Source organism: Anomaloglossus baeobatrachus, chromosome 8 (genome assembly GCF_048569485.1).
Source record: "Anomaloglossus baeobatrachus isolate aAnoBae1 chromosome 8, aAnoBae1.hap1, whole genome shotgun sequence".
Lineage (NCBI taxonomy): Eukaryota > Metazoa > Chordata > Amphibia > Anura > Aromobatidae > Anomaloglossus > Anomaloglossus baeobatrachus.
The window spans coordinates 178,171,703-178,310,884 of NC_134360.1; the positions used below are offsets into that span (position 1 = coordinate 178,171,703).

A 139,182-nucleotide genomic window follows, 5' to 3' on the forward strand; every position below is an offset into this window, starting at 1 on the left:
ATCATTGCTGTGCCCCCCGGTAAGCATCACTGCCTAAAGGACCTTGCATGATGTCATAGCCATGTGACCAGTCTGGTGTGAATATTGTACAGACATTGGCTTACAGACTGGTCACATGACTATGATGTCGTCGAAGGTCCTGTTAACTGAACTTTGTCACTGTGCGAGTGTCACATCACATCACGGCGCACAATCTCCTCACAGGAGAGGGTCAGCTGCATGTATCTCCATAGGAATAATTAGAACAACCAACATACACGAAAATATAATCCGTGCCATAATTTGTACATAGAAAAAGCCATATACAGAGCATAGAATGCAAAAAACAAAACAATTCTGTGCAACAGCAACTCAAAACAATCAGTATAAATTTTATTAGTGTTTATAAGAGTACATATGAAAAAACACAATCACAAGAGTAAAAGGAAAGAACTTCTATGGGAGGACCAGCAGGTTGCAGGCTCCCTCCACAATTCAGTAGTAAGATAGTGTTTATGTGACAAAACTGGAAGGATAAGATATGCTGAAAAAACCATAGACAATACATACCCTAGGTATCAACAATATGTGTAAAAAAGCTGTTCAATACTTAGGAATAACAGAGGGTATATATATGCAGAAAACAGCATAAAATATAGTACCAGGGAGATAAAAGTGACAGGTTAGTGCAGATGTAGCACCCTGGAAAACCAGGTAGTTATACATATAGGCCCCTGCACAACACCTATCCCATGAAGGGTTAAACCAGCCGACCTGAAACCCTAGTCACCCCCTCAGGGAAGGACGGACACACCAGTGGGCGGGACCAGGTGGATAGGGAACGCCTACCTAGGGGTCTGGAGAGCCCGGGGCGGGAAAACAGAGCAGATGAGTTAAGGTAGAGTTCAAGTGAGGAGTGAAGTCTGGCAGGTGCCAGGGTCAGAGCCCTGACACCTTGGCTAGGTGGCAGACGGTAGCCAGAGTCTGCAGGAGACGGGAAGATGGCTGCGGGGATCCGAGGTGGACCGGGACAGGGTTGAATCCCGCCGATACCGACACTGGAGAACCGATCCAGAAACCGTGTGCACAGAGGGGATACTTGGACCCTGAAGCCAGGACCGGCACTGACGGCCTAGCTAATTAACCAATTGAGGGCAGGATTTTAGGTCCTGTCCCAATCTAAGTCCCGAAAAATAGACAACCACCCACAGAGAGGGATAGGGCCACCGCCAGGGCCTGTAGATCCCAAGGGTCAGCGTCAGACGGGCACGGCTCCCAACCAAAGGACCGGGAAGTCCTACCTACAAAACACTGAGTGGAGAGGAGAGAGACTTTGACTACCAACCCGGGTGTGGGATCAGATACACCTGTCTGTGGCAGTCGGCCACCATCACCTTGGTTTACAACAGGACTTGTGTGCTTTATTCGACCAAGAGTAATATCCCCGGCCTGGCCGGGTGCGCCGACCCGTGCACTCACTATCCTCAGCTTAGAGACACTAGGCCCCGGGACATCCATCCCTACCCACAGAGCGGTTAACATCCAGCTGCCAGCCCAACGTCCCCGGGAGCCCTGCAACGGCAGCGGTGGTGGCTGCATCTCACCACACACTGTGGGTAGCGTCACAGAAATTCTACAAATAATCCCTTATAAATACGTCCCCTTTTATTCGGAGTGTCCGCGCGACCCCCGGGTCCGGAGAACCCCTCGAGCTGCACCGTAGATCTGGATCCGAGCAGTACCGGCTACTGGCACAGGAGCGGCACACAGACATACCAAAATCCCTACCAGAGTCAGACAATCAGAAAATACAGAATTGCAGAGTGAGGCTCCAGAAACTCCTTTTCTGATTTTCTGACTCTGGTAGGGATTTGTCTGCATTAATCCTTCCAGTTTTGTCACATTATCACTATCTTACTACTGAATTGTGTAGTGAGCCCGCAACTTGCTGGTCATCCCATAGAAGTTCTTTCCTTTTACTCTTGCGATTGTGTTTTTTCATATGTACAGAATTGTTTCATTTTTTGCATGTATGTCCATGCAGCTGAGGTGCTCCTGTACTGAGAGCATCAAGCCGTGTGGGGTGATGCAATGCTAGACACAAGTGGAATCATCATCTCACTGTCAGCCGGCTTCTTGCTTTGTGCAGAGCGATGTAGCAGAGCTGACATGGCTCTCTCTGCTTTACACTTTGTATAGACGCTGTCTGTACAGAGCAATGAAGCTGATATTGCTGTCCCTGTGAACTACGTCGGACTAAGGATTTTTTTATAATAAAGATGGAGTCTCTAAATCTTTTTTTTTGTTTTATTTCTATTAAAAAAACTTTTTTTATGTGTTGTGTTTTTTTTTTTTACTGTTTACTAGAAATTCATGGTGGCCATGTCTAATTTGATGTGACCAATTAAATAAGATCCGGCACTCAAACTTGTAGAAATGCAAAAACAATTTTATTGACAGGCGTAATATTCTGTGTGACAATCAATATAACGTTTCGGTCATATGTGACCTTCTTCAAAATATTTCACACTGTAAACATGATAAACAAAAATAAACAAAATTCACATCATTTTGTAGAAATTTTTCACACTTGTTAAATACATGCATAAAGAAAACCTATATCTCATCAGAGTGGAAGACGTCAACACATCAAAAAAGGAACCGACTAAATAAAAAGGGAACATAAGTCCATATATAGTGGTAAATTTGATTTTCAAATAAGAGAGGAAAATCACGGATTCCTATAAATAATAATAGCATATATAACAATCAATGTATAGTAGGATAATTTTAGTATAGAACCACTTTGTAGTGTATATATCCTGCATGAAAATTAATTGAAGTGAGTCCAAAGAAACAAATGTTCCTACATTCAAAGTATGATATAAAGGGTTAATAAAAAACGTGTGTCTAGAGAGCCTGTCATTGTGTGGGGGAGAAGGATGGCCACAGCTCCTTTCATACACATTAACATAATGGCTCACCTGGCTACCTATGTCAAGGGTCGCTCCAATGATAAACAAGTTATTCTGGTATGCTGCCACTCAGGTCCTCTTTGGTATGCGTAATGAAGGTAATCCTAATGTTGGGCTTTTAAATACGCCGCGGCTGGTCACATGAATATAACTGCTTATGATATACAGGTATGAGAATCCATTTACGGGTCTCAAACCAGAAGTGACGCGACTGGATGGCAGCTCTATGCGTATGGTTGGCACTAATGAACATGCGTCCAAACTACTCTGCATTATGCTGCTTGAAGCCTGTGAAGGATGAGTCATTGAGTCTAATGCTGCTTTCACACATCTGTTTTTTTGCCGTCAGGCACAATCCGGCGAAATGCGGATAAAACAGATCCGGCGCCGGATACGTTTTATTCCTCATTGACTTGTATTAGCACCAGATTGTGCCGGATGGCCTTGCGTTGCATTTCTTCGTCCGGCTGCCGGAAAGGACGTAGCATGGAACGCTTTTTGTCTCCGGCAAAAAACTGGACCACGTTGTCCGGCATGTTGTATAATAGAAGCCTATGGGCGCCAGATCCGTCGTCATCCGGCATATGACAAAATCCAACGACGGATCCGTTTTTTTGAACTGAGCATGCTCAGTATCACAACAGATCCGTCAAAAAACGGAAGGAATGCATGGGACAAATTGATGCAACAAATCCATTTTGTGGCAGGATCCGTCGCATCAGTTTTTCACCGGATTGTGCCTCATGGCAAAAATCGAATGTGTAAAAGCAGCCTATGATGAACTACTGATGTATGATGAACTACTGATGTAAACAAAAGCTTGTGGCCTCCAACGTCAACAAGAGCAACCTGCAAATCTACTATGTAGGTCATGAATGGATGGGAAAGGGTTGTTAGGGACGAATTAGGTAAACATGGATTGTGGATTAAGTGTGAATAAGCAACAAGTGAATAAAGATAAACAGATATTAATGAGTGCTATCGTGTTATAAATAAACCAAATAAGTACATAGGAACCCCACAAGAAAGGGGGGGAGAGATAGCAAAAATAAAAATAAGAAATAAGTAATAAAAAATAAAAAAAAATAAAATGATACAAATAAATATATATATATATAGGGAAAGGGAAATAGAGAAAAATATTAACTACCAAAACCCGTAAACCCAAGGCTATAACAGATAATATGTGAATCAGGGGATGGAACAAAGGAAAGGAAAGAGGTAACAAGGATACCTATGCACCGTGTGCAGAACTATTAGGCAAGTTGTATTTTAGGGGATTTTTTTTATTATTGATCAACAACTATGCTCTCAATCAACCCGAAAGACTCAAATATCAAAGCTTAATATTTTTGAAAGTTGGAAGTTGGAGTGGGGTTTTTTTTTTACATTTGGCTATCTTAGGAGGATATCTGTTTTCGCAGGTAACTATTACTGTGCAGAATGATTAGGCAACTTATAAAAACCAAATATATTTCCATCTCACTTGTTTATTTTCACCAGGTAAACCAATATAACTACACAAAATTTAGAAATAAGCATTTCTGACATGCAAAAACAAAACCCCAAAAAATTAGTAACCAATATAGCCCCCTTTCTTTATGATGACACTCAGCAGCCTACCATCCATAGATTCTGTCATTGCTTGATCTGTTTATGATCAACATTGTGTGCAGCAGCTACCACAGCCTCCCAGACACTGTTCCGAGAGGTGTACTGTTTTCCCTCCCTGTAGCTCTGACATTTTATGAGGGACCACAGGATCTCTATGGGGTTCAGATCAGGTGAACAAGGGGGCCATGTCATTATTTTTTTATCTTTTAGACCTTTACTGGCCAGCCACGCTGTGGAGTAGTTGGATGCGTTTGATGGAGCATTTCCCTGCATGAAAATCATGTTTTTCTTGAACGATACCGACTTCTTCCTGTATCACTGCTTGAAGAAGTTATCTTCCAGAAACTGGCAGTAGGTCTGAGAGTTGAGCTTCACTCCATCCTCAACCCGAAAAGATCCCACAAGATTATCTTTGATGATACCAGCCCATACCAGTACCGCACCTCCATCTTATTGGCGTCTGAGTCGGAGTGGAGCTCTCTGACCTTTACTGATCCAGCCTTTGGCCCATCCATCTGGCCCATCAAGAGTCACTCTTATTTCATCAGTCCATAAAACCTTTGAAAAATCAGTCTTAAGATATTTCTTTGCTCAGTCTTTACGTTTTATGTTTCTTGTTCAAAGTTGGCTGTTTTCAGCCTTCCTTACCTTGGCCATGTCTTTGACTATGACACACCTTGTGCTTTTTGATACTCCACTAACGTTGCAGCTCTTAAATATGGCCAAACTGGTGGCAAATGGCATCTTGACAGCTTCACGCTTGATTTTCCTCAATTCATGGGCAGTTATGTTGCGCTTTTTTTTGCCCAACACGCTTCTTGTGACTCTGTTGGCTATTTGCCATGAAGCACTTGATTGCTCGGTGATCACGCTTCAAAAGTTTGGCAATTTCAAGACTGCTGCATCCCTCTGCAAGACATCTCACAATTTTGGACTTTTCAGAGCCCGTCAAATCTCTCTTCTGACCCATTTTGCCAAAGGAAAGGAAGTTGCCTAATAATTAAGCACACTTTATATAGGGTGCTGAATTGATATCATTACACCACACCCCTCATTACAGAGATGCACATCACCTGATTTACTTAATTGGTACTTGGCTCTCAAGCCTATAGAGCTTGGAGTAGGACAACATGTATAAAAAGTATCATGTGATCAAAATACTCATTTGCCTAATAATTCTGCACACAGTGTATTCTTGAATCTCCTCCACAACAGTAGTCAGGTTCTCTGCTAGAAACACAAAGGAGACAAGTCAGTCTACAACTAAATCTATAGGAAACTAGAGGTGTCAAAGTCCCTATTCAGTTCCCTGGGTTCTAATGTCTGAAGGGTGAATATCCAAAAGGCTTCCCTTTGTTTGAGACATTTGATCCTATCACCCCCACGTCACATGAAGATGAGTCACATGTGAAGAACCCTTTTATGGGATACCCTTGGCTTCCCTTGTCCACCTAATCTGGGGAATACAGTGAGGGCGGATATTGGTACAGTATCTACAAGAACTACTCAGACTCACCTATTGATCCCTAGGAGGGGCACGTTTCCTTGTCTCAATTGTCCTCAATGTAATAATATACTAAAAGGAGACAAGGTCTTACATCCCCACAGTGGCCAAGGGTATCCCATAAAAGGGTTCTTCACATGTGACTCATCTTTTGTAGTTTATGTTATTAAATGGACATGTGGACTTGTATACGTGGGTGAGACAACATAACCAGTAAAAGATAGGAGTTTACCACACAAGTCAACAATTCGTTGTGAAAGATTAACCCTTTCATTACCCTTTAATTTCCATAAATGTTGTCATAATCTCAATCAGTTGAGGTTTCAAGTATTGTAACAGATAGAAATACATAGACGTGGGGGTGATAGGATCAAATGTCTCAAAGGGAAGTCTTTTGGATATTCACCCTTCAGACATTAGAACCCAGGGGTCTGAATAGGGACTTTGACACCTCTAGTTTCCTATAGATTTAGTTATTTCGATTGTCATTTTAGACTGACTTGTCTCCTTTGTGTTTCTAGCAAAGAACCTTACTACTGTTGTGGAGGAGATTCAAGAATATAGGTGTACCGCCCCAGCAGCGGTCGAACCGCTCAGATCCGGGTGTCGCTGCTCGTGGCTAGAGGGTCTCCGGACCCGGGGGCGCAGGGTCACTCTAAAACGTGATGGGGGGTTATTTACAGGGGATATAGATAGTTCGTGATGCCACCCGTGGTGTGCGGTAATAGGGAGTACCGCCACTGCCGTTGGGAGTACCTGGGGTGATGGAACGGGGGCAACTAGTTGACGTAGGTAAGTAGGCTACATCGGTAGGGAAGGCCCCGGGACTCTGGATGGTGGGATGGATGGCAGGGGAGCGCAGGCTCGCTGGTAGCAAAGGGTGATCAGGTACTCACTCAGAAGAAAAGCAAACGCTGACAACGTGGTAAACCAAATCTCTGGGTGCCGCTGCCCTCTTGGGGGAGCTCGTCCGGGTTCCGTCCCCTGCAGTACCGCCTGATGGTACGGAGCCTGCCTCCGTGCACAGATTTTAGTAGTCCGAGTGGCCCGTAAGCTTGAAATTGTCCGGGCCCCGCTCCCCACGTTTTGGGTGTGAAGGAGCTGTGCTCTCAGGAGCTCACGCTTGGGATTTCAGTGGGCTGCTTTGGTTGGAAAGCCCTATTCCCCTTGTTCGCTAGTGCCCCCGATCTCTGAGCTTCATGGGGACAGTCCATAAAGGTCCTATCCTCTGCAGGTTAATTGCCGGGTTGCTTGAAGCCTCTCCCCGACCTAGGGTCCAGTACCCAGACGTGCTTTCGGTCCCAGACCGGCTATTGTCCTGCTGCTGGCCGTCCTCCTAGACTAAGCCAGGCACCCAGTTCCAATATCCCGCGACCGGGTCTCTGACTCCTCTTGGTCCAGACCACCGTCTGCAGCCCAATCTACTTCTCCCCTGGGAGCTCCAACTCCCAGCTTCCTCACTGCTTGAGGGCTACCACTTAATTGACTTGTCACCTCCCACCTCCCTGCCTGACCCCTAGGTGGGTGGCCCTATTCCAGCTTAGCAGCCCACTGGTGTGCCTGACCGGGTGTGGTGCAAGGTGTGATTGGGATTTTTGGATGCTGATGGGGGCAGTGCTGCAGGTTAGAAACCCAGAACCAAGAGGGGTTGAATACCCTGTGATGACCTGACTAGTCCAGGGGAGTCACATAGGTATCCCTCTTACCTCTTTCCTTTCCTTTGTTCCATCCCCTGATTCACATATTATCTGTTACAGCCTTGGGTTTACGGGTTTTTGTAGTTAATTTTCACTATTTCTCTTTCTCCTTTTTATACTTTATTCTTTTTATATATATATATATATATATATAAAAATATAAATATAAATATATATATATTATTTTTTATTCTTTATTTCCTATTTTTATTTTTAATTTTTTCTATCGTTCCCCTCTTTCACACTAATCCCTAATTCATGTTTACCTAATTCCTCACTAAAGCCCCCATCACACATAATGAAATCGCTAGCGAAATCGCTGAAACGTCACAGGTTTTGTGAGCCATCAGCGACCTCGCCAGCGATATCACTGTGTGTGACAAGCAGCAGCGAGCGGGCCCCTGCTGCAAGGTCGCTAATTGTCACAAAACGATCAGGACCATTTTTTGCTTGTTGGTCTCCCGCTGTGCAGCACGCATCGGCGTGTTTGATGGCGGGAGACCAACGAGCCCCGGTTCTGAGTCTGCAGGGAGCCGTCGTTACACGGGTCGCTGGTGGCTGATCGCTGTGGAGATCTGCCTGATTGGCAGCTCAACAGCGACCATGTAGCGACGTACCAGCGATCCCTGTCAGGTCGGATCGCTGGTGGGATTGCTGGTACGTCGCTATGTGTAATGGGACCTTAAGGCTGGGGCCACACGGGGATTACTGCGATCCCCTCGCATGACACTCGGCTCGCGCTGGCAGTACAGCAGAGCTGAGTGTCATGCTAGTGTCCCTGCGACTGAGGTCCGACTGTGCGATCGGACCTCAACTGCGGAGAGCGGGCCGGCACTGAGGAGGGGCGAGCAGGTTCTGTGGAAGGGAGGGAGGGACTTCTCTCCCTCTCTCCTTTGTAACTGGCTATTGCCATTCTCGCTCTGCACTCGTGGAACACCGGTATACCGCGAGTGTGTCGCCCGTGGATAAGGGGTACTCAGATCCGGGTCACGAGGTCACTTCTGTGGGTATCACGGTGGCGTGACCCGGTCTGTGATCCCAGGCTCCACAGTAAAAAGGGGATTAGGTAAGTGTATTGTCTGTGACGCCACCCACGGTTGTGGTGATTTTGGTGACACCATCGCTGCTCTGGACGGGGATCCCGGGACCGGTGACAGCGAGCAGCTTTGATGTTAGTTCTCCCCTCCGTGGGTAGGGGGTTGGTTGTCCCGGGGCCCGGTGATGGGGTAGGGATGGATGGTAGGCGGGTTACGGGGCCTGGAGAGGTGCAGGGTCGCAGGGGCAGCGCTGTGCCGCACGGCACGGTGGTACTCACTCAGCCCAATGATACACACAGAGTCTCTGCTGAAACAAACGGCTGGATGGACGGGTCCCACAGGCGGCTGCGCTGTTTTTCCCCTGACCCCAGGTTGGTAGTGTAAGTCCTTTCCTGCACCTTCCGTACGCTCCTCCTGCGCTCCGTTTCCCAGCTGGCTCCCCGATTCAGTACCGGTGGCCCACCACCCAGCCCCGGCTACCTACGGTTCCACCAACTGTCTGCCCGGCTCCCTGCAGATGGCCACTACCGTCTGCCTGACACTCTGTACTAGGGCCCTAGGCTCCAACCTAGGCCCCTGTCTGCGTCTGCCTCACTGCAGACCTCCTCTCTCTTCCTCTCCTAGACTTGTCTGGACCTGCTTCCTGCCTCAGGCCAGCCAAACTCCTCGGTGGGCGTCTCCATCTTCTGACTCCGCCCACCTGGTGTGTCTGTCTGAGCCCGAGGAAAGGAATCAGGTTTCACTGGGGATGTCTGCTGTGAACTGCTGGGGGTAGGGGTGTTTGTGTGTTGTTACCTGTGGCCCCTGGCTTGTCCAGGGCGCCACATTCCCCCTTAGCAAAATGCAGACCGTCCGCGGGCTGCCCGTCCATCACCGGTTTTATTTTTCTTTTAACTGCAAAAAGTAGAAAGGCATATCAAACATTAAAACACAAGCATTACTTTTTAACTTCCCATAACGGGATGCACATTACTTTAACGTTGCAACAACAATAAACACTTTTAATAATGGCAACGGAATAGGTCCTTTAGTCACCCACCCAAACAACCTGGCCCTGATGCTGCCCCTAAGAAATGGGCAGCACCCCTTGACCCCAGTCCAGAACCAGGCTGCCCAGATAGTTAACGGGATGGGTGCTTCGCTGCCATTGCGACCGGGAGGACTGCTGGAGCCGCCGTCATCTCCGTCGCGGCCGGGCGGACTGCCAGGGCTGTCGTCATCGTCGGTGCGGCTGGGATGGAAGCCGGGACTGGTGGCAGGGCGGTGACAAAGGTAAGATCTGGGCCCTCCCTCACAGACGCTGCGAGCTCCGCTACCAGTGACAGAGGTAACGGGTCGGTCGGGGCGTTGGCCGCGGGCACGGGCACTGAGGTTTAAGCGGTGCCGGACGGACGGGACATCTCGTGCAGCGGTGTTCCAGGAACCAAACACTGGCAGAGTCCTGGCGTCCCTGCTTCCACAGCCGCGGTTCACATGCGGCCGGACGCCATCCCGTCCCCCTTGGTCTCTTTTTAGCACTTCCTTCTTCAGGGGGCGGGGCTCCACTTTCGCGCCTTTCCTGCTCGGGGAAGACGCTGGAGCGGGAAATTTTTCGCGCCCAAGATGGCGGCTTTGCAAAATTTTCGGCCGGACACCTCCAGCGGTAACATGGCGCACCTCTACCAAACGGCAGAGCGGTAGGATCCTGTTCGTGACGCCAAGTGTGTCGCCCGTGGATAAGGGGTACTCACATCCGGGCCATGAGGTCACTTCTGTGGGTATCACGGTGGCATGACCCGGTCTGTGATCCCAGGCTCCACAGTAAAAAGGGGATTAGGTAAGGGAGATTGTCCGTGACACCACCCACGGTTGTGGTGATTTTGGTGACACCACCGCTGCTCTGGACAGGGATCCCAGGAGCGGTGACAGGGAGCAGCTTTGATGTTAGTTCTCCCCTCCGTGGGTAAGGGGTTGGTTGTCCCGGGGCCCAGTGATGGGGTAGGGATGGATGACAGGCGGGTTACGGGGCCTGGAGAGGTGCAGGGTCGCAGGGGCAGCGCTGTGCCGCACGGCACGGTGATACTCACTCAGCCCAATGATACACACAGAGTCTCTTCTGAAACAAACGGCTGGATGGACGGGTCCCCCAGGCGGCTGCGGTGTTTTTCCCCTGACCCCAGGTTGGTAGTGTAAGTCCTTTCCTGCACCTTCCGTACGCTTTTCCTGCGCTCTGATTCCCAGCTGGCTCCCCGATTCAGTACCGGTGGGCCACCGCCCAGCCCTGGCTACCTACGGTTCCACCAACTGTCTGCCCGGCTCCCTGCAGACAGCCACTACCGTCTGCCTGACTATCTGTACTAGGGCCCTAGGCTCCAACCTAGGCCCCTGTCTGCGTCTGCCTCACTGCAGACCTCCTCTCTCTTCCTATCCTAGACTTGTCTGGACCTGCTCCCTGCCTCAGGCCAGCCAAACTCCTCGGTGGGCGTCTCCATCTCCTGACTCCACCCACCTGGTGTGTCTGTCTGAGCCCAAGGAAAGGAATCAGGTTTCACTGGGGATGTCTGCTGTGAACTGCTGGGGGTGGAGGTGTTTGTGTGTTGTTACCTGTTGCCCCTGGCTTGTCCAGGGCGCCACACGAGTGCAGTGCGATTTTTCTCTCGCCGCATACACTTGAATGTGTGCGAGAGAAAGAGTCTAGGATTGCAATCGCAGCATGCTGCGATTGTTTTCTCGGTCCGATTAGGGCTGAGAAAATAATTGGTCATGGGCGCTAACACACAGGCTAATATTGGTCCGAGTGGAATGTGATGCTTTATCGCACTCAACTTGCACCGTTTTTCTCGCCGTGTGTCTTAGGCCTAACAACCCTTTTCCCATCCATTCATGATCTACATAGTAGATTTGCAGGTTGCTCTTGTTGACATTGCAGGCCACAGCTTTTGTTTACATCAGTAGTTCATCTTACTGAATAACTCATCCTTCACAGGCTTCCAGCAGCATAATGCTGAGTGGATTGGAAGCATGTTCATTAGTGCCAACCATACGCATAGAGCTGCCATCCAGTCGCATCACTTCTGGTTTGAGACCCGGAAATAGATTCTCGTACCTGTATATCATAGGCAGTTAAATTCATGTGACCAGCCGCGGCGTATTTAAAAGCCCAACATTAGAATTACCTTCATTACGCATACCAAAGAGGACCTGAGTGGCAGCATACCAGAATAGCTTGTTTATCATTGGAGCGACCCTTGACATAGGCAGCCAGGTGAGTCATTATGTTGATGTGTGCTAAAGGAGCTGTGGCCATCCTTCTCCCCCACACAATGACAGGCTCTCTAGACACACATTTTTTTATTAACCCTTTATATCATACTTTGAATGTAGGAATATTTGTTTCTGTGGACTGACTTCAATTAATTTTCATGCAGGATATATTATATACAGTATTAAGGGTTCTACAGTAAAATTATCCTACTATACATTGATTGTTATATATGCTATTATTTTTTTTTTATAGGAATCTGTGCTTTTCCTCTTATTTGAAAATCAAATATACCACTATATATGGACTTATGTTCCCTTTTTATTTAATCGGTTCCTTTTTTGATGTGTTGACGTCTTCCACTCTGAGATATAGGTTTTCTTTATGCATGCGTTTAACAATTTCTACAAAATGATGTGAATTTTGTTTATTTTTGTTTATCATGTTTACAGTGTGAAATATTTTGAACAAGGTCACATATGACCGAAACATTATATTGATTGTCACACAGAATACTTCACCTATCAGTAAAAAATTTTTTTGCATTTCTAAAACTTTGAGTGCCGGATCTTATTTAATTGTGTACGGAGTTGGACCCTATCCGAGCACCAACAAAGTTTAAAAGGAGTGCCATATTTTGTAACCATAATAATAATTTGGTGTGACATCATGAATTTTGGGCTTAACCCCCCAGCCCCAGAGTGTTTTCCGTTTTTGCGGGGGTTTTTTTGCTCCCCTTCTTCCAAGAGTCGTAACTTTTTTTATTTTTCTGTCAATCTTTCCATATGAGGGCTTGTTTTTTGCAGGACGAGTTGTACTTTTAAATGAAACCATAAGTCTTACCATATATTGTACTAAAAAACAGCAAAAAAGTTCCAAGTGTGGAAAAATTGCAAAAAAAAGTGTCATCGCACAATAGTTTTTGGAATATTTTATTCACCATGTTCACTATATGGTAAAATTGATGTGTCATTGGGATGCCTGAGGTTGGTGTGAGTTTGCAGACATCAAACATGTATAGGTTTACTTGTATCTAAGGGTTTAAAAAAAAAAATTCACAAGCCTGTCCAATAAAAGTGGTGCACGTTTTGTGCCATTTTCCAAAACCCGCAGTGTTCTCATTTTTTGGGATCTATAGCTCAGTGATGGCTTATTTTTTTGTGTCTCGAGCTGGCATTTCTAATGGTACCATTTCTGCGCAGATGGTACGTTTTGATCGCCTGTTATTGCATTTTGCGCAAAACTTGTGGGAGCCAAAAAACGAAATTGTGGCGGTTGGAATTTTTTTGCTGCTACGCCGTTTACTGATCAGATTAATTGATTTTACAGTTTGATAGATTGGGCATTTTTGAATGCAGCGATACCAAATATGTGTATGTTTTTTATTTTTTTAACCCTTTCATTTTCAATGGGGCGAAAGGGGGGTGATTTGAACTTTGGTTTTTTTTTTTATTTTTTAAAACTTCTTTTTATTTATTTTTTTTTATTTTACTAGTCCCCCTAGGGCAGTCATGGCGAACCTTTCACAGGCCAAGTGCCCAAACTATAGCTCTAGACCCAATTTTTTTTTTCCGAAGTGCCAAACCAATCCTATTCTGTAAATAATTGATTTTAACTTTACCTTTGCAGTCTTCTCTTCTCCTCAGCAGGGAGCATCACATTCATGCTTACCACACATTGAATCTGAGCCTCTCCCACTGCCCTTTCCAGACACAACAGTTAGATTGATCTTTCTGGAAACAATTGCAGCATACTAGACAGACAGAGTTTAGCATGAAATGCAATCAGATTTAACCCTGTAATCTTCATCTAGATTTCAAAGTCTGAACATCTTGAAATACCATAAAGACGTACGAGTTGCTCCCCTCCCCTTTCATTGTGTAGTTATGTTCCCCCTCCTGGGCCACTTCCTGGTAAACATGTCCCCCATCCTGATATATATTTCCTACATTCTAGTATATTTGTCCCCATCATGGCCCCATCCTGGTAAATGTACCCGATTCCAGCTTTTTCCCCATCCTGGTAAATATTCCTCATCCTGGTAAATGTTCCCCCATCCCGACATGTATCTCATCCTGGTAAATGTACCCCATTCCTGGTAAATGTTCCCCATCCAGGTAAATGTACCCCTTCCTGGCATGTTCCCCTTCCTGGTAAATGTTGCCCATCCCAACACGTTCCCCCATCCTGGTAAATATTCCCCTTTCTGACATGTTCCCCCATACTGGTAAATGTACCCCGTGCTGGCATGTATGTTTTCCCCGTGGTGGCATGTATGTCTCGCCCGTGCTGGCATGAATGTCTCGCCCGTGCTGGCACTGTCTCCCCTCACCTTGACACAGCCGCACACAAGTTAAAAAAAAATAAAAAAAACCCCACACAACTCACTTTCCAGCACCCGCTCCACCGCTGGGCGCCGATGGGTCCTCAGTTCCCGCACGGCCAGAAGACGTCATTACGCCGGCGCCATTTACTGACGCTCCTCCGTCCCCTATGCAACAGACCTGCGGCCTAGGAGAGGAGGAGTGTTCCTCCTCTCAAACACAACTTTGAACTGCCAGTGGGACCGCGCCAGCAGTTCAAGGCGGCAGGATCAGGCGACAGTGCGCGTGCCGGCAGAAAAGGCTCTGCGTGCCTCGGCTGGCACGTGTGCCATAGGTTCACCATCACTGCCCTAGGGGGCTATAGCAATCAGCAATCCGATCGCTCTAACCTATCTGCTGATCACAGCTATACAGCTGTAAACACCAGATATGCTCACTTTCTGCTTCACTCGGCTCCGGGTGAAGTGACTCATGTTACCTACAGGCGTCATCACATGACCCTGTGCTACCATGGCAACCACCGACAGTCACGTGATCACGCACGTGACTTGCGGTAGGGGCGGCGGTAAGTAAAAGCAATGGCCGCGCGCATATACATCTCGCTGCCAGATTTTGGCAGTAAGAGGTGAAATGTTACGGGTGTCCCACTCGCGATTACCACACATATATCTCGCGTGAGTTTCACGGTGCATCACCCGTCACAGGCTCACACGCTGCTCACATGAGCAGGTCGGCTGCATAGAGATGCATGCAACCGACCCACTCCTGTGAGGAGAGTGTGAGTCTGTGACGGGTGATGCATCGTGAAACTCGCGCGAGATATATGTGCGGTAATCGCAAGTGGGACACCAGCCTTAAGGCCGCTTTACATGCTACAATTTATCTGACGATATGTCGTCGGGGTCACGCTATTCGTGACGCACTTCCGTCATCGTTAGCGACGTTGTTGCGTGTGACACCTACGTGCGACTCCAAACGATCGCAAATAGGGTGTAAATCGTTGATCGTTGAGACGTCGTTCAGTTTCAAAATATTGTTGGTCGTTTGGAACGAAGCAGACATATTGCTAAGTTTGACACCCTGCCAACGACCGCCTTAGTCAAACAATATATCGCTGAACGATGTAGCGTCGTTTGTCAGATGTGTACGTGTGACCGCTACTAAATGACCTATGAGCGATCTCGGCAAATCGTAACAACGATCTGGGCGTGTCACATCGCTAACGAGATCGCTAGTGATATCGTTGTGTGTAAAGCAGCCTTAAGGGTGCTTTACACGCTGCGACATCGCTAGCAATTGCTAGCGATGTCCAGCGCGATAGCACCCGCCCCCATCTGTGGGACATTTGGTGCTCGCTGCCGTAGCGAACATTATCGCTACGGCAGCGTCACAAGAACATAACTTGTCAGCAACGACGCTGTGCCCGCCGAACAATCCCTCCTTCAAGGGGAAGGTGCATTCGGCGTCATAGCAACGTCACTGCAGCGTCACTAAGCGGCCGTCCAATAGAAGCGGAGGGGCGGAGATGAGCAGGATGTAACATCCCACCCACCTCCTTCCTTCTGCATTGCCGGTGGACACAGGTAAGGAGATGTTCGTCGCTCCTGCGGTGTCACACACAGCGATGTGTGGTGCCGCAGGAACGACAAATAACATTGTACCTGTGGCAGCAGTGATATTAAGGAAAGGAGCGACGTATCAACGATCACCGTTTTTGAACGATATTGCAATCCTTGATCGTCGCTCCTTGGTGTCACACGCTGCAATGTCGCAACCGGCGCTGGATGTGCGTCACTAAAGACGTGACCCCGACGACATATCTGTAGCAATGTCGCAGCATGTAAAGCACCCTTTAAGTTACGGTATATACTAAAATTCCAATAATACACTTTAGTCCCAATTGAAAAGAATGGAGAAGCCACTAGGTGGCAGAAGAGCTTAAACAAGCTCAAACCATGTCAGAATTGCTGTATAGAGAGTAATATAAATAAATGCAAATGCTGTACTTAAATACTGAGGATTTTAAACGGCAATCCTGAGAAATGAATTAAATTCTAGTACAAGTGCAATAAGTTTCTGCAGCAATATATAAGTTTTTGAAATAATAAAAAAAAAGTAATTAATTAATCCCAATCTTCATTGGGAAAAAGAGAGCCAGACAGTCATACAAAGTAATAGAAGAGAAAAAGCCAGCTCACCTGTGCCTGGGCCACCATCCTTGTAGCATGGAAAACACCCTGTCTGGTGTGAACATCAATAGAAAACGGAAAAAAAAAGATTCAGCTCCATGCGCTCAGTAAAATTTCCAAGGCTTTATTACAAATATCAATAAAATCCAAAAAAGGCAGTCTTACAAAGGTATATAAAAAACCTCAAGGCGGGTCAGAAGAACCAGCAACGCGTTTCAGACAAATCTTGTCCTTTATCAAAGCTGTATAACTTCTCAAGTCCGGCATCTTTTCTATGTGATCCCTTGATGGTAACAGGTGGAGACGAAATTCAATCCCAAAGTCTAAGGCGGGCTTTGCACACTACAACATCGCAGGTGCGATGTCGGTGAGGTCAAATTGAAAATGACGCACTTCCGGCATCGCATGCGACATCGTAGTGTGTAAAGGCTCGATGATACGATTAACGAGCGCAAAAGCGTCGTAATCGTATCATCGGTGCAGCGTCGGCGTAATCCATGATTACGCTGACGCGACAGTCCGATGTTGTTCCTCGCTCCTGCGGCACCACACATCGCTGTGTGTGAAGCCGCAGGAGCGAGGAACATCTCCTACCGGCGTCACTGCAGCTTCCGTAGGATATGCGGAAGGAAGGAGATGGGCGGGATGTTTACATCCCACTCATCTCCGCCCCTCCGCTCCGATTGGCCGCCTGGCGTGTGACGTCGCTATGACGCCGCACAACCCGCCCCCTTAACAAGGAGGCGGGTCGCCGGCCAGAGCGATGGTCGCAGGACAGGTGAGTCCATGTGAAGCTGCCGTAGCGATAATGTTCGCTACGACAGCTATCACAAGGAAATCGCTGCTGCGACGGGGGCGAGTACTATCGCGCTCGGCATCGCAGCATCGGCCTGCGATGTCGCAGCGTGCAAAGTACCCCTTAATCTCCCATGGGATCCCAATTAAACAAAACAATGCACATACTGCTCAAATATAGACACAACACATGATCAGGAAATACACAATACATGTTAATATATAAGAAATATTCATATTAAATTCATACATTTCAACAATTATATGTATATAAGAATATTGCAAATTCAGTTACAGAAAATTGCATCAAAGACGCTAATATCGTGCATATAAATATATTGGAAGAAAGATACAATTTATGCAAGAAGAATATAAAAAAAATGTGTATAAGTTTAACACTTTGTTCCATATCACCTAAAAAGCAAAAAAAATAATCTCCAATGAATATATCAGATTAAATTTATTTAACAAATAAGGGAGAAACAAAATTCCTAAAGTTTGTTATACAATATCATTATTTATAAAGTACAGGAAGATTATTCAAATCCATCAATAATGGAACATAACTTCCCTCCTAGAATTCAGACCCTTGGGGAAACAAGTATTCAATTGGAAGATCCAGAAGGCTTCTCTAGTAAGGAGAAGCCTCCTGTAATCCCCCCCCCTTATCTGGGTAAATTAAACCTCTCAACCCAGACGAAGGGAAGATCATGCCATTTTATTTTTAATTACTTAAATAATTTAAAAAAAACAAAGTGGGATCCCCTCTATTTTTTATAAACAGCCAAGGTAAAGCAGACAGCTGAGGGTTGCAGCCCATAGCAGTCTGTTTTACCTGCGCTGGCTACCAAAAATGGGTGGGAGCCCAAGTCATTTTTTTTTATCTTTATTGTTCAAAGCAGCATACAGTCATCTTACGCATGCAATAAAGCTTGATGATTTGCTGCCCTGCAGCCTTTCAACAAACTTTAATAACATACAAACAGTACTCGAACACCGAACTTTTTTTAAAAGTCCATGTTTAAGTCTGAGATTCGGACACTCCATGTCCAGTACGATTCCAGAACTTTAAAGTTCGGGGTCACTCATCCCTAGTCTTAACCCTTTTACAACCAAGGACGTACCGGTACATCCTTGGTTGTATGGCGGTAATCACCGTCGGCTACTGCGGTGAGTGTGTGATGTGATGTGATGTCTGCGCCCGTGAGTGAAAAAGGGGGGAATTGATTGTGGGGATTTGATATTGTCCGTGACGCCACCCACGGTTGTGGTGAGGTTGTGACACCACCGCTGCTCTGGACGGGGATCCCGGGAGCGATGACTGGGAGCAGCTTGGATGTTGATTCTCCCCTCCGTGGGTAGGGGGGTTGGTTGTCCTGGGGCCCGGTGGGGGAGGTAGGGATGGATGGCAGGCGGGTTACAGGGCCTGGTGAGGTGATAGGTCGCGGGGGCAGCGCTGTGCCGCACGGCACGGTGGTACTCACTCAGCCAATGATGAACACAGAGTCTCCGGTAAAACAAACGGCTGGATGGACGGGTCCCACAGGCGGCTGCGGTGTTTCTCCTCCCGGCAGGGCGATGGTGACTGTCTTTCCCTGCACCTGTGTAGTGTGTACGGTTCCAATGGGTTCCCACCGGTAACCCGCTCCCCAGCTTGGATATGTGCTGAAGGAGCCCCTTTTGCCCACAGGCTCTGGCCCTGGGAACTTTAGCCTTGGCGGTGACTCTGTTTCCCTCTCTCGGTTGGACTGTTGCCTTCTGTCGGGACTTGGCTGCTGGGAAACCCAGGAGGTTCCCTTCGCTAATGGATTTGACAAATTGCACGGCGACTCCTAGCCTTGTCGGGGTCCGTAAGCCCCTGCCGGATGGTGCTGGCTTCTCTTTGCATACCGGTCCGGTACTGCTGGGCCACCGCCCGTCCACGGTCCTTACGGCTAGCTCCAATAGGCCTCTCCTGCAGACGGTCACCACCGTCTGCCATCCTTGCTGTACCGTCCGGGCCACACACCCGGAGCAACTTCAGACTGCTCAACTGCCACTTCACTTCCAAAACTCAACTCAAACTGAACTCATCCAGTTCTCCCGCCTCCAGGACTGTGAACTCCTCAGTGGGTGGGGCCAACCGCCTGGCCCGCCCCCTGGTGTGGACATCAGCCCCTGGAGGAAGGCAACAAGGGTTTCTGTCTGACTTAGGTGTGCCTGACCGGGAGTGTGGGGTGTGTTGGTGTAGTGCCTGTGACGTCCTGGCTTGTCCAGGGCGCCACATATCCACCTGCACCTGCTTGCCACTTATATTGCACAAAATATGACAGTGCCATTTAAATGGCCATGGCGGGGATTGTGCCCTTCCCTGCCTCCATCAGCAGACCTGTGATGCGATAATGGGGAGCCGATGATTGCCATGGTAGCGACGGTTCATGTGATGACTCTTGTTGCTATCATTATGTATTTCCTGTTCGAGCCAACAGAACGCCAGCTCTCACGGGAACGTTGCATTTCTGCTGATCAGAGCAGTGCAGCTCTGATCAGCAGAAAAGAACAAGCAATCAGACTGTGCTGTGATAAAGTCCACTAGGGGTACTAATAAAATAAATTAAAGTAAAATGTTTTTTAAAATATGAAAAGAAAAACTAGAAGTTCAAATTACCCCCCCATTCGTGCCATTGAAAATAAATAGTAAAAAAAGCAAACAAAATTTACACGTATACACATGTTTGATATAGCCGCATTCAGAAATGCCCGATTTATCAAAATATAAAACCAATTAATCTAATCGGTAGACAACATGGCAAGAAAAAAATTCCAAACATTGGGTTTTTTTTTTTTTTTGGTCCCCACAAGTTTTTAAAATGCAATAACAGATGATCAAAATCTTCGAAACATGAGGAACTCGAGTCAGTATCAAAATACACATATTTACTATTTGAATTTGGTACATAGGCACAATATTTTAGTAAAAACATTTTTTTATATTATCACAGTAATCAGATCCCTATCAAAACAAGGCTGATCCGTTTAGTCCACTTACAGGGTTATAATTTACTTCTTATTGACTAAATATTAATTAGAAATCCTAAAAGGATGGTCACAAATTTCATATACAATGCTGGAAAGATCAAAATAAAATGATAAATTCCTAAATTTTTTACTGTATACATAAACAGGTAAAGGACCAATCACTTTTTTTTTTTTTTACCAGAGATTTTTATATAATCTTCTGATACAGGGGGACAGTAATCAAGTTCACACTGCAGTTAAAGCATCATTTTTATCTATCATAATTTATTCTCTTTGCAGTGTACAATAGATGGCAGTGCAACTATATCAATATTAAGCATAATATTTTATTAAAAAAAAATTCTATGTACCCAATTCAAATAATAAATGTGTATTTTGATACTGACTCGCGTTCCTAATGTTTTGAAGTTGTTGATGAAGTCATATGGTATCTTTAGAAAGGGTTCTTTGAACTTCTGTCTTGCTAACAGACGATCAAAATGTAGCATCTGCACAAAAATGTTATAATTAAAAAACATCAGCTCAAGATGCAAAAAATCAGCAATCACTGACCCCAGATCCCAAAGATGAGAACGCTACAGGTCTCAGAATATGGCGCAAAAAGCGCCATTCTTTTTTTTTGGACAAACCTCTACATTTTTTTTTTAAACCCCTTAGATAAAAGTAAAAGTATACATGTTTGATATCTACAAACTCTTACCAACCTGAGGAATCATACTGATCCATCAGTTTTACCATGTAGTGAACATGGTGAATAAAATACCCCCAAAACAATTGTGTAATTGCACTTTTTTGCAATTTCACTGCACTTGAAATTTTTTCCCCGTTTTTCACTACACTATATGGTAAATCTAATGGTTTCAGTTAAATGTACAGCTCGTCCCACACAAAAATAAGCCATTATATGGCAATATTAAAGCAAAAATAAAAAGTTACGGCTCTCAGAAGAAAGGGAGCAAAAAATGAAAACGAAAAACTGAAAATCGCACGAGGGTAAACAAGTTAATATATTGCCAGAATTATATTATATGGCACCGTGTACTTACAATTTCTCATGTTGCCCTTCTACCCAGATAATTCTTCTCTTTTCCGTTAAGTCTGATATCACATAACTTGAAACAAATTAACTGAATCCTTCTAAGCTCTATGTAGAAACAGTACGTCCCTTTTCCTTGTATGAGTCATTCCCTTTTTCAACTCTAGACCTAGCTGCTTTACTTCTCTCCCTGCCAGGGACTATGCATTGATTAATCATGTAATCAAAAAAGACTTCCTGTTTCTATACAGAGCTTAGAAGCATTTAGTTAGTTTGTTTTTAATCACATGTCATAAACCTAATGGGGAAAAAAGAGAAGATATAACTGGGTAGAAAGGTAAAATTAGCAATTATAAGTACACTGTGCTATAGTATTATGACTTTAATATATTTAGAGGATACAAATTTTGATGGGAGTGCTTCTATCAAAGGGAAGTCTCACAAAGACAAACCAGTAACATTTATCTTAAAGCATACTGAGACCACCATTTTTTTTTTTTTTTTTTTTTTTATTTACTAGTATATAGAAGTTCTTGATATGACAGACATGGGTCACCAATGTCTAAAGTGGACAGACCCATACTTACATAAGAGAATGACGGCATGTGTAACCTGCCCTGACAATATCAACTGATTGCCAGGAAGTTCAGAAACCAGAAAGGGAATTTAGGTTGTGAGTCCCAATGGGGACAGTGCTATCAATGTATGTAAAGCGCTGTGGAAATAATAGCGCTATATAAATGAAAAAATATAGATATCTCTATATCTCTATATCTCTATCAGTCAGCTGACTACTGCGTGACTGTTTTTTCCATAATGGATTAGTGATAAGAATGTCATTATAATGTATAATGAAGGTTTAAATTTTCCCTAAACAACTAATTGTAATTAAAACTTGAAATGTCTACTCTGAGTAATATTGCATTAATAAAGTAATTTTACCGCATCTAGATGACTTCTGGTTTCAAATGTTTCAAACACAACAGCATTCTTCTACTAAACTACTGACTTGTAGTATTTCAATCAAATAGTGAATCTTAATGATTAATGACTCTTAATAATGAATTTTGATCAGCGCAAAGTGAATGAGAATCCTAAAAAAAAAAGTAGCATAAGGGTAACAAAGTCAATGTTCTGGAGTGGCCATCACAAAACCCTAATCTCAATTCTATTGAAAATGTATGTGCAAGGCTAAAAAGGCAGGAGCGAGCAAGGCGACCTACAAACATGGCCAAGCTACACCAGGTTCGTCAGGAGGAATGGGCCCAAATTCAAACCAACTATTGTGAGAAGCTTGTGGAAGTATATCCAAAATGTTTGACCCTGTTCATACAGTTTAAGGGCAATGATACCAAATACTAATGAAATGTGAAACGCTTGACATTTCAGAAAGTAATAAAAATGCCTCTCTCTCTCTCTCCAACTGCACAGTTCAGAAGGGAATGACAACTTTGCCAGCTAACCAAAAAAAACACAGAATATAGGGGAACACCATCTCTTAAAACCTCTCTTTCTCTCTCTTTCTCTCTCTTTCTCTCTCTTTCTCTCTCTTTCTCTCTCTTTCTCTCTCTTTCTCTCTCTTTCTCTCTCTTTCTCTCTCTTTCTCTCTCTTTCTCTCTCTTTCTCTCTCTCTCTCTTTCTCTCTCATAAATTTCCTAATTGAAACAAAACGGGAAAGGTTAATTCTGATTTCATGTCAGATAGTGAGAAAGATGCAGATGTGTCTTTTTAGATAATGGATGTAAACTTCTGGATTCAACTGTATATATGTAATCAATGGAGAATAGAATAGCAACAGTGCACCTATAAAAAAAAAAACTCACATTACCATTGGGGCACGTCCACTTCCCAGAATCTGGATGCTGTGATTCTTGGGGAGTTTGTTGGTGCTCACTCTCCTTCTAGGGCAGGGGGACTTCTACTCCTCTGCAGACCTGAGGCGCTTCTCTCCTCTGGATGGCATCTTTCCTCGTCTTCTTCGTCAACCTCAGGAGCATCCCATTCCGGTACTGACTCAATGGATGGCTAGGGCTTTGCCATGGTCTAGCTTGCAGTCTCTGTCGCACCCCAGCACCGTGCTTCTCTCCTAACTGCCGCCCTCAGGCAGTGTCTCTCTAGTATCTTCTCCTCTCTCTACTTAGGCAGCCCGACCTCTCCTTTTCCCACCCTAAACTCTTGTCCTGCTGTTTCTTCTCTTCTCACACTTTTTGGGCAGGGTCAATCCAACTGCACAGTTCAGAAGGGAATGACAACTTTGCCGGCTAACCAAAAAAAACACAGAACATAGGGGAGCACCATCTCTTAAAACCATGTACTTATCCACTCATAGGGGTGACATATGCCACCCCCGTGCCAGCAGCTGCCGCTACTCGGATCCGGACCTTCTAAGGGGGTGGCTCAAGGGTCTCTGGACTTGGGGGTCTTGCGGACACGCCAAATAAAAAAGGGACATAGATGTACGGGCTAGGCCGTAATAAGTTCATGACACCACCCACGGTGTGTGGTGAAGAGGGACACCACCGCTGCTGTTATGGGGTGCCCGGGTGAGATGTAGTGGCAGCTTGGATGTTAACCCCTCCGTGGGTATGGATGGTTGCCCCGGGGCTCTGTGTTTTTGTGCAGGGTATGGTGATGGCAAGGGTCGGCGCGACTGAGCAAGCAGGGGGATGGTTGGTTACTCACAGTAAATGAATCACACGAGTCTTTCGATAAACCAAAGGTGCTGGTGGTTGGCCACCGCAGCCAGTTGCATTTGGGTCTCCCACCCAGGCTGGTGGTCACTGTTCTTTTCCTCTGCACTGGTTTTGTGTAAGGTGGACTTCCTAGTCTGAAACTCAGGAGTCCGCTCCCGGCTGGATGTGTCCTAAGGAGCCGTGCCCGCAGACGCTAGCCCATGGGATCTATGGACCCTGGCGGTGACCTCCCATCCCTATCGGTGGGCTGTTGTCTTCTATGAGGGACTTTGGGTGGGACAGGACCTTTAGTCCTGGCCTCAATTGGTTAATTAACCAGGCCGCTGGTTTCTGATCCTGACTTCAGGGTCCGAGTACCCCCCCCCTTTGTGCTCCGGTTTCCGGGTCGGTTCCCCGTGTCGGTACCGGCGGGCTACAACCCTGTCCCGGTCCACCTCGGTTCTGCCGAGCCGTCTTCCCGTCTCCTGCTGACGGAGATCACCGTCTGCCACCTAGCCAGAGGCACCAGGGCTCCTACCCTGGCACTGTTCAACTTGAACTTCCTCTGCTGGAGCTACACCTAGCTCCAGCCCACACTCCTCTCAACTTGAACTACAAACTTAATCTGAAGCTAAACTGCTTGTTTTCCTGCCCTGAATTGTCTAGACCCCTGGGTGGGCATGTCCAACCACCTGGTCCCGCCCACTGGTGTGTCTATCTTTCCCTAAGGGGGATGACTAGGGTTTCAGGTTGGCTGTGTGTTTCCTATCGGTGACTACCTGGTTCTGCCAGGGCGTCACATGACACCTCTACAATATTAAGCTATTAAGCAGAACATTGGTGTTCCCATCGTCATGGTTTGGAGTTTCAGGCTAAATTGGGAATAATCCTAAAAATAGTAGATGTATATGACTCGCCCACCCCAGGGCTATGGGACACCCGGTGCCGGGCCGGACTAGTCCGGTGGTAGTCAGTGGTGGCTGGGCCCGGCTCCGTGGCCCTGGTGGGTGTCAGTAGAATATGTGGCTTGAATTAAAGTTTGTGTTCGTGACGCCACCTGTGGTATGCGGCTAATAAGCCGCCGCTGCTGTATGAGGCCTCCGGGGGATGATATGGCAGCAATGGTGGTACTGCTCCCCACAGGTGGAGCGGTGTCCCGGGGCACAGTGGGTGCTTGTGTGTGTCTATGCAGATGAAATAACAGAGGCAACTCCAAGGGTACAGTTTCAAGTTCTTTACTCACAATTCTTGTCAGAGCTCTGTAGGGACCCTTGGACTCCTGGGACCACTGTCAGGGACCTCCGCCGTTTTTGGGTGATTCTTGGAGTAAAACCCGGTACCCTTCTCTTAAGTGTCTCTGTCTTCAGCTGTCTTCCTAAGCCTTGCCTTTGTAGGATGAACCTAGCTTGGCCTCCACAACATCCCCCAGGCTGGGGGGGTCACCTGTCGGCTGATTATCCCTTTTCTAGAGGTACTGCTGTGGGCTATGGCCCAGGGAGTTTACAACTTTCCCTGGGCCTCGGTTTTTACTGTTTGGAGATGATTTTGCACTCCTCCGGTTTCTAGGGACCGTCCCCTGTTGCAGCTTGTTCCCTCCACCGATGTTCCTGTGGAACAGGCCACCGCAGCTCTACAGCTTACCCGTGACCCTGGGATCCCTTCTGTTCTCTGCTTGGTGTCACCTGGACCCTCTGAGTCCCAGGATCTTCACCAGGAAGCGTCTCTTTCTTTCTTTCAGCTCCTGACTGACTTGGAGCTCTGTTTCCTTTCTCTTCTCCTCCTTGCCTGCCTCCGGCAGGCCTCCTCCTCCTTCCCCACTCTCTCTTCAACTCCTTCTGACCAAACTAGACCTTCCTCTCTGTGTCTGCACTCTTGTGGCTCCTCCCACCTCCCCAGTTGCTCTGTTCTTACGGCCCCTCGCAGCATGGGCGGGGAACTGCCACTTTCCCTGGTCAGTGTGTTCCTAGCAATGGGTGTAGTGTAGATTTACCAGGGGACCGGTGTTCACTCCTTTCCTCACCCAGAATGGGGCATCACACCGCTGGATGGGGTGCAATGACCTGTGGCGACGGAAGCCTCAGGGGCGCCACACTCCCCCACAGCAAATCCCAGCACGTCCTCGGGCTGAAAAACAGAAAAGTGGAGAAACTGCAAAAAACATTTTTATATATATATGTAAGAAAAACAATAAAACATTTCTTCCCTTTATGGGAGGCACACATAAGTAAACTTTGCGAACTTTCTTATAAAGAAACAGCTAAGTGTGCACTTTCAGTTCATTGCACAGTTTGGGCACTTCCCCCATAATTCTAGTATGGGGCACAATGGGTGCAACTATATACATTTCTGGCTACAACAAGTCCAGTAGCCTGGCAGTTCGTTTCTTTCAATCGACAAAGTGGAAAACAAAACCAGCCACTAAGTCCAGTGGCCTTGTTACACAGGACACTTCACACATCACATTTACCAGGGACCACATTCCAGTCTAGTGGCCCGGTACACATACACAGGGGGGGGGTGACTTCTTCAAAAAGTACAAGGGGCAGTAAGGCAGGAAATGGTGTCATCTTCAAAAAGAACATTAGGGCAGAACAAAAGGGACATCTTCACAAAGAATAAGGGGCAGACAGGGGCTATTTACAGTTCAGCATCTTCTTTTCCTTCTTACTCACGAGGATAGATGCGGGGGTCCCACTCCGGCATTGCTCCGGGCAACAGGTATGCCGACGAGATTATTGTCTGGGTCCCCTGGGTGCTGGCCACTGAGCCTCTGCGGACAACTGCGGCCTGGGCCGGAATGGGGCTTCTTGCACGCACAACACGGCGTTCCTGCAGAGGGCTGCTTGTTTGCAGGGGGCTGTTGCTGTGATCTTTGGGGTCTTGCTTTGGCCGTGCCCCTTGCATCAGACAAGCCATGGAGATCCGGGTCTGTGTCTCCTGCGTGGCTGTTGCAGGCCTGCTGCTCAGTTCTGCGGCTTGGGCCTGCTTTGAGGTTGTGCTGCGGCGGCTGCTGACAGGGGAGACGCTGCACGCCGGCATGGTGCGGCGCCACTCTGGTTCCTCTGAGGCCGTCTCCTCCCGCAGGATGTGGATGTGCAGGGCATACCAGCCTCGGCTTCCTATCAGCCGGGTGTACTCCACAGCGTCACCCGGCTTAGCATCTCGCCCTGGGTGGCCTTTGGGCAGGTGTTCTTCAATATCACGTCGGGCCACAAAAACATCTTTACCCAGTCCGGGCTCTCTGATGAAGCCCCAGCCTCCTTTCTGCCGGAAATCTACGACTAGGCCCCGTCTCACTGGGCCCTGTGACCCCCTTAAGGGCCTTACGGATTTGATCCTTGGAGGCCAGGTTGGACGCCTCCTCGGCCCTCCGCTTCTTCTCCCGGGCCTCCCGCTCCCGCTGGTATTCCTCCACTAATCTCTGGCAGGTCAGCTCATTTGCCAGGCGGTCTCCTTGGGCCGCAGTGGCTGCGGCAGTCTCCCACTCTCGATGGGCGCCGCGTCCCAGTTCACTCCCGGGGATGTTGTTCCCAGGAGGCTTACAGGGGGACTCGGTAGAGGGCCCACTAACTGCTCGGGGTCCTCCCCTCCCCAGGCGCCGTCTTCGGGGGTTGCCGGCAGGCCTCCGGTGCCCCACCGGGCGTCAGCAGGGCTGGCTGGGAAAGCTCCGGTGCCCCACCGGGCGTCAGCGGGGCTGGCGGGGAAAGCTAGCGGGACGGTGGAGGGACTGGGCGGTGGCGCTTGGTAGGGCCTTGGGTCCGGACAGGTCGGGGTTTCATATAGCTCACCCGGTCGCTGCTCCGCGGCCTCCATCCAGTGGCCCACGCTCTCCGGCACCATCGGGCTTCCACTCCGCCGGTCCACCTCCGCTCGCATGTTGTTCAGCCTCCGAGCCAGGATTTTCATCTCCTCCCGGAGCAGGTCCAGCACAGGATCCATCTTCCCGGTCCCTGGTATGTACTTCTGCAGCCTCTCTGCCATGCTGCCGACCTGGGGAACACTTGCTGGAACACTGCTCGGGTGCTCGACCACGCCACTCGGCTGCACTCTTTCCCTTTTTGGAGGCGGGGCCGGAGGCTGCACTAGCATCTGGCGCCAAACTGGCACCCAGCCCATCACGGCCGGCACCGCTCCGCTTGCGATGAGGTACATTTCGGCTCTCGTTTGATCTGGCATCTAGATTCTTGCTGCCAGCCGGCCAGCTTGTCTAGTCGCCATTTCTTCTTCCTCCGCCTTCCATGGCGGGCACCGCTTTGCGCTCTTTTTGCCAAGACCAAGGGGGCGGGGCTTCTCTTCGCGCCCTTTCTTCTGGCACGCCCCCCTTCTTCCCGCTCTTTGTAGCGCTAATGGCGGCAGTTCTCACAGTGAAGCACACAGTAACAGTCTTTTTCACGATTCTTCAGGCGCACAGTACCCGGAATAACCGGGCATGAAATCCTGTTCGTGACGCCAAAATTGACTCGCCCACAACAGGGCTATGGGACACCCGGTGCCGGGCCGGACTAGTCCGGTGGTAGTCAGTGGTGGCTGGGCCCGGCTCCGTGGCCCTGGTGGCTGTCAGTAGAATATGTGGCTTGAATTAAAGTTTGTGTTCGTGACGCCACCTGTGGTATGCGGCTAATAAGCCGCCGCTGCTGTATGAGGCCTCCGGGGGATGATATGGCAGCAATGGTGGTACTGCTCCCCACAGGTGGAGCGGTGTCCCGGGGCACAGTGGGTGCTTGTGTGTGTCTATGCAGATGAAATAACAGAGGCAACTCCAAGGGTACAGTTTCAAGTTCTTTACTCACAATTCTTGTCAGAGCTCTGTAGGGACCCTTGGACTGCTGGGACCACTGTCAGGGACCTCCGCCGTTTCTGGGTGATTCTTGGAGTAAAACCCGGTACCCTTCTCTTAAGTGTCTCTGTCTTCAGCTGTCTTCCTAAGCCTTGCCTTTGTAGGATGAACCTAGCTTGGCCTCCACAACATCCCCCAGGCTGGGGGGTCACCTGTCGGCTGATTATCCCTTTTCTAGAGGTACTGCTGTGGGCTATCAATACAGAAGAAGAATAAGACCGCACCAATGCTGATGTCTTTTTCCGGATAATCTTTATTCCATAAACTCGGTTAAAAGGTGTTGTAAAATCAGCGGGTGGAGGAGACCTGGATGCGGCCCCTCACTATGGACGACGGCCGTTTCGCCTGTGATTAGGCTTCCACGGGTCCACATGTGGGGTAAAATCAGCCCTCCCTAAATAGGGTCATGCATCCAGGTGACCTCCCCACATATACAAAAAGTGTGCATGAAGTGTATAATACAATTAAAAGGTACTTTGTGTACATATTTCACGTACCAAAAAATTAAAAACAATCATTGTGAAAAATACAAAAATCGGACAATATTAGAGGTATGAGACATTATAATATTCACAAAAATCAATTCATACATGGTTTATATGCGTAATCAGGATTACAACTTGATTTCACTTATCTGGGATATTTATTCCATTAATTATCCCACCCATTGTCAGGCATATACCATTATTTTACCATGCCCTGTTTTTGTGCAAAAAAAAAAAAAAAAAAAAAAAAAAAAATCCTTTACAAAAAGACTGATAAGTCGTTACGGTCATTCATTCCCAATGCGCCCTGTGCTCCATATTTTATAATTAATTTTGCCTCCGTTTGCAACAACAGTTTGTGGTGATCCCCTCCTTGCGATGGGAGTGACACCCTTTCCAAACCGGCAAAATTCAGGACATCAGGGCAGCCATTGTGCGATTCTCGTACATGTGCTATCAATCTTGGGGATCCCTTTCCTGTCTGGATTGAATTATAGTGCTCCTTAAATCGAACATATAGGCATCTGATAGTTTTTCCTATATAAAATCTCCCACAGGGACATACTATTGCATAGACTACAAATTTTGTCTTGCACGATATAAACTGATTGACATAGTGTGTATGTGCACCAATTTTCACAGACTTGCCGGTCAAACGCAGACTACAAAATCTGCATTGGCCACATTTAAAGTTGCCATTAGGAGACTGTTTTTCCAACCATGTGTTTTTGCTGGTTAATCTATTTTTAACCAGCAAGTCCCTCAAATTGTGGCATCTCCTGTAGGAAACTAATGGCTTAGAAGCCGTCATTTTTTTCAATTCAGGATCCCTTTCTAGGATGTGCCAGTTCTCATTAAGCGTTTTTCTTATGATGTCAAACATAGGTCCGAATTTGAAACTATTATCAATCTAGCATATGAAAAAACTAAAAAATCTGCAAACGAGGATAATCGTCTCTGTCCAGTAGCCGACTCAGGAGGGGTGAAAAAGAGAAAAGAAAAGAACACTAATGACAGGTTCACCTTTAGTTTCAAATTCGGACCTATGTTTGACATCATAAGAAAAACGCTTAATGAGAACTGGCACATCCTAGAAAGGGATCCTGAATTGAAAAAAATGACGGCTTCTAAGCCATTAGTTTCCTACAGGAGATGCCACAATTTGAGGGACTTGCTGGTTAAAAATAGATTAACCAGCAAAAACACATGGTTGGAAAAACAGTCTCCTAATGGCAACTTTAAATGTGGCCAATGCAGATTTTGTAGTCTGCGTTTGACCGGCAAGTCTGTGAAAATTGGTGCACATACACACTATGTCAATCAGTTTATATCGTGCAAGACAAAATTTGTAGTCTATGCAATAGTATGTCCCTGTGGGAGATTTTATATAGGAAAAACTATCAGATGCCTATATGTTCGATTTAAGGAGCACTATAATTCAATCCAGACAGGAAAGGGATCCCCAAGATTGATAGCACATGTACGAGAATCGCACAATGGCTGCCCTGATGTCCTGAATTTTGCCGGTTTGGAAAGGGTGTCACTCCCATCGCAAGGAGGGGATCACCACAAACTGTTGTTGCAAACGGAGGCAAAATTAATTATAAAATATGGAGCACAGGGCGCATTGGGAATGAATGACCGTAACGACTTATCAGTCTTTTTGTAAAGGATTTTTTTTTTTTTTTTTTTTTTTTTTTTTTTTTTTTTTTTTGCACAAAAACAGGGCATGGTAAAATAATGGTATATGCCTGACAATGGGTGGGATAATTAATGGAATAAATATCCCAGATAAGTGAAATCAAGTTGTAATCCTGATTACGCATATAAACCATGTATGAATTGATTTTTGTGAATATTATAATGTCTCATACCTCTAATATTGTCCGATTTTTGTATTTTTCACAATGATTGTTTTTAATTTTTTGGTACGTGAAATATGTACACAAAGTACCTTTTAATTGTATTATACACTTCATGCACACTTTTTGTATATGTGGGGAGGTCACCTGGATGCATGACCCTATTTAGGGAGGGCTGATTTTACCCCACATGTGGACCCGTGGAAGCCTAATCACAGGCGAAACGGCCGTCGTCCATAGTGAGGGGCCGCATCCAGGTCTCCTCCACCCGCTGATTTTACAACACCTTTTAACCGAGTTTATGGAATAAAGATTATCCGGAAAAAGACATCAGCATTGGTGCGGTCTTATTCTTCTTCTGTATTGATGAACTGAACTGACTTTTGCTGTTTGGACCTGCACGCTGATCCGGCTTCCAACAAGGACGTCTGGTGCTATACTCCTTACCCTCCAGTGATCCCATGTGTGATAGGCGTGTATGGGTGGTGCAGGACTGTGTTCTCTTGGATTCATATCATTGCATTTACCTTTGGAGTCCATTGCACACCCAGCTACCACCGGGATATAATAACAAGGAGTTACTGGATTTGGGATACAAAGGATATGACGGACAATACAGTCAACATGGACAGCACCAATACGCCCTTGGCTAATACTTCGGGTGTTCAAGCGGGTCGATCGGATGCGGCTTCCTTTTTTGTGGAGTGCAATCAGAAAAAGGACACAGAGGTAATGGGCGTAAAAACCCTGGAACAGAAAATATATTCCCTCTCTGAAAGAGAGGTGCGGTTATTTTGGACGGTACAGTCACTACAATCCTATGTGGATTGCAACAGAGTCCCAAGGGGCTTACGTATTATTAAGTCAGTATCACAATTCCATCAGGATGCGACTTTTGTTAAGGAATGGGAAACCATACAATTGGATTGCTCTATGAGACTGTTGCAGTTAGTTTTAAAGAAAAACATAGAAGATTATAATGATTTGAGTTTGGAATTGGAAAATTTAAAACAGGATACCCATTCTAGAGTGACTGAGGATTATTGGTCCTCATTTACATCTAAGTTGGATAAAAAACTAATGGATGTTCAGACAGAAATTAAAAATAAAAAAAGAGAAAAATTTTTAAGAGACAAGCATGATTATGACACCAATCAGATCTTTTGTTGGACAAAAGATAAGGTCAAGGGATATAAAAAACATCAATATATGTATAATAAGAAAAAATCGCATGTACAAAATAAGGGATATTGGACTACCGATTCAGAATCTAGTGGCTCTGAAGAGGTAGTACCGGGTCCTTCAAGAGATACCTCTTCATCAGTTCCCACTCCTGCCCCTTTAGGAAACGCATCCGACGGGGGGGCAGGAAGGGGCACAAGAGGAAGAGGACGCAAACGAAAGATGGTGTCATGGAGGAATTGAATGATAATCAATTGCTTGTCTCTTTGAATAAGAATATAATAAATCTGTCGGAGCATTCACTGACCAGCGATATGGTGTCCGTTTTGTCTAAGGGGTTGAGCTTTTGTGTTCCAGAAGAATTTAATTTTGTGGAATTTAGAGTGGATCTTTATAAGGCAATAAGGAAAATACATTTATTCAAATTCTTTAACCAAATGCCTCACAATATAAATCTGATTCCTGAAGGTGAACAACCATGCATGGTGAATGATGGGAGTTTTGATGTGACAGGGGCTTTTGACCCTGACACATTAAAAGAAGCTACACTGTTAATGAGCTTGAATGATCCCACATTGGAGTCCGAAGTGGACATAAATGAAATAATGTGTGAACCCATGAAATTTAAAAAAGGAAACAAATCAGATTTTTGTCCACCAACAGTGCATGGGAATTTGATCGATTTGTTCCAGGATACTGTTATAAAAAAAGTAGAGGCTTTGAGGTATCCACAAGTTAGTAGGAATTTGAGTGCAGGTGAATTAGCTGCGGTAAAAACTATGCGCACATGGGAAGATACTATCTTCCGCGAAGCGGACAAAGGGGGCAACATTGTCCTCATGTCCCGTGATATGTACCTGCAGGAATGCTTAAAACAGCTACAAGATCGCACAACATATAAACCCTTATTGTCAAACCCTATTAATGAATACAAAAAACAACTTGTACGTCTCTTGGACAGATATGTAATCCTCGGTTTGATTTCTAAAAAACAAGCAGAAAAATTGATCCCGCCTTTCCCTACGAGACCACACTGGTACTGTATACCAAAAGTGCACAAAAATGAAAAAAATCCTCCTGGACGTCCAATAGTGGCGGGGATTGGCTCCCTCACTGAGCCACTCTCCCACTATTTGGACTGGCTGCTGAGACCCCTGTTGTCCCATATTCCGTCTTATGTTAAAGACAGTGGGGATTTTGTGTCACTCCTCAAAGAAGTAACATGGCAGGAGGGATACAATCTAACCACAATTGATGTGGATAATCTATACACACGGATTCCACAGGCTTTGGGTGTAGAGGCAGTAAAGGACATTGTCACACGCAGTGGCAAAAGTCCTTTGTTTTGTGATTTTGTTGGTGAAGCGCTGGAATTTGTTTTATCAAAAAATGCCTTCATGTTTCTAGACGGGTGGTATGTACAGTGCGGGGGTACTGCAATGGGTACCCCCGTATCATGTGCCATGGCCAATATTTTTTTGGGACAATTTGAAGGCAAGTATGTATATACAGTGAATAACCCGTTCTTGAAGCATATTAAATACTATTTAAGGTATGTCGACGACATGTTCATGGTGTGGGATGGGACAGAAAAGGATTTTTCCGATTTTGTTTCCTATTTAAACACCACCAACACCATGAACATGTCGTTTACCTCTACCTTTGGAGGCAATACTATAAGTTTTTTGGATGTGGAGGTTGGGGTCAATGATGGAGTGATCGCAACAAAAATTTATAGAAAACCCACAGCCTCCAACTCTGTTTTACATTATGAAAGCGCCCACCCGCAGCACACAAAAACTGCCCTCCCGTACTCGCAGTTTTTGAGGGTAAAAAGAACTAACAGTACCAGTGTGACCTTTGAGGAACAGGCTTCTGAATTAAAAAATAGATTTTTACAACGGGGTTATCCCGATACTATTATCAATCTAGCATATGAAAAAACTAAAAAATCTGCAAACGAGGATAATCGTCTCTGTCCAGTAGCCGACTCAGGAGGGGTGAAAAAGAGAAAAGAAAAGAACACTAATGACAGGTTCACCTTTAGTTTCAAATTCGGACCTATGTTTGACATCATAAGAAAAACGCTTAATGAGAACTGGCACATCCTAGAAAGGGATCCTGAATTGAAAAAAATGACGGCTTCTAAGCCATTAGTTTCCTACAGGAGATGCCACAATTTGAGGGACTTGCTGGTTAAAAATAGATTAACCAGCAAAAACACATGGTTGGAAAAACAGTCTCCTAATGGCAACTTTAAATGTGGCCAATGCAGATTTTGTAGTCTGCGTTTGACCGGCAAGTCTGTGAAAATTGGTGCACATACACACTATGTCAATCAGTTTATATCGTGCAAGACAAAATTTGTAGTCTATGCAATAGTATGTCCCTGTGGGAGATTTTATATAGGAAAAACTATCAGATGCCTATATGTTCGATTTAAGGAGCACTATAATTCAATCCAGACAGGAAAGGGATCCCCAAGATTGATAGCACATGTACGAGAATCGCACAATGGCTGCCCTGATGTCCTGAATTTTGCCGGTTTGGAAAGGGTGTCACTCCCATCGCAAGGAGGGGATCACCACAAACTGTTGTTGCAAACGGAGGCAAAATTAATTATAAAATATGGAGCACAGGGCGCATTGGGAATGAATGACCGTAACGACTTATCAGTCTTTTTGTAAAGGATTTTTTTTTTTTTTTTTTTTTTTTTTTTTGCACAAAAACAGGGCATGGTAAAATAATGGTATATGCCTGACAATGGGTGGGATAATTAATGGAATAAATATCCCAGATAAGTGAAATCAAGTTGTAATCCTGATTACGCATATAAACCATGTATGAATTGATTTTTGTGAATATTATAATGTCTCATACCTCTAATATTGTCCGATTTTTGTATTTTTCACAATGATTGTTTTTAATTTTTTGGTACGTGAAATATGTACACAAAGTACCTTTTAATTGTATTATACACTTCATGCACACTTTTTGTATATGTGGGGAGGTCACCTGGATGCATGACCCTATTTAGGGAGGGCTGATTTTACCGCACATGTGGACCCGTGGAAGCCTAATCACAGGCGAAACGGCCGTCGTCCATAGTGAGGGGCCGCATCCAGGTCTCCTCCACCCGCTGATTTTACAACACCTTTTAACCGAGTTTATGGAATAAAGATTATCCGGAAAAAGACATCAGCATTGGTGCGGTCTTATTCTTCTTCTGTATTGATGAACTGAACTGACTTTTGCTGTTTGGACCTGCACGCTGATCCGGCTTCCAACAAGGACGTCTGGTGCTATACTCCTTACCCTCCAGTGATCCCATGTGTGATAGGCGTGTATGGGTGGTGCAGGACTGTGTTCTCTTGGATTCATATCACTGCTGTGGGCTATGGCCCGGGGAGTTTACAACTTTCCCTGGGCCTCGGTTTTTACTGTTTGGAGATGATTTTGCACTCCTCCGGTTTCTAGGGACCGTCTCCTGTTGCAGCTTGATCCCTCCATCGATGTTCCTGTGGAACAGGCCACCGCAGCTCTACAGCTTACCCGTGACCCTGGGATCCCTTCTGTTCTCTGCTTGGTGTCACCTGGACCCTCTGAGTCCCAGGATCTTCACCAGGAAGCGTCTCTTTCTTTCTTTCAGCTCCTGACTGACTTGGAGCTCTGTTTCCTTTCTCTTCTCCTCCTTGCCTGCCTCCGGCAGGCCTCCTCCTCCTTCCCCACTCTCTCTTCAACTCCTTCTGACCAAACTAGACCTTCCTCTCTGTGTCTGCACTCTTGTGGCTCCTCCCACCTCCCCAGTTGCTCTGTTCTACCCTATAGGAGCAGGGATGGGTCTTACGGCCCCTCCCAGCATGCAGCATGGGCAGGGAACTGCCACTTTCCCTGGTCCCAGTGTGTTCCTAGCAATGGGTGTAGTGTAGATTTACCAGGGGACCGGTGTTCACTCCTTTCCTCACCCAGAATGGGGCATCACACCGCTGGATGGGGTGCAATGACCTGTGGCGACGGAAGCCTCAGGGGCGCCACATATACACCTTTTTGCACATAGCGCCTATTCTTCTGTCTCCTCCACCAGGTGGGCACAGCAATATGTGATAAAGACCCAGGACGAGTCAATACGTCCTTCATTCTGGTTGGCTATGTCCTCACACTTTATTTCAGATGAGAGTGCGTGTAACAAAAATAAAGAAATAACTGTATGAAGGATTGAAAGCAACTTCTAGATTTCATTCTCTGACAGTCATACAATCGTGCTAGGTTTTTGTCTGGATATTGTGTGCATAAAAATAAATAACTTGTGTAATCTCCACACTCCAGTGATACAATTGTACAGTAATACTGTATTATGTACTGTGTAATATAAATGGTTAACACAAGAAATCATTCACATGCCTATACCGATGCAGATTATGCAATGTCCTTAAATGAGTGCAATATAAATTTACAGCTATGGGTTATTTATTATCTTTTACCAATCTTGTGTGTTCAACAGAAAAAGATTTTTTTGCGTTGAGGAAAGTCTTGGATCAAGGTATTGTGCTAAAAACATGCTATATGCCATAAAATGCCATGTTTCCAATACTGATCTGATAACGGGGATTGTTTATAATGATTGTGGTCTCAACAGGGCAGTGTATGTACAAAAATGTGCAAAGGAATGTGGCAACAATAACTATTTTTACATTTCAATATCTTTGTGCACTTGAAAATGTTGTAATATGTTATATCCACTTAAAGATTTACCTTTGTGTTATTATAGGGGTTGGTTAGCATCGCAGTCTCCTGAGAGTGCAGGGCGTAACCTGTCAGTCTAGCTGAGCGGGACGGGGACTGGACTTTTGGCCTCTTCACTGTCTACAGACGCACATTCAAGTATGCTTTTAATTCTAACGCATTTTAGAGTAAAATATAGATGTTAAGAATGAAGGAATTGGCCAGTGAACAATTAGTATCAACTAATAAAAAGTTAGGGTATGTCCGCACTCTGCAGTTTTGTCGTAACCACAAAAGTGCACCCTGAGACATTAAACACATGCGTTTTTCATGCATTTTTTGAACATGCATTATTAATCACCACACATCTGCTGATCTGATCGGAGATCCACCCGCGCCTGTTAGCGAATTAGATTACGCTGTCAAACTATGACGGCAATTTAAAGTGCTGTGGCTGGGATCTCGCTGTTCCTTGCAGCCATCAGCAGTTCCCTGATGCGATCAGGGGGCACCGATGTGCTACCATGACAGTGAGAGGTCAGATAATGACTACTGACACTGTCATGAGTCACTTCCTATGAGAGTCGGGAAAGCAGACACTCACAGGAACACAGCATTTCTCCTGATCAGAGTGATGCATCACTCTTATCAAAAAAATCAATCACAGTGTACAATGATAAAGCCTAGAGGGAATAGTAAAATCAATAAAAAAAATAAGTTTTAAAAAAATATGTAAAAATTAAATAAACTTAAAACTTCAAATCGCACCCCTTTTGCCCCAAAGAAAATAAAACAATAAAAAGTTAAAACACATATTTGTCATCGCCATATTATGCCCGATCCATCAAAATATAAAATCAATTCATCTGATTGGTACACGGCATAGTCAGGAAAAAATCAAAATGCCCGTATTAAGTTTTTTTGGTCCCCGCAACATTGCATTAAAACATCTCATCAGCACAAACATGGTATAATTAATAGGGATGAGCGAATGTATCCACTATTCGGTATCCGGCGGATAATGGGGTATTCGAGGTATTCGCTATCTGACGGCTAATATAGTATTCGCTCCTATACTTTTTCATTTCTGACTTCCTGGAGCCTGTTTTCCAGCCAATTAACACATCTGATGTTGCTTGCCCTCACAGTAACGCCGCAGCCATCTTTGTTGTGGTGTTACTGTGATTAGCTTTGCTGCACAGTGTCATAGGGGCTATATAAGCCAGTGACCATTTTGTGAACACGCAGCCATAGGGAGCTGGCGATGTAGATAAACTGTATTGTGTGCGGGAGAGCGTTCTTAGATCCAACTAATAAATAGTCCTTGTAAGGGCTGAACACAGTGTCCAGGAGCTGCTAGCAGCTCCATAAATCGCTTTATTGACAACCAGAAGGCAGGTCTTTCGTTATCTCTGTCTGTCGGTCTCTCCCTCTCATACTCACCGATCATTGGCCGATCACCGACGCGGCGCTACACGGCTGTCACACTGCTCTGGCGGTTTCTCCTCTTATGAAATGCTGGCCTCTCATTATTCCATCTCGTATTCCCTGCTTCCCCCGCCCACCGGCACCTATGATTGGTTGCAGTCAGACATGCCCCCACACTGAGTGACAGCTGTCTCACTGCAACCAATCACAGCCGCCAGTGGGCGGGTCTATGTACTGCAGTAAAATAAATAAATAATTTAAAAAACCGGCGTGCGGTCCCCCCAAATTTTGATACCAGCCAAGATAAAGCCACACGGCTGAAGGCTGGTATCCTCAGGATGGGGAGCCCCATGTTATGGGGAGCCTCCCAGCCTAAAAATATAAGACAGCAGCTGCCCGGAACTGCCGCATCCATTAGATGCGACAGTCCTGGAACTCTAAGCGGCTCATCCTGAATTGCCCTGGTGCGGTGGCAATCGGGGTAATAAGGAGTTAATGACAGCCCATAGCTGCCACTAAGTCCAGTGTTAATTATGGCAGGCGTCTATGAGACACCCCCAATTATTAACCTGTAAGTGAAAGTAAATAGACACATACACCCGAAAAAATCCTTTATTTGGAATAAAAGACGAGAAAAAACACCCTCTTTTACCACTTTATTAAAATCCACAAATATTCTTTCAGGTCCGGCGTAATCCTCACGAGGTCCTGCCACGCATCCAGCTCTCCTACATGAACCTGACAGGAGCGGCCGTAGAACAGCGACGCTCTCTGTCAGCTCCACGCAGCAACTAAAGTGAGTCACGTGATCAGCGGTGCCATCACTCATGTGACCCGCGGCCTCAGCTCTCAGGTGGAGGACTCCAGCTGGCCGTGGGTCACCTGAGTGACAGCTCGGGTGATCGCGCGGCTTACTTCAGTCAATTAGGGGATTTGCGGTCACCGGAGAGTCCTTCACCTGTGATCACAAATCAGGCCGTGGCACACAGACAGAGCCGCACGATGGTAATGAAGTCAGGTGAAGTTCATCTGAATTCATTCTGATTGCGCAGTTCTGTCTCACAGCCAGCCACGCTCTATGGTCTGCTTGCTGTCAATAAATAGAAACATTCCCCATCATCTTTGCTTGCTGTCAATAAATAAACATTCCCCACCATCTCTGCTTGCTGTCAGTGAGTGGAAACATTCCTGATCAGGATTTTGGATGCATTTTTGACAGTGCGGTCCCACTCGGCTCTGTTGCATCCTCATACAACATTGCTGGCTGTGAGACAGAGCCGCGCGATCAGAATGAACTCTGATGAACTTCACCCGACTTCATTGCCATCGCGCGGCTCTGACTGTGTGCCGCGGCCTGATTTGCGATCACAGGTGAAGGACTCACCGGTGACCGCAAATCCCCTGAGTGACTACAGTGAGCCGCGAGATCAGCGGTGCCATCACTCAGGTGGCCCGCGGCCAGCTGGAGTCCTCCACCTGAGAGCTATGGCCGCGGGTACCCTGAGTGACAGCACCGCTGATTGCGTGAGTCACTTCAGTTGCTGCATGGAGCTGACAGATAGCGTCAGTGTTCTACGGCCGCTCCTGTCAGCTTCATGTAGCAGAGCTGGATGCGTCGCAGGACCTTGTGAGGATTACGCCGGACCTGGAAGAATATTTGGGGATTTTAATAAAGTGGTGAAAGAGGGTACGGTTTTTTTTCGTCTTTTATTCCAAATAAAGGATTTTTTGGGTTTGTGTCTATTTACTTTCACTTACAGGTTAATCAATGGGGGTGTCTCATAGAAGCCTGCCATGATTAACCAAGGACTTAGTGGCAGCTATGGGCTGCCATTAACGCCTTATTACCCCGATTGCCACCACACCAGGGCAATTTGGGATGAGCCGGATAGAGTCCCGGGACTGTCGCATCTAATGGATGCGGCAATTCCGGGCGGCTGCTGGCCGATAATTTTAGGCTGGGGGGCTCCCCATAACATGGGGCTCCCCATCCTGAGGATACCAGCCTTCAGCCATGTGGCTTTATTTTGGCTGGTATCAAAATTTGGGGGGGACCGCACATCATTTATTTACTTTACTGCACTACATAGACCCGCCCACCGGCGGCTGTGATTGGCTGCAGTGAGACAGCTGTCACTCAGCGTGGGGGCGTGTCTGAATGCAACCAATCATAGGCGTCGGTGTGCGAGGGAAGAAGGAACTAAGATGAAATAATGAGCGGCCGGCATTTTCAAAAGCTGGAGAAGCCGCCAGAGCAGTGTGACAGCCGTGCAGTGCCGCGCCGGTGATCGGTCAGTGATCGGTGAGTATCAGAGGGGGGGGAGGGAGAGACAGACGGACAGAGAGACCGAAAGACCTGCCTTCTGGTTGTCAAAAAAGTGATTACTTTGGTTTGAGAGCTGTTCTGGCGACTAAGTAAACACCGCGTGCTGCTCTGAGCACGTTATTCCAGAAATGCAGTAAGGCACCTTTTACTGGCTGCGCCCATACTGTTTATGCCTTTTCCTCAGTCACCACAGCTCGCCGTTAGGTCCAACAAGAAATTATTCGAGTTTTCCATAGACTTACATTGCGCATCGAATATTCAGTGCCGACCTATTGGTCGGATCTTCGTTGAAGTGGATATTTTGGTATTCGATCATCCCTAATAATTAATAATACCAGCTCAAGAAGACAAAAATAGACCATCAATTAGCCCAGATCCCAAAAAATGAGAACGTCACGGGTCTTGGAAAATGGAGACAAAAGCAATATTCTTTTTTTGGACAAACCTCTGAATTTTTTTTTTTTTTTTCCCCCATTTAGATAAAAGTAAAACTATCTCTATGTTTGGTATCTACAAACTCATACCAACCTGGGGAATCTTAATGCCAGATCACTTTTACCATATAGAGAACATGGTAAATAAAACCACATTGTGGAATTTCAGTTTTTTCACAATTTCTCCACACTTGTGTTTTTGTTTTTTTTTCCATTTTTCAGTAGACTATATGGTAAAATGAATGGTGTCATTAAAAAGTACAACTCGTCCTGCAATAAATAAGCCTTTACATGGCAATATTGACTAAAATAAAAATGTTAAAACAGGGGAGGAAAAAACGAAAATAATAAAACGGAAAATCGGCCTGGTGTAAAGGGGTTAAAAAATGTTTTCCTCAAAGAACGAATTAAGCGGGCTTTACATGCTACGATATATCAAACGATATGTTGTCGGGGTCACGTTGTTAGTGACGCACATCCGGCATCATTTGACATATCGTAGCGTGTGACAACTACGAGCGTCTGTTAACAAGCAAAAATACTCACCTTATCGTTGCTCATTGACACGTCGCTCATTTTCAAAATATCGCATGTCCTTCACTGCACCGGTTGTTCATTGTTCCCGGGGCAGCACACATCACTCCGTGTGACACCCCGGGAACGCTGAACTGCAGATTACCTGCGTCCCGCTGCCAATGCGGAAGAAAGGAGGTGGGTGGGATGTTTAAGTCCCACTAATCTCCGCTTCTATTGGCCGGCCGCTGTGTGACGTCGCTGTGACGCCGAACGTCCCTCCCCTTTCAGGAAGTGGATGTTCGCCGCCCACAGTGAGGTCGTTTGGAAGGTAAGTACGTGTGAAGGGGGTTTACGACTTTGTGCGACACTGGCAACAAATTGCCCATCTCGCACAAACTATGGGGGCGGGTGCGATCGCAAATGCGATCACACAAGAAATTGAAGCATGTAAAGCAGCCTTTATTTGAGATCCCATCCTGTAATGTCTGTATATTTTTTTTACTTCCTCCCCTGCCTAGGAGATGTGGTATAATCTGACCATTTTCCTGTACGGTCAGACACAGCCATTACACAGTACACAATAGTGGCACATATATAAGATTATCTCAGCACAGGAACGTCTTTTTAAACACATCCAATTGTGGAAATTATTATTATTTTAAGATCTATTGATTAAAATTAACTTTTTTTTTTTCCCATAAGAAAATGCCTCTAGTGAATGGCTTGCTGGAGTACATTGCACCAAAAAACTTCAGAGGCCCATACCATTTAATAAATACAGTGCTTCTTCTCAGTGGCACATGAGAGAAATGCTACCTCATCCTACCTCATCTCCACCCATTTTGGCAGAGCCGCTACAAACTGAAGATGCCAAACGTTTCTCAACTTTTGCACAAATCCACATTACAGAAACATTTTGGGACTTTCAAAGTGTATTTAAGGCATTTTTTTGACAAACATACTTTCATAAGTTGTCTCTTTACAGTATAGTAAAACTTAAATAATCATTGTTGATACTTGCATTTAATTAAAGAGACTCTGTCACCATGTTTTTGCCACCTGAGATCAGCATAATATAGAGCCAGAGATCCTGATTCCAGCAATGTGTCACTTACTGGGCTTCCTAGTGTCTTAGTGTAGTTTTGATAAAATCATTGTTTTATCAGCAGGAGATTATCATTAGATGACTAGTAAACCTGCTGCCAGGTAGTCCTCCTATATTCATGAGCTCTGTACAATCCCTCCCCCACTATTGATTGGCAGCTTTCTGTGCACACCCTATATGAGCAAAAAGCTGCCAGTAAGTGGAGTGGGCGGGGTTATACAGAGCTCCACATTGAAATTACTGCTAGATCTACAGCAGGAAAAATAGTAATTTAATCAATATGACAGCAAACAGCTCCGTAAGTGACACATCGCTGGACTCAGGGTCTATGGCTCTACATTATTCTGCTCTCAGATGGGGGAGAATAAATCTGGTGACAGATTCCCTTTAACTAAATAATGTGAATAGTATGGGATAATGTTAATAATAAGCTTTCAAACTTTATTTTTTAATAAATCCAGTATGTCAAAGAAGGTGGCTATTATTGGTGCAGGATGCAGTGGTCTCACAGCCATCAAATGTTGCTTAGAAGAAGGTTTGGAACCTACATGTTTCGAGCAGAGTGATGGAATTGGTGGACTGTGGAAATATACAGTAAGGACATTTACATTATTTAATCTTTTATTAGCAGTGAAAATGCATCTTTAACATTCTAAAAATAAAATTCTATTAAAACCATTATTGCCATTTATAATTTAAGTGTTTGCATTTAACAATGGTTTGACCCATCGAGAAATGAAGCAGTGCCTGTATAAAGTCCTTGATGCTCTCTAATAAATATTAGACCCACCATTTGCTAATGTATAGTGCCTATGTACAGTTAAAATATATTGTTCTCCTTGGCTACCCAGAGTTGATCGCAAGAAGGTCCCTCTAAGCCCCTTTTTAAATTATGAATTTTGTCTATCTTTTAATGTATCTGTCGGACAAAAATTCTAACATTTTATGACATCACCTGTAAAGGTTACCTAATAGTGGCATTTGTTACCACTAAACTATGATATAATTCATTGTGCTTTATTAGTAGCTTTTAAAAATCTATTTAGGAGTTATTTGTTAAATGTCACTTGCCTCGATCACTCATAAATTATAGTACCAGCGCAAATAAAGCAGATGGCTTCAGGATGCAGCTCCCAGCTGTGCGCATTATCTTGGCTGTTTATCAAAATACGGGACACCCATGTGGCTTTTTAATTATCTAATTAAATAATTGAAAAAAACTACATATGCGCCCCTCCCCCCCCCAATTTTGATACTGAACCAAGATAAAGCTGACAGCTGGTAGCTGGTATTCTCAGGCTGAGGAGGACCATGGTTATTGGGGCCCACACAGCCTAAAAATATCACTTCGAAGCCGCCCACGATTGTCACATCCATTGGATGCGACAATTCCGGCACTTTACTCAGCTCATCCCTTTTTCTCTGGTGCGGTGGCAATCGAAATAATATAAGGGGTTAATGACAGCTGAGATTTGTCAAAAATCACAGCTGCCACTAAACCCTGGATTTGTAATGGGAAAAGGTTTGAGACGTCTCCCATTACTAATCTTGTAAGTAAAAGACATAAACAAAACACGCAGAAAAATCCTTTATTAAAAAACAAATAAAAAAAAACAAAACACTTTTTTTCCAATTTATTAACCCCCAAAAGACCCAGGTACAACATAACCCACAACGATCCTGGCTCTGCTACATACTGAAGTCGCAGCGTGCGGGTAGAGAATATGACCGCCCGCTGCGGCTTCAGGCAGACACCAACTGAGCTATGAGTGGTGACGTCACTGAGTTTACCTGTGGCTAAATTAGCTAAATGGTGAGTTAGGTAAAATTGAAACCACTCACCTGCAGGGTTTTGGCAGGCACAACTCCTATATGGGGTATAATTTAATGGCGGTTGCTGCAGCTCCATATCAATAATCTAGAAGGTACTGGAGAAAGAATGGATGTATTGCCGCGTTACAACCAATGCGAAGAAGTGTTGATTAATATTAGTAATTAATTTTACAGGTCGACGCATTTCTGGGATCAAGTCCCCTTCCTCAGGACCATGGAAATCAACATCAGTGTCACAGAATACAGCTGAACAGACATATATATATATATATACCTGCTGACAGATATAAAGCCCGCCAACTGAGGAATACAAAAAAATTAGCGGGCAGAGCTGTCATGCAGTGACGCAGCAATTTGAAGTCAATTCAAATTCATTAAATGCAACATTTTCCCATGTCCAAGAGTATTTTCAAATACAATAAAAGATATTAACTCTTTAAATATGTTATGCAGCATTGAATAGAAAGCAATGGAAAAAAATATTTTATATATATATATACTGTATACACATACAGTATATATACTCCTTACACTGTTGTATTCTTGTATATTTTAAGAGGATTAGAACTCACACAACCCCTTTACTAATATCCATGATCAAAAAGCTCAGTGTGAGCCACTAACACAGACAATCTGGTGGCAATGAAAAATGATCATTTGGAAAAGATTTCAGTGAAAAACAAATAACATTTTTTTCCACAGAAATCTTTTCCAAATGATCATTTTTCATTGCCACCAGATTGTCTTCATTAGTGGCTCACAATAATGAGCATTTTGATCATGAATGTTAGTAAAGGGGTTGTGTGAGTTCTAATCCTCTTAAAATACACAAGAATACAACAATATAAGCAGTGTATATATAAACATTTTTTTTTTCTTTTTTCCATTGCTTTTTATTCAGCATTCCATTTCCATTCCATTGCTTATTATTTATTAATATCTTTTATTGCATTTGAAAATACTCTTGGACATGGGAAAATGTTGTACTTAATGAATTTGAATTGATTTCAAATTGCTGCGTCACTGCATGACAGCTCTGCCCGCTGATTTTTTTTTTGTGTTCCTCAGTGGGTGGGCTTTGTATCTGTCGGCAGGTATATACTTATGTCTGTTCAGCTGTATTCTGTGACACTGTTGTTGATTTCCATGGTTCTGAGGGAGGGGACTTGATCCCAGAAATGCGTCAACCTGTAAAATAAATTACTATTAATCAACACATCTTCACATTTGCGGTAGTGCGGCAATACATCCATTCTTTCTCCAGTACCTTCATGAGTTTACCTGTGGTCACAGCTGGAGGTTCACACAGTACCCCACCTGTGATCGCAGCTAAACTCACCTCAGGTGAACTCACTGAACTCAATGAGACCTACATCTCCTGGCAGAAAACCATGCTTTTTTTGGGAGGAGATGCAGATTTGGTGCTGGACTTTATGCACCAAACCGCACAGAAAATGAGATTTGATGATGTTTTGGTGCAGGAGATGCAAATTTGGTGCAGAAATCTCTGCATTTCTGAACTAATGTCACGGGGAGCGGATGACAGGACTAGGACACCTAAGCTGACCCTCACACTGTGGACCCTGCGCTGTCTCTGAGCTCAGATGTATGCTTGATGGTAGTGAGGTCTGAGTCACCAGCGTATCTCTAAGGGGTACTTCACACACAGCGAGATCGCTACTAAGATCGCTGCTGAGTCACGTTTTTTGTGACCTCATTAGCGATCTCGCTGTGTGTGACACTGAGCAGCGATCTGGCCCCTGCTGTGAGATCGCTGCTCGTTACACACAGCCCTGGTTCATTTTTTTATTGTTGCTCTCCCGCTGATAAGCACACATCGCTGTGTGTGACAGCGAGAGAGCAACAATCCTGAATGTGAAGGGAGCAGGAGCCGGCGTCTGACAGCCTGCGGTAAGCTGTAACCAAGGTAAACATCGGGTAACCAAGGTGGTTACCCGATATTTACCTTCGTTACCAGCCTCCGCAGCTCTCATGTTGCCAGTGCCGGCTCCTGCTCCCTGCACAAGCTAAGTTAAGCGGTGTGAGCTGGTAACTAAGGTAAACATCGGGTAACCATACCCGATGTTTACCTTAGTTACCAGTGTCCGCAGCTTCCAGATGCCGGCTCCGTGCAAGCGCAGCGTCGCTTGCACGTCGCTGCTGGCTGGGGGCTGGTCACTGGTCGCTGGTGAGATCTGCCTGTTTGACAGCTCACCAGCGACCATGTAGCGATGCAGCAGCGATCCTGACCAGGTCAGATCGCTGGTCGGATAGCTGCTGCATCGCTAAAGTGTGAAGGTACCCTAACTCCTGTCCAAGCCCTGATGTAACTTCCTTCCCCCACCTCCACCTGAGGGGTGACTATAAACACATACTCTACAACTAACATGAACTGGGAAAAAAACAAAACCTCATACACCCGACAATTCCATACAAAGGAGTGACAAAACATGCACGGGGAGCCAACATAAAGGAGGGACATAGACAACTGGGAAACTTCCACACTGAACAATAAACACTCCACAAACTGCTGCAGTAGGCACTAATGCTGCAGCCATTACAGCAAGTAGCAAAGAGGGCTCCTCCAGCAGCTTTCACCTCCTGGCCAAGCTTCCAAATGAATGAAAATACCCTGCACTCTCTCTCCAAGAAGCAGAGGGTATATATAGGGCCTGGGAGTGGTCCAAACTGGAAACATCTGAACAGGAGCCAGAAGTTGCTTGAAAGCAAACTGACATTAACCCACGCTTTCCCAAATGAAAGGAAAATACATTTATTTAGCAGAGTCTCACAAGCTAAAGTGAAACTCTGACCCAGAACCTGTCCCCAATCTCCACCACAGAAAGACAAATGTGACAACAAATCTGCATCTCCTGGCAGAAAACCTCCCCTAAACTGCATTGTTTGGCAAGGAGATGCAGATTTTGTGTTGAAATTTATACACCAAATTACTGCACCAAATCTGCATATTATGAGGAAAAAAAGCATCAAAACACATGACGTTTTGATGCATTTTTTTGCCAGGAGATGTAGATTTGGTGCAGGAATTTAGTGTATATTCTGATATGTAAAAAAATAAATGTAAAATCTTTTAAAAAAAATACATTTAACCACAAAAAAATGATTTAAACGATTTTTCATTTTTTTTGGTAACTCTGGAATGCTTCAATATATTGCAGTGATTCTGAGACATTTTTGGTGACATGTTGCACTTCATGTTAGAGGTAAATTTTGATAGCTATGATTTGCATCTACAGTGGGGGAAAAAAAGTATTTAGTCAGCCACCAATTGTGCAAGTTCCCCCACTTAAAAAGATGAGGTCGGCCTGTAATTGACATCGGAGGAAGACCACAACTATGAAAGACATAATGAGAAAACATCCAGAAAATCACCTTGTCTGATTTGGCAAAATTTTATTTGAAAATTATGTTGGCAAATAAGCAGTGGCGTAACTAGAGTTTGATGGGCCCTGGTGCAAACTTTGGACCGGGGCCCCCCTCCATGTACACAACACTTAGGGTACGGGATAATGATGCTGACACTTGGCTTTTACCCACAGCACCCAGGTTTCCCATGATCTAAAATCCCTCTGTCATACATCTTTCCCTCAGCACCCAGCTTTCCCATATCAGAGCATGGGAAAGCTGGGTGTTGAGAGATGTATATCAGAGCATGGGAAAGCTGGGTGCTGAGAGATGTATATCAGAGCATGGGAAAGCTGGGTGCTGAGAGATGTATATCAGAGCATGGGAAAGCTGGGTGCTGAGAGATGTATAGCAGATCATGGGAAAGCTGGGTGCTGAGAGATGTATAGCAGAGCATGGGAAAGCTGGGTGCTGAGAGATGTATATCAGAGCATGGGAAAGCTGGGTGCTGAGAGATGTATATCAGAGCATGGGAAAGCTGGGTGCTGAGAGATGTATAGCAGAGCATGGGAAAGCTGGGTGCTGAGAGATGTATAGCAGATCATGGGAAAGCTGGGTGCTGAGAGATGTATAGCAGAGCATGGGAAAGCTGGGTGCTGAGAGATGTATATCAGAGCATGGGAAAGCTGGGTGCTGAGAGATGTATATCAGAGCATGGGAAAGCTGGGTGCTGAGAGATGTATAGCAGAGCATGGGAAAGCTGGGTGCTGAGAGATGTATAGCAGAGCATGGGAAAGCTGGGTGCTGAGAGATGTATAGCAGAGCATGGGAAAGCTGGGTGCTGAGAGATGTATAGCAGAGCATGGGAAAGCTGGGTGCTGAGAGATGTATAGCAGAGCATGGGAAAGCTGGGTGCTGAGAGATGTATAGCAGATCATGGGAAAGAGCCCTTTTCCCTCAGCACAAAACATTCCCATCCCATACTTGTATCTTTTTCCTCCCTCGTATATAGTTCTCCAAATACTATAATGGCCCCCACAAAGCCTTCCATATAGTATAAAGGGTCCCACATAACCCTTCATATATTAGAATGCACCCCATAGTCCTCCATGTATTATAATGCATTTCCCATAGTTCTCCATATTTTATACTGCACCACAGTTCCCCATGCTTTATAATGCACCCCCACAGACCATGTGTAAGGTAGCCTCCATAGTCCTCCATATATTATAATGTAGCCCCCATAGTCCTATATGTATTATAATGCAGCCCCATAGACCTCCATGTATAATGCGCTGCTATAGTCTATGTATAAGGTGTCCTTCATGTTTATTATGCAGTCCCATAGACCTCCATGTATCATGCAGCCAGCACCCCCAGGCCTCCATGTATTATGCAGCCAGTCCCACCAGGGCCTCCATGTGTCATGCAGCCAGCCCCACCAGGTGTCATGCAGCCAGCCCCACCAGGGCCTCCATGTGTAATGCAGCCAGCTTCCCCCGGGCCTATATGTGTCATGCAGCCAGCCCCCCCAGGGCCTCTATGCGTCATGCAGCCAGCCCCCCCAGGGCCTCTATGCGTCATGCAGCCAGCCCCCCCCAGGGCCTCTATGTGTCATGCAGCCAGCCCCCCCCAGGGCCTCTATGTGTCATGCAGCCAGCCCCCCCAGGGTCTCCATGTGTCATGCAGCCAGCCCCCCCCCAGGTGTCATGCAGCCAGCCCCCCCAGGGCCTCCATGTGTCATGCAGCCAGCTTCCCCAGGACCTCCATGTGTCATGCAGCCGGCCCCCCCAGGGCCTCCATGTGTCATGCAGCCAGCCCCCCCCAGGGCCTCTATGTGTCATGCAGCCATTCCCCCCCCCAGGTGTCATGCAGCCAGCCCCCCCAGGGCCTCCATGTGTCATGCAGCCAGCCCCCCCCAGGTGTCATGCAGCCAGCCCCCCCAGGGTCTCCATGTGTCATGCAGCCAGCCCCCCCAAGTGGTCATGCAGCCAGCCCCCCCAGGGCCTCCATGTGTCATGCAGCCAGCCCCCCCCCAGGTGTCATGCAGCCAGCCCCACCCAGGGCCTCCATGTGTCATGCAGCCAGCCCCCCCAGGGCCTCCATGTGTCATGCAGCCAGCCCCCCCAGGGCCTCCATGTGTCATGCAGCCAGCCCCCCCAGGGGCTCCATGTGTCATGCAGCCAGCCCCCCCAGGGCCTCCATGTGTCATGCAGCCAGCCCCCCCAGGGCCTCCATGTGTCATGCAGCCAGCCCCCCCAGGGCCTCCATGTGTCATGCAGCCAGCCCCCCCAGGGCCTCCATGTGTCATGCAGCCAGCCCCCCCAGGGCCTCCATGTGTCATGCAGCCAGCCCCCCCAGGGCCTCCATGTGTCATGCAGCCAGCCCCCCCAGGGCCTCCATGTGTCATACAGCCAGCCCCCAAGGCTTCTATGTGTCATGCAGCCAGCCCCCCCAGGGCCTCCATGTGTCATGCAGCCAGCCCCCCCAGGGCCTCCATGTGTCATGAAGCCAGCCCCCCCAGGGCCTCCATGTGTCATGCAGCCAGCCCCCCCAGGGCCTCCATGTGTCATACAGCCAGCCCCCCCAGGGCCTCCATGTGTCATGCAGCCAGCCCCCCCAGGGCCTCCATGTGTCATGCAGCCAGCCCCCCCAGGGCCTCCATGTGTCATACAGCCAGCCCCCAAGGCTTCTATGTGTAATGCAGCCAGCCCCCCCAGGGCCTCCATGTGTAATGCAGCCAGCCCCCCCAGGGCCTCCATGTGTCATGCAGCCAGCCCCCCCAGGGCCTCCATGTGTCATGCAGCCAGCCCCCCCAGGGCCTCCATGTGTCATGCAGCCAGCCCCCCCAGGGCCTCCATGTGTCATACAGCCAGCCCCCAAGGCTTCTATGTGTAATGCAGCCAGCCCCCCCAGGGCCTCCATGTGTCATGCAGCCAGCCCCCCCAGGGCCTCCATGTGTCATGCAGCCAGCCCCCCCAGGGCCTCCATGTGTCATGCAGCCAGCCCCCCCAGGGCCTCCATGTGTCATGCAGCCAGCCCCCCCAGGGCCTCCATGTGTCATGAAGCCAGCCCCCCCAGGGCCTCCATGTGTCATGCAGCCAGCCCCCCCAGGGCCTCCATGTGTCATACAGCCAGCCCCCAGGGCTTCTATGTGTAATGCAGCCTGCCAGCCAGCCCCACCAGGGCCTCCATGTATCATGCAGGCAGCTTCCCCGGGCCTATATGTGTCATGCAGCCAGCAAAATAAAAAACAAGTACCTCTCAGCTTCTTCTGACCCCTGCGACTGCGGTAGTTACGCCCCTGCCCCCATATGTCACACACCCTGCTCCCTATACAGCCTGCACCCCCATATCACACACACACCCTGACCCACATATCTCACCCTGCCCGTACCCCAACTTACCCCTCTCAAACACTCTGCACCCTTCACATGCTTCTGTCACAGTCTGCAGCCCTCATATCCCACTCACCCTGCAGCCCCTCCCCTCATGTCCCCTCTTTTCTCATTACCACTCATGTGTTCGAAGTATCTTCTCCTGCTTTCTCCCCGGCATCCTGTCTCCTCCCACACAGTCACATGGGCGTGACATCATCGCAGGTCCTGGTAGGGATGGTTTCCGTCTGCCGTGCAGGAGCACATCTCCTCTGCAGCAGGTCAGGAACGCCTGGTGGCCTCTCCAGGTCAGGGGCCCCTCTGCCCCCTGCAGACACTGGGCCCCCCTGACTCACAGGCCGGCCCCCTAACGATCTCACAGTCGGCCACTACACAGCGGCAATACACATAGGGGCCCGGCAGCCGGCTCTGCAGAGCGGATGCCGGTCCCCTATAACCCTGCGGGCCCGGTCGCAGTGGCGACCTCTGCGACCGCGATCGTTACGCCCCTGCAAATAAGTATTTACTCGTAGTCATCTAAAATCGTGCAAGATTTCTGGCTCTCACAGACCTGTAACGTCTTCTTTAAGAGGCTCCTCTCTCCTCCACTCATTACCTGTAGTAATGGCACCTACTTGAACTTGTTATCAGTATAAAAGACACCTGTACAGAACCTCAAACAGTCACACTCCAAACTCCATTATGGTGAAGACCAAAGAGCTGTCGAAGGACACCAGAAACAAAATTGTAGCCCTGCACCAGGCTGGGAAGACTGAATCTGCAATAGTAAAGCAGCTTGGTGTGATGAAATTAACTGTGGGAGCAATAATAAGAAAGTGGAAAACATACAAGACCATTGATAATTTCCCTCGATCTGGGGCACCACGCTAGATCTCACCCCATGGGGTCAAAATTATCCCAAAAACGGTGAGCCTAAATCCCAGAACCACACGGGGGGACCTAGTGAATGACCTGCATAGAGCTGGGACCACTGCAACAAAGGCTACCATCAGTAACACACTATGCCGCCAGGGAGTCAGATCCTGCAGTGCAAGATGTGTTCCCCTGCTTAAACCAGTACATGTTCGGCTCCATCTGAAGTTTGCTAGAGAGCATTTGGATTATCCAGAAGAGTACTGGCAGAATGTCATATGGTCCGATGAAACCAAAGTAGAACTGCCTGGTAGAAACACAACACGTCATGTTTGGAGGAAACAGAATGATGAGTTGGATCCAAAGAACACCATACCTACTGTGAAGCATGGGGGTGGCAACATCATGCTTTGGGGATGATCTTCTGTAAAGAGACCAGGACAACTGATCTGTCTACATGAAAGAATGAATGGGGTCATGTATTGTGAGATTTTGAGTGCAAACCTCCTTCCATCAGCAAGGGCATTGAAGATGAAACGTGGCTGGGTCTTTCATCATGATAATGATCTCAAGCTCACTGCCAGGGTAATGAAGGAGTGGCTTCGTAAAAAGCATATGAAGGTCCTGGAGTGGCCTAGCCAGTCTCCAGATCTCAACCCTATAGAAAATCTTTGGAGGGAGTTGAAACTCCGTGTTGCCCAGCGACAGGCCCAAAACATCACCGCTCTAGAGGAGATGTGCATGGGTGAATGGGCTAATATACCACCAACAGTGTGTGCCAACCTTATGAAGACTTACAGAAAGCATTTGACCTCAGTCATTGCCAACAAAGGATATATAACAAAATATTGAGATGAACCTTTGTTATTGACCAATGACTTATTTTCCACCATAATTTTCAAAAACAATCTTATCTAATCAGACAAGATGATTTTCTGGATTTGTTTTCTCATTTTGTCTCTCATAGTTGTGGTCTACCTATGATGTCAATTACAGGCCTCTCGTCTTTTTACGTGGGAGAACTTGCACAATTGGTGGCTGACTAAATACGTTTTTTTTTTTTCCCACTGTATTTATGAAAATATTGAAAATCTGACAAAATAATTTTGCAATTTTAAAACTTTTTTTAATTTTTATGGACAGACCAAAAACAAAAACTCTAGGATTCTGTCAGCCTGTGAAAATATAAATTTTATATTTCACAGGCTGACAGAACGGGGGCGCCACAAAATTTAGGGCAAATTAACCTCCATTGTCAGGCAGTTTGAGGCTAGGGCGAGGCCCTCGCCATTTTTTGACTACATTAATTAATGTCTTCATTATAAAGTCACTCCCTGTTGCTCACACGCTTTATCTATCACGTATTACCCATATGTAGTATCTACACACCACTTTTCTATTTTGTGGTATGTTTGCTTGGGATTTTAATACATACAATAAAGTATCAGTTTTAGAGGTGTTTTTTTGTTTTTGGTCTGTCTACTCTGTCTCTTTCTCAGGGACTCCAGTCATTTGATTGAGATCCTCAAGGATATTAAATGGAAGGATTCATTTCTGTTTGTTACTCTTGATATAGCCTCACTATACACAAACATTTTACATCCGTCAGGACTTGAATGCTTCATCAAGTTTTTAGAGATGGACGATAGGCTGCCCTCGTTACAAAAGGACTTCATCTTGAAAGGGATGAAGTTTACACTGGAAAACAATTTCTTTACTTTTCAGGATACCTTGTACCATCAGTGCTGTGGAGTCGCAATGGGCTGCAAAGTGTCACCTACATTCGCTAATTTGATCATGGGACTGTTCGAACTACTGTATATTTATTCCTCTGAACATTTCAAACATGTGGTGGTTTATAAGAGATACATAGATGACCTTATCATCTGGGACAACAGTGGAAATAACCTCCCTATTTTTTTTAGAGAGTATACACAAAAATAATTGGGGCTTAAAATTTTCCCCCACCACTGGTGTAGAGTCCATTGATTTTTTGGACCTCACCATATCACACAATGATGGGGTTATTTTGACCAAAACCTTCTTTAAACAGGTGGATTCGAATGGCTATATAGACTTCACCAGCAGTTATTATGATAAATGGTTGCTTAATATACCTAGGAACCAATTCCAGCGAATTAGGAAAAATTGCACACTTGACAAAGACTTTAATGAACAGGCCTTGATACTCAGAGAGAGGTTCAGGGAGAAAAAATACCCTATGACCACCATCAAAAAGGCGTATCAGACTAACAAGAATCTCAAACCGTTTGATCTGATTAACACAAAGGTTAGCGGTATCACTGAGCCACAGGGTACCCCGGGTGGAAGTTTCTCTTCCCATTTTCTTACAACGTACAGCAGTGATGGAAATCTAATCAAAAGTATCCTAAAAAAGCATTGGGCCATTCTGCACAATGACCCATATCTGAAAGATGTACTACCCAGCCACCCTGGGGTCACATATTGGAGGGCTTCCACCCTCAAAAATCAGTTAGCCCCTAGCAGGCTCAGAGATTCTGACACTCCCACCATCAGTAATAAAATTCTTGGCGCTTATAAGTGCTATACTAAAAATTGTTTATGTTGTAAGAACATCCAACGTGGAAGGTTGAACTTTGGTCTGACACCTGGAGGAATGGAGTTTTTGATAAAAGGACATCTTACTTGTCAATCGGAATTTGTGATTTACCTGATTGAATGTGATTGCGCCAAGCGTTATGTGGGAAGAACCACCCAGGCTCTGCACAACAGGGTGAATTCCCACAGGCATAATATTAAGGTTGGTTTTATGTTACATGGTCTGTCTCGACATGTGACCCTATATCATGCTAAGAAAATCAAACTGAAGGTAACCCCCATTGAACAGATACCCCCACATGTACCTAATAGGGTTGAGGTTCTGAACCGAAAGGAAACCTACTGGATATATAAGCTCAATACTTTGAAACCTCAGGGCCTCAATGAAGTAACGGACCTATTCCATTAAACCACTTTTTTTGGTCCCTTTATGCTAACACATGGGTTTATATGGAAAATTGCTCATTTATTAATTTTTATTCCTGTTTGGGGTTTTAATAATTTTAATTTTATCATATTTACATGGTTATAATGTTGGTGTTTTTATGCCTTTTATTGCCGGTTTTATTTCAGTTTAGTTGTTATTTATTGAAGCTCAGGATATTACTAGTGTATCCATATTTTTATGCTTAGAATATATGTTGTCTGGTTGTAATTTTAACCTCTGATCAGGTGGCCTTTATGACCACTAGCAGTTATTAAAATACATATAATATTGTTTTTAGAAATTATCAATATGGGTGGCGTGCAGCATGGCGCTTGGGGATGTAATTTGTTCTCCCCAATAGCTAGTTCGCTATATACTGAATAATCTCTGCGGTTTCATGTCTTATGATATGCATATCCTCTTATGGGACTTCTCCCCTTTCCTGTCTCTTCAGTTTATAATAGTTTACTCCCTGGACACACGTACTGACACCCCCCTTGTTCATGTGGTCCTTTCGTTCTTTTTTCATTCACTTGGCCCCGTGTATATTATCTACAGTAGTCCACAATAATTCCCTATGGACCTTACATTAAAGGTTTGTTATGGTACTAGTCACTTTTTGTTGTGGTGGATTGTCACTGGTTTGTTCCCAGTATCACCATTCTCTCCTCACTCCCTCTATCCTTCTGTTCTATTGCTCATTTAGACTTTGTGCTATGCAGCAATTGGCGCATGCGCGCACACTTTTTTCCCACGGGTATGAACTCTATTCACCCCGCTCATCTGACACTCGCTGCCTGCGCAGCCGCCATGGGGCTTTTTCCCACGGTATGAACTCCTTTGAGCTCTTACTCTTGATGAGAGTCGGGAGCGGTTTTCTGTACCCTCTATGATACGCACACGGCGTTGAGGGTTTTCCTGTGCACGAACACTTCTATACTATCACACATATATGGATATACTGACTTCTGCACCTTGTTCATCACGCCCGTCCAGGTGGATTGTTTTACCCATTACTATCCATGTAACACTATTGTCACCCTGGATGACTTAAGTCGATGTACACCTTTCAGCCCTTGGTGGGATATGGATGATGAATGCACACCTGTCATCGGTGGTTCTTTTGTTGCGTTCTTCATACAGCTTGTATCATCACATTTCCTGTGGATCGGCAGGCTTGAGCCTCTGCAATTTGGATCCATACTTACTCACGGTCATATACTCATCACCCGGCTTGAGTTCTAGGCTCTCTCTGGAGTTCATCATTCTATGGATTTAGTACATACTACTGATAGATCCCGATTTAAAGGATTTATGGTGTGTATATGCTTGTACATTTTATTTTTCGTGTCTTTACAGATAATTATATCAGGTGTTTATTTTTCAAAGTTCACTTGATTTATTATGTTTTGTCAGTAATTGGGTTACCTTTATTGTACAGAGTTGTTTTTTTTTTTTTCTTTCACTATGTGTTTCCTGTTTTGCGTCATGCACTGATCACGATGCACCCTTTCCCGCCCGTTTTTTCTATACGGGGCGGTACTCTGACGTCAATTGGTCTATTTAATGTATACATGTGTCTACTACGGTAGATTTGATATTGTCTGTTCTATGGTCCTGAGGAAGGGAGCTGAGCTCCTGAAACGCGTAGACCTATACTACAATAAAGCCACATTAATCTGACATCCAGACTTGGGATCATTGGCGCGGTATAGAAACCCATTTCTACAATTCTCTCTGTTATCAGCCACTTGGGTTGCCGCTGCCTGGATCCATTTCTACATGCGAATACAGTAGTTGTGACTTTCACAACTACAGTTGGTGAGTATTATTGCTCCCCCCTCCCGTGCCCTGTGCCTATAAGGGTAAGACCCTATTGCGCTTTATTTTCCACAGCTTTCCTTCTTATACACTATACCTCTGGTACTCTGAGTACATTTTGGTTTTGATTTTAATTTTTATGCCCTTAAACCAGATGGTTCTATTACACAAAATAGTGAATCCATAATATTTCCCACATTGACATCATTTTTGAAACATTTGTTTTTTGTTAGAAAGTTTGAAGGGTTAAAAGTTTACCAGCAAGTTCTCATTTTGCTAAGAAAATTTACAAAACCATTTTTTTAGGTACCACATCACATTTGAAGTGACTTTGAGGGGCCTATGTTACAAAATATACCCAAAAATTATATTTTATAAAGTGCACCCCTCAAAGTACTCAAAACCACATTGAAGACGTTTATTAACCCTTTAGGTGTTTCACAGAAATTAAGGAAATGTGGAAGAAGATGAAAATGTTACTTTTTCCCACAAAATATTGCTTTAGCCTCAAATTTTACATTTTCTTAAGGATAAAAGAAAAAAATGGACCATACAATTTATTGTGCGATTTTTCTTCGGAGTACACCAATACCTCATATGTGGTGGAAAATTACTCTTTGGGTGCATGGCAGAGCTCGGAAATGAAGGAGCGCCATTCAGTTTTTGGAATGGAAAATTGACTGAAAGAGATATCAGACACTAGTTTGGAGAGCCCTTGAGTGTGTGTTGCCCAGGGAATGGGGTACTCTGTCGCGGGCAGTGTATCACTGGGTAATGTCACGTTGGTGGCCGTTGCCCGGACCCGTGCCCTAGGTGCTTTTTTAATGGTGAGTATTTACAGAGAAGATAAGAGTCATTTGTGTGATGCCACCTGCGGGTTGCGGTTAATGTTGTGGAACCGCCGCTGCTGAAGTGGGTACTCCCAGGGCTGGTGGTAATGGCAGTTGTGGTGGTAGGCCCTCCGCAGGAAGGGATGAGCCTAGAGGGTATGTGATGTAGAATAATGTAATTAACAGTCTCTACTCACTGGTTGACCCTTGGACGGCTGGTTCAGGTCCCTGTAGCTCCAGTGTCAGTTGATGACTCGGTTGCTCTGTCCCCGGCACTCTCAGTGTTGTTGGGACCCCGAAGCCTGGAATTTTGGGGATCCCCCAGCTGTGATACAGCGGTCTGTCCATTCGGCTGGCAGTGTGGACCCTGTGGGGAGGTATGTGCCTGAACCCCAATCCTTGTTTTACTGCTGATGCCCCCGGATCTGTAGGTCAGTGAGGCCCGTGAAGGTCCCTCACCATGCAGGTAATTGCCAGGCCATCTGAAACTGTCGTCTGACCTAGGGCCCTGTGCCCCGTGTGTGCCCAGGTTCCAGTGGTGCTCCCTCGTACCGTCCCTGGTGACTTCTCTCCGTTCCAGAGGTACTCATTTTCCCCTATTCTAACAACCTCACTCCTGTGCCCCCGGGTCACCGTTACACGGACCCAGCTCTTAGGCACGTCTGTCTACTTGACGTCCCCTCCCACCAGGCTGTCTAGTTCCCTGGTCAGGCTATGCCTTCAAGGTGGCCCTCCTTGTCTGACTAGGCAGTGCCCCCTGGTGTGGAGTGGTAACTAGGATTTTTGGTGTGTGTGTGTGTGTGTGTTTCTGGCACTGGTGTTCCAGGTCCCAGGGGCTAGGTCCTGCATCCCCGTGAGGATGCAGTTCCCTGTAGTGCCCTGAGTGGCTTAGGGGTGCTACAAGTGCCTTCACATTGGAAACCTCCCACAGATGACCCCATTTTTGAAGCTATACCCCTCAAGGTATTTATTTAGAGTTGTGTTGAACACCTTGAACTAACAGTTGATTCTCAGAATTTTATAACATTGAGCCGTGAAAATGAAAAAATACACTTTTACACCAGACATGTTGCTTTTGCCCCAATTTTTTATTTTCATAAGGGTAATGTCAGGGCCAGGCGGTCGGGCAGACCCAGGAGGTGGATCCACTGGGCCGAACTCTAAGATGGTGGTAAGGAGTCCGGTAGCTGAAGCACTATGGGCAGTAGAACAGTCCGTGCCAGTGAGTGTAACGAAGAAGTCCCTGGGACCACGGAGTCACAGATGGTAGTCCGGGTGACGTAGCTCAGGTTCGGAAGCCGAGGTGATGTCAGGCGGGGTCCGGAACCTTTGGAGCGAGATGACGGGTCACCGCAGGGATCCGAGATGGTACGGACTGTCAGATGGCAGACGGACAGCGTGCGGGGTTCGGGATTCAGCAGGACCGGATGGTGAGGCAGGATCAGCTCTAGAAGAGAGATACGTGAGTATGGCACGAAGACACAAGGAGACCTGACTCCTAGCTTGGAAAACACGAAGATCAGGCCCCGCCCTCTTGGACAATACACCCCTTTATACCCTGTACCTGTTTAGCCTCATTTCCTGTTAATGGACGCTGGCCCTTTAAGAAAGGGTCAGTGACCGCGCGCGCGCCCTAATGCGCATGCGCGCAGCCCGGGTGCCAGAAGCCAGGGAAGGAGGCTGAGAAGAGGACGCAGGGGAGCCGGCCAGGGCCTGGGAAGCCGTCGGGCGCCGCGATCGGAGACCAGGGGGCCTGGGAAGGACGGGCACCGGAGCCAAGGACCCGGGGAGCGTGGCAGGTGAGCCGGGGAGCGGGGCTGAGGACCCGGGGAGCGGAGCAGAGGACCCGGGGAGGGGAGCCAAGGACCCGGGGAGCGTGACAGTACCCCCCCCCCCCACGCCCCCCTCCCCGCAACCGGGACATGAAGGCACGGATCAGAGGAGTGCCCACGTTCTCCCTGGGCTCCCAGGACCTATCCTCAGGACCATACCCCTCCCAGTCCACCAGGAAGAACTGTCGGCCTCGAACAGTCTTCATGGCCACGATATCCCTTACCGCATAGATGTCGTCATCGGCAATAGGTGGAGGAGCCGGACTGGCAGCAGCGGAGAAGGGACCAAGGACAACCGGCTTGAGCAGGGAGACGTGGAATGAGTTGGGTATCCTCATCGTGGCCGGGAGCTGTAGCTTGTAGGAGACCTCATTGATCTTGCAGAGGACCTTAAACGGCCCGATGTAGCGAGGGCCCAGCTTGTAGGAAGGTATCTTCAATCGGATGTACTGGGAAGCAAGCCAGACCAGGTCACCAGGAGAGAAACACGGAGGGTCCAGACGCCTCTTGTCAGCGTGTTTCTTCATCCGCTGGGAAGCGCGTCCAAGGGACGCCTTGACAGAGTCCCAAATGGTAGCGAAGTCACGGGCTACAGTATCAGCCGCAGGGACATCCGAAGAAGGGGATATAGGCAATGGAACGGAGGGCTGAAGTCCGTAAACGACATGGAAGGGAGATTTGGAGGACGACTCACTGATGTGGTGGTTATGTGAGAATTCAGCCCAAGGCAGAAGCGTGGACCAGTCGTCGTGATGGGTGTTGACATAGTGACGTAAGAAGGATGTCAAGATTTGATTGACCCTCTCCACTTGGCCATTAGACTGAGGATGGTATGCGGAAGAAAAGTCCAGAGTAACGCCCAGATGTTTGCAGAGCGCCCTCCAGAAGCGGGAGGTGAACTGAGTTCCTCTGTCGGACACGATGTGGGATGGAAAGCCATGCAAGCGGAAGATGTGATGGATATAGGCTTCCGCGAGTTCCTGAGCAGAGGGCAGTCCAGCCATGGGGATGAAGTGAGCCATTTTGGAGAACCGGTCCACCACGACCCATATGACTGTGTGTCCAGAGGATAATGGCAAGTCCGTAATAAAATCCATCGCTATGTGTTGCCACGGAACTGAGGGTATAGGCAGAGGCAGAAGACGGCCATAGGGCAGGTGTTTGGGCGTCTTGTTTCTGGCACAAGAGGAGCAGGCAGAGACAAAAGCAGCGACGTCCGTGCGAAGGGATGGCCACCAGTAATGGCGTACAATCGCACCCCATGTTCTCTTCTGGCCTGCATGACCGGCTGTTTTTGAGGCATGACCCCAGTGTAACACTTTTTGCCTGTCAGTCTCAGAGACATAGGTCTTTCCGGGCGGTATCTGGGCCAGGGTGACAGGGGCCACCGAAATGATCTTGCTAGGAGAGATGATGGGTTGGGTAGTCTCTTCCTCCTGCTCCATGGGCATGAAAGACCTAGACAAGGCATCAGCGCGTACGTTCTTGTCCGCGGGTCGGAAATGGAGCTGGAAGTCAAACCTGGCAAAGAATAGGGACCACCTGGCTTGCCGTGGGTTCAGTCGCTGAGCGGACCGCAGGTATTCCAGGTTCTTGTGGTCCGTGTAGATAATCACGGGGTACACTGCTCCTTCCAGGAGGTAGCGCCACTCCTCCAGAGCCAGTTTGACCGCCAATAGTTCTCGGTCACCGATGGTGTAATTACGTTCAGGCGCTGAGAAGCTCTTGGAGAAGAAACCGCACGTCACCATCTTGCCGGAGGAGGACTTCTGCATGAGCACTGCTCCGGCTCCCGAGGAGGAGGCATCCACCTCCAAGGTGAACTGGCGGTTTAACTCCGGACGGTGGAGTACAGGAGCGGAGGCAAATGCTTGCTTCAGTGAGCAAAACGCGGCGTCGGCCGCAGGTGACCAGTCCTTTGGATTAGCCTCCTTTTTGGTCAAAGCGGAGAGAGGAGCAGTCAGGGCAGAGAAGTGAGGGATAAACTGGCGGTAGTAGTTGGCGAATCCCAGGAACCGTTGGATTGCCTTCAGTCCAGAAGGGGGAGGCCAGTTGAGTATGGAGGAGACCTTCTTTGGATCCATCTGCAGTCCAGTGCCCGAGATGATGTATCCCAGGAAAGGGAGAGAAGACTGCTCAAAGACACACTTCTCATATTTGGCGTAGAGACGATTCTCTCTCAGTCTTTGTAAAACCAGCTGTACGTTCTCTCTGTGGTTCTGGAGGTCCGGAGAGAAGATAAGGATGTCATCCAGATAAACTACTACACAGATGTAGAGGAGGTCCCGGAATATGTCGTTCACCAATTCTTGGAAGACTGCTGGTGCGTTACACAGGCCGAAGGGCATCACGCAGTATTCATAATGCCCATCGCGAGTATTAAATGCGGTCTTCCATTCGTCCCCAGAGCGGATACGAACTAGGTTGTAGGCACCCCGAAGATCCAGCTTGGTGAACACACGGGCTCCTCTGAGCCGGTCGAACAATTCGGGGATGAGCGGCAGAGGGTACTTGTTTTTTACGGTGATCTGATTCAGACCCCGGTAGTCGATGCATGGGCGTAGGTCACCCTCTTTCTTCTTAACGAAGAAGAAGCCTGCTCCCGCAGGAGAGGAGGATCTCCGGATGAATCCCCTTGCCAGGCTCTCTGTGATGTAGGTAGACATGGCCCTGGTTTCGGCTGGAGACAACGGATATATCCGTCCTCGAGGCGGTGTTGTTCCTGGGAGCAGGTCGATGGCACAATCGTAGGGACGGTGTGGCGGAAGTACCTCAGACTCCTTCTTGTCAAAAACGTCTGCGAAGGACCAATAGGCCGAAGGCAGTTCCGGCAGGTTCTCTGGAACCGGAGGTCGTCGGATGGGTTGTATGGACTTCAGACACTTCTCATGACAAGCAGGACCCCATCGGGTGATTTCGCCAGTACCCCAGCTGACTGATGGTTCGTGTGTCCGCAACCAGGGAAGTCCCAGCAGGATTTGATGGGACATGTGTGGAAGGACGTAGAGAGCGATGTTCTCGGTGTGCAGGGCACCGATACGCAGTTCGACCGGACTGGTGACCCAGGAGATGGTATCAGAGAGGGGTCTCCCATCCACAGAGGCAATCACTAGGGGCTTCTCGAGTGGAGTAACAGGCAGCTGGTACTTGTCCACCGTGGCCTGCTGGATGAAATTGCCTGCTGCTCCAGAGTCGAGGTATGCCTCAGCCGTGAAGCGCGTCTCTCCCATTGACACTTGCACAGTCCACATAACCGGGTCTGAGAGAGTCCCAGCACCTAGGGTGGCCTCTCCTACCAACCCTAGGCTTTGGAGTTTCCCGGCCTTTCCGGACAGGAGCGTAGGAGGTGTGTGTCCTCTCCGCAGTAAAAGCAGAGACCCTTGGCGAGCCGCTCTGCTCGACGTTGTTCAAACTGTCGTACTCGGTCGATCTGCATGGGCTCGTGGACGGGAATCCCAGCTGTTGATGACTGAGATACGGAGGGCTTCTGTGGAGGAGAGGAATGCCGTACCGGACGTCTCTCACGAGACAGCTCTTTGGAGCGCTCCTGAAAACGAATGTCCACTCGAGTTGCTAGGGCAATCAGGGCATCTAGGGTGGAGGGCACGTCACGACCCGCCAACTCATCTTTGATGCGACTCGAGAGTCCTTCCCAGAAGGCGGCTGTTAGGGCCTCATTATTCCACCCGAGTTCTGAAGCCAAAGTGCGGAAACGGATGGCGTATTGGCCCACCGTCAGTGTTCCTTGACGTAAGCGGAGGAGGGATGAAGCAGACGCAGAGGCGCGTCCCGGCTCGTCAAAGGTGCTGCGAAAGGCCTGATCTTACTGTCAGGGCCAGGCGGTCGGGCAGACCCAGGAGGTGGATCCACTGGGCCGAACTCTAAGATGGTGGTAAGGAGTCCGGTAGATGAAGCACTATGGGCAGTAGAACAGTCCGTGCCAGTGAGTGTAACGAAGAAGTCCCTGGGACCACGGAGTCACAGATGGTAGTCCGGGTGACGTAGCTCAGGTTCGGAAGCCGAGGTGATGTCAGGCGGGGTCCGGAACCTTTGGAGCGAGATGACGGGTCACCGCAGGGATCCGAGATGGTACGGACTGTCAGATGGCAGACGGACAGCGTGCGGGGTTCGGGATTCAGCAGGACCGGATGGTGAGGCAGGATCAGCTCTAGAAGAGAGATACGTGAGTATGGCACGAAGACACAAGGAGACCTGACTCCTAGCTTGGAAAACACGAAGATCAGGCCCCGCCCTCTTGGACAATACACCCCTTTATACCCTGTACCTGTTTAGCCTCATTTCCTGTTAATGGACGCTGGCCCTTTAAGAAAGGGTCAGTGACCGCGCGCGCGCCCTAATGCGCATGCGCGCAGCCCGGGTGCCAGAAGCCAGGGAAGGAGGCTGAGAAGAGGACGCAGGGGAGCCGGCCAGGGCCTGGGAAGCCGTCGGGCGCCGCGATCGGAGACCAGGGGGCCTGGGAAGGACGGGCACCGGAGCCAAGGACCCGGGGAGCGTGGCAGGTGAGCCGGGGAGCGGGGCTGAGGACCCGGGGAGCGGAGCAGAGGACCCGGGGAGGGGAGCCAAGGACCCGGGGAGCGTGACAGGTAACAGAAGAAAATTAACGATATTTGAATTTTGGAGCGCCATTTTGACAGCAATAGGTTGCAGATGCCATATCATAATTGAAGAGCCCCTAACTTGAAAAAAAAAAGCTGAAAAAAAGCTGAAACCACTACATGCAACCCATTTTGGAAACTAGAGTTCTCAATTAATGTATCTAGGGGTGTAGTGAGAATTTTTTTAACCTTCAGGCGATTCACAGAATTGTATAACATTGGGCTGAGTAATTGAAAATTTCCATTTTTTTCCAATAAAATGTTGTTTTGGCTGTGACAGCTGGAACTCTGCTATTACTTAAAGGGAATCTGTCACCACTTTGACCTTGTTAAACTGTTAATATGGGTATACAGGTTATAGAATGCTAAAAAAAATGTCCTACATATCTGCCTCCTATCAGATGCCTTGTTGTTAAAATATCTTTTATCACTTTTTGTAAAACAGCTATTCCAGGCTATGGGGCGGATGCTGCCTGGGAGATAACTCATCCTTCATAGCTTATTTGAAATAAAAGGGGCGTTACCAATATGATGTGTGATGGCCGCTCTCTACTCTCACTGCAGAACTGTATGTGATTATAACTGACACTTCTGCAGATGCCGATCTACTTCAGCCTCCAGCTTGCAGGCAGACAGTGTTGACATACTGTTGCAATGAAGGGTGTTGCAAAAAATGAAAGGTCAAATTTAATTTCTCCTGTTGGGTGTCAGTTACTTGTCCCACACTGGTAACGCCCCTTTTATTTAAAATAAACTCTGGAGGCGGAGTTATCATTTAGGCAGTATATGCTCCATAGCCTTGAAGAGCTCATTTATATAAGATGATAAAAAAATTATTTTTCCACAAGGCATCTGATACATGACATACGGGTAGGACTTTTTTCATCATTTTATTACCTGTATGCCCATATTAACACTTTAAAAAGGTCAAAGCGGTGACAGTTTCACTTTAAGCTGTGCTCCTGGGGGAGATTTTGCATGCACTGCTCCTATCCCCGCTTGATCGCAAGGACCTACCGATGCGTCCACTTGCGGGAAGTCTCTACAAAATAGCACATATCGGTATGTCCGATGTCTGGAAGGGGTTAAAGTTTGGGAACCCTTCGTAATTTTCAATATTTCTGCATAAATTTGACCTAAAACTACATCAGATTTTCAGTCCTAAATGTAAAGGAGAACCAAAGGAGTCAAAAAATATTAGACTTGCCACTTTTTAAGTAAAACAATTCAATAGCACATGCTGAGTGACACAAATATTTTGCATTGAATATTTGGTGTGATCCCCTTGTGCAACAATAACTGTATCTAAACATTCTTTTTGTAACTGTTGATTAGTTCTGGTACAAAGACTTATAATTTTGACTCTTTTCTTTGATTCTCTTTACCCCATTTTAAGATTTGTGGGAAAATCTGATCTAATTTTTGGTCAAATTTATGCAGAAGTATGAAAAAGTTTAAAGGCTTCCCAAATATTCAAGCACCACTTTATATCTGCAGGTTAAATAGCATTTTTATAGCTGACAGTTTCCCTTTAAAAGTGCATCTATGGAGTAAAAATAAGCTAAGTGATGCACATCTAATGATATTCTCCTATTTTTATACTAGCTGTACTACCCGGCTTCACCCGGGTTAATAACTGCTGTTAACAAAATAGAATGTATTAACAAAAATGTATTCTGCAAACAAAAACCACAAAACAAATAGATATAAATGTAATTATAATGTCTGTCTCCCCCTCTGTATATATCTCTCTGTCTCTATCTCTTTCCCTGTCTGTCTTTCTCTGTCTATCTATCTCTGTCACTTTCCTTGTCTGTCTCTTTCCCTCTCTTTCCCTTTTTCCCTCTCTTTCCCTCTCTTTCCCTCCCTTTCCCTCTTTCACTGTCTTTCCCTGTCTGTCTCTTTCCCTCTCTGTCTCTTTCCCTTTGTCTGTCTCTTTGCCTGTCTCTTTCCCTGTCTGTCTTTCCCTCTCTGTCTGCTTCCCTGTGTCTGTCTCTATCTTTTTGACTGTGTGTCTCTTTACCGGTCTGTCTCTCTTAACCTGTCTCTCTCTTTCCCTGTCTGTATCTTTCCCTGTCAGTCTGTCTCTTTGTTTGTGTCTGTCTCTTTGTGTCTGTCTCTTTGTGTCTGTCTCTTTGTGTCTGTCTCTTTGTGTCTGTCTCTTTGTGTCTGTCTCTTACCCTGTCTATGTCTGTTTCTTTCCCTGTCTGTGTCTGTCTCTTTCCCTGGCTGCATTGTGACACGCCAACATTCCATATAAGGGCATGGCTGCACATTCTTCTGAAGTTCTGGCTGCACTGTGGCTCCCAGCTCCATTCGCTTTAATGGAGGCAGGTTTTTTGGCGAATAACTGTAAAGCGCGGGGTTAAAATTTCCCCTCAAAACATAGCCTTTGACGCTCTTGGGGTCCAGACGTGTGAGTGTGCAAAATTTTGTGGCTGTAGCTGCAGATGCCAATCCCGGACATACACACATTCAGCTTTATATATTAGATAGCGCTAACATATTCTGCAGCACTTTACATAGATCAGGAACACTCACTGTCCTCATTGGGACTCATAAGGCCACTTTACACACAGCAACATCGCTAGCGATGTCGCTGCCGATCGCACCCGCCCCTGTCGTTTGTGCATCATGGGCAAATCACTGCCCGTGGCGCACAATATCATTAGTCCCCGTCACACATACTTACCTGCCTAGCGACGTTGCTGTGGCCAGCGAACTGCCTCTTTTTCTAAAGGGGCAGTTCGTGCCGCGTCACAGAGACGTCACATGGCAGGCAGAGAATAGAAGCGGAGGGGCGGAGAGCAGCTGCATGGCACACCCACCTCGTTTCCAGAGGACGCAAGTACAGTGTTGTTCGTCGTTCCTGGGGTGTCACACATAGCGATGTGTGCTGCTTTAGGAATGACGAACAACCTGCGCCCTGCACCAGCAACGATATGTGGGATTAGAACGACATGTCAATGTTCAACGATTAGGTATGTTTGATCGTTAGCGGTCGTTCGTACGTTTCACATGCAACGACGTCACTAATGAGGCCGGACGTGCGTCACGAATTCCGTGATCCTCAATGACATCTTGTTAGCGATGTCATTGCATGTAAAGCGGCCTATAATCTAAAGTCCCTATCTGTATGTTTTTGAAGTGTGGGAGGAAACCCACGCAAACATGGAGAGAACATACAAACTCCTTGCAGATATTGTCCTTGGTGGGATTTGAACCCAGGACCCCAGCGCTGCAAGACTGCAGTGCTAACTAGAGTTGAGCAATGTTCTAGGTTCGCCAATTTCATGTTCGAGTGATTTTGGGGGGTGCTCGAGATTGAACTCAAACTCAAGCTTTTTGCTTAAAGCTTGACAGTTTGAGTTAGGTTCGAGAACGGTTTGATCACCATAAACGTGGCTTTTCACAGTAAGGCTATATGCACATGTTGCTGTCTGCATGCGTTCTGCGTCCCCAGTACAATCCCTCTTACTTTCCTACTCACCGATCATGGGCGCCTTGCTCCACGACTGTCACAAATCTGCGGTGTCTTTTCCTCTTTAAAAAATGGCTGCTCCTTCATAAGTCAATTAGTTATTCCGTGCTTTCCCCGCCCACCGGCGCCCATGATTGGTTGCAGTCAGACACATCCCCAAGCTGAGTGACAGCTGTCTCACTGCAACCAATGACAGCCGCCGGCGGGCGGGTCTATATCATGCAGTTAAATAAATAAATAAATAATAATAAAAAAAAATGCGGTTCCCCCTATATTTGATATCAGCCAGGATAAAGCTACACGGCTGGAGGCTGGTATTGTCAGGATGGAGAGCACCACATTATGGGGAGCCCACAACCCTAACAATATCGCCCAGCAGCCGCCCGAAATTGACGCATCCATTAGATGCGACAGTCCCGGGGGACTCTATCCAGCTCATCCCGAATTGCTCTGGTGCGGTGGCAATCGAGGTAATAATGGGTTAATCATGCCAAGCGTCTCCCCGAGATACCGTCCATGATTAAACTGAAAGTGAAAGTAAATAAAGGATTTTTTGCTGTGTGTGTTTATTTGGAATAAAAGACAAAAAACCACCCTGTTTCACCCCTTTATTAATCCCCAAATACCCCTCCAGGTCCGACGTAATCCACACGACACTGTCAGCTTTGCTCCCTGAAGATGCAGCAGCACCGTAGAAAATCATCGCGCTGTATCAGCTTCACGTAGCAACGAAGTGAATCGCATGGTCAGCAGAGACTTTAGCAATGCAGACTTCAAGATTACCAAATGTGCCTATCTTTATCAATAGTCAGTAGCTCAGTGGGTAGAGCGCTCGCCTCAGAAGCATTAGGTCACGAGTTCTAATCCTGGTAAAGAATTTATTTATTTTTTTATTTTTAATTTTAAATTATAAATATTAGATATTTATAATTATAATCTAATTTAATTATTCACTGAGGGGAGCAGCCGAACATCAGCTGTGAGCCGCGGGACACACCTCTAAAATTGGAGCACTTCACGGAATGAGGCTGCATTGCTCTCTCTCTCTCTCTCTCTCTCTCTGCTCTATCTTCTCTCTCTCTTCTTTCTCTCTCTCTTTCTCAGACATGGCGATGATTAGCTGATGCGATCACCTGATGGAATCAGCTGACACTATAAGTCGAGCGGTGAGGCCGGCTTTTTACCGCCCGGCCGGCTAAACTATCAGCAAATGCTGTCGGACAGGAGTCAGCACTGAAGTGTGTAATTTGTTTGGGGTTTTTTTTGCACTGATGCATCAGCTGATTGTATAAATGGCTTTTATATAATCAGCTGCTGTGTCATGTGATTCAGGCCCTTGAACCTGACACATCATCTGATCGCTTTGCCTTACAGCAAACCGATCAGAGGATATTGGATCCGGATTGGATGGCGTGGGACCCTTGACCCCGGATTACTGTGGAGTGGGGGTTCTTTATTTCAATAAAGATGGAGTCACTAATTGTGTTGTGTTTTATTTGTGATAAAAATATTTTTTTGTGTTGTGTTTTTTATCTGTACTAGAAATTCATGGTGGCCATGTCTAATATTGGCGTGACACCATGAATTTCGGGCTTAGGGCCAGTTGATAATATACAGCTAGCCCTAACCCAATTATTACCCAGCGAGCCACCCGTCACCAGGGCAGCTGGAAAAGTTGGATACAGCGCCAGAAGATGGCGCTTCTATAAAAGCGCCATTTTCTGGGGCGGCTGCGGACTGCAATTCGCAGCAGGGGTGCCCAGAAGGCTTGGGCACCCTGAGCTGCGGATTCTAGTCCTCAGCTGCCTAGTTGTACCTGGCTGGACCCAAAAATGTGGCGAAGCCCACGTCGTTTTTTTTTTAATTATTCATGAAATTCATGAAATAATTAAAAGGGCTTCCCTATATTTTTGGTTCCCAGCCGGGTACAAATAGGCAGCTGGGGGTTGGGGGCAGCCCGTAACTGCCTGCTTTACCTGGCTAGCATACAAAAACATGGCGAAGCCCACGTAATTTTTTTGGGGGGCAAAAAACTCCTGCATACAGTCCTGGATGGAGTATGCTGAGCCTTGTAGTTCTGCAGCTGCTGTCTGTCTGTATGGAGGAGAGCAGACAGCAGCTGCAGAACTACAAGGCTCAGCATGCTCCATCCAGGACTGTATGCAGGAGTTTTTTGTCCACCCAAAAAATGACGTGGACTTCGCCATATTTTTGTATGCTAGCCAGGTACAGCAGGCATCTACAGGCTGCCGTTAACCCCAATCTGCCTATTTGTACCTGGCTGGGAACCAAAAATATAGGGAAGCCATTTTTTAAATTACTTCATAAATTTCATGAAATAATTAAAAAAAAAATTGACATGACCTTCGCCCCATTTTTGTGTCAAGCCAGGTACAACTAGGCAGCTGGGGATTGGAAGCCGCAGCACAGGTTGGCCTGAGCTTTCTGGGCCCCTCTGCTGCGAATTGCAGTCCGCAGCCGCCCCTCAATCAACTAGATGTTTTATGGCTAATAAAAAGTTTACATGAATGAGGGATATAATAACATTCTCCAGTGTCTCCTCTTCGGTGGTTTTCTGGTTATTCAGTACTTCTGTACTGAATAATGTGTCAAATGTTCTAAACTCTATACAATTAATTGTTACTCACCTTTTTATCCCTTGGGTGCGGTTATTGTCATGGTTTTACTAGTCTATATTCCTATAGGATGCTGTGGAAGAAGATCGAGCTAGTATTTATAAATCGGTGTTCACAAATACTTCCAAAGAGATGATGTGCTACAGTGACTTCCCAATGCCTGAAGACTTCCCTATATTTCTGCATCATTCCAAGATCTTGGAATACCTCAATCTGTATGCAGAGCGCTTCAACCTCTTTAAATACATTGAATTTCAGGTAACACAAATAAATTGGCCAGATGGTATATTATATAGAAATTTAAAGTATATATTTTGTGATTTGATTAAATTTATCTTACCATTAATACGTGTATTCATGGTAACAAACTTAAAACAAACCTTAAAGGGAACCTGTCACCAGATATAGGCCCTATAAGCTGCGGCCACCACCAGTGATCTCTTATATACAGCATTCTAACATGCTGTATATAAGAGCCCAGGCTGCTGTGTAGAACATAAAAAAACACTTTGCACCACACCGATCCCCTAGGTGCGTATTATAAACTGGTCAGATGGGTGGCACTGTTCTCCAGGACTGACGCCACCTCTTTTGGACGTCTTTGTTCTTCTTGTTCTGAAGCAGTCATGCAAGATGCGTCCCACGTCATGCACACAGCCTGGTATTCAGGTCTTGCGCAGATGCACTACAATACTTTGATCTGCCCTGCTCAGGGCAGATCAAAGTGCGCCTGTGTGGGACTTCAATGCCGGCAAGGGTGTATGACGTAGGAAGCGTCATGCACCCTGACTTCAAAAGAAAGCGAACAAAGATGGCCGAAAGAGGCGGGGTTGGTCCCGGAGAAATTGGTGCCACCCATTTGACCAGTTTGCATCGCACCGACCCCCTAAAGGAGTATTATAAAGTGTTTTTTATCTTCTACACAGCGGCCTGGGCTCTTATATACAGCATGTTAGAGTGCTGTATATAAGAGCCCACTGGTGGTGGCCGCAGCTTATAGTCACCAAATCTGCTGACAGGTTCCCTTTAAGAAGTATGATTCTACAGGCATACTCCCTTTCATCTGCCCCTTTCTTCTGGCTTACCTACTGAATATACACAGTGAGAAAAATAAGTATTTGATATACTGCAGATTTTACAAGTTTTCCCACCTACAAAAAATGTCAAGTGTTACAGACAGAATAAAAAAAAATCCAAAAATCCCATTGTTTGATTTTTAAATAATTAATTTGTATTTTATTGCATGAAATATGTATTTGATCATCTACCAACCAGCAAGAATTCTGGCTCTTACAGACCTGTTATTTTTTTTCTCCTACTCTGCACTCATTACCTGTATTAAGCGGACCTGTTTGTACTTGTTACCTGTATAAAAGACACCTGTCCACACACTCAGTCACACTCCAACCTCTCCACCATGACCAAGACCAGAGAGCTGTTTAAAGGCAAAAAAATTTTGACCAGCAGTCGCGAAAAATTCCAAAATATATATTAAAACATACCTTTTACTAAAGCCATTAAAATGTGTAAAAAAAAATATGCGGCAGACCGACTGGTGTACGTGTTTCAGATGCGAGCCCTTACTCATGTGTAAGGGCTCGAGTCTGAAACGCGTATACCCATCTGTCAGCTGCATATTTTTTTTATACATTTTAATGGCATTAATAAAAGCTACTGTATGCTTTAATATATATTTTGGTGGTTTTTGTGAGTGCTGGACAATTCTTGTGTTTGAATCTATCAAGTGCTCAGCCAAGAATGGGCCTGGACTCCGTGCACTACACCCTGATGCCAATCTATTGAGAAGTAAGCTGATCCTTTCTTTTCATATGTTTGTTCTGTTTAAGGACACTATGGACAACATTGTAGACCTACAAAAGGTTGGGATGGGCTACAGGACAATAGGCAATCAGTTGCTGAGAAGGCAACAACTGTTGGCACAATTATTAGAAAATGGAAGAAACACAAGATGACTGTCAATATTACTCGGTCTGGGTCTCCATGCAAGATCTCGCCTCGTGGGGTAAGGATGATTCTGGGAAAGGTCACTAATCAGCCCAAAGCTACACAGGAGGACCTGGCCAATCACCTGAATAGAGGTGGGATCATAGTCTAAAAGATCACAGTAACACACTTTGCCATCATGGATTAAAATCCTGCAGGACAAGCAAGGTTCCCCTGCTCATGCCATCACATGCCCAAGCCCATTTTAATATTGCCAATAACCATCTGCATAATCCAAAGGAGGCATGTGGTCACATAAGACCAAAATAGAACTTTATAGTATCAACTCCACTCGCCATGTTTGGAGGAAGGAGAAGGATGAATACAACCCCAAGAACTCTGTAACAACTGTGAAGCACGGGGTGGAAACATCATACTTTGGGGGTGCTTTTCTGCAAAGGGGACCAGACTACTGCACCATATTGAAGGGAAGATGAATGAGGTCATGTATCGCAAGACCAACAACCTCCTTCCCTTTGAAAGAGGATGGAAGATGGGTCGTGGCTGGCTCTTCCAGCATGACATTGGCCAAGAACACACAGCCAGGGCAACTAAGGAGTGATTCTGTAAGAAGCATTTCAAGGTCATAGAGTGGCTTAGCCAGTCTCCAGACCTGAACCCAATAGAAAATCTTTGGAGGGGGTTGAAACTCAATGTTTCCCAGTGTCAGCCCTGAAACCTGAAAGATCTGGTGATCTGTATGGAGGAGTGGGCCAAAATCCCTGCTGCAGAGTGTGCAAGAACTACAGGAAACATCTGACCTCTGCAATTGCAAACAAAGGCTTCTGCACCAAATATTAAGTTCTGTTTTTCTATTGCATCAAATAATTATTTTAGGCAATAAAATGCAAATTAAATATTTAAAAATCATAAAATATTATTTTATGGATTTTTTTTGGATTCTGTCTGTCACAGTTGAAATGAACCTATGATAAAAATTACAGACCTCTCCATTCTTTGTAGGGAAAACTTGCGAAATCGACAGTGTATCCAATACTTATTTTCCTCACTGTATTAGCATGAATTAGGGCACAGAGACAATGGAGTATGAACGCAGCATAAGACTATATACAGTATATGTGTTTATAGTATACAACCAGAGAGACGCAATGTTCTGCATAAGTGGTATAAGTACAAAATATTAGAGGATTTTAAGGGTTTTTTTGCAAAGGGGAAAATAAAAGTTAATCTTTTTACATGATTGCCTAAGGCCGAAGGAGTTTTGTTAGAGCCTTTATGTGATGTTATGATTAAAAGTCACTTAAGTATCTTTCAGAAACATGTTCTTACCCTGCAAATATAATTTTTATTCATCTATTTACTCTATTTAGACAAAAGTTTTGAGTGTAAAACAACATCCAGATTTTGCAACTACTGGAAAATGGAATATTGAAATTGAAAAAGAGGGAAAGATGAAGATGGATGTTTTTGATGCTGTTATTATTTGCAATGGACATTACAATGAGCCATACTTACCATTAGACACTTTTCCAGGTGAGTTATTGGAGTAAATCAAAAGATTAAAGTGTATCTTCAACAATAACACAGGTATACAGTACGAGGGGCTGCTGATAACTCTTAAGGGTGCTTTACACGCTGCGACATCGCTAGCGATAGCTAGTGATGTCGTGCGCGATAGCACCCGCCCCCATCGTTCGTGCAACATTTGATGATCGCTGCTGTAGTGAGCATTATTGCTACGGCAGCGTCACACACACATACCTTGTCAGCGATGTCGCTGGGACCACTGAACAATCCCTCCTTCAAGGGGGAGGTGCGTTCGGCGTCATAGCGACGTCACTGCGGTGTCACTAAGAGGCCGCCCAATAGCAGAGGAGGGGCGGAGATGAGCGGCCGGAACATGCAGCCCACCTCCTTCCTTCCTCATTGCCGGTGGATGCAGATAAGGAGACGTTCGTCGTTCCTGCGGTATCACACGTAGCGATGTGTGCTGCCACAGGAATGCAGAACATCGTACCTGCAGCAGCAACGATATTATGAAAAGGAGCGACGTGTCGACGATCAGCAGTTTTTGACATTTTTGCGATCGTTGATCGTCGCTCTTTGGTGTCACATGCTGCGATGTCACTGACAGTGTCGGATGTGCGTCACTAACAACGTGACCCCGATGATATATCGTTAGCGTTGTCGCAGCGTGTAAAGCACCCTTTAGGCTTTACCCAGAAAGAAATGAGATAGGATGATGAAACTTTACATTTATTCCACATACTCTCCACTGATGTCAACACACTTTTTACATCGATATTCCAAGTTCTGTACGCCAAGCAAAAATGATTTCGGTTGTGCCCCAAACGAGGCATCCGTTGCAGCCATGGCATCAGAAATGGTGTGAAATTTGGTGCCCTTGAGGTGTTTCTTCAGTTTTGGAAACAGATTATAGTGGGAGAGAGCTAGATGTTGAGAATAAGGGGGGTGGTCATCCAGCTGGAAGCGAAGCTCTGCCAGTTTTGCCATGGTCACTTGTGCAGTGTGAGCGGAGGCGTTTTCTTGCAACAAGATTCCTTTGGACAGCTTGCCGCACCTTTTGGCCTTCAGAGCTGCCTTCAATTGGTCCAAAAGTTCAATGTAATACCTTTTGCATTGATGATAGAACCCTTTTGAAGGTAGTGTACTAGCAGGATGCCCTCCTTATACTAGAACACAGACACCATCACCTTAGTGGCTTATTTTTTCACCCTGAACTTCTTTGGATGAGGAGAACCACTCTTTTGACTGATCCTTGTTTTCAGGGTCATACAAAATAATCCAGGTCTCATCCATAGTGACCAGTCGATCCAGGAAGTTCTTATCAGTCCGGAAACGCTGACAAATGGACTGGGAGGTTTTCACTTGCATGCTAGTCTGATCGGTTGTCAAACATTTGAGAACCCACTTTGCAGATCGCTTCCTCATGTACAAATGTTCATGGATAATAACACAAACACGTTCACATGAAATCCCTATGATGTCTGCTATTGCTTTAGCTGAAATTCATACATTCTCCAGTATGAAGTTGTGCACAGCATCGACAATCTCCGGAGCAACAACCACTTTCGGTCGTCCAAGACATTCCTCATCATTGGTGCTGAAGTTGCCCGTTTTACATTTGGCAACCCAGTTCTTAACTGTGGAATATGAAGGGCATTGATCCCCCAATGTCTGTAACATTTCACCATGAATATCCTTCACAGACTTTCCTTGCAGAAACAAGAATTTTATCACTCCTCTGCTCTCATTTGCTGTGAATATCGCATTAGACTTCGCCATTTTGTTTTCCCGTGTGCGTAGAACACTGTTGCCATAAGCAACAAACACAAAATTTTGAAAACCTATATTGCACACATAAGGCTTTCATGTGATGTAACATTTGTTACCATAGAAACAAAAGAAGATCACAAAGCCAAAGACTCATCAGCAGCCCCTCATACAAGGGTAAACAGTTTTGAAAAGTAAGATAGGTGATTTTTATATGCTTTCGACAGCTAAACTCAGTAAAAATATAAAAACCAAGCAGTTTTTTCCACAAACACTGATTTTACAGGCCCAATGAGCCATAGGTCAAATGAGTCTCAGCTTTTTTCACAGCTCGAATTAAATGGTTTTAAAGTAGAACTGTTTGATAGAAACACAACTCGTCATGTTTGGAGGAGACCGAATGCTGAGTCGCATCCAAAGAACACCATACCTTCTATGAAGCATGGGAGTGGCAACTTCATGCTTTGGGGCTGTTTCTCTGCAAAGTGACCAGGACAACAGATCTGTGTATATAAAAGAATGAATAGGGCCATGTATTGTGAGATTTTGAGTGGAAACCTCCCATCAGCAAGGGCATTGAAGATGAAACGTGGCTCAGTCTTTCAGCATGATAATAATCCCAAGCACACCACCAGGGCAACGAAGGAGGGGCTTCATAAGAAGTATATGAAGGTCCTGGAGTAGCCTAGCCAGTCTCCAGATCTCAACCCCATTGAAAATCTTTGGAGGGAGTTGAAAATCTGTGTTGCCCAGCAACAGGCCCAAAACATCACTGCTCTAGAGGAAATCTCCATGGAGGAATGGGCCAATATACCACCAACAGTGTGTGCCAACCTTATGAAGACTAACAGAAAATGTTTGACCTCTGTCATTGCCAACAAATATATGACAAAATATTGAGATGTACTTTTGTTATTGACTAAATTACTTATTTTCCCTTCTAATTCGCAAAAAAATCTTGCCAAATCAGACAAGATTATTTTCTGGATTTGTTTTCTCATTTTGTCTCTCATAGTTGTGGTCTACATATGATGTCAATTACAGGCCTCTCCTCTTTTTAACTGGGAGAACTTGCACAATTGGTGGCTGACTAAATAATTTTCTTCCCCACTGTCTGCTTCAGTGCCTGTAGTGTACTGTAAACTTGAAGGAAGGTATGAAAGTTTAGACTTTATTCTCAAGAAACTTACGAGGATCAAGGATGGTTAATATGTAGCAATCTGAATGTTCTCTCTTGGCTTCTTGAGCAGCAAGGTGATATATGGAGTAAGCCATGCTTTTTGTGTGAATGGGACAGCCACGGAATTGGACTCATTATTGGAGTCAAAAAAGTTGGCCAAGAAGAACATCTTTGGATTCAAGAACATAGTTTGGGAAAGCTTAGCTGATCCCAATAAAGTTCTCCTGACATTACTCCACATTAAGCTTGAACTGATGAAGCAGTTTGTAAAAGCTTTACTGAAAGAAAGAAGAGACTCTTCAGTACCTGTGTACAAAGTTTCTGGGACTGTCCGAAGCAAAACTGAAGGAAGGCATTTTAGGTCCAGATATTTGGAAACTCATGAAGGAGAACGTGTTCAAACTAAAAATGAAAGCTGTTGAGAAAAGGGCTTTGGATTTTTTTAAAGAAATCATGGAGGAATTTCTAGGTAACAAAAAAGATCCAAAACGTAATTGCATCATGGAGAACATGCTAGTCTTGGTTTGTCTGATAAACTTGAAGGTACATTTTTGCATTCCCAATTGGACTGCTTTCCTGAAAACCTTGGTACTTTTAGCAAAGAGCAAGAAGAAAAATTTCATCAGGAGATTGAACGATGATACCAAGGTACATGGAACATGATGGGGGACTATTGCTGGATGTGTCACTGAGAAGATCCACAGACCTTCAATAAGTGGAAAAGGTATCAAGAAAATTTTGCAGAGAAAAGGAAAATAATTAATTTCCAAAAAAGTTGCAGGATGAATGTTGAGAATTTACATGACCATTGAGGAAGGATTCTCCAGTCGTGCTGTATATGTGTTACCCACCAATACCATCTGTAAATAATACACGAACTGCATGTGACTTGGTTTAAAATTGGCCACAGCAGCCTTTATTACCTATTATTTACATACTAACACAAGGGGGCGCCGTCCAACGGGCGACCCCAACAAATAACAATAGGTAACACAGTAACCAATACAGTAAATATACAACCCTGAGTAGGCCCAGTCCAGGAACCACTTCTCACCCCAGTATCCCTGGCCGCAACACACCGACCCAGAGATGAGGTATTAATCACCTACGGATTAATACCCCCCAACTTTGCAGAACCCCGTGCCTGCAACATCCCGGAACCTGGAGCCACCATACCAAGATGGTGTCTCTCTGTCCAGTTACCATTGCCTTCAACCGCCTCTGGACCAGACCTACCCCCCGCTGCTGTGACAAAGAAACAACCCAGACCAAATTCTCCTCGGCATTAAACACAAGGGAGGGTGGGCGGGGATCGTTCCATATCCGGAAGTCAAGAGAGAGGGGGTAAGTCAAAGTCCTTTACTTACACCCCTCAACTGTCCCACCTCTTCCTCCAGGGAACTCCTCCTACCCACCAATCCCTTTACTCTGCCTTATAAACAAACCATTCCTGTTTCCATTAACCCCATCACTCCTTCCCTTCCCTCTAGTCATGTCGCCCCTCCACCCTATGGGTTCCATGGCTTTCTTATATATGATTTTGTACATTTTTGGCTACAGTAAAGATTTTTCTTGTTCATCTCACTTGCACGTAATTCCGGGTGCATTTTGTGTAAAATCTATACATAGCAGTTAAAAATATGAAGTGTTTTTTTTTTTTAAATCAGGGCATAAGAAAAAATATAAATCAATCATTAGATTTGAACCACTTCTCATAAACCCAAATTTTGCATTCCTGTGTAACTATAGGTTTGTTTCCTAGCAGAGATTTTAAAGTGTCCTGAAGAGATACACAACAAAAAAAGGTCAGGTTGCCTTGCCTTCTGGTGTTGTACAGTAGTAGGTGCAACTCTGCTATAATGACACTAACATCTTGCTGGATGCTTTCACTCATGGTAGAAAAGCCTAATGGTTACAGATGAAGTTTATAAGGAACAGCTAGCAAGATCCTGGATGAGAGATATGTATCACTAAGGTGGCTAGCCTTGGTGATGTGAAACCCAGTAAAAGATTTTATAAGGGTAACTCATGCCTATACATATTTTAATCATTGTTAGAGTAAATAATCAGAGTGAATGGTGCTTGAAGTGTGGGTAGAAATCCCAAGGAGCTGAAGCGATTGCTGGTAAATCTGTATGTCTTAGGTGAAGGCAATTTCAGCTATTTAAACACAGACTGGAAACGTGGAAGAGTTGACAAAACAGCTGGTCCAGGCATATATCAAACAGCAGTAGCAATGGCAGCAGCAACAGCAGACCCAGCAAAATACCAAAAACTCCTGATGCAGCAGTTTCAGTTGGCGCAACAACAACTACAGAAGCAGCAATACCAGCAGCAGATGGAACTTATAGCAGAGTCTGTCTGCGGCAGGGAAGCCACACCAACCCCAAATCAAGGTGATGATACCTAGCTGAGGAAAACAGTAAGAGGGGCATTGCAGAAGATGACTTCAGGGAATGACGTTGAGGATTTCCTAATGTTTGAGTGGGAGAAACTGCCTTCGGAGCAGTGAGGGAAGATTCTGGCTCTATATCTGACTGGGGAACAACAGAAGGCTTAATATGACTTGATTTTGCAGGATGCCAATAAGATTGGCAAGTTGAAGGTAGAAATTTTGGCTTCTCTAGCCATAACCTTGGCAGTCAGGGAACATAGAGTGCATCACTGGGGCTAACATGGAGACAAACTTCCCTAGTCCCAGATGTTTGATCTTGTGCACCTGGTTCAAAACTGGTTACTGCTCAAGACTTTTCCCCTTATCACAGATGGTAGAGAAAGTGGTGATGAACCAATTCCTCCACTCTCTGCCAAGGCCGGTTCAATTTTGGGTCCCCAGAATGCAGTTGACTTGGTGGGCCTGGCGAAAAGGTATCAGTCAATCGAGAATTCCTCACCCAAGGGGCATCCCTAGCTCCAGGAGTCATCTGAGTCACTCCAGAGGAGCAAACAAAACTATGCCTTATTCATGGGTAACTAACCGCTACAAAAAAAAAAAAAACAGTGGTCTGCTAGATGTGTCATGCCCCTGGCCATATAGCTGTCCCATGACCTTGGAGCCAATTGACTGCATCATAAGTGGTGCTGCTGCTTCTTTGCTTGCCCTGATTGTAGCAGTTTTCCCTCAACCTGGTGAGGGGCCTCAGGTGATGTAAACCTGTGCAAGTGAACTGACTGTTGAACTCAAGAAGTTTGATAAACCTGGTAATTGTCACACGTCCGCATCTGCTAGTTGATGGGAAGGTGGCGTGCCTCAAGTGCATCCATGGAAACGCAAAAAACTATCCTGTGGCTTGGTTCGACATAAGCACAAACTCTTGTACTGCATCACATGAAACCAGGGTTGTCACAGACTTATTAGACCCAGTGATTATCAGATGGAATTTACCTTGTTTTGGGACTTCTGAGTGAGGGTGATGCCACCTGGTAGTTTGATGGACAACCATGTCATGTAGAAGGAAATCTCATCTAGTGCATGGGTCAAGTTTCCATTGTTGGTGCTTGTTGTCAATGGGAATGAGGAAGCATCTCCTGACGCTAACATCCCAGGAGGTGGAAGTTTCCAAGGGAAACTTTGGAACAGCCCAACTCAGTGATTTAACAAGTGACCAAACAAAGGAGAGAGGTAATAGACTAAATACTGATTTCAGGGCCCTACAGGCGCAGAGTGTTAGACATGACTCATACACATGTGTTGGGTGGTCATCTGGGGCACAAAGGCACAAGACTGGCTCTTCCAGAGATTCTACTGGTTTGGATGTCACCAATAAATCCTGAGCTATTATCATTCCTGTCCCACCTGTCAGCTAACTTCTCCGGCGCCCACTCCCACAGTAACTTATTATGGCTGCCCAGCATCAAGGTTCTGTTCAATCTTATAGCTGTGGATTTAGTGGTACCTCTCGTAAAGTCCGCCAGGAGATATCAGTATATCTTGGTGGTCCTGGATTATGCTGTGTCAACTATTTGAGGTCATACTGCTGTAGTTCTATTTTGTTTATTTCTGTCTTTATGCCAGAAAAAGGCTGTTCATTTTCTTTATGCATTCCTGCATTCCATTGTAGCTCTGCCAGTATGTTTAGGGTTGTTGTTGTTTTGCTGCAAGGTGAACCTATGCCCCAGTGTCAGGTCTTTTGCAGCCTCTAGTGGGGTTTCCTCCAGGATAGACCTGTATTTAGCTCCAGCCATCAACTTTCACCAGCTTTCCTATCTTTGCTGAAGAAAAGCATCCCCACAGAAGGATGCTGCTACCACTATGTTTGACAGTGGGGATGGTGTTTTTAGAGTGATGTGCAGTGTTAGTTTTTTGCCACTCATAGTGTTTTACATTTATCCAAAAAAAATATACTTTAGTCTCATCTGACCAGACTACCTTCTTCAACATGCCATGTAGGGAACACTACTAGAATGTGGAAGATGGTGCTCTGGTAAGATGATTTTGTCGCAGGTGAAGTAAAATGTTAAACCAAAAAAGGACATAGAACTCCATATTCATCATTTTTAACTCATAGCAAACCTCACCATATTTGCACTAACAACCAAAAAATTGAGTTTGCAGACAATATTTGTTATGCTTAATCAAAATAGTATTTTTATTTATCAATTCATCACATTAAAGATTATAATACAATAATTGTAGCAAAATTTCATTTTGTTCATAGAATTCTGGTACAGACAGATTTATTAAATACCTTGGGGTAGGGTGCTTCTTAATAAATCTGTCTGTACCAGCATTCTATGAACAAAATGAATTTTCTCCATCGTTTCATTGGGGGACACAGGACCATGGGTTATGCTGCTGACACTAGGAGGCTGACACTAAGTAAACAGAAAAAGTTAGCTCCTCCCCAGCAGTATAACCCCTGAGCCGGAGGCGGACTCAATCAGTTTTTGCTTAGTGTCGTAGGAGGCTGATGTGGGCCGACTGGGCCCCCTTCAGCCACTTGATTTTTTTGCGTATATTTTTCCATTTTTTTCGGCGACGCTCGTCGCTCTCATCTGTGGTAATTCTCTTTTTCTGCAGGTATCGTTCTCTACCTCAGCTCTCGCAGCCCGTGTGGGTACCACTCCCCTGGGTCGCAGAGGCTCGAGTCGTCGGGCCCTCTCCCCCGTCCAATTCCATGGTACCACTCCCGGGTTGGCACGCGGGGCTGAACCTTCCTGGGCACCCCCTATTCACCCTGCGGTATCACCCCAAAGGGTGCAAGGGGCATACAGCAGGGACTGGACCTCGCAGCGCGTCTGGATTGTATGATGGGGCCCGCAGCGCTGCTACACTACTGAGGGGCTCCCTCCCCCCACCAGCGTCCACCTCCCTGCCTGCCTGCCTCATTCTTCTCCTGCTGCCCGTGTGGCGCCCCTGACCTGGTCAGGCACCACTGAGTACTGCACCCATGCTGGGGACAGTACAATACAGGTAATCCAGAAGGCTGACTGGGGTGTGGAACACAGGCGCATAGTGATCAGGTCTCACACATGTACCCATGAGAGGACCCCTGGGGATCCCAGGAGGGGGCAAGCCTTCACCTTCACTGGAATAGTGGAGGGGGTAGAGCCTCCATCTCCTCTCAAGGGGTGTGGTAAGAGAATCTGGTTGCTAGGTGGCGTAGGCAAGAACAGGAGAGGAGGAGCAGTGAGTCAGTTAGAGCAGAACTCCATAGGGCTCAGTGAGGAGCAGACCTGTGGGGCTGTTGCTGTCTAACAGCGCCCGCGCAGTGGCTACAGACGGGGGAGAACGGTCAACTAGGAGTGCTACCCGAAATCCATCTTCAGCTAGAGAGAGAGCAGCGGAGTGGGAAGTAAGGAGACTGCTAGAGAGTACCAGGCCCAAACGGGCGGCAGATCCCGAAGCGGAGATAGATCCAGCTTTCTTTTGCTAAACCTGCCGGTGTGGGGCTCTCAAAGCCCACGCCACAACACCACAAAAGCCGCAGCCACGTAGCCACAGTTAGGGCCCATAGGTCACAGGAGGCAAGCAGCTGGAGTGGCCTGGTCCAGGCGACAAGCAAACGGCAAACGAAGGGGAGAGAGGCTGCAGCATCTTCCCTGGGTGACCCCCATAGGGACTCAAAGTCGGGGTTACCCCAAACCACCAAGGGCTAAGGAAGGCGAGTTAGTAGTCACCCTCACAAGTCAGCCTGAAGGATACCTGGTTCCCATCTGGTTCATCTCAGCTACGCCCGGGCTACTCACCCTGCCATCAAATGTGAGTAAAGCCCTTGAAAGACATTCCTGCCTGTGTGGTCATTCTGCGCCTTGTGGTACTACGAACCTACACAGGGCCCTGGGGCTTGCCTCACTCTCAGGAGGCTACTACATCTAACTGCACACACCATCAGCCCCAGGCGACCCTCAACCTGCAGTGGCGGTCCCCACTGACCGCAATACTGAGAGTGGCGTCACGATCAAACAAGAAGATTTCCTACCAGTGACGGAGATCCAGCAACGTGGAGTCCCTGAAGGTAATGCACCGACACCGACACAACACCCGTGGGGCTTCACACCCGCAGCCATTCCTCCGGTGTGCGGAGCACACGGACACAGGTGCAGAGCTCCACGCCTGCACACTGGCAGATGCGACGCCGCCGATCAGGTAGGACACCCTCTCCTACCTTCTCCCGGGCGGATGCAAAATTTAGGCCCCAGTCCGGGCCTACTCACCGGGCGCCCCGGCCACGTCCCCATCCGACGCTGGAGTCCTTCACCGTGCTCGGCCGGTACCCGGACATCGCTGCCGCGCCGCCGCTCCCGCAGGTAGGACCGCCGGTCTCTACCTTCCCCTGTGCCGGCTGCTTCAAATTTAGGCCCCGGCCTGGGCCTTGTCACCGGACGCCCCGGGCCGCATCGGGCGACAGAGTGCACCAGCGTGCACGCAGAGCTCCCTGCCGACATCCGGTCATCGCTGCTGCGCCGCCGCCACCGTTCGCTGGCAGGACAGCCGGTCTGTATCTTCCCTGCTCCGGCAGCTTCAAAATTTAGGCCCCGGCTTCCTAGGCCCGCCTCCTGCCGCAGCGCTATTGGCCGCCGGCCGCTCGGTCTCCACCCTCCTCCCAGCCCCAGGCATCACAGGGGGGGTGGTGGAGGTTTTTTCCCGCTCTCCTCGGCCCGCCTCCAGCCTCCTCAGCATCCATTTTGAAAAAAAAAAAAAAAAAGAAAGACTGATTATAGCAGTTCCCCTAGTCTGCGGATTGCTGAGGCTGCAGCAACCCTCATATCGGGGAAAAGTAGCCAACATTAGCCACGTTCTTTGAACGATAGTGGTTGTTTTTGTTTTTTCTTTTATCATGGGCTCAGTTTATTTCAATATGTAAATGTAGATATATATATATATATTAACTCTTACGAGCACTTATTCGGGTTCTTGGTTTGCATCAGAGGTACAGTTGGTATAGGGCTGTTCTCTCAGTTGTAATTTACCCCGAACGTTGTCACATTAGTGCTTACAGCTTCCGCAGCCCCTGGCACTGCACGCACCTGTATCCCGCCCCTGCAGGCGGGTTGGCGCCCTGACTCAGGCCCTACATCCCCGTGCTGACGTCCCTCGGGTGGGTGCGCATGCGCTGCGTCCCCGGCCGATGCTCTGCCGTACCATCCGCAAGACTGGCGCAATCCCCCCGGGGAGATGAGTCCCGTTCTAGGGACCTTTTCCTCTGCCCAAGGCGGACCCGCCAGGTCTCGTCTTCTGCGCCCCCAGGTTTCACCTTAATCCCCAGGTCCAGACTGCCGCTCCTCTGGTAGCCTTTCGACCTCTCGGGGATGGCCCAGGCGTTTCCACCTCTGCTGGACTTCGAGCAGGAGGACCCGGATGTTTGGCGCATGACTAATAGCCGGGTAAGGATGGTGGGTCAAGCCTTAAAGGTATGGACAGTCCTTCTCTCCGTGCACACCGGGGGAGGTGAGTCCCGTACCAGGGACCTCATCCGCTGCTCGAAGCGTACCCGCCAGGTCTCGCCTTCGGCGCCTCCCCCTGGTTTTTCCTTCATTCCCAGGTCCAAAGCTCCCGCTCGACCAGAAGCCTTCCGACCTCTCTGGTGATGACCCAGACGTACCACCTCTGCTGGATTCCGAGCAAGCGTCGAGGTTCAGCGCATGATGAATAGCCTGGAAGAAACGGTGAGTCAGACCATAAGAGCACGGATAGTTCTCTTCTCCTCTCTGAGCACACAGGTCTCCTTTAAGACTTTTCTAGTGGACCCATGATGTTTTCAGTGGACATCCAATAGTTCGCAGAGCTACTGCTCCTTCACAGACAACATCCAGACAGGACGTTACCAGCGGTAAGTCTTGTTATTGTCTTTATTCATTCTCCAAGGGGCTCCGGAGAGAAGGGGCATGCCCCCCTGTGATCGACCCGCCAGGTTTCCTCTTGGCTTATCATCCCTAAGGTGACGTCTCTCAGGGACTCCACGGACACCCTACGCAGCGGACTACATTCCATCTCTGCCGATTCAGAACTGGTTGTAAGTACCTTCTCATCATAGCCCTGGCGTTTTACCAGCTGCACGGCCTGAGCCTATAGCAGCAGTGTGACCACCCGTCTAGGCCCCTGACTCAGGAGCTGGAACGCGGAGGCGACATCTAAGGAGTCGCTGACTTTCCTTCCGCCTTTAGGTGACCGTCCCTTCGGAGATAGGTTAGTCCAGTGGATCCCGTAGGCTACGTGAGGGAAGTGTACATCTCTCCCCTAGGCTACGTGAGGGAAGAGCACATCTCTTCCCAGCATCGGCCCAGACGCTCAGGATCGTCGCCTCACCGCTCGGTTCCAGTCCGTTCGAGCCGCAACCGTCAGGGCGCCTCTATCTCTCAAACAGTCCCTCCGCCTTGCATTGCAGCGGCCAATTCCAGAGCGCTTGCGGGGATCAGGGCGCCTGTCCCTGCACATCCTACTCTGCAGGGCCGCTAAGGTCACTCCGCCCATAAACGACCTGGTGGTCCAGACTTCTTCCTTCAAGGATCCTCGTCTTGGGGTTTAGACCCCGTCATCGTCACTTTTCGCTACTAGGGTAGCTGATCTACCGGTTGGAGTCCTTTCAGACCCCGGCCCGGTAGATCATCCCTTTAGGCATGTTTTTCGAGACCGCCCAAGGGAAGTTACTCTTCACGCAGGAGTAGTTTTCTTCCCCGCACCAAGTCGGGTTCGGTAGGCGAGTCCGCAGCAGTTGGTGGAGGTGATAGCGGCGGTACACTTACCGGTTTTCATCCTTGCCCTTCCAGAGGTCCCCACTGAAGAACGGAGATAAATAGCTTCTGTTTGCCCCGGGGACCCGCCCTCCCCTTCCTAGTGGACCAGCCTTCGTAACCGTTCCCTGGGAAGATCCCCTCTTTGTCTCCTCTGGAGACTAACATCAGCCATTACCAGTCTCCTATGCTAGGGTGGGCTTGTCCACCTTTCCACAGCACGGTCCCGAGGAACACCCCTTGTGTGTGGTCTCCCCTTCAGCATTCCGGATTTCAGATCCATCCGGTTAGACCGGTTACGTTTTCTTCACTGGGGCGAGGTTGTCCGGTCAGGTTCCAGTCGGACCATGCCACAGTGGTGGCGTGCACCATCCACCAGGGAGGCGCAGGAAGTGTCATGACAAAGGAAGAGGTCAAGAAGATCTTGCTCTGGGCCGGATCTCGTCGCTCTCTAATCTCGGCAGTACACATCCCTACCGTGGACGTTTGGACGGCCGTTTTTTCTCAGCAGGAGTGGCCTCGCCTAGGCAAATGGCTCCTCAACAGGGAAGTCTCAAGCCAGATCTACGACGAAGGAAGACCCCCAGTCGTGGTCCTATTGGCCCCCCGATCCAGCTTTCTAGTCAACGGCGCGTCTAGGGTGCCCCCTTCTCTGCGCTAGGTGACGACGCCCTCGCCCGGCTGTGAGGCCAGTTCATTCTCTTGGGCATCTTCCCGCGGCTTCCCATGATCTCGAGCGTTCTCAAGATGGACCAAGGCAGAAGGTGGCTATGGAGGGGCCCAGGCGAGCATAGTTCACAGAACTCACTCAATCCACTCGCAGATGCCCTGTGGCGCTTTCCAGACCGTCCAGTTCTTCCGTGTCGGGCCCTCTCTTCCACCAGGACTTAGAAGCCCTAAGTTTGACGACCTTAAGAGCGGATCCCGGGTTCTAGCTCGCACAGGCCGGTTGGCAAGAAGGATGCAGACAATGTTGGAGACCGGGAAGCCGGTTCCCTCGAAGATGTAGTACCACACGTGTGGAGTTCCTCCGGGGTGTAAGGAGCACATCTTCTTTTCTCTCTCTCTCTCTCCCTTCCTGCACTACTGCCATGCTGGCAGTCAGATCTGGATGCGGCTTTCTAGCGCGTCCCTCTAGGGTCCTGGTGTCGACGCGGGCATTTCGGTTTCAGAGGCTTATCACTTCTCGTCCCACGTCCAAGGTGTTTCACGCAGAGAAGCGTCCATCTGGCTCGGCGGCATCGCCGTCCACTAGTAACGTGGGACCTTATTCTAGCGATGGGTTCACTTCACGGCTCTCGGTTTGAGCCTTTCCGAGTGCTTCTTACTCCCACCTGTTTGGATAGGTGGGCTCCTCGTGGCCGTCTCCTTTTTTTCAAGGGGCATCAGGGCGGACAGCCCTCTCTTGTTGTCTTTGTTCCCCCCCCTTTTTTTCCGGGTCCTCCAGCAGGGCAAGGGGGGTGCTCCGGCCACTACCCTCCTTTCGGTCCAAGGCAGCCCGCCTTCCTTCCAGATAAGGAGATTGGGTTTTCGGGTTCGGTTCTAGTACCTTCTCTCAGCCTGAAAAGGGCCTAGTTCGTTCCTGAACTGGTACGAGCCCCCAGTAGGTTGTGCCCTCAGGACCGCACTTTTCGGTTTACTCCGACAGTCAGTTCATCTTTTCAGGACAATTCATCCTTTCACCCGGTCCCAGGAGGCGCATGCCGGCGCCCAGGGCTAAGATTTCCACAGGGATCCTTCCGTCATAGGTGAAGCCTATCGCATGGAAGACGGACCTCCGCCGTTTTCTACCGTCCAAGGGGAGTCTCTTGGATGATTGGACTTCAGACGTTGATGGACCGATGTCTGCCGGGCCACCACCTGGTCTAGTCGGCAGACCTTTACTAGTTCCTATCAGGTCACACCCAAGCTTTGGCAGAGGCCAGTCTTGCCGTTATCTTTGCGGGCGGCAGTAGCACACCTGTAACAAGGTAGGTATTTGTAGGTCTGGGTCAAGCCCGACAGGAGGAAGCGGTTTCCTACCGATCTCCGGTGATGGTTCTCTTCCCACCCAGGGACTGCTTTTGGACATCCCATGGTCCTGTGTCCCCCAATGAAACGATGGAGAAAGAAAGATTTTTGTGTACTCACCGTAAAATCTCTTTCTCTGAGTCTTCATTGGGGGACACAGCACCCACCCTGCTTGTGTTTTTTGGGTTACATTTTACCGGTCTGTTGCCTCAGTGGCCATATTCCCAGGCCATTGGTCGCACGTCTAATTGGTTATAGTTTTTCCTTGTCTTATCTAGGATTGTTTGGTTCTCCTCCTACTGCTTGTGCACTAAACTGATTGAGTCCGCCTCCGGCTCAGGGGTTATACTGCTGGGGAGGAGCTAACTTTTTCTGTTTACTTAGTGTCAGCCTCCTAGTGACAGCAGCATAACCCATGGTCCTGTGTCCCCCAATGAAGACTCAGAGAAAGAGATTTTACGGTGAGTACACAAAAATCTTTCTTTTGCTACAATTATTGTATTATAATCTTTAATGTGATGAATTGATAAATAAAAATACTATTTTGATTAAGCATAACAAATATTGTCTGCAAACTCAATTTTTTGGTTGCAGGTGAAGTAAAGCCTAAAGCAACTTAATGTAACATCAGAGCCTACAACAATACCTAATTGTCTAATTTTATGAAAATGTTTTTTTTTTTAAATATTTCTTACAAGGTTTAAAACACTTTGAAGGCCACCATATTCACAGTCGTTTCTACAAAACATGTGATGAGTATCATGGGAAAAGAGTGGTGGTTGTGGGAACTGGAAATTCAGCTGGAGATATTTCTGTGGAACTCAGCCATATTGCTAAACAGGTACCAATATTTCAGTTTACTCCTTTCTTAGATATTCATCAGCAGATCTGTTTGTTGGTATTCTGATAGCACATTCCTTGATTTCATATTATCACAGGGGCATTCTTAGTTTAATAAATCGCTCTAAATTGATGAGAAATGTAAATTTAAATAGGAACTATACTTTTAAGTAACTTTCCAAAGTAGGCTGTCATTGGTGTATAAATGAGAAATAACATTATTTATTTTTATTATATGTTTTGCAGCCTGCATTTTTACCAGTTTTCTCATTATACATTCTCTAGTACATTTGCAATGAGCTTTTCAGAGAAGATTCCTACTCTTCATTACTTAGCATACATTGAGAAGTTTCACAGGCATGAAAGAAATTATACAGTCGTACTGATCAATGTAGATATGAATCCAGTTCTTGGGTGAGGTAGATTTGTTACACGAGTGTACATAGAAATAATTGGTCTTAAGTGCCTCCTGCTAAAAGAAAAAATATTCTGCAGAGTAGGTGTGAAGTCATGGCATGTAGGCGCAGTCTCAGAAAGGCATATCTTTCAACTTCTAAAGGAGATCTGTCTGCAGGTTTTTGCTATGTAATCTGAAAACAGCATACTGTAAGGCTATGTGTGCACGTGTGCGGTCTGCACCGCACCTAAAAGGTGCGCTTCAGAGCGCAGCTGAAAAGCTCCGTTCTGAAGCGCATGGTGCCGGCAGAGAACGTGCGCTCTGCATGCAGCTCCTGCCGTAAACAGAGCAGGGGCTGCCGGCAAAGCGCACGGAAGAAGTGACATGTCACTTCTTAGAACGCGCGCTTCGGGCAGCAGCCGAAGCGCTGCGCTCTAAGACGCCACGTGCACACGGCCCCTGCACTGCCCTGAGCATAAACTGACCTGCAGTGCAGCTTTTCGAGCTGCAGCATGTCAATTCGTTGCTGTGGAGTCACAAGTGTTCTCTGCAAGGAGAACCCTGATCATGGATACGAGCAGCTGCAGTCTCCTGCAGAGGAGACTTGTGGCCCCGCAGGTCAGGACCCGCCATGTCCATGACACAGTGGGTCTTGATTGTGGGCATGTACCCTTATTTTTGTTTTTTTAGTGAATGGTGAAATCTGGAGGCGGGAGGGGGGAAGTTGATAAAGAAGCATACACTGTGTCACTAATAAGTAACAATAAAAGAGGGAGAGCCAGCACTGCCTGAGAATGGCATGCAACAAATAAAAAGTGTAAATTCACAAATTATTCCAACTGTACTATAATACAAAATGAGATTTTTAGCAAACAATTGATCAATTTTTTGAGCCACCCCTGCAACGTCACGGTAAATCTCAATAGGGGGGTCCTACTCTATATTTTATATTTTCATTGTGGCATGCGGCCTTCTAATTACATTAAAAGCAGAACCATATTGAAGCAATACATATACCTGTAACATTTCAGAACTGCTTCCATGTTCCAAAGACAGGCAGTTGCGAATAAAGGCAGCCCAGGCCCCAGCATGTGCAGCAGATGCCACACACACCAGGACAATGTCAGAACTGGCCCTCACAGTGCCTGACCAGCAGCCATGAATGAAGGCGGAACAGGTCCAAGTAAATGGTGCTTAATTAACAATGCCTGTGGAAAAGGGTTGGGTGGCTGAGTGTGAACAGCCACCAAAATTAATTTTGATAGAAACAGAAGGAATATGCAAACCAAAACCAGGCGTGCGCTGCATGGTAGGGGTCAGTAACCAAAGCAATATGTAACAATAAAAGAGGGAGAGCCAGCAGATGCCACACACACCAGGACAATGTCAGAACTGGCCCTCACAGTGCCTGACCAGCAGCCATCAGAGAGTAGTAGAGAATGGGTTTCACAGCCGCGCCAAAAGACTACTGGATTCTTCTCAGATTAATGTTTCTTTTATTTCATAACAGGTCAAGTCTACGCGTTTCAGGAGAACACAGCTCCCTTCTTCAGGACAAACCAGCAAAGAATCATCAAATCTCAGATGATATTTGATGATTCTTTGCTGGTTTGTCCTGAAGAAGGGAGCTGTGTTCTCCTGAAACGCGTAGACTTGACCTGTTATGAAATAAAAGAAACATTAATCTGAGAAGAATCCAGTAGTCTTTTGGCACGGCTGTGAAACCCATTCTCTACTACTCTCTGTTATCTGCCTCATGGGGACCGCTGCCGGGACTTGGTGTTACATGCTGCTATAGGTGTTGTGACTGTCACAACCCGAATTGGTGAGTAGGATTATTCTTTGCTTCACCCTATATATATTGGGGTAAGACCCTATTGCGCTTTCTTTTTCCACAGTTTTCACTGACCAGCAGCCATGAAAGATGCTGACCCCCACCTTGCCATGCACGCCTGGTTTGGTTTGCACATTCCTTCTGTTTCTATCAAAACTAATATTGGTGGCTGTTCACATCAGTCACCTCACCCTTCTCCACAGGCATTGTCAATTAAGCACCATTTACTTGGGCCTGCTCTGCCTTTATCCATGGCTGTTGGTCAGGCACTGTGAGGGCCAGTTATGACATTGTGCTGGTGTGTGTGGCATCTGCTGCACATGCTGGTTCCTGGGCTGTCTTTATTCGCAGCTGCCTGTCTTTGGAACATGGAAGCGGTTTCTGAAATGTTACAGGTATATGTGTTGCTTCAATATGGTTCTACTTTTAATAAATTTAGGAGCCCGCATGGCACAATGGAAATATTAAATATACAGTAGAACTCCCCTATTTAAATTTGCCGTGACATGGCAGGGGTGGCTCAACAAATTGATCAATTGTTTGCTAAAAATCTCATTTTGCATTATAGTACAGTTGGAATGAATTTGTAAATTTACACTTTTTATTTGTTGCATGCCATTCTCAGGCAGTGCTGGCTCTTCCCTTTTTTGTGTCACTAATAAGATATCTACAAAGTGTGTTTTATATTTGTTTGTTTTATTAATTTATGCAAAGTTTGTTGATAGTACAGCTACCATTTAAGCATAAATGCTATGTCTAAGTAGTTTTCATTTATATCCACTAAACTGTTGAGATCTTGGCTAAAGCAATTGAGAGCAGCAGATGGGAAAAAAAAGCTCCTACATTAGTTGGTTCACTCTGAAGTGTTAGCAAATACAGGATATGCCTGTGCCAAGCACAGTTGATTATCACGTTATGCTAAATGTCTAATCCTTGGCAGCAGTTCATCATTCCTCTTCCCAGTGCTGTATAAATACCATGTACAAGGAGCTGTCAGCCGCAGCTATTAGCAGCTTTTAGTACATTTAATGTTAGTATATTACAGTACTAATTAGTGATGGGCGACTAGTAATTATTCGGGTTCAGATTATTCGTAATAAATATGTGGCGCCCTGTACTAGCCAGGTCGTCACAGGTACTGCAACACACCCCCACCCCGAGACAGGCACATCTGCCAGACACAAAATCCTTGTTGCCTCCCTCCAGGGGCTGATGTCCACACCAGGTGGGGTGGAGCCAGGCGGTTGGCCCCACCCACTGCGGAGTTCACTGTCCTGGAAGCGGGAAAGGAGTCAGTGAGTAAGAGAGAAGTAGCTGTTGAGGAGAGTGAGAAGAACACTGACCGTATCCGGGTGTGTGGCCCGGGCACTTAGAGCAAGGTTGGCAGACGGTGGTGGCCGTCTGCAGGAGAGGCGAATCAACGCGGAACCGTAGGACCGGGGATGGGCGGTGGCCCGCCAGTACCGAACCGGGGAGCGAAGTGAAGCCAGCACACACAGGCAGGGCCTGCAGACCCCGAGCAGGCTTGGAGTCGCCATTAGAGGTCAAATCCGTCAGTGACCGGAACCCCAGGGGTTTCCTAACAGCCAAGATCCGATTGAAGGCAACCATCCGACCAGCAAAAGGAAATACAGCTACCACCACAGCTAGAGTTCCAAGGGCCAAAGCCTGCGGGCAAAAGGGCTCCTCCGGCACATATACACGCTGGGGAGCGGGTTACCGGTGGGAATCCATCGGGACCGAACATTCAAAGAGGTGCAGGGAAGGCAGCCACCACTAACCGTCCGGGAGAAGCCACAGCAGCCGACTGCGGGACCCATCCATCCAGCCGTTTGGTTTACCAGAGACTTTGCGTACATTTGTAGCTGAGTGAGTATAACCGTGCCATCCGGCACCGCGCTGCGCAGTCCAAGCGACCCTGCACCCTGCCAACCCTGCCTCCCCGTCACCTCACCGGGCCCCGGGACCACCACCCCTTACCCACGGAGGGGGAGAACAACATCCCAGCTGCTCCCTGCCATCACTCCTGGGATCCCAGTCACCAGCAGCGGTGGTGCCCAATCTCACCACAACCCGTGGGTGGCGTCACGGACCAAATCCCCAAATCAAACTACTCCCTTTCACTCACAGGCGGGGAGCGCCGCTCGAGTCCCCGGATCTGGTCCAACCGCTCGAGACACCGAGCAGCCATCGCAGCAGCGCCGGACCCAAGCGTTAGCGAGCGCAGCGCAGTGGCATCCTCCTCCGCCCACGACAACTACCAAAGTACTGGTCACGAATAACGAACCTAATGCAAGCCAATGGGGAACCTGAGCATTTTTCTTGCCATGACGAATACTGGAATAGTACTCTGTATTCGGTAAGCATAATCCGAACACTAATAGTTACTATTCACCCATCACTACTAATATTATATGCAGCTGGAGCTGTCTGCAACAATTACTAGCAACAATCATCCTCTTCCTGCTTAGAAGAATATGTGCCCATGAAGAGTTTTAAGGCTATGTGCGCACTAGAAATGTGATTTTTCTCAAGAAAATTTCTTGAGAAACTTCTGGGAGTTGAAGATTACCGCACCTGAGGTAAAAAACCACACCAAAATCGCTGGAAAAACACATGTGTTTTTGCCGCAGTTTTGCCGCGTTTTTGCTGCGGTTTTTCCGCAGGTTGGTCCCTGCGTTTTTTTATGCTGTAACTGCAATAAATAATATAGATAATAGATAATCAATAGATAAACAGACAGATAATGGATAGAGGGAAAGATGGAGAGATGAATAGATAGACAGATAGATGAGAAAGACCTATATAATGTCCCACCCCCCTGCATATTCTAAGCTGGCACCCTTTAGTGACTTTCATGTGGCACTAAAGGGTGCTTAGGCTTGTATTTAGCCAAAAAAAAAATAATTAAAAAAAAAAAAACACATGAGGTCCCCCATATCTTTTGTAGCCAGCTAAGGTAAAGCAGACTGTTGCAGCCTGCAGACCACAGCTGGCAGCTTTACCTTGGCTGGTAATCCAAAGCAGAGGGCACCCCATGCTGTTATTTTACATTAAATAAATGATTTAAAACAAACGTGGGGTCCCCCCCAAATTGGATCACCAGCCAAGGTATAGTGGACAGCTGTGGTCTCGTATTATCAGACTAGGGAGGTCCACTGTTATTGGACACTCCCCAGCCTAAAAATAGCAGGCCACAGTCACCCCAGAAGTGGCGCATCCATTAGACGTGCCAATCCTGCCGCTTTGCCCCAACTCATCCCATTGCCCTGGTGCGGTGGCAAACTGGGTACTATATGGGGTTGATGCCAGATGTTTAATGTCACCTGGCATCAAGCCCTGGGGTTAGTGATGTCATGCGTCTATCAGATACCCGACATCACCAACCCAGTCAGTAATAAAAAAAAAATTGACAACAAAAAAAGTTTGATTTGAAAAAACACACCCCAAAACATTCCCTCTTTCACCAATTTATTGAGAAGAACAATCAATTCCAGGTCCAGCTAATCCAATAAGGGGGTCCCACGACGATCCATACCATAGTCACTGTCCCAGTCAATGAAGAGCAAAATGTTCCCCATTGGCTGAGAGAGTAGTGTAGTGACCTGAGCTAACATCAATGGGTCAACCCTGGTCAGGAGGTTAGATGAGATCATTACCTGCAGTGACGATCTCCTGCTCTCCTGCCATTGGCGCTGTCTCTGACTTCTATGCCTGCCGCGTTCTCAGCAGCATCGCGAGAGCCTGTGATGGTACTGCTAGTAACAGTCTCGGGCCGCCCGCGAGACGGGCATAGAAGGCAGAAAAGGTCAGCCTGGCTGCACTAACTACTGGTATAGAGAGGTGCTCAGAAGAAAATTAGTAGTCAGTAAAGAAGAGCAAGCTTCGGCACACTCAAAAAAGAAAATATGAAATGAAAAAAAAAAAAAATTCTCTCAGGTGATTTTATTGCAAGGCACAAAAAAGGTTCATCAGTTACACCGACGTTTCAGCTCGTAGAGCTTTTATCAAGGTGATACTAAAAAAGATAAAGTCTCCTGCTGTCCCCTGGCGTTTAAGAGTGCACACCCTGTTCCCCAATGACTTCGTTCATAGGCACTTCCAATGGTCTCCTTGAAGCATACCACAGCCTGATTTGAATGTGGATCTCTGATATGCATTATATGGTTCAATCAACCTGGAGAGATTCTTACTATTACACACGTACCATTAGGATTTCCATTGGATCCCTATTGCACTAAGCCTGTATTGACGGTTGGCATTAAAATACCCCTCTGTGACGCCACAGGCGATTCATGCTCTTCAGCTCCCAAACTTTCCATTTTCCGCTAAGGACTATTGCCAAGGCATCATCCCACAACCATGTTTTGATCCAATTGATCCATCTAATGTATGGTTTATGTCCTTATATATCTTTTTTAGTATCACCTTGATAAAAGCTCTATGAGCTGAAACGTCGGTGTAACTGATGAACCTTTTTTTGTGCCTTGCAATAAAATCACCTGAGAGAATTTTTTTTTTTTCATTTCATATTTTCTTTTTTGAGTGTGCCAAAGCTTGCTCTTCTTTATGGACATAGAAGGCAGTGACAGCGGTGATGTCTGGAGAGCAGGAGATCGTCACAGCAGGTAATGACCTCATCTAACCTCCTGACAGCAGCGCTCGTCATCCCCGCGGCTGCACGCACTGCAGGGTGACAAGCTGCTGATACTGCAGGCAGACACTGACACTGCAGTGCAGGCAGCCGTGGGGCTGGAGCGGGACACAGACTGCACGGGCACCCTACGGAGGTCACATGGAAGTGCTTCTGTGAGGCGTCCAGGGAGTGTGATGTGTGTGTGTGTGTTTACTCTGCTCCGCTTCCTCTTCCTGTCATAATGACATCACTTCCTGCAAAACCGCAGGGTAGTGATGAACATTACCGCAGGTAAACCGCAGCTATACCGAGGGTATACCGCACATCAGTTGCTACCTGCGGTATACCCGCAGTATTTCGCGATTACATTACAGTGAATGGAGTGAAATACCTCAGGTACCTGCGGAAAAGAAGTGACATGCACATTTTCTCAAGAAATTTTCTCAAGAAATTCTGCAGAAAGAATTTTCTTGAGATAAAAAAAACACAGTGTGCGCACAGCTATTTTTTTTTCCCCATAAATTTTGCTGGGAAATGTCTGCAGAAAGATTACAAGACATTTCTCAAGAAATTTCTGCAGCAAAACCACGGGTAAAACCGCAGGTAAAAACGCAGTGTGCGCACAGGGCCTTATTGTGTTTTTTGACTCTGCTTATTTTTGCTGAGCCAATAAAACAACGTTTTACAGTTCAAGCAAAGTTGATGTGATTTATAGAAAACTCAAGACCACCGAGCTTCTTTTTTATGTTGCGTAAACTTACCCTCTGTGTGTTTTACCAATCTGCAGCATGTCAATTTTTATTGCATGTACGCTGAGTTTTCTGTGCAGAATTTCCCCATAGACTTGCATTACATGTGGAAAATATGCAGGTGAAAAAACGCAGGCTAAACACATCAAGAGCGCATCTAATACGCTCCTAAAATGTCAATAACAGGAAGTTATAAAAACAAATTAGCTTTATTTCAAGCATGACAAATCAAACAGAGACAAAAAAAAAAGTAGGGTCAAAAACGCAATAAAAATGAATGTTAAATAAATGCACCCAAAAACACAATGAAAAAACACAAGTAAATGAAGGTACAAACATGCTGCAGAAATTCTACAAAGTCAAAATCTCAACAAATACTGATGGTCAGAATGTAGCCTGAGGGTATGTGCGCACGTTGCTTTTTACCTGCTTTTTACCTGCTTTTTTGCTGCTTTTTCTTCTGCGCTGTTTAATGCCAAAATGGATGTGTTCTTCTATTCAAGCAAAGTCTATGGGAATTTGGGTTTCTTGTTCACACTATTGTTGTTCAAAATGCTGCCTTTTTGTGGCAGAACTTTGGTCAAAAACTCAGCTTTGCAATGCAAAACCCAAATGGCAAAAACAATTGACATGTTGCTTCTTTGAAAAGCTGAGTTTTTGACCAAAGTTCTGCCTCAAAAAGGCAGCATTTTGAACAACATAGTGTGAACAAGAAACCCAAATTCCCATAGACTTTGCTTGAATAGAAGAACACATCCATTTTGGCATTAAACAGCGCAGAAGAAAAAGCAGCAAAAAAGCAGGTAAAAAGCAGGTAAAAAGCAACGTGCGCACATACCCTAATAACTGCTGACAAGAAAGGAGCAGATCAGGCAAAATTTTAATTTCCATGTTCATGCAGATTTTCCCCAGAAATTTGATTTGCAGAGAGGTTATTATACAGTAATTGCCGAAAGTGTTGACACCCTTGAAATTGTTCCAGAAAATAAAGTATTTCTCACAAAAAATCATTGCAATTACATATAATTTGTACTGCACGTTTATTTCCTCTGTGAGCTTAAAGGCCACTTTACACGCTGCGATATCGGTACCAATATCGCTAGCGTGGGTACCCGCCCCCATCGGTTGTGCGACACGGGCAAGTCGCTGCCGGTGGCGCACAACATCGCCCGGACCCGTCACATTACTTACCTGCTCTGCGACGTCGCTGTGACCGGCGAACCGCCTCCTTTCTAAGGGGGCAGTCCATGCGGCATCACAGCGACATCACTAAGCGGCCGCCCAATCAAAGCGGAGGGGCGGAGATGAGCGGGACATAACATCCCGCCCACCTCATTCCTTCCCCATTCCGGGCGACGGCAGGTAAGGTGAGGTTCCTCGTTCCAGCGGTGTCACACGGAGCGATGTCTGCTGCCGCAGGAGCAACAAACTACATCGTACACGCTGCAGCAGCGATATTTGAGAAGGGACCCCCATGTCACCGATGAGCGATTTTGAATGTTTTTGCGACGATCCAAAATCGCTCATAGGTGTCACACACAACGAGATCGCTTCAGCGACCGGATGTGCGTCACAAAATCCGTGACCCCAATAAGATCACTGTAGCGATCTCGTAGCGTGTAAAGCCCGCTTTAGACGGAAGCCAGGGTCCTTCAATTATCAGCTGTCATCTTTGTGTCCAATTCTACTAGAACACACAGGAAGAACAAAACATTGTAGAGGCCACAATTAAAGGGAACCTGTCAGGTCCAATATGCACCCAGAGCCACGAGCAGTTCTGTGTGCATATTGCTAATCCCTGCCTGACCGTCCCTGTATCTAGTAGCATCGATAAAGAGATCTTTAGAAAAAGTATTTCTAAAGATCTTATATCGTATGCTAATGAGCGAGGAGCTAGTCCCCTGGGCATGGCTACCCTTGCTAGTCGGCTACAATAGCATGTTAGTACACCCCTGTGGGCATGTTAACACGCTAATGAATGCGCAGCGTCTGAGGATGATCTCACTCACCTCTCCGCTGCCATCGCCGCCCAAGACTGGATTTCGGTTCAGTGCGCTTGACCCCGAAGTTTGGGTTATGCGCACTACTTCAGTTTGAAGCCAGGACGCGTACACCCGGTTTAATAGTGCGCATCACCGAAACTCCGGGGTCATGAGCACTGAGCCGAAATCCAGTCTTGGGCGGCGATGGTGGTGGAGAGGTGAGTGAGATCATCCTGTGACGCTGTGCATTAATTAGCATGATAGCACACCCACAGTGGCCCACAGGGCGTACTAACATGGTAATGGAGCTGACTAGCCAGGGGAACTAACGCCCAGGGGACTAGTCTCCGCGCTCATTAACATATGATAAAAGATCTTTATAAATACTTTTTCTAAAGATCCCTTTATTTATGCTAGTGTATACAGGGACGGTTAGGCAAAGATTAGCAATATGCAAACAGAACTGCTCGTGGTCCTTGGTGCATATTGGACCTGACAGGTTCCCTTTAATTCAATGTATTGAGGAGAATGAGTAATCATCATCTTTATAATATAACCACCAAAAACTGCAGCAAAACTGCCTGTGTATATAACACCCAATTGGGAAGATAGCATAATTCAACTTGATATCTAGGTACTCTCTTATTGTAGCCATCAAGACTGACTTAGTTCTGCTCATAGCAAAAAATATTTTGTATTTACTACATTTCTTACCGATACACTTTTTAATGCCGTAGGTTTATCTGAGCACCAGACATGGATCTTGGGTGATTAGCAGGATTTCCTATGATGGATTTCCTTTAGACATGACAATGTCGAGACGTTATACCATGTGGATCAAGAATTTCCTGCCAAGAATACTTGCTGCTAAGATCAGTGAGAAAGTTATGAGTCGCTGGTTTTCCCACTCAAATCTTGGTTTGGAACCAAAATTCAGGTAAATGAAGCAAATAAAAACTTCATTCTACTGTTACTTAAAGTGACTCTTCACCCTGGCACTTCAAATCACCTACACATTTGTCACGTACCATCACCCTCCCACTAACTCCTTCCTGGGAACCTATGAGTTGGTCTTTCTGCATCCAAGATACCTAGATCATATAAATGAATTGCGCATGAGACATATAGACTAAAAATACGTGCGTTTCGACGTGCAGTCTTTTTCCAGGGTGTCTGGGCAGAGCGCACTATTGGTCAGGTAATGTCTATACCCTATTGAATTACTTTTACTTCCTTATGTGAGCATATTGTATGTGGCAGTGCACCTTGGCCTGTTATGCGGACTGGTTTACAACCACCCTGTACTTTACCCGGTTGATGTGCTTCTGTCTGTATAGGTGTGCTTACTAGGTTGTATGATTGTTTTGTACAATGATTTATATGCGCATATACTAACCCATCTTTCAATATCTGTGGATTGCACGTCTGATTGTATATGTGCATTTACTATTTTTAGGCAGTGTTCCTTTTTACCATCTGCATAGAGGTTATATGTAATTACTGCACTGTTGCATGTGTACATATGACCAGCTGAGGGAGTATTCTCCGGTCGTGATGTCTGTTACCAAACCCCTTATACTATAAATAAACACACGGACTGCATGCGACTTGGTTCAAATGGCCACAGCAGCCTTTTATTGCCTATTGTTCACAAACTAAGCACCTTAGGGACGCCGTCCAACGGGCGACCCAAAACAACACACAGATAACAATAGACAATGCCAATTACATGACCCTCCCGGGGGCAGGCCCAGTCCATAACTACTACTCCCCTTGCCCCTGGCCACAACACACCGACCCAGAGACGAGGTGCCAATCACCCCCGGATTGACACCCCCACACTTTGGCAGAACCCCGTGCCTGCCACATCCCGGAACCGAGAGCCACCATACCGAGACAATGACTCCCGGTCCAGTTACCAGTCACTTCCAACCTCTGGACCAGACCTACCCCCCCGCCGCTGTGACAAATAGCATCCCAACATCCCAAACCACGTCCCCCAGATGACAACACAAAAAGGGAGGGTGGGCGGGGATCCCTTGGCGTCCGGAAGAAGAAGAGGAGGTAACCCCCTCCTCTCCCAGACTAACCCTTTCCCTACTCCTCCTCTTCCTCCCAAGCTAAAACCACCCCTTAATGCCATATTAGGCCTGCCTACCAAACTGTCCCTATTAACCCCATCACTCCCTAACTCCCCCTTGGTCATGTCGCCCCTCCTCCCCAAGGGGGAATCCATGGCTGTCTTGACCAGCTGAGGGAGTATTCTCCGGTCGTGATGTCTGTGTTACCAAACCCCTTATACTATAAATAAACACACGGACTGCATGCGACTTGGTTCAAATGGCCACAGCAGCCTTTTATTGCCTATTGTTCACAAACTAAGCACCTTAGGGACGCCGTCCAACGGGCGACCCAAAACAACACACAGATAACAATAGACAATGCCAATTACATGACCCTCCCGGGGGCAGGCCCAGTCCATAACTACTACTCCCCTTGCCCCTGGCCGCAACAAACCGACCCAGAGACGAGGTGCCAATCACCCCCGGATTGACACCCCCACACTTTGGCAGGACCCCGTGCCTGCCACATCCCGGAACCGAGAGCCACCATACCGAGACAATGACTCCCGGTCCAGTTACCAGTCACTTCCAACCTCTGGACCAGACCTACCCCCCCGCCACAGGACAGACCACGTGACACCTTACGTGGCCTGGACCCGCCACACACCAAAAGCTCGCTCAACACCATCCTGCAGGCCCAATGCCCATAAATCCACTCCAATGTCGTTGAGGTGCACTCCGTCACCCCTCCGAAACCGCCAATCTGCCGGCTCCAACTCCCTGTGCCTCACCACAATCCCACCGTTCCTGATCACAAACCTGGCAACCACCCGATTCACCTGGGCCCTTGCCTTATTGACCTTTTCCACCGACCGAGCCCCCCTCCACGACAACCTGGTCACTATGTCTGACCACACGACAATCAAACCCGGGTACTGCTTCCACAACCGCAGTAAGTCAATCTTTATATCCCGGATCAGATCCCGTGACGCCCGGACTCCCAGATCATTACCTCCCACGTGTAATACCAGCACATCCGGAGGCCGGTCAACCTTACAATAACGACCAAATTCTGGGACCACCCTGCCCCACTCCATGCCCCGAACACCGATCCACCGAACAGTCGCCTGCCCATGATCCAGCCCTAGCTGCCGACCATTCGGGCGAACCGCCGCCCGCCGAGCACCCCAGAACACGAAGGAATGCCCCAGAATCCAGATTAGGCACATCCCTACAACAAAGAAAGACAACGAAAACAGAAATTAAAACCAATAACATCACCACCATCAACGCCTCTCAGAAAACACATTCTACCTCCGTCCTCTAACACTTGTACACTACCCCCTCTTCTTTTTTTTTTTTTTTTTTTTTTTTTTTATATATAAACCACTTCCAAACCGCCAGACCACCTGTACCTAGACCAAATTTACCATAATGCTACAACAGCTGCGGCCTCACGTACCGCCGAAAACAAGAAGATTCCCATCTACCAATACGCTTTACCACCTCATCTCCAAGCCCCCAACGAGCGGCCTCCGTAGCTGCCCCTATCCGAAAGGAATGCGACCCGAAATCCTCCGGGCGCTCCCCCACGTTACGCAAACTTCGCCGCAGAACCGCTACAAACTGGAACCTTGATAAAAAGGACCCATCCACGTGCCGCAAAAATGGGCCCGGTAAACCCCCCCTCACGGCCATGAATTGCTCCACCAAACGCACTGGGCCCAACTCCTCCCCCGGGACCGCGTATAACACCACCAACCTACCCCGGCCTAGCTGATCAGTTTTCGACCGACTAATCCAGCACTCCACCTGATCACCGCCCACTCGCACATCCTCAAGCAGCAACCCGCCGCCTGTCACCCTGGACGGGCTTACCAACTCACCGATCCGGAAAGCTCCATAAAAAGCAAGACCGAAAGCCGTTGTAAACAAAACAGTCTCGTAAACCGACTCACAAATGCCGCTCAGGCCCCCCACCAACCGCCTCAACAAACCAAACGATACGGGACACCTCTTGTCCCTCTCCCGCACACCGCGGCGGAACCCCCACAAGGCCCGTCGAACCCGAAAATCCTGCGAAACAACTTGTTCCCCTCTCATTTTTAACCAAAACGCCACCGCTGCCACCCAATGCGCCACGGCCGACGCCGATCGCCCGGCCGAGAAATCCACACTCACCAACGCCAGTAATGCCACCAAGTAATCCACGCCTACCCCATCAAACATCCGACCCAGCAACTCCTCCCATTCAGCCCACACCTTAGCATATCGGCACCAAGTCATCTCAGTCACCGAATTCCGAATCAATTCTGAGATCACCGCCTCACCAGATTCCATAAATCCACGGGACACTCCACTCCGACTTCGTCCGCCCAAGGCAGTAGCGCCCGAAACCTGCTGAACTGAAAACGAGACAAAGCGTCAGCCACCCCATTGTCAACTCCCGGAACGTGCTTTGCCACCACCTGTACATTCAGCTGCAGATATCTCAACACTAAATGCCGCAAAAACACCACCACTGGCTCCGACTTAGCCGACAAGTTGTTAATAGCAAACACCACCGCCTGGTTATCACAATGGAAGCAAACCTTCCTCCCGGCAAAACGCGACCCCCACAGCTCCACTGCTACCACGATAGGAAATAGCTCCAACAGAGCCAAATTCCTGACCAAACCGCTCTCCCGCCACGCCTGTGGCCACCGACCCACACACCAGTGACCTCGAAACACGGCCCCAAACCCTGCCGACCCAGCCGCATCGATTAACAGCTGTAACGCCCCGTTAGACGCCACCTTCTCCATCACCAGGGCCCGGCCATTGAAACACTGCAAAAATTGATTCCATACCAAAAGATCGTCCTTGATCGCCTTCGTGATTCGCACGAAATGTGTCGGCGACCGCACACCTGCCATCGCCGTTGCCAAACGTCTCGCAAAAACTCTCCCTATCGGCATAATCCTGCAAGCGAAATTCAATTTCCCAAGCAAGGACTGCACCACCTTAAGCCGCACCTTCTTTGCCGCCTTCACCCCTGCCACCGCGGCCATCAAATCACGAACCTTCTCCTCCGGCAACCTACATTCCATGGCAATAGAATCAATCTCAATCCCCAAAAAACGCATCACAGGCGCCGGGCCTTCCGTCTTATCGGGAGCCAAGGGAATTCCGAAGCTGTCTGCGACTTTCTGCAACGCAAATAACAACCCCGCACAAACCATTGAACCCGCCGGCCCAACACAAAGAAAATCGTCCAAATAGTGAATAATGGACGTAAGCCCAGACACATCCCGAACCACCCACTCTACAAACGAACTAAACGCCTCAAAATACGAACACGAAATTGAACAACCCATTGTCAAACAGCGATCAACATAATAACTGCCATCCCACCAGCAACCTAACAAATGCTGACTATCTGGATGAACCGGTAACAACCGAAACGCTGCTTCCACATCAGCCTTTGCCATCAACGCCCCCCGACCCGCAGCCCTGACCAGGTCCAACACCTTGTCGAACGACACATAATATACCGCTGCTAACTCCGGTGCAATGCCATCATTCACCGATAACCCCTCTGGGTAAGACAAATGATGGATAAGCCGAAATTTGTTCAGCTCTTTCTTCGGCACAACCCCCAACGTCGAAACCACCAACTTCGAACACGGCGGGGCGTCATAAGGACCGCCCATTCTGCCCAAAACCACCTCCTTTCTCAGCTTCTCATCCACCACAGCCGCATGATCCCGAGCAGAACGTAAATTACGGTACGGCGGGGGCGATGGACTAACAGCCGACGGGATACGGAAACCGTCAGAAAAACCAAACCATAACAATGCCGCTGCCTCGCCGTCCGGATACCTATTTAAAAAGGGGGCCATCGCTTCTACCTTCACCGGCGTCATCCCTTTTTCCAACCCCGTCACCCGCTTTTCCTTTCCCCTTTTTAAAGCACTTGGACAGGCTATGTCCTCCCCCACAACCTGAGCATTCATGCTTAAAGCGGCATGCCGCTCCAAACCTGCACTGCCCCTCATTATATTGCCAACAGAAACCTTTTTTCTCACTTGCCGGGGACCCGGCCCCCGGTCCCCGGCACCCCCCCGAAAGGGCTGAGTCGGTGCCGACATCAGTCGCATCCATAATCAAATATCCTTATGGTCCCATCGCATATCCGGCCGCAACGCCTTCCGCTGCCGGAATTGCTCGTTGTAACGCAGCCACGCCAGCCCGCCATAAACCCGATAAGCCTCCCCTATCGCATCCATGTAACCAAACAAGGCCGAACAATGCTCCGACTCCTTTTCCCCGACCACGCTCGCCAAAATCACAAACGCTTGCAACCAGTTTGCAAAAGTCCGAGGAATAAGCCTATAACGGCGCTTTTCCTCCTCGTCCTTCTCCTTTATGGAGTCGCTCGGCTTAACCCTATCCAAATTAAATTTCTCCAGGGGAAGCAGAAAAAAAATCTCCACATATTCCCCTTTCCAAATTTTTTCCCGCACCTCCTTCTTTAAATGAGCCCCCAGCGGGCCCTCAAAACAAACATAAACTTCGCTTTTAGCCCTATCATCTAGGCGCACCACCTAATCCTCCTTCTCCTTTTCTTTTTCCTTTGCCCCCTCCGCCGCACTCCCCCTGCGCCCCCCCCCTTCCGCCGCGCCCGCTCCGTCCCCCCCTCCCACCGCCGCCGCCCCCCGACCTGTCGTCCCCACCCACGCCGCCGCCGGCGCCTGCGCCGCCCCCCCCCCAGCCCCGGCAACCGCCGCCAACCCCTGCAACAGCCCCAACAACTGGCTCCACACTGCTACTCCACCGGGCGCTGCCGTGTCCACAGCCGCCCTCCCGCCCCCGACACTCCCCACCAGCGCAGCCCCTGCCGCCCCCGCTGCCGTCTCACCCAACCGCGGCTCAGCGTCCCCCGATACCGCTGCCTCGCTGTCCTCCGTCTGCCGACCATCCGACTCTTCCGACAACACGACCTCCTCATCCTCGCCACTGACATCTTCTTCCATCCGACATCCGGGGGCGCCGCCGCGGCACCCCCCCACCACGGCCGCCAAACCGGGCCGCCGCGTGGGCAGTGCCGTCCCCTCTCCATCTCTTGCCCTGGGGCGATAGCCCAGGAGACCGTCCTGTCCCCCGCGCCGGCACCCCAGGCCTCGACCTCTTGCGCCCACGCCCACCCCCTCGCCGACTGCCAGGGGACTCTGGACCCGGACTGCTGGACGCCCGGCTCTGGATCCCAGCCGTCGCCACCTCTGGCCCTCCTGGGCCGCTGCAGGCCTCCTGCCGCTGGGTCCTCCCGCTCCCACGGGACACCGCCACATCCGGGGGCTGCACAGCGGTCCTGAGTGACCGGGCGGTCGCCGCATGGCTCACGCCGTCACCCCTGCTCACTGCCGCGCCAGGGTCAGGCACCACAGACCTCCCCCTGGCGCTGGACCTACCGCCGCCTGCAGCCCCTCGGTCCCCCCCGCCGACTGCAGGGGGAACTGCTGGCCTCCATCCCTCGCCGAGCGCGCTCCCGACCTGGAGCCGCTGCTGTCACTGAAAATCCAGCCCGGAGGCCGGGACCGGAAGTAGGCCCCGCGCTGGCCACTCCCACCTCCCGACCACCGCGGCTGAAACGCAGATTCCTCCCGCTGCTGCTGGGAGCAGCAGCCGGACTGCGCTGCTGCTCGGCCCGCTGCGGATGGTCCCTGGAGGGGCTCTGGCATCTCCTCCTCGCCCCCCCCGCACCCGGGGAATACCTGCGTGGGGGCCGCGACTGGCGCACACCACGGCTGGGGGAGCGAGGGGCAAACGCCGACGGGTTAACCCCGGCAGCCCTGATGTGGGTCTGCACTGCCAGGGGCCCGTGCGCTGCAATGGCTGCTGCAATCAAGCGCTGAAGTTCCTGGAGATCAGCCATGGTGGTCCTCGTGCTGCTGATCCCTTGGCGTCCGGAAGAAGAAGAGGAGGTAACCCCCTCCTCTCCCAGACTAACCCTTTCCCTACTCCTCCTCTTCCTCCCAAGCTAAAACCACCCCTTAATGCCATATTAGGCCTGCCTACCAAACTGTCCCTATTAACCCCATCACTCCCTAACTCCACCTTGGTCATGTCGCCCCTCCTCCCCAAGGGGGGATCCATGGCTGTCTTTCTGTTAGTTGGGTAACAGTCCCTTATCACGATCTACATGGGGTATATATTTATACAATCTGGTGGCATTTTTCATCAATGATAATAACAATTACATATTATGATACTTTGCCATTATCCTAGGATCCATACCTGCCCTCTGTGTGTGTGTCTCTTGTTTTTTTTTTTTCTGTTTTATTGCTGAATCAATGGCCACTTTATTACATGGTTTTAATTAGATTTTCAATAAACAATTATTTTAGTCTAACACACTATAAAGAAAAAGACATGGATCGCACATCCCAAAAAAATACAATGATCTAAAGCCGCTAGACAAAAAATTAAATAGAACATGAGGTTATTTGTTACCATTCTGATCAGATTGTATTAAGCCCACTGCCACGTCACGGCAAACCTCTTGAGTGGGTCCCTAACCTAAACCTTTTTGTGCGGCACTGTGCACTAACTACCGCTGCAGCGACAAAGCGCCAGCAGGGCAGGCAACCTGGTGCCTCACAGCACCCATGCTGCAAGGCGAAGCCACCAAGGCTCCAGGCCGCGCCGCCCCACTGACACGACACCACCACAACAGCAGCCACCACATAGCACCAGCACACAGTGAGAGGAGCTGTGCACTCACCTCCCACTGGCTCCCATATGTGGACTGGGAGCAAAAAGAAGGCTGACCCCTCTTGCTGATTAAAATCACCTGTGCCAAATGGGGAGAGTGCAGATCCAAGCAAAAAGAAGAGGTTGATAGAATGTTGTATAACACACTATAAAGAAAAAGACATGGATCGCACATCTCAAAAAATACAATGATCTAAAGCCGCTAGGCAAAAAATTAAATAGAACATGAGGTTCTTTTGTAACCATTCTGATCAGATTGTATTAAGCCCACTGCCACGTCACGGCAAACCTCTTGAGTGGGTCCCTAACCTAAACCTTTTTGTGCGGCACTGTGCACTAACCACCGCTGCAGCGACAAAGTCACACAGAGTCCAAGTAGTAAACCAAGTGCCAGATACCGGTAGCCTCCGGAGGGGTGTGCTCTGGTCCCTCACACCAGTAGACAGGACAGAGGCCTTTCCTCCTGTACTTCTGTGTTGTTGTCTTGTGCGTTGACTAGTCCGCATGAAACGAGGTAAGTCTGCTGCTGGTGCCTTTGCTGTGGGAGCTGTCGCCCGCGAGATCTGACCCTTGGGATTTTAGCAGGCACTTGCAGACACCCTATCCCCCGCGTTGGGCTTCTGTCTCACTCTATCTGGGCTGCTAGTGGGACAAGACTTGGAATCTTGTCCCCTGCTGGTTAATTGGAAAGGTACTTGCAGCTGACCTCGCCCTAGGGTCCAGGCACCCCAACTGTGCACGGCCTCCAGACCGGATTCCCGCTGTTGGCACCGGCGGGCTACAACCCTGCCCTGGTCCACTTAAGGTCTCCCGCGACAGGATCACCATCGCCTGTGGCCCTGCTCTGCCATCTGCCACCTAGTCAGCTCAGGTAGTCCGGTAGTCCAGGAGCTACAACCCCCGACTACCACTTCACTCCTCTCACTTCCACTGCTCAACTCTTACTGCGTGTCCCCCCCCTTAACACCTCAGGACCCCTAGGTGGGCGTCACCATCTGCCTGTCCCTGCCCACTGCTGTGTCCCTATTGTCCTGGGGGGTGACTAGACTTTTGTGGCTGGTGTTTGTAGCTGTGTGGGGTTGTGTTGGTAGGACAAGGAGGAGAGAGTCCTGCATCTGGAAGATGGATGCAGTCTCCTGTGACAACCTGATTTTGTCAGGGCGTCACCAATCCATCAAATGCTAAACACTGGTGCCAGTGTTGTAGAGGCAGTTTCCCAATGACAGCAGCGCTCAAAAAGTGGACAGACTTTCACTACTTACAATGAGACTGGAGCAATGGCTGTGGGTCAGTAGCATTCACGCCAACTGTTCCCTGACTCGTTCCTCTCGGGTAGGAGATGGCCATGTCATACACAATGTGCTATGTAGGTATGCTTCAGTATTCTGATGCAAAAATTTAAAAGTATAAGTCCCAGCGGCCTTGCTGCTATGCTCAAACACGGTTCTGGCCGGCCAGTGCTCTAGCACTGCACCTTGCTTTGAATCACCTGCGGCCGCATCCCGATCTATAAAATAAGCTGTGGCCACCTATAGATTTAATAGTGCAGTATTATTAGTGCACCAAGCGGATCAAAGGTGCTGAACTATTGCTAGATGATCAGTCGGTGAGGCATATGCCTCTCTGTCCCCTGGCCTAGCCCATCCTGAAGATACCTGCCAAAATGGCAAGGGATTCTAAATCTGAACCAAGGCAAATTCACATTTGAAGAGAAAAATTAGCGGCACCACTCCAGTGTGCATAAAAAATTTTGGCTTTATTTTATGAAAACATGTGTATTAAAAAAGCAGCGGTGAAGCCGTGTGCAGGCTCTCCCGGGACAACAGCCGTTTCGCACTGTCAAGTGCTTCTATGGGTCTTTGGACATGGACCCGTAGAAGCACTTAACAGTGTGAAACGGCCGTCATCCTGGAGTAACCTGCACACCTGTTTTTTTAATACACCCCTTCTGGAGTAGAGTCGCACATTTTTCTCTTCAAATGTGAATTTGCCATGGATATGAGCTACTTCGGAATGTGCACCTCCTCAGACTCGGCGCTATACAATGGACTGGAGCCGCCTTTCTGCTGCCACCAGAATCCTAAAGGTAACCCTAACCTGTGCCTTTTTGTTATATGGTTCTAAATCTGAACCAAGCCTCGACCAATTTTAACTGTGCTATAGAAACCTGGCCAGACATCACTGCAGTGGGGGGGGTCATTTTGGATATAGAAGGACCAGAATGTGGTCAGAGAGGACAGTGGGAGGCAAAAGGAGGGCACTAAGTAGGGTGATTTTACATGACAAATAAACAGTTTCTATTCAGTTCCAGGGTGGAGGGTCGCTTTTTCATCATAAAATGACCTATTGTTTAATCCATTTTTTTGTGTTACATGTATTTATAAAAAGGGTTTTTTTGCAATGTTTTTTTTTTCTTATTATTTTAAAAAGTAAAGTTAATAATTATGCATTTATGACAATGATCGCTATAGCTGGATTCTGTCACATAGAGGTATTATAATAATATAGGGTGAGTTGTCCATCAATTTGCAAAAATGTTGAAACCTATTCATGGAAGTAATCTCACTGGGACTCACTGCAGTTAAGGGTAGGTTGTAGATAATGTTGTTCGCTATGTGATTGGGAAGGGTTACTTCACCGACTCTACAGTAGTGACCCTGCTTTGCTCTGTATGGGTAAAGTGTGGTTGTATGATGGCAAGATATCCATGTGCTGCTTGTCATGATCTGGACACAACACTTTATGTAGGATAATGTGGCGCTATGTGTATACTGCTCCGACAAATTTTGATGCACTTTTGTCCAAAAAGTTATGTAGTCTAATATTTTGTAGAAATAAAATCTTATTTTACAAATACATTCCAAATTTAAATCCCCAATATATTATCAGGATTTTAAATAAATCATATCCGGCTTTTTTTTCCATCAGGCTGAAACATCCAATGGTAAATGACTACCTTCCAAGCCAGATCTTACAAGGATCAATCCAAGTAAAGCCGGGAATTAAATCATTCTCTGAAACATCTGTCATCTTCGAAGATGGAACTACTGCAGATGTGGATGAGGTTATTTTCGCTACAGGATACAGTTCAACATTCCCTTTTCTTGATGATGATTTACTCAAACTGAATAACAATGACATATCCTTATATAAATATGTCTTCCCAATTTATCTGGGAAAGCCAACACTTGCTTTCCTAGGACTAATTCAACCCCTTGGACCCATCATGCCAACTGCTGAATTACAGGCTCGCTGGGCAACCAGAGTTTTTAGAGGTGAGGTTGAAACTTTTTTTCTCTGTCACATTTTTAAGAATTGTTCAACTAAAACTTAATTTTTCATACACAATTACAGCATTTCACAAAGAAACCCATTTACCTGTTTACCATTCCAAATAAAATTATTCTGAAATGGCTGGTTTTTTTTTAAAGATTTTGGAATGATAGTTAGCATATGAAGGAGCATGTCTACAGATGTATCAAACATTAACTTAACACTTTACACATTATCATTTCATGGTGTGACAACATTTTTTAATGTAGAGTAGTTAGGTTTTCTGCATCAAGATATTCGCTGCTCCATGGTATGTATTGCATTATTAGTCAAGTTAACAATTTCTACACATAGTTACACATAGGTTAAAAAAAGAGCTAGGTCCATCTAGTTCAACCTTCCTCCACCAGTTCTACATTTTGTCATTAAGTCATTTATAACCAACAATGTTGTGTACTGAGGAAATCATCCAGCCCTTTTTTAAAAGCTGTTATAGTATCTACCATTTTATAATAATATTTATTCTCTTATATAGCGCTATTAATTCCACAGCACTTTACATACATTTTGAACACTGTCCCCATTGGGGCTCACAATCTAAATTCCCTATCAGTATGTCTTTGGAGTGTGGGAGGAAACCAGAGAACCCGGAGGAAACCCACACAACATGGGGAGAACATACAAACTCCTTGCAGATGTTGTGCTTAGTGGGAATTAGAAAAAAGAGGACCTAGCATCACCTTTACACAGGTGCTCAGGAGAAACAAAGTATAGTAAGACAAAAATAATAACTCTGGCACACTGTACAATTTCCCAAAATGAGGATGAGAGACAAATAGTAGTCTTTATCTTTTCTTTTTATTAAGGGTGAAAAAAGGAAGTTCTGTACAATTGCAGAGAGTCCGCCTAGTTACAACGTTTCGGCCTATTGGCCTTCATCCGGTCCGACAGTCTGACCAATACAAGCAGGAGTCCTGATATTGGCAGGAAAAGTACTGATATGCACAATCTCTTATCTTCATGCATATGCGTCAAATCACACAGGTGGAGTGAAAAGCAATTGGCTGTATCAATTAGCATCACATAGATAGGGAATCATATGTGCCAGGAAGTAAAGACTGAGGAAAATCCTTATGTGAATAGCGAGGTGCCGTACGTGCCATAGTCTACACCGGGCGTACGGCACACACGTGGTCCACCTTCACAACTGCCTGTTCATCCACAGGAGGTTCCCCTAGCAATCGCTATTCCCATAAGGATTTTCCTCAGTCTTTACTTCCTGGCACATATGATTCCCTATCTATGTGATGCTAATTGATACAGCCAATTGCTTTTCACTCCACCTGTGTGATTTGACGCATATGCATTAAGATAAGAGATTGTGCATATCCGTACTTTTCCCGCCAATACCAGGACTCCTGCTTGTATTGGCAAGACTGTCCGACCGGATGAAGGCCAATAGGCAAAAACCGTTGTAACTAGGTGGACTCTCTGCAATTGTACATCACTTCCTTTTTTCACCCTTAATAAAAAGAAAAGATCAAGACTCTACTATTTGTCTCTCATCCTCATTTTGTGAAATTGTACAGTGTGCCGGAGTTATTACTTTTGTCTTGTTGTCCTTAGTGGGACTTAAACCCAGGACTGCAGTGCTAACCACTGAGCCACTGTGCCACCCTACATTACTACTTCTTGCGGTGTGGCATTCTACAGTCTGACTGCTATAACTGTAAAAAACCCTTTCCTATTCAGCTGCCAGAATCACTTTTCTTCCACTCGCAGTGAGTGCCCCCTGGTCCTTTCTATTGTCTTAGGAAGAAATAAGTCATGTGCCAGTCCTTTTATATTGACCATACATGTATTAATACATAAAAATGAGATCTCCTCTGAGACGTCTTTTTTTCTAAGCTAAACAACTTTTTCAACCTCTCATCATATGGGAGGCCTTCATTGCTTGTAATAATCTAGTTGCCACCTATGAACTGACTCTAACTTCTGAATGTCCTTTTTAAAATGTAGAGCACAGAACTGGATCTCATATTCCAGATGTGGCCTTACAAGTGATTTATAGAGGTGTAACAATACGTTGGGATCACGGGATCTAATCTCTCTCTTTATACACCCTAGAATCTTGTTTGCTTTAGCAGCTGCTGCCTGACATTGAGAGCTGCTGCTCAGCTTATTTGTAATGAGAATACCCAAGTCCTTCTCCTGTTCTGTAGTCCCAAGTTTACTTCGATTAAATATATAAGCAGTTATATGATTACTCTGTCCTAGGTGCATTACTTTACATTTATCAACATTAAATCTCATTTGCCGAGTGTCTGACTATTCAGACATCTTATCCAGATCTTTTTGTAATATTGTACTATCAAGGTCAGTTTTTAATATCCTACATAGTTTAGTGTCATCAGGAAAGACTGACACTTTACTATCAATCCCATCCACAAGGTCATTAATAAAGAGATTAAAAAGAATCAGTCCTAGCACAGATCCCTGCGGCACCCCACTGCTGACTATAGCCCATTTTGACAATGTACATTTATGACTACTCTTTATTTCTTATCTTTTAGCCAATTCCTTACCCAGTTGTATATAATTTCCCCTAGTCCTTACTTCTGGAGCTTTAGTATAAGGGCAGCGTTACACAAGACGATTTATTGTGCGATCGCATGATCGATCGCACCCGCCCCCGTCGTTTGTGCGTCATGGGCAATTAATTGCCTGTGTCGCACAAAGTCGTTAAACCTCCGTCACACGTACTTACCTCCCTAACGACGTCACTGTGGGCTGCGAACATCCTCTTCCTGAAGGGGGAGGGACGTTCAGCGTCAGTGACGTCACACAGCGGCCGGCCAAGAGAAGCGGAGGGGCGGAGATGAGCGGGACGTAACATCCCACCCACCTCCTTCCTTCCTCATTGCCGGCGGGATGTAGGTAAGCTGTATTCGTCATTCCCAGGGTGTCACACACAGCAATGTGTGATGCCACAGGAACGACGAACAACCGGCGTGCAGAAGGAGGAACGACATTATGAAAATGAATGGCGTGTCAACGAGCAACGATAAGGTGAGTATTTTTGCTCGTTAACAGTCGTTCGGAGGTGTCACACGGTACGACATCTCTAACGATGCTGGATGTGCGTCACGAATTCCGTGACCCCGGTGATATATCGCACGATATATCGTACCGTGTAACGCCACCCTAAGTCTATTATGCGGTACAGTATCAAATGCCTTTGCAAGGTCCAAATAAGTCACATCAGCTGTATTACCAATATCAAGATTTGCACTTTCCTCCTCATAGAACCCAACATTTTGGTTAGACACGACTTATCTTTCATGAATCCATGCTGTCTGTCAGTTATTATATTGTTATATTATTGAAATTATATATTGTAGATAATAAATGTTATATATGGAAATTATTTTGCCGTTTCCAGTACATTATATGGTAAAACTTAGTTTAATTTAAAAGTACAACTCGTCCTGCAAAAAACAAGTCTTTATATGGCAAGATTGATGGAAAAATAAAAACATTATAGCTCTTGGAAGAAGGGGAGCAAGAAAAAAACAAAAACGGAAAATCGTCCGGGGGTGAAGGGGTTAAACAAATCACGTATCTCTTATTTTAACCCAACCCTGATCTACAGTTCTGTGCCACTCTATATGCTTGGACAGCCCCCGGTCTTCATGCAACTTGCATACTAGTGTTGCACACTTAGGGCCCCGTTACACGCAACGACTTATCTAACGATATATTGCCGGGGTCATGGATTCCGTGTCGCACATCCGGCATAATTAGTGACGTCGTTGCGCGTTACACCAATGAGTGGCCGTTAACGATGGAAATTACTCACCAAATCGTCCATCGTTGACATGTCGTTCGTTTTCAAAAAATTGTTGATTGTTGAGGACACAGGTTGTTCGTCGTTCCCGAGGCAGCACACATCGCTACGTGTGACACCTCGGGAACGAGGAACTACAGATTATCTGTGGCCGCTAGCAATGAGGACGGAAGGAGGTGGGCGGGATGTTACGGCTGCTTATCTCCACCCCTCCACTTCTATTGTGTGGCAATTTAGTGACGCCGCTGTGACGCCGCACGAACCGCCCCCTTAGAAAGGAGGCAGTTCGCCGGCCACAGTGACATCGCTAGTCAGGTAAGTCTGTGTGATGGCTCCTAATGATATTGTGCGCCATGGGCAGCGATTTGCCCATGGCGCACAAACGACGGGGGCGGGTACGCTCGCTAGCGATATCACTGCGTGTAAAGCCCCCTTTAGTCACTTTTTCAGAACAGGTGTATTTGTACTCGAAACAAGTCACAGATAATTTGACACTAACTTACACTTATTTTACTAATTATACGTTTGAAGATAATTAGGTGGACCTCACCTTATTTAGGGTTTTCATTACAAAGCAGGTAAATGCATAGGCATGCATAATTTTTTAGATTTTAGCTATTTGTTTATTGTCTAAACAATGAATTTTTTTACAGTCTTTTAAATTTATTTTCTTTCTGCTGCACAATTTAAAAACCATTTTAAATCCTCATGGTAATGCAACAACACAGGATATACACCAAATGTGTGCATAGTTTAACTACGCACTTGTAATTACAAAATCAATTATAAAAATAGGAAAAGAAAAAAATGTAGTAGTTCTTCCACTTATGTATACTGAATGAGTTTTCTTTTGCTTTGTTAATTTTTACAATAGGTGCTGCTCAACTCCCATCAGTTAAAAAGATGGAAACTGATTGCATAAAAAACAAGGATCGGAAAAATAAGTGGTGAGGCACATTTATACAATACAACATTTCACTATTGCTTCTAATATGTTGGACACAATATATGTACATTTACTGTAATAAATTTATATAATTTATACAATGTGATTTTCTTGATTTTTATTTTGGATATTATATCTGTCGCGGATGGGTGCTGCCTCCACTGCGGCAACCGGGGGTGCTCGAGTGGCGCTCGGATCCGGGATCGTGTCCTGGGCTCGAGTGGCGCTCTGATCCGGGATCGTGTCCTGGGCTCGAGTAATGGCCGGACCCGGGGCTCGTGCAACCGCCCATCCTCGCACACAGTTAAAAAGGGAGGTATTTACAGGGGAGATTGTCTGTGACTCCACCCGTGGGTTGAGGTGATGGGATGGTGGCACTGCCGCTGCTTCTCGGGGCCAGCATCCGGGACCGATGACATGGGGGCAGCAAGGTGGTATTCCCTCCACGAGTAGGAGAAAGGTGTAGTCCCGGGGCCCAGGTGCCCGTAAGGAGCAGGGCTGGGGCGCTGTCGGCAGGTTGGACTGGATAACACTGGTGTACTCACAATTAGGAAGAAATCACACCAAGTCTGTATTGTAAACCAAGGCCGGATGCCGGTTGCCTCTGGAAGGGTGTGCTGGTCCCGCACACGGGTTGGCAGTGTAGGGGTCCTTCCTCCTGCACTCGTGTTTTGTGGTGTATGGATTAACCCCACGTGGAACAGGAGAAATCCGCTCCCCTGCAGTTTTGGACGCAGAGGGAGCTGTTGCCCGCAGATGCTGACCTGTGGGACTTCAATGGGTTCTTGGCTGACACCCTGTCCCCCGCGTTGGGCTGCCGGTCTGCTTTATCTGGGCTATTCTCTTTGGGAACAAGGCCTGGTACCTTGTCCCGCTGGTCAATTAACAAGGGGCTTGAAGCTTGTCTCGTTCTAGGGTCCAGGTACCCCGCCTGTGCACGGCCTCTGGACCGGATTCCCATCGTCGGTACCAGCGGGCTACAACCCTGCACCGTTCCACTTCAGGTCTCACGCGACCGGATCTCCATCGCCTGTGGCTCTACAAAGCTGTCTGCCACCTAGTCGGTCCTCCCGTGGACCAAGGGCTCCAACCCTGACCACACTGCACTTCAGCTCCTCACCGATTCCAACCTCTTAACTCCAACTCCGCACTGAAACTCCACTGAAAAACTGACTTGTTCCCACCCCTTGTCACCTTAAGACCCCTAGGTGGGCGTTTCCATCAGCCTGGTCCCGCCCACTGGTGTGCCTGGCTATCATGGGGGGGCGACTAGGATTTGTGGCTGATGTTCCTGTGTGTGGGATATGTGTTGTTAATTCCCAAGGAGGAGGCGATTTCTGTACCCTTGGTGGGGGGTACAGTCATCTGTGACTGCCTGGTTTTGCCAGGGTGTCACATATCTCTCTTACAAAATTAGCAAGGGATCAAATAATTATTTCCTTCACTGTATTAAAATATTGTGCTTCATAAAATCTTTCACATACCTTCAGTCACAATCTAAAATGTATCTGCTTTAGTGTAAAAGTTGTGGATGTGAATCTGCAGTCTTCTCTCCCTACCATACATTTGGGAAAAGATTAATTCTATATTTAACTACCACCAAGTAAGATGACTGTATGTGAAAAGAGATTTGGTGGGGGTTGTCTCTAGTAGGACTCTCCCTTGACCCTCCTTGCCCTGTTTCATGTAACACAATGGAACAGGGAAAGGAAGTAAAGACACAAGAAAGGCACAGGAGGCTAGCAGCGTAAAGCAGTAAAGCGATAATGCGGGATCCCTAACGAGCAGGCAAAGTCAAAGACGTAAGCAGCATAGCAAGCATGAATTATTGGCACAAAACAAGCAACAAAATGAAATAGCAATAAACAACAAGGAACATAAAGACAAAATTGATCACAAACAAAACAAATAACAAGAAAAATAAACTACCTGAGGATTGCTAGTTTCCTGTTGCTCACCCCCCCAGGACTGATCCGTTCCTTCCACCCCCTCTTGGAAGAGACAACAATATTGAGATCAAAGGCTCAACTTACCCGGGAATGTTGTTACCTCTTCAAAGCGAGGGGAGAAAGATGTGTTCAGTCCTGGATGGTGGTAAAGAGGAAAGTCTCTAAGTCACGTACTCGCTGGAAGCCTCCAAATTGTTAGCGTAGGACCCTCTTTTCCTCTCAGGTAGATGTGGGGGATCGGCCGATTCTGAGTGTGACGCTTCAACAAACTAAGACAGACACGTCTGTAATTTGCTAAAATCAATACGACACTGCTTTATTAATCGTCGTCTCGGGCTTTTTATACCCTTTTAAGCTGATTGCATAATATGAGACATGTGATATAATTGCACAATTTTAGGTGGTTACCAAATATCATAGGTCAAGGTTAATCTTTGTTATACTTTTGAGAAATAAACAAAGAACCGTCCAAATTAGGTTCCCAGGAAACAATGTGCCAGAAAAACATGTAAGGGAGTATGGATCCCAAGGATACAGGGGAGTAAACGGGATATAATTATAATAGAATGAATAGCATTGGGCCGAAAGGATGCAAGGGTTTTAAGGGATGTGATAAGAAGTATTATGCCAAATCTCATTTAACAATAAGACATATTTTTGGAAAGAGACAGAATAGGTCATATTTTGGGAGACAGACAGTATATTCTAAGAAAAGTACATATTTGTAAGAGAACATATTCTAACAAACAAGTTATTGAAATAGCAGATGTTGTTTTTGTTAAAAGTTCTAGATAGAACATCAATTACATCATATTTATATAAGACAATATGGCGAACAAGACAAAATGGCTTCTCTAACAGGGGTACTTTGTAAGCCGATGCTGCGATGTTGAGCGCGATAGTCCCCGCCCCCGTCGCAGCAGCGATATCATGTGATTGCTGCCGTAGCGAACATTATCGCTACGGCAGCTTCACATGCACTTACCTGCCCTGCGACGTCCCTCTGGCCGGCGATCCGCCTCCTTCCTAAGGGGGCGGGTCATGCGGCGTCACAGCGACGTCACACGGCAGGCGACCAATAGAAGCGGAGGGGCGGAGATGAGCGGGACATAAACATCCCGCCCACCTCCTTCCTTCCTCATTGCAGCCGGGACGCAGGTAAGGTGATGTTCTTCGCTCCTACGGCTTCACACACAGCGATGTGTGCTGCCGCAGGAACGAGGAACAACATCGTACCGTCGCTACTGCAAAATTATGGACATGTCGGACCCTACACCGATCATACGATAACAATGCTTTTGCGCTCATTAATCGTATGTAAAAGGATTCACATACTGTGATGTCGACAGCGACGCCGGATGTGCGTCACTTTCGATTTGACCCCACCAACATCGCACCTGCGATGTCGCTATGTGCAAAGTACCCCTTAGTGATCACTAAATCCAATGTATTCAGTCCACCTTTTACCCCCTTTCCAACTCCACCTTTAGGCTGAGGCCACACGAGGATCACTGAGTGTCCTCGCATGACACTCGGCTCATACTGGCAGCACAGCGAGAGCCGAGTGTCATGAGATTGTGTTCGGATCCTGCGATCAGAGGGGAGGGTCAGCGCTGTGGAGGGGAGGGAGGGATTTATCTCCCTATCTCCTCTGTTGCCGGCTATTGCGATTCTCACACTTCACTCACATTACACCAGTGTAACGCGAGTGCAGTTCAATGTTTCTCTCGCCCCCTAGACTTGAATGGGTGCGAATGAAACAGGATTGCATTGCACCCGCAGCATGTTGCAACTGTTTTCTCAGTCCGATTAGGGCTGAGAAAACAATCGCTCATGGGTGCTGCCCCATAGAGTAATATTGGTCCGAGTGCAATGCGTTTTCTTTTTTTTTTTTTTTCTTTTTTTCTTTATCGCATTCCACTCGCTCCGATTTTCTCACCGTGTCCTAGGCCTTACAAACATGCTGAAGAAAAGTTGGAATATGGCTGAAAAATGAATATCAATTTAACCTGTATGGCAGGAATGGAAACAACTGAGCTCATTTGTATCTACTAAACTTACATTGTTATTATCAATGATTTAATAACCTATTTTTTTTTTATCCTTTATTTAGGTTTGGTGTTGGGAGGACTCAAGTTCTGCAAGCACATTACATGGATTACATAAGTGATATTTCAAGAGAGATTGGAATTAATCCAAACATTACATATCTTTTCTTCACTGACCCAAGATTAGCTTGGCAGGTATCTTTTGGACCGTGTACACCTTATCAGCTTCGGCTCAAAGGACCTGGGAAATGGCCAGGAGCAAGAAATGCCATACTTACCCAGTGGGACAGAACAATTAAGCCAACTAAGACACGAGTGTTACATGAACAAGCTGATGAACCCTGGTTAAATATTAAAAGAGTGTTGGTCATTGGCTCACTGTTAGTAGCAATATGCTTTTCAAAAGCTAGAATAAATGCTGAACAGAATGGGTATTTAGCATGGCCCAATAGTGGGACATCTTGGACCAGGATATTTCAATGGTCAAAATAAGACCTATGTAAAGGAATACATCCTTCCTTGTTCACAGGCTCTCCAGTAGGTCACTGTTGTCACTAACCTTTGGGCCTATTATGTTGTTTAGTATTTTACATGGTTTAGGATGAGAATTACTAAATTCAAGCCTGGTCTAAACCATCAACCTTCTGTAACTCCTATTACTTAAACTTAATTAAATCGGTCCTTTTCCCCTTGGATACCAGTTACCTCTGTTTCCCAACTAATTTTCCTATAAACTATTTTGCTATCCTTTCTTTTTAATTATGGATTGTACAACAGTGGTTCTCAAATTCTCTACTGATAAGAGACTCTCAATCCCTGATATTCATAAATTTGGTCTACTGGTTTTCCTGCCTGATGACTTTCCCTAAAGCAGCATTCCAGCATTTTTTTTTAATTTTACTGCTGGAATGGTACTTTAAGTTCCCTGCCCCTTGTCTTATACTCACCCTCCGGGGTCTTCATCTGTTATCGGCGCTGCTCCTGTCGGTCGCCGGCGATTGTGACCTGCCGGCAGCACCAGTGTTTTTTGGAGTGCGTCGGAGGTCACTCTACAATCCATCTCTGAGAGTCTAAATCTAGTCTTGTTCTGGCTCTCATAGAGATGCATTGAGCACTTGTGACGTAACTTTTGACTTCTAGCCAGTCAGAAGTTACGGTAACAAGATGGCACCCTGAGACCCGATTGGCGTCAGTAAAAAGTGAAGGTGAGTATAAGAGTGGGGGCAGGGACCTTAGGTTAGAAGCGCCACTAAAGTATATACTGTATATAATATAGAATTTGACCAAAACTGATTTTTTATTTTGTTTTGGAACTTTGTCAATACTATTTTTGCTAAAGTCAACACTCTACTCAGTGTTTACACATTATAACCTTTTTCTTTTGTGAGGTAGCGTGGTCGGCTGCGCGGCAGAAGACACAGGATCCAGGCACCAATGTCACAGCACACGGTTTATTGCACAAACCAAAAGTCCAAAACAGCACACATGTCTTTCTCTGGCAGAAACTCAGGGAGTTGTGTTCACTCCCTCACACTAGGGACCCACGCCCATGTTCCTGTTTCCTTTTAACCCTCCTTTCAGCCTGCAGGGAAACAGCATTAACCCTGGAGTGGAGTTGCTTTCTATACATGGAGGGAGCACAACCGGGGCGAGACGTACCGGCTGTCATAGACAACCCCGGTCACAGTCTCACATACCCCTCCCCTCAGTTCAAGCGTGCGGGGTTGAACTCCCGCCATCAAACACAAGGCATCGGCGTTGCCCTGCAACCTACCGGCCCGGTGTTCAACCGTAAACCAGAAGTTCTGCAGAGAAAGGAACCACCGGGTAACCCGGGCATTCCGTTCCTTGGCGGACCTCATCCAGACCAGCGGAGAGTGATCAGTCACCAAGCGAAACTGCTGTCCCAGCAGGTAATAGCGTAGGGACTCCAAGGCCCACTTGATCGCCAGGCACTCCTTGTCCACTACGCTATAATTCTGCTCGGGAGGGGTGAGATTCCTACTTAAGAAGGTGACGGGGTGTTCCTCCCCCTGAACCACCTGAGACAGCACTGCCCTCAGGCCGATCTCAGAGGCGTCAGTCTGTACTATGAACTCCTTCCGGAAATCAGGGTTGACAAGAACGGGCTGTCCGCACAGGACCCCCTTCAGGGCCCGGAAGGAGTCCTCGGCCTGCGGAGTCCAGCGCACCATGACGGACTTCTTGCCTTTGAGAAGGTCCGTCAAGGGGGCTGATAGTCCCGCAAAATTTTTTACAAACCTCCTGTAGTACCCCACGATACCCAGGAAGGCACTAACCTGCTTCGTGGTCAGGGGTCTAGGCCACTTCTGGATCGCCTCAACTTTGTTAATTTGGGGCTTAATCACTCCTTGGCCTATTACGTAGCCCAAGTAGCGGGCGTCCGTGAGCCCCAATGCACATTTCTTGGGATTGGCTGTCAATCCGGCTGTTCGGAGCGCGTTCACCACCGCTTGTACCTGTTCCAAGTGGGGCTGCCACTCAGAGCTGTAAATAATGATGTCATCAAGGTACGCTGATGCATACGCCTGGTGGGGTTCCAGCACCAAGTCCATCAACCTCTGGAACGTGGCCAGAGCGCCATGTAACCCAAAAGGCAAGATAACATAGTGGAAGAGACCCTCCGGCGTAACAAAAGCGGTTTTCTCCTTGGCGGACTCCGTCAGTGGCACCTGCCAGTACCCCTTGGTCAGGTCGAGCATGGTGAAATATCGCGCCTGTCCCAGCCTATCAATCAGCTCATCCACCCGGGGCATGGGGTAGAGATCGAACTTGGATATTTCGTTCAATCTCCTAAAGTCATTGCAGAACCTTAAGGAGCCATCGGGTTTTGGTATTAGGACAATGGGACTAGCCCATTCACTCCGGGATTTTTCGATGACCCCCAGGCGTAGCATTGTCTTCACTTCCTCTGATATGGCTTGTCTTCGAGCCTCCGGTACCCGGTATGGCTTCAGGCGTACCTTCAGGTGATTGAACACAAACTTGACACCGTTTTACCGGCCAAGGATGAAGTGAATTAATACAATATCATCAATGAAAAAATGTATTTTATTATTAAAAAACTCACAAATATACACTTTCAAACAAGAGAGCCACCTGGGGGGCACATGGTTCCAGATTATCTACATATCATATCATTCCTATACATATATATACCATATCAAGGTTAACTCCAAGAAACTGGATAATTGCACTCAATATTTATACATAAATACTTATTCAAATTTAAGAGTCACATCCAGAGTCTGTTTACATTAACCTACAGTGTATAACAAAGATTGATTGCAAGCAGTCCTCAATTACTCATTCAGACATATGTGACTACTTTTAGTACGCATATCACCGCTGCTGCCCAATCTATATAAACACCTACTTTTCTTTGCCTTCATCAGCGCAAAAAAATGAGGTAGAAAAGTATAGATTCCTCTAACATTATATTAGGGCTATCATACGCACAGCTGAATTGTCCACCAATACATCAATATCAGCATCGCCTGATTTATATATAAAACACTATTCAACTGCTGCGTCTCCGTCATCAAATGACGACTGATCCCCACAAATCACGCTGATGATGCAAGGGCACTCTTACCCATGGATAGTATAACATATGATAGGGCAAACCAGTAGTGACAAGCGTTACAAATAGATTATTGAGATACACTTACAACAGGTGAAATTTAAGGATAGATACTTACATTATTAACTGATTTGTCTGGCCATGCGTCCCACCACCCCTGACGTACGTTTCGCCGCTGCTTTTTCAGGCCCCCTTTTGTGCCCCCCAGGTGGCTCTCTTGTTTGAAAGTGTATATTTGTGAGTTTTTTAATAATAAAATACATTTTTTCATTGATGATATTGTATTAATTCACTTCATCCTTGGCCGGTAAAACGGTGTCAAGTTTGTGTTCAATCAGATTGCATAGAAGTGTTCATAAGTAAGTGGACTTTGGTGATTAAGTACCTTCAGGTGAGGCTCGGTGACAATGTCATGTCGTATCAGACTTGTCCTACCAGGCAGCTCGGAGAAGACATCGGGGTTCTGCTGAACCAGCCGTCTGGCCTCTCGCCTCTGTTGCTTGGTGAGGGCTTCTCCAATCCTTACTTCCGGTTCGTCCTTTCCGGAGGTCGCTGGAGCCGGGTTTGAACGACCCGAAGAGGAGGGAGATGGGGAAAAATCAACCATCAGGCTTTCCCGTTCCTGCCAAGGTTTTAACAGGTTGACATGGTATATTTGTTCAGGTTTCTGCCTACCGGGCTGCAATACCTTATAGTTGACCACCCCGATTCTTTCCTTTATCTCGTAGGGGCCTTGCCACTGAGCCAGGAATTTACTCTCTCTGCCGTGGGGATCAATACCAACACCCGATCCCCGGGTTTAAAGGTCCGCACGGTGGCTTGTCTATTGTAGCGGCCGCTTTGCGCTGCCTGAGACTCCTGTAAATGCTCCTTCACAATTGGCATGACCGCGCTTATGCGGTTCTGCATTCCTAAAATGTGTTCAATCACACTTTTATGGGGGGTGGGCTCCTGCTCCCATGTTTCCTTTGCCAGGTCCAACAATCCCCGGGGATGTTGCCCGTATAACAACTCAAAAGGCGAAAACCCCGTGGATGCCTGTGGCACCTCTCGGATGGCAAACATCAAATAGGGAAGCATCATATCCCAGTCTTTTCCCGTCTTTGGAAATCACCCTTTTGAGCATGGTTTTCAGGGTTTTATTGAATCGGTCCACTAAACCGTCCGTCTGAGGATGATACACAGACGTACGCAACTGCTTGATCTGGAGTAGCCAGCATAGCTCTTTGGTCACTTTAGACATGAATGGGGTCCCCTGATCCGTAAGGATCTCCTTGGTCAACCCCACCCGGCAGAACACAGCAAACAACTCCCGAGCTATAAGCTTCGCCGCAGTATGTCTGAGAGGTATCTCCTCTGGATACCGGGTGGCATAGTCAACGATCACTAGGATGTGTTGGTGCCCTCGAGCGGACTTTACGAGGGGCCCCACCAGATCCATCCCTATCCGTTCAAAAGGGACTTCTATAATGGGTAACGGTACCAACGGACTGCGAAAGTGGGCCAGGGGTGCGGTAAGCTGACACTCCGGGCAGGTTTCGCAGAACCGTTTTACCTCCCCAAAGACCCCGGACCAATAGAACCTTTGCAATATTCGCTCCTGCGTTTTCTTGACCCCTAGGTGGCCACTCATCAGGTGTTTATGAGCCAAGTCGAGGACCCGCCGGCGATACGGCTGGGGCACCACCAACTGCTCTACCCCCACGCCCCGTATTTCATCTACCCGGTAGAGTAAATCCTGCTTAAGAGCGAAATGGGGGTACCTTACCTGGGCACCGGGCAGCTGTGCCACCCCGTCAACCACTGTCACCCGACTCCGGGCATGTATTAATGTAGGGTCCTGGAGTTGGGCTGTCCCAAATGTATCCGGGTTACTCCTCCAACTCCGGGATGGGCTCGACCATCTCAGCTTCTCCTGCCAATACCTCTAGGGGCGACCTATCGGGTTCACATTCTGTCCCTATCATGGGGACCCCTACGGCAGGCGTCCCGGATTCGGGATTGTCGGGCTCAGGTCCCGGACTGTCCAATACCTGAGGGGACTTAGGAGGCCCCTTCCATAGAGTCCAAAAATACGGCAGATCCCTTCCTAGGATCACGTCATAGGGAAGAGTGTTCATAAGTCCCACCTCATGTTGCACCTGACCGCAGGGTGCTGTGATGGTGACAATCCCCGTGGGATAGTCTCGGCGGTCCCCATGTATGCAAATCACCCCCACGGTACGTCCTGTGGCCTTTACTTCAGCCCTTAGGGTTGATCGCACAAGGGTCACTAAGCTTCCGGAATCCAACAAGCCTGTAACCGGACATCCATTCACCTGTATTTGGAACAAGTGGGGCTCAGTCTCCGGGGAGACAAGGTCCGCGGTACACACCGCCTGAGCATACATTGAACCCCGCCGGGTAACCCCACAATCCATGGGCTCCGTGGTGAGTGGACACTGGGCTTCCATATGTCCCACCCGCTGGCACCGCCAACGTCTAATAGGGAAGGAAACCCCCTTGACGAGTTGTCGTTTAGGGTACATAGCCTTCCGGACCTCAGGGACGGCGGGCGCGGCCTCAGACGGGACGGTAGCGGACTCCCGCACCGGTGTCAGCGGTGGGTCCTTGGCCTGAGGCTTGGAGGGGCCGGACTGACGGGCGGCACGCAAAGTCTCAGTGTCCCGTATCAAGTCCTGCGTAGCCACATGCCGCTCCACCAGGCACACTAATTGGTCCAGGGTACTTGGGTCGCCCTGTCCTACCCACCGTTGAATCGTGACGGGTAAAGTGCGCACAAAGCGATCAACCACTACCCTTTCCACCATTTGCGCAGGGCTCAGAGTGTCAGGCTGCAACCACTTCTTTACCAGATGCAACAAGTCATAGGCCTGGGAGCGTACGGGTTTGACTTCCTCATAGAACCACTGATTTACCCGCTGAGCCCGTACATAGGTATTCACACCCAACCGAGCAAGTATTTCGGCTTTCAGGGTCTCATATTCTATGGCGTCCTCGGTACAGAGGTCCAGGTACGCTTTTTGGGGCTCCCCCGTCAGATAGGGCGACAATACCTCAGCCCACTGGGGGGTCGGCAGTTTTTCCCGCTCGGCCACCCGCTCAAACACCGCCAGGAACGCTTCCACATCATCCCCCGGGGTCATCTTTTGCAACGCTTGTCTCACCGTTTTCCGGACGCTGCCGTCGTCACCCGGTCCCGGGGTTGTTGCTGCCGGTCCGGCACGGATCGACTTGCCCAGGAGAACCATCTGTTCTTGGTGCCTTTGTTCCTGCAATTGCAAGGATTGCTGCTGACGATCCAACGACCGGAGCAGGTGTGCATTGGTCTGTTGTTGCTGTGCATTAGCCTGAGCCAGCTGCTTTAGTATGTCCTCCATGGCGTCGCCGGGTTTGGGCTGTAGTATAGCCGCTCGAATCCAGGACATGCGCTGCTGGGTCACCAGGGATGGATGCTACACCTCACCGGGCTGGCATGCCCGCATTCTCCACCATCTGTGAGGTAGCGTGGTCGGCTGCGCGGCAGAAGACACGGGATCCAGGCACCGATGGTCACAGCACATGGTTTATTGCACAAACCAAAAGTCCAAAACAGCACACATGTCTTTCTCTGGCAGAAACTCAGGGAGTTGTGTTCACTCCCTCACACTAGAGCCCCACGCCCATGTTCCGGTTTCCTTTTAACCCTCCTTTCAGCCTGCAGGGAAACAGCATTAACCCTGGAGTGGAGTTGCTTTCTATACATGGAGGGAGCACAGCCGGGGCGAGACGTACCGGCCGTCATAGACAACCCCGGTCACAGTCTCACACTTTAAAGAAATGTCGTCATTGATAAAGTTGAATTGTTTATAATAATTAAAGATCCAATTAAAAGCCTTGCTTTTCCTTTATTGCTAGCATTAACAACAATTCTTATTTAAATAAACTGCTATTCTTACTGTATATTCTGAAGAAAGGCTTCAAGTGAGAAGTTAAAATTTTTCCTGTATCTGGATGAATAATGTCCACATTTTTCACTTATTTTCATTGGAATTCTGCTCTCCTTCTATTTCTTTTTTACTATTTGGAGGTTTTTGGCTGGTTGCTTGCTGAAATATTGCACATGGCTGCAACAATTGGACTGTAAGGCCCTGTGCGCACTTACTGGTTTTTCCCACGGATTTCCTGTTGTTTTGCTGCATGTTTCGCTGCAGAAAATGTTCATAACATCTCTGCAGTGAATCACCAGCAAAACCTATGGGAAAAAAAAAATGCTGTGTGCACTATGTGGAATTTGACAGCTGCATGTTTTGCTGCGGGATTCCCGTAGCAAAAACAATTGCATGTCACTTCTTTTCCGCACGTCGCTGCGGGATTTCACTCCATTGACTGCAATCTAATCGTGAAATCCCGCAGGGAATAACGCAGGCAGCAAATTCAGTGCGCTTCATTGCATTTTCCTGCGTTATTCCCTCCGGTATTTTGCGGTTTACCTGCGGTAATGTACATCGCTGCCTGCGGTTTGCAGGGAAGTGATGTCATTACAGGAACAGGAAGCGGAGCAGAAAGTAAACACACACATCACAGACAGACATAGAATACACACACATATCGCACTCACACAGACACAGGCATATAGAATACACATACAAATCAAACGGAAATATAGAAAAAAAAAACATGTGGGCTCCGCCGTATTTTTACCTTCCAGCTGAGGTAAGCACACAGCGGCGTCCCGGTATTCTCAGGCTGGGGAGGGCGAGGGGCAGGGTTAATGTCCCCTGCCTCCCTCCCTCCTCCCGCAGCCGAGAATATCAGCCGCAGCTGCCCCGGGACTGTCGCATCCATTATGCGGCAGTACCGGAGTGTCCCCAGCTCTTCTAGATGCCGTGATGCAGTGACGATCCAGGTAATAAGGAGTTAATGGTGGCAGATCGCCGTCACTAAGTCCAGGCTTGATCATGGCAGCGTCTATGAGACAGCTGACATGATCAACCTGTAAGTTAAGTGAATAAACACACACACCGAAAAAAACTTTATTTTAAATAAAACACAAAGCTCCTGGTTCACCCCTTTATTAACCCTCCCCCCCCAAAACACAGCTCCGGCGTAATCCATGTCCTGTGATGCTTGCATCCAGCCGTGACTGACACTGACACACAGCGCTGAATGAATGCAGCCTCGCAGTGAGACAGCAGAGGTAACCACAGGGCATTTCCAACGACCGGTAATGTGAACTCACAACCGACCGTGAGAAATGCAGCGTGTGCTCATAGGGACTCTGTCTATCTATCTATCTATCTATCTATCTACCTATCTATCCCACTATCTAACTATCTAGCTATCTCTATCTATTCTTCTATCTATTTATCTATCTGCTATCTAAGAAGGAAATGAGTTGTTTTTTATTCAATGTGCTTTATTGCATTGAATGCATTAAAGCACATGTACCAACCCGCACGCGGCAAAACCGCGGTAAAACCGTGGCAAACCGCATGCGGTTTGTCGCGTTTTTTTTTTACAGCGGGTGCGGTAATCTTTCAGTGCTTGCGGAATTTTCTTTAGAAAATTCCATTTTTCAGTGCGCACAAAGCCTAAGACTGAAAGTTGCATAAGTGATCATGTGATGATCAGAGGCAGAGCAGAATCCTGAAAGTGAGAATATTACACACTTTAATTATGTGGCATACTACAGTGCTTAATTTTCAAACTAATGCTGCTAAAAATAAATATAGATGGGGCAGGAGGGTTTCCAAGGTGTCTCCAATTCAGTGGTATTTTGCCACACACTAGGCGTGAGATTTTGCCATTGTCCATTCTCCTGACTGTCAAACTAACAGTGGGCTCTGAGAACATTCAAAATGCTGTCTACCGGTATTCTATTGTCTTTCAAGCATGAGTACAACTGAAACTCCAATCACAGTCACTTCTAAAAGTCAAGGCAATATGAGAAGTATGATCAGATCACCTGATCAGGCTACTGATTACACTCCCACACTGCTGAGGAGGAAGACAGTGATAAGGAGCTGAAGATACAAAGGAGTTCTATTGGTGAGGGTTGGAGAGATCTTGTGAGGGGGGGTAAGGAGGAGAAAACTGTGAGTAGACAGTATGGTGAAAGAAAGGGTAAGGCACAGTATGGGGAGAAAATTGTGAGAGGACAATATGATAAAGGAAAAGGTAAGAGGCAGTACGGGGGAGAAAATTGTGAGGGGATAGTATAGTAAGGGATAGTGTAAGGGACAGTATGGTAGATAAAAAGTGTGAGGGGACAATATATTGGAGGAAAACTGTAAGGGGACAGTATAAATCCAACCTGAACAGAGTTACCATTCCTCATTAATAACACCTGTATGCAATCTTGTGTGAAGGGGAGGTAGAAGTTAGAAGAAGGGTGATTGTTTTGGTCTCCTGTGTCTGAGATGATCTGCATCCATATCCATATCCTAGGTGTTTGGCACATTTGGGCATCATGTTCACTGAGTGCATGAAAGTCTGCAGTGAGACTGAGCCTATGGCCAGGGCCACACAGGGATTACTGCGATCCCCTCGCATGACACTCGGCTCACGCTGGCAGTACAGCAGAGCCGAGTGTCATGCGAGTGTCCCTGCGACTGAGGTCCAACCGTGTGAGCGGACCTCAGCTGCGGGGGGGGGGGGGGGGCTGGCCCTCAAGAGGATCGGGCCAGTGCTGTGGAGGGGAGGGAGGGATTTCTCTCCCTCTCTCCTCCGTTGCCGGTTATTGCCATTCTCGCACTGCACTCACGGTACGGTGTCTCGCCGTGTGTCTTAGGCCTATATGTGGACCTATTCAGCCTCCTTAAAGAACACCAGGTGGTTGAGAGAAATGTACTGGGAACTGACTCAAGCCTGAAGAGACATAGCGCTCCTCTGAGAGATAGAGGCAGGTCTTCGAACTACGTAGAATTCCTAGAGATTAAAACAGAATCGAAAAGGCTGCTCAGCATACGAGACTGTTGCAAGTGAAGCATTGGCTGTATATTGTCTCAAAGTATTGCTTAAGCCTCAACATGTAAATAATCTTAATAGGACTGGTTTTCAAGAGCCTGGTGAAAGTCTATATAGAGATTCTGGGAGGGTATATCCTGTGATTGAAAGAAGACAAGAATGGTGTTATCTGGTGGCTGAACATGTGAAATACGATGTAAATACTAAACTCAAGATGAACTATTACTGTTTTGCATATTTAAATAGTAAGCACCATTCACATTCCCTATTTCTACATATGGGTCGTACCTGTTTGTTTGTTTTTCACAAAGAGAATATATAGCCAATATAGTCGTGAGCCTTTCACATGCCAGTATTTTTAGTACACCACCCAAGCTATTAATCTATCATTTTAAAGGCAAACTACCAGCTGATTCATGCTGTTTGAAATACAGACAGCTTGGATCAGAGACCGAATTCCTCAATAAAAACATATATGATTACTTTGAAACAATGCAGTGTTTGAGAGATAAACATAGTTGAAAGCAAGACTGTTGGTGACCAGTTCAAGTGGTTTGTCCCCTCTTATGCGGGCTTTACACGAGTCGACCAATCGTGTGATTTCACGATTGATCGTACCCGCCCCCGTCGTTTGTGCGTCACGGGCAAATCGCTGCCCGTGTCACACAGTCGTTAAAACGCCGTCACACGTATTTACCTGCTGTGCGACCTCACTGTGGGTGGCGAAAATACTCTTCCTGAAGGGGGAAGGACGTTCGGCATCACAGCGACGTCACACAGCCAACGGCCAATAGAAGCGGAGGGGCGGAGATGAGCGGGACGTAAACATTCAACCCACCTCCTTTCTTCCGCATAGCCGACGGGTGCCGCGGGACGCAGGTAAGCTGAGTTCATCGTTCCGGGGGTTTCACACGAAGCAATGTGTGCTACCCCGGGTACGATGAACAACCGGCGCCATGTAAAATAAACAATATTTTAAAACCGAGCGACGAGTACACGACTCACGATTTGTGACCGATACTGCATCGCTCGGAGGTGTTACACAAGACAACGTCGTGAACGATGCCGGATGTGCGGCACGAAAACTGTGACCCCGACGATGCATCGCACGATAGCTCGTCTCGTGTAAAGCCCCCTTTACTCTCCTGTATCTAATTTGTAATGGAAAAGATGATCTCCGATTCATACTACCCATGGTTCAGGCAGCATGAATCAGCTGGCAGTTCCCTTTTAATTACCAATGATACCAAACTGCAAAATGCACATTCTAATTTGGTATGTATCTTTGTAGTTGGTAAGCTTTTTTTATTATTGTAAAACAGAAAAGGAATAGAAAAATAGCCTTAGTAAATATGCTCTGAAAATATTTTTCTAGTAAATCATTACCCTAGTTTTACAATGGACCTTAAACTTTTCCTTGTTGTTTAATGGCACCAGGAGAATTATGCAAGTTGTAGTATTTGGCTACAATTAGATAATAGTTTCACAGATTATCCAACAGATGGTGAAAGAGAGCTGACAAATTAGAAATAAAACCAAAAAAAGTGGGAAAACAGTCATTGAGTGGACTTAGCCAAGAAAAGTCAACTACGAAGCTAAAACGGTGTCTGCATTGGCTTTTATATACTTACTAGCTGTACTACCTGGCTTCGTTCAGGGTTAATAACTGCTAATAACAAAATAGAATGTATTAACAAAAATGTATTCGGCACAAAAAAACCACAAAACAAGTAGATAGAAATGTAATTATTAAAAGGCAAAAACTAAGCTAATAGAAGCATTTCACAACATATATTTCAACACCACAGATATTCCACAAAGATTTAACTAAATTGGCCAAGTAATGTGCTCCATCTGTCTCTTTCCCCATCTGTCTCTTTACCTGTCTGCCTGTCTCTGTCTGTCTCTTTCTTTGTCTGTCTCTATCTCTGTTTCTTTTCCCATTTGTCTCTTTCCAAGTCTGTCTCTTTCCCAGGTCTGTCTCCCCGTCTCTTTGTCTGTGTCTTTTCCTGTCTGTCTCTTTCCCTGTCTGCCTGTCACTGTCTGTCTCTTTCCTTGTCTGTCTCTATTTCTCTGTCTCTTTCCCCATCTGTCTCTATAAAGGTCTGTGAATTTCCCCATCTATCTTTGTCTGTCTCTCTGGCTGTCTCCTCCTTCCCTGTCTGCCTGTCCCTGTCTGCATGTCTGTCTGTCTCTTTCCAGGTCTGTCTCTTTCCAGGTCTGTCTCTTTCCAGGTCTGTCTTTGTCTGTCTCTTTCACCGTTTGTCTCTCTCTGTCTCTTTCCCTGTCTGTCTCTCTGTCTGTCTCTCTCTGTCTCTCTCTATATCCGTCTCCCCACTGACATCTTATTACCTCATATATAAGCTTCTTAAACTATGAATGTCTTTTGTTCCTATAGCAACCAATCACAGCTCCTACTAATAACCTGTAGTTCTGGGCTCCATTTACTTTAATGGAGGCATGTTTTTTGGAGAGTAACTGTAAAGCGCGGGGTTAAATTTTCCTGTCAAAACATAGTCTACGACGTTCCCTGATTCCCTGAGTCACATGAGGTGTCTGTGCAAAATTTCGTGATTGTAAATGCGACGGTGGGGATACGCTTTTTGTTTCACTTTTCCCCTTTATGTAGATTGGGGCAAAATTGATTGGTAAATTGGAACGCACGGGGTTAAACTTTCGCCTCACAACACACACACACACACACACACACACACACACACACATTCAGCTTTATATATTAAATTTACCATAGGTTTTGCTTTGTAATGTAATAATATCATGTGTTGTAATTGGTATTTTAGTGGCATATTTAAAAGGATTTATTAGTAATGTTTGCCATGATTATTTGTTAACAACCACTGCATATAACAAATCCATCATTGTGGATGAGATTTGCAAAATCTCAACCACGTTGTACATAGAAACTGGAAAAGGGCGGCATATATGACATCCAGATTTTCACCATGGATGTTACCTTTTGCAAAGTGAAGGAAATCATAGTAATTCAGTATGTACACAGTGAAATCTACAAGTTTTGAGCCAGACATTTAGGCTGTGTGCGCACAGTGTGCTTTTGATGCACTTTTTTATGGAGATTTGGTGCTGATTTGGTGCAGATTTTGACACAAATCTGCATGTCTATCTTTATGCCAGTTAAGCCAACAAAGTCAGAAGTGTTGTGTGCACATTGCTTATTTTTACCTTGCAGATTTGGTGCAGAAAATAATTTACAGCATCTCAATTGTTGCTGCGGTTTTGCCTGCATTTTTTTAAGCCATTCCACCCATTGACTTCATTAAGATAAGCGTATGGCACCAAAATGCATGTGTTTTTTTTTAATGCGTTTTTCTACCAAAAGCTGCAGAATTGATGCAGAAAATTTCTGCACCAAATCTGCAACATGCACACATAGCCTTATAGTGTGTATATTGATTTTGTGTACTTTACTACAGATTATATGTGGATGTACCCATAGGATATATTTTTAGATTTTTTTTTGTTTTTTTTTTCTCTCCACTAAATATATGCCACACTAGTGATATATTAAGATATACAGTTAGGTCCAGAAATATTTGGACAGTGACACAATTTTCGCGAGTTGGGCTCTGCATGCCACCACATTGGATTTGAAATGAAATCTCTACAACAGAATTCAAGTGCAGATTGTAACGTTTCATTTGAAGGTTTGAACAAAAATATCTGATAGAAATTGTAGGAATTGTACACATTTCTTTACAAACACTCCACATTTTAGGAGGTCAAAAGTAATTGGACAAATAAACCAAACCCAAACAAAATATTTTTATTTTCAATATTTTGTTGCGAATCCTTTGGAGGCAATCACTGCCTTAAGTCTGGAACCCATGGACATCACCAAACGCTGGGTTTCCTCCTTCTTAATGCTTTGCCAGGCCTTTATAGCCGCAGCCTTCAGGTCTTGCTTGTTTGTGGGTCTTTCCGTCTTAAGTCTGGATTTGAGCAAGTGAAATACATGCTCAATTGGGTTAAGATCTGGTGATTGACTTGGCCATTGCAGAATGTTCCACTTTTTTGCACTCCTGGATAGCTTTGGCTGTATGCTTGGGGTCATTGTCCATCTGTACTATGAAGCGCCGTCCGATCAACTTTGCGGCATTTGGCTGAATCTGGGCTGAAAGTATATCCCGGTACACTTCAGAATTCATCCGGCTACTCTTATCTGCTGTTATGTCATCAATAAACACAAGTGACCCAGTGCCATTGAAAGCCATGCATGCCCATGCCATCACGTTGCCTCCACCATGTTTTACAGAGGATGTGGTGTGCCTTGGATCGTGTGCCATTCCCTTTCTTCTCCAAACGTTTTTCTTCCCATCATTCTGGTACAGGTTGATCTTCGTCTCATCTGTCCATAGAATACTTTTCCAGAACTGAGCTGGCTTCATGAGGTGTTTTTCAGCAAATTTAACTCTGGCCTGTCTAGTTTTGGAATTGATGAATGGTTTGCATCTAGATGTGAACCCTTTGTATTTACTTTCATGGAGTCTTCTCTTTACTGTTGACTTAAAGACAGATACACCTACTTCACTGAGAGTGTTCTGGACTTCAGTTGATGTTGTGAACGGGTTCTTCTTCACCAAAGAAAGTATGCGGCGATCATCCACCACTGTTGTCATCCATGGACGCCCAGGCCTTTTTGAGTTCCCAAGCTCACCAGTCAATTCCTTTTTTCTCAGAATGTACCCGACTGTTGATTTTGCTACTCCAAGCATGTCTGCTATCTCTCTGATGGATTTTTTCTTTTTTTTCAGCCTCAGGATGTTCTGCTTCACCTCAATTGAGAGTTCCTTAGACCGCATGTTGTCTGGTCACAGCAACAGCTTCCAAATGCAAAACCACACACCTGTAATCAACCCCAGACCTTTTAACTACTTCATTGATTACAGGTTAACGAGGGAGATGCCTTCAGAGTTAATTGCAGCCCTTAGAGTCCCTTGTCCAATTACTTTTGGTCCCTTGAAAAAGAGGAGGCTATGCATTACAGAGCTATGATTCCTAAACCCTTTCTCCGATTTGGATGTGAAAACTCTCATATTGCAGCTGGGAGTGTGCACTTTCAGCCCATATTATATATATAATTGTATTTCTGAACATGTTTTTGTAAACAGCTAAAATAACAAAACTTGTGTCACTGTCCAAATATTTCTGGACCTAACTGTAGCTCTTCCTCTAATCTAACAATATAAACATTTGGAATGGCAAATGGCAGTTTTCCTATCTCTGCATTAGATCTATGAGTGCTAAGGATTGCTTGGTACTTGATCGAGCATCGGTGTGATCAAGACTCTCGATACTCGATCAAGTATCCTGGTACTCGGGTGCCAATACTGGAGTCACCGCCCAACATGTTTTGTGGCTTTTTTTTTTAGCCAATAGACATGTGGGGTTTGCCTACCAATTACGGTAATGCTGTAGTCATGTTGGCTACATGCATTGCTGTAATTTGCTGGCTGTATAGCATCATCCGGTCGAAATAAGACCCCGTGACTCCCTGGTCAGCGCAGTGTACCCAGAAATAGTGCACTGACTAGGGTATTGTTTGATCTACTTCCTGTGAACTGCAGTGACCTCATGAGGTCAATTCAGTTCACTGCAAGAGACGGCTCTCACACTGCACAGCGTGAGAGCTGGCAGTGGCCGCTGTTGCAGCCTATGCGGATTATTCTATGAATGTTCTTCATAGGCTGGGACACTGAGTTGGGTGAATTAGGTTGTCTCTTGTCTATATTTCTTTAATAATTCTCTTTTTTTATGTCTTTCAGGGGCACTTTTGTGGTGGAACTTCAAGGCTTTTTTATTTTTATAATTATATTATTTATTTTATAATAAATTGGTGACTGAGGCCTTGTGTCAGGGGTTGTTTCTTGAAATAAAAAGATTCCTTGTGTCTTTTTACTATTTACATTTATTGGGTTAGTAATCGGGGTGTCTGTTAGATGCCCACCCTTTACTAATACCATGGCTTGATCCCAGCTTTCAATTCACAGTTGACATCAACCCCCTATATTACCCCATTTGCCACCACACCAAGGCAACAGGAAGAGCCGAGGTGAAGCACCAGCATTGGTGCATCTAATGGATGTACCATTTCTGGGGCGACTGCGATCTGCTATTTTTAGGCTGGGAAAGGACCAATAGCCACAGCCCTTCACACCCTGAGAATACGAGACCTCAGCAGTAAGGTTCACCTGTCTGGGTTTTTTTTTTTCGATTATTTATTTAATTTTGGATTACTAGGTAAGGTATAGCTGCCAGCTGCAGACTTCAGGCTGTAGCTGTCTGCTTTACCTTACCTAGCTATCAAAAATAAGGGGAATCCCACATCTTTTTTTTTTTTAGATTTACGGTATTTATTTTGTTGCTAAATACAAGATTAAACATTCCTTAGTGCCACTTGTTCTGTGCCAGCTCAGAATATGTAGGAGGGTAGAACATTATATACCTGTTTAATCTCTATCTATCAATCTATCTATCTATCTATCGATCTCTCTATCTATCTCTCTATCTTAAAATCAATCTATTTATCTACCTACCGCTTAGCTCTAACTTTATATGCTTGCTTTGTTATTGTTTCATCAACTTCAATGTGTTATGTGTATAAGGACAGGCTCAGAGTTAGCATTCCCATTTACCATCTCAGTCCATGCACATTTAAACATTGCTCTTTCCTTTGGGCATTTTAGGGTTAATCCCTGTCCTTGTGCAGCAGCAGACTTAGGGTACCTTCACACTTAGCGATGCAGCAGCGATCCGACCAGCGATCTGACCTGGTCAGGATCGCTGCTGCATCGCTACATGGTCGCTGGTGAGCTGTCAAACAGGCAAATCTCACCAGCGACCAGTGAACAGCCCCCAGCCAGCAGCAACGTGCAAGCGACGCTGCGCTTGCACGGAGCCGCCGTCTGGAAGCTGCGGAGACAGGTAACTAAGGTAAACATCGGGTATGGTTACCCGATGTTTACATTAGTTACCAGCGCACACCGCTGTGTGTGCAGGGAGCAGGGAGCCGCGCACACTGAGCGCTGGCTCCTTGCTCTCCTAGCTACAGTACACATCGGGTTAATTAACCCGATGTGTAATGCAGCTACATGTGCAGAGAGCAGGGAGCCGCGCACACTGCTTAGTGCTGGCTCCTTGCTCTCCTAGCTGCTGTACACATCGAGTTAATTAACCCGATGTGTACAGCAGCTACATGTGCAGCGAGCCGGAGCCGGCAGCACAGGCAGCGTGAGAGCTGCAGAGGCTGGTAACTAAGGTAAATATCGGGTAACCACCTTGGTTACCTGATGTTTATCTTGGTTACAAGCTTACCTCAGCTGTCAGACGCCGGCTCCTGCTCCCTGCTCGCTTCATTTGTCGCTCTCTCGCTGTCACACACAGCGATCTGTGTGTCACAGTGGGAGAGCGCCTTTGAAGAAAACGAACCAGGGCTGTGTGTAACGAGCAGCGATCTCGCAGCAGGGGCCAGATCGCTGCTCATTGTCACACACAGCGAGATCGCTAATGAGGTCACTGCTGCGTCACAAAAAGCGTGACTCAGCAGCGATCTCGGCAGTGAGCTCGCTGTGTGTGAAGCACCCCTTACTCAGCTGTCTTCAATTGAGCACTTCCAGGCTGTCTTTAATCTCTCTGCTTCCTGGAGAGGTTGCTGGTTATTCTATTCAGTTAGGAGCTAGCCAGGGAGCAGAGAGGATGTTTTCTTGCTGTTGCTTTCTGCTGTGATTGTTGTAAGTGGTTTCTACTACCTCCTTTTCTTTGTACCCTTACCCGTACACCTTTTAGTTATACTCTGGTGAAGGTTTTAGGTGTGAATGAGTTTTTGTTTATTCAGTCCTTGTTGGTGGATTCTTGGGATCTCCATCCTTGTCTATCCTCTGGGTGGTGGGGACGTAGTTATCAGGGCCACGACAGGAGACAGAGCCACATTGGAGGCTTGACCCTGACTACCTTTAAGTCTACCATCTGGATAAGGAACAGCACAGGGACCCCAGTCCTAGGGTCAGCAGAGGAGGCCCTGTACCATCTTTATCTCAACTTTACACAATGTACATAGAGTATTGTATAATGTAAAAGATTATGTTAAAATGGATATCATCTCACGTCGTGTGGATGGTACACGAATGTAAAAATGCACTTGCATGGCATATGGAATGACACTCGCATGTCAGTTAAACATGGTTTCAGGAGCAACAAACAGTGCAAATCATGCAATGGGAACATGGGAAGACATATCATTGGTGCAACCTGTGCAACCGCCCAAAAGCCCCAGAGGTATGGGGGCCAATTCCTTATTCTAAACAGATGGAATTAACCATTATAATGAGCTATTGGACTGCAAACGTCACATATATTGTTACATACCTCCCAACTTTCAAAGAAAGGAAAGAGGGACAAAGCATGCGGCGCGCGCCGTGGGAAACTTTGACCACAGCCCTAGCCACACCCATTTGGCAGTAAGGGTCATTCAGCAGATTTCCCCGGACTGTTCGTTTATAGTCATAGCAGCTAGAATTTTCTTAAATTTATATGTGTCACTATATGACATGTTGCTTATTTGTGCCTATAAAGCCGTGTTCACACGTTGCATAAATTCTGTGTCTTTTTGTTTCTGCCAGTGTCTGCACCAAACTACACAATAACAATCTCCTCTGATTGTTCCATTTCTGCTGCATTTTTTATGCCTTTTCTCCATTATTTAATGTGTTTTCGGTTCAGAAGCGAATCTGTGTTTTTATTGTACAGAGAAACTTTTTCCTGCGTTTTTTTTAAGCTCCACATAGAAACCTCTAGAGAAAAAAAAAAAAAAAGCAAAACTGCAGAGTTCAGCGGCGTCTTCTCGTGGAATCACATCCACTTTGCCTGGATAATTAAACATAGCAGAATAAATGTGCAAAAAACAGCAGAAAAAAATGCAGCATTTACATTACATGTGAACACGGACTACTTGTCCAAGCAAAGTGGATGAGACGTAATGAAATTTCCGCCCCTTTTGCATGTGAAG

General features: G+C 46.8%; 1 protein-coding gene across 1 annotated transcript; it reads left to right on the forward strand.

Annotated features, from left to right (window-relative positions):
- The first annotated feature begins 43,440 nt into the window (after nt 1-43,440).
- LOC142249367 (dimethylaniline monooxygenase [N-oxide-forming] 2-like) lies at nt 43,441-120,232 on the forward strand. Its single transcript, XM_075320996.1, has 8 exons — nt 43,441-43,572; nt 70,720-70,908; nt 73,986-74,148; nt 88,972-89,114; nt 99,449-99,648; nt 110,456-110,802; nt 115,522-115,594; nt 119,656-120,232. Exons 1-8 carry the CDS (start codon nt 43,441-43,443, stop codon nt 120,080-120,082), a joined length of 1,674 nt encoding a protein of 557 aa, XP_075177111.1. The 3' UTR covers nt 120,083-120,232.
- Nucleotides 120,233-139,182: the final 18,950 nt, after the last annotated feature.

Bases quoted from the DNA above. Each gene is read 5' to 3' on its own strand.
- LOC142249367 (XM_075320996.1), top strand. From the start codon at position 43,441: ATGTCAAAGAAGGTGGCTATTATTGGTGCAGGATGCAGTGGTCTCACA. The intron at 89,115-99,448 runs GTACCAATATTT...TTAATGCCGTAG, and splicing joins TCAGCCATATTGCTAAACAG to GTTTATCTGAGCACCAGACA. The intron at 115,595-119,655 runs GTGAGGCACATT...TCCTTTATTTAG, and splicing joins AAGGATCGGAAAAATAAGTG to GTTTGGTGTTGGGAGGACTC.